Source organism: Canis lupus, chromosome 18, assembly GCF_048164855.1.
Source record: "Canis lupus baileyi chromosome 18, mCanLup2.hap1, whole genome shotgun sequence".
Classification (NCBI taxonomy): domain Eukaryota; kingdom Metazoa; phylum Chordata; class Mammalia; order Carnivora; family Canidae; genus Canis; species Canis lupus.
Genome location: NC_132855.1, coordinates 45,375,130 through 45,519,308, shown reverse-complemented (window position 1 = coordinate 45,519,308; position 144,179 = coordinate 45,375,130). Strand labels below are relative to the sequence as shown.

The window sequence follows — 144,179 nt, the reverse complement described above, 5'->3', positions numbered from 1 at the left end:
CTGTGTTGTTGCTTTCACCTTTGAAGTATCAGCCATCTCTTTGCCAGTTGTCTTCAGATGGGGTTATTCTTTGGTTGTGGTATTATTTGGGGGTTTTCTCTGCCTTTGTATGAATACACCTGTTTGACTTTTATTGTTTCTTCTGGAGAATTCTTAAGCTTCAGGAATTTTAAATTTTTAGGAAGAATTCTTAAACTTTTAGAACTTCTCTAGTTCTACAACTCACAACTATATAGAAGCCTCTATAAACCTGCCTTTTATTTACCAGAAGTGGCACTTTGGCCCAAACTTGTGGTTTCTCCCTTGCATACAGACCCTCGCCTGTTTTCTGAGCATATTCTCTGTCTACTGCAGCTTACTCTCGCCCATACACTCAGGAGCATATACAATTGGCTGCAGAGCTAAGGAGGTGTGGGTAGCACTCAGGGTGTTAAGAGGTGCCTGCAGATAGAGTATGGCTATCACCATATATGGTACTCCCAAAAGCTTAGGTGTGGCTTTCCTGTAAGATGTGTTCAGCGAGAACTGTCTTGTTCTTCTCACCTGCCTTTTTCTTGATCTTTTCCTCTAGTCAGTCCTGGAGATCCCAACTCAGTACTTTGGGTGGTATCAGAGAGAAATTGTTTGTTTTCTGTTTTTTGTTTTTTTCCAGCAGCATGCCCCATCACTGAGGTAGCCAGGCACTGGATCACTGTTCTCCTTTTTCTCTTGCTGCCACTTGATAGTTGAGCATTGTCCAGTATTGCCTTTATGGGTGGTCAGGGTGGGGATGAAGTTCTGTGTAGCACCTCTACTGCATCTAAACTTGTAATGTGTATGTAGGTGTGCACACACACACACCATAGAATATCCCTTTAGAAAGGCTGGACTTCTGAAATTTCTTTCTTGTCTGTGGTTATCTGCTCAGGTTAGCACTCTTGAGGGTGGGTTTTTTTTTTCCCAACAAAAGATTTTTGGAGCAAGTTTGCTGCTTTGCTGGTGCCACAGTTCATACTGAACTGTTACTGGATTTGCAGGTGAGCAGGCTGCCTCTCAAGTCCCTCAGCAAATGGTGCTAGATCCTACAACTCTCACAAAGGTACATTTGTTCATGAATAAACCTCCAATTATTTGTTGAAAATGAGGGATTAAAAGGCACTAAGTCTTAAACCACTTTCATGATGACATCATTCCTATAATTACCCACTTTACTATGTTTTATACTACACAACCTTTCTCCTATATTTCTCCTGCATTCTTTAGTTATACTCTTAATGTCTTACTAACAGAAACAAATATAATGTTTTTTGATAACTATTCTCCAACCTCACGTACATTACATCTTCCTGGATTTTATTGGCACAGATAGTCTTACTCTGTTTATATTTCCTAGACAAAGAATTCATTTAAAATCATTTTCTAGGGATCACTGGGTGGCGCAGCGGTTTGGCACCTGCCTTTGGCCCAGGGCGCGATCCTGGAGACCGGGGATTGAATCCCACGTTGGGCTCCCGGTGCATAGAGCCTGCTTCTCCCTCTGCCTATGTCTCTGCCTCTCTCTCTCTGTGTGTGTGACTATCATAAATAAATAAAAATTAAAAAAAATAAAATAAAATCATTTTCTACCTAATGATTTCTTATTTGATTTCAGCTACTTATTTAACAGTTATTAAGCCTTTCCTATATGCTGAGTATTATAATAGATCTTTCACTTTGGGTTTGTTTTAAAATTCCCACAGCAAAATATAGTATTATTTCCATTTTATAGATAAGGAAGCTGAGATTGAGGGGGCTGATGATGTATATAAGGGAACAAAGTTGTTTTGTTTTTTTTTTTCAATTTAATGCAAGTAGCAACTATTTTATTGTATTGACATATTTACAAAATATTACAAAGTGAAATACACTCTAAATCACCGTATTACACAATGGCTGCATACAGGCAAGACAAAGCATATGGAAGAAAACATTTACTTCTGTCTTTGGTATTAGAAATCTACACAAATCCGCATTTAAAATTTCCAATACAAAGTATTAAACATAGACAAAGATGTAATCGGTAAGGTCATGAAAAGGGGCTCTAATGTCCTCTGCTAGGGAATCCCCAGGTCCATGAAATGCAACAAGAAGACCAAACACCATTTGTAAGGGAGGGGCTCTATTGGCTAAAATAACAATAAAAGAAACAAGACAAGCTACAGTATTGTACACAGGAGTGTTCCGATTTGTGGGACGCGACTTTCTCCTAACGACCCTTGGCTGGCGGTAAGAGACACAACATTCCCGAGACACAGAACTGCAGATAAGACTTCATAGGAAAGAATCCACTCCAAGAGTACACCTCGAGGGTACAACTTCACTGTACAGAACATTTTATAAAATTCATTTTTGTGATCATATACACATATACAAAAACTTAATTGGTTTTAGCAAACAATAATTTTTCTAAAACACAATCACAGTTTACATAATTCTGAGGTAAAGGTCCTGAATCTATCTTTTGAGAAGTCCTAGCTCACGAGGGTCCCCGGAGAGGCAGGTGTCTACTGACCATCCAACTGTGGCCTGACAGTGGGTTGGGGAGAGGCAGGCACACCGCCTCACTTCAGAGATGAAAGTTGGTTTTTGAATTAGTATTCAAATATAGAACATAATCTGCCCTTTTCACCATTGTGATATTTCCTTTATGCTGGCTACCTTAGTACCTTTTCCCTGCCTGTGTAAAGAAGGAATGAAGAGAAAAGAAAGCAGCTACAAATTAATAAGACATGAAACATGTCAGAGAATAATAGATAAGCCCACCTCTGCAATAGAAACAGGAATGGAAGCTAATAAACATGTTTCCTCTGCTGTGTAGATACCTTCAAAAGGCAATATAATTATACACAAATTGAAACACTGGGTCACTGGTGTAAGAGGAATCAAGGGACTAATTATGTCAACTTGTAGATAGGAGAATGATGGCAAACAAAAAGCACAATATTCTGGAATAAGGCCAGAAGCACTTTCTACTGAGTGCAAGAATAACAGGACAGATAAAATTCATCTTCTGTTACCTGAATTACCCTTCTTTGCATTTTATATAAATTTTACACCAGCCTCTTCACTTCTAAATAAAGGAAAACAGGTAGACATTTTAGACATTTTATTGGGATTACATTAAAGTTATATGTCAATTTTTGTAGGACTGACATCTTTTTAGTATTGAGACTTTCAATCAATAAACATCATAAATCCCTATATAGGTTTCCCTTGCTATCTGAACGTAGTGCGTTCCTGTGAAATATTTCATAAACTGCAATGACATAAAGCATAGAAACAATTGTCTTGAATTTATATGGAAAAATCAAAATCATTCCCAAGCCCCAAAATAACCTATCTTAGGTTTTTCTGGTTCCTTAGGATACATCTCACTAACAGATGCACAAAATAAATTGAGATAAAACACACATGCTTACAGGCACAGGTCAAAGACATGGAGGCTTGATGCAGATGCTAAGTGTAGGTCTGAGGAAAATGCTTGGTGCTACTATTCTAGCTTTTTACCTTTTTGTTGTTGTTCTCAAAGTGAAAATATTCTTCAGATTTCTTTTGATTAGCAACAGTAGTAATTTAAGTCCTTTGTGAAAGCAAAATGTTGTAACACAAACTTTCAAAAACAGAGAATACCTATATGCAGGTCTTCTCTTGAAGTTACGACACTTTTTAAAATTATTGTATACAGTGGTTTGTATTATATTGGTGGTAATAGTATTATATTGGGTAGTTTTATAATGTTGCTGTTGAAAAATTCTTGATGTGGAGACATAGATGTTTGTTGAGTTTTATCTATTGTAAGATAATATTTTCCCTACTTGGTTGATAACTTTTTAAAATATCATTTCTGGGATGCCTGGGTGGCTCAGCGGTTGAGTGTCTGCCTATGGCTCAGGGCATGATCCCAGATCCCTGACTGAGTCCCACATCGGGCTCCCTGCATGAAGCCTGCTTCTCCCTCTGCCTATGTCTCTGCCTCTCTCTCTGTGTGCTTCTCACGAATAAATAAATAAAGTCTTTTTAAAATAAAATAAAATATCATTTCTGCTCTGTTGCTGAAATAGTAACATGGATTGTTTTCATATACTGATCTTCTATCAGTGACCTTGCTACATTCACTTAATTTTAATAATTTATCCTTTTGGATTTTCTCTATTCGGTCATATCATCTATTAATAATGATAGACCTTTATCTTTCTAATACAAATTTGTTTTTATATATTTTCCCTTTTTATGATTTACAGAACTGGTTAAGATGTTTAATACAATGTTTAATAGACATACCACAAGCTGACTCCCTCCTCGTATTCTTCATCTCAAATAGAAAGTCTTCAGTATTTTGCCATTAAGTATAATGTCTATCAAACATTCTTTTTAGAGATAAGGTATGCCAAATTAAGGAAATTACCTAAAATTCCTAGTTGATTTTTTCACTACTGAGTGTTAAAGCTTAACAAATACTATTTATATATCTAGCAGCAATGTGATCATATGTTTCTCCTTTAGTACATTAATTTGCTTGGTAAATGTGTACATATCCTTAAATTAGTAGGTTTTCCAGACAATCAGACATTACACACTTTTGAAATTAGATTTAAAACCCACTGAAACTCTCACATGGAAGATTTTAATCTGTGTTAGAAAAATCTGTGTCTAAATGTCTACACTTATAAATCCATAGAAGATTTTTTGATGATACATATCTGTATTAGCTTTAAAATCATGTAAGAGTGGAAACATTTTAAATGTCCATTTTACAAATGCTTTCTACAAAGAGTTTCTCTTACAAACACTTACCTTTGCTGACTTTCAAAATGTTTGATCATCCAAAATTTTGACAATACATTTTCTTGGCAAGTGATGAATAAATGAGCATCTCATAAACTCCCAGTAAATATATGAAAGTTAATAACACTGGTCTTGGAGGGAAGTTTATCCATATCTATAAAAATGACTGCATTTATATCTTTTGACTTAATCATTCCACTTTTGAGAATTTAAACACACATCCACTTACACATTTTCAAAATGATATGTGTATGCCATTATAGTTATATTTGTTATAGCAAAAGTTTAAATACAAGTCATATAATCAGAATGCACTAGGTTATGCTGAAGTAATAGGCAACACAAATTTTAATGGTTTAAAACAGTAAAGTGTGGGGGCACCTAGGTGGCTAAGTCAGTTGAGTCCCGTATCAGGCTCCCTGCTCAGTGGGAAGTCTGTTTCTCCCTCTCCTTCTCCCTGCAACTCAACTTGATGGTTCTCTCTCTCTCTCTCTCTCTCTCTCTCTCTTTCTCTCTGTCAAATAAATAAAATCTTCTTTAAAAAAATTAATAAAACTTTACTATTTTATTTATTACCCGTGGTATATACTTCAGAGAACGTTTTTGCATGGATACTGCTTGAAGAATTTATTCTCCCTTTCAAATCAAGTTTCTGGAAAAGGAATGATCTGGAACATGAGGGCTGCAATGAAAAAAGAAAAAGGCATGTCAAAGTGTGCCCTATATAATAAAGATTTTTATTACATAATTCTGTGTACATTTATTGGTAAAAACAAGGCATATGGCCAATTTTGGCCCTAATGAAAGAAGAAATCTGAACATAATCCTCTGATGAACTATAATAGGATTTACCACAGGCTTCCGTTCAAATCAGCAAATCTTGAGGTCCCTCCCTCTCTTGCTTATATATTCACCTTCTCCCAAGGAAAACTACACAAAACTCCCACCCGTTTCTTCTCTTTCTAGGAATTCACTACCTACAGACACCCTCTGCCACATCAATCAGATTCAGAGCAATCACACAAGGAAAGCATACCTGCTATGAACACTTCCATTCAGATGGAGAAACATGAACTCATTGCTCGTATTTAGCAATGCCAGTTCATATTAGCCATCTACAGAAATGGGCTTCTTTCCTAGTTGGGTGGAATAATCCTTGACAGGGATTATTTGTCCTACTAAAGGTAATCCCCCAACCATTGCTGCCTATGGTGCTTGAATGCATTCGCTTCAAGGTAATTTTTATCCATCATCTTCCTCAGTGCATTTTCTGCCCACAGAGAGTTGGAAGCACAATAGTCTAGTTTCATACAGCCTACTGTTCCTCTTGATAATAATTTATGGGCCTCTTATTTATTTTTTTAAAGATTTTTTTTATTTATTCGTGAGAGACACAGAGAGAGAGAGAGAGAGGTGGAGACACAGGCAGAGGGAGAAGCAGGCTCCATGCAGGGAGCCCGATGAGGGACTCAATCCCGGGTCTCCAGGATCGCGCCCTGGGCTGAAGGCAGGAGCCAAACCGCTGAGCCACCCAGGGATCCCCATGGGCCTCTTAGTTATTTTCAATCAATATTATGTGCAAACAACCACACTGACAATTTTTCTCAAGACATGTCTCTTTCTACATATAAATAATCGCATATACCTTGAACTACCAAGACTTTAAGAAAGTCATATTCTTAATCTTTTTTCATAAAAATCACCTTTCCAATGAAAATTTAGCAATTGTTTTATACAATCTTTTCTACAGGAGTTATTTCAAAGACTTTTGCTGTTAGAAATTAAAACAATCTTCCTTGCAAACCTCAAGTCCTAACTTTCAGGACTGTCTCTCACACTTTTCATTTCGCCTTTCAAACCCGGCAATTTCTGCTCTGGGCTTATCTTTTTGTGTAATTCCTTTTCAAGTATAGTCAACAGTAGTATTCTGTTTGCCAATGTTTTCATCAAATGATAAAAAACATTACTGACTTTGCAAGTTATTGAAGGTGACGGTTTTATCACTATTTCTCCAAAGCATAAATGTAGATCTCCATCCTTCCAGCTTTATTTTATTATTTTTTTTTTTGGAGACAAAATCCTACCTATAGATATATTTAATTTTTTATGCAGTTACCTCTCAACACTTCAAATAAGGATATTTACCACAACCACATAAATGTCAAGCTACCAATAAATAAAATACATCAATTTGCAAGATCTGGTAACATTGCTCCTCCAATTCTACTTGGTAAAATTGAATGGAGCTATGTACTTCCAGTTTTGCATGGACCCCACAGGCTATGTGCAATTGTGTTTGTAGGCAATTGTTTTATTTTTATTTTTTATTTTTTTCATTTTATTTCTTTTTTTTTAATTTATTTTTTATTGGTGCTCAATTTACTAACATACAGAATAACCCCCAGTGCCCGTCACCCATTCACTCCCACCCCCCACCCTCCTCCCCTTCTACCACCCCTAGTTCGTTTCCCAGAGTTAGCAGTCTTTATGTTCTGTCTCCCTTTCGGATATTTCCCACACATTTCTTCTCCCTTCCCCTATATTCCCTTTCACTATTATTTATATTCCCCAAATGAATGAGAACATATAATGTTTGTCCTTCTCCGACTGACTTACTTCACTCAGCATAATACCCTCCAGTTCCAACCACCTCGAAGCAAATGGTGGGTATTCATCATTTCTAATGGCTGAGTAATATTCCATTGTATACATAAACCACATCTTCTTTATCCATTCATCCTTCGTTGGACACCGAGGCTCCTTCCACAGTTTGGCTATCGTGGCCATTGCTGCTATAAACATCGGGGTGCAGGTGTCCCGGCGTTTCACTGCATCTGTATCTTTGGGGTAAATCCCCAACAGTGCAATTGCTGGGTCTTAGGGCAGGTCTATTTTTAACTCTCTGAGGAACCTCCACACAGTTTTCCAGAATGGCTGCACCAGTTCACATTCCCACCAACAGTATAAGAGGGTCCCCTTTTCTCCGCATCCTCTCCAACATTTGTGGTTTCGTGCCTTGTTAATTTTCCCCATTCTCACTGGTGTGAGGTGGTATCTCATTGTGGTTTTGATTTGTATTTCCCTGATGGCAAGTGATGCAGAGCATTTTCTCATGTGCATGTTGGCCATGTCTATGTCTTCGTCTGTGAGATTTCTGTTCATGTCTTTTGCCCATTTCATGATTGGATTGTTTGTTTCTTTGGTGTTGAGTTTAATAAGTTCTTTATAGATCTTGGAAACTAGCCCTTTATCTGGTATGTCATTTGCAAATATCTTCTCCCATTCTGTAGGTTGTCTTTGAGTTTTGTTGACTGTATCCTTTGCTGTGCAAAAGCTTCTTATCTTGATGAAGTCCCAATAGTTCATTTTTGCTTTTGTTTCTTTTGCCTTCGTGGATGTATCTTGCAAGAAGTTACTATGGCCGAGTTCAAAAAGGGTGTTGCCTGTGTTCTTCTCTAGGATTTTGATGGAATCTTGTCTCACATTTAGATCTTTCATCCATTTTGAGTTTATCTTTGTGTATGATGCAAGAGAGTGGTCTAGTTTCCTTCTTCTGCATGTGGATGTCCAATTTTCCCAGCACCATTTATTGAAGAGACTGTCTTTCTTCCAATGGATAGTCTTTCCTCCTTTATCGAATATTAGTTGACCATAAAGTTTAGGGTCCACTTCTGGGTTCTCTATTCTGTTCCACTGATCTATGTGTCTGTTTTTGTGCCAGTACCACACTGTCTTGATGACCACTGCTTTGTAGTACAACCTGAAATCTGGCATTGTGATGCCCCCAGATATGGTTTTCTTTTTTTTTTTTTAATTCCCCTGGCTATTCGGGGTCTTTTCTGATTCCACACAAATCTTAAAATAATTTGTTCTAACTCTCTGAAGAAAGTCCATGGTATTTTGATAGGGATTGCATTAAACGTGTATATTGCCCTGGGTAACATTGACATTTTCACAATATTAATTCTGCCAATCCATGAGCATGGAATATTTTTCCATCTCTTTGTGTCTTCCTTCCAGCTTTAACAACACTTTTCTTTCCACTCACTTTCTACCGAAGACAACATTGACCCATAGGTTCTATGTTTTGGTAGCACATAAATTCTGCTACCGTATCAATCATTGTCATCTAGAAAATGTTATGTTCACAAATGAAAATATTCTCTTTATTGATAAACGATTTCTTATTCACATCAGGTGTTTACCATGGGTCCTAATTATTGTATTCCTTCTAGACCCCAGGTTGAAACAGGAGAAAACACCTGCAATTGTTATGGTTTTGTCGTCTGGTTAAGGAAGAGAGGGGACAAGGAGAGAATATGGCAAAGTATTCATTCTCTCTAAAAGTGTCTCTGTGAGTGATATATCCCTGTCACTCATATTTCATTGGCCAAAATCAGACACAGGACAGGCCTTTCTTTACAAGGATAGAGAAATGTGATACCAGGTAATAGGAAATGGATATTGGTGAACAGTGACAATGCCTACCACAAATATTCTCCAATAGGGAATAGTAAATTAATTATGGTGAATCCATATAAAAGAATATCAAGCAGTTATTTTTTTAAAAGTCGTAGTATACATATTGATATGGAAAGAGCTCTGGAACTATTATACATTCTGTGTAAAAAGAAGGGGAGATAAAAATGCTTACTGCTTTTTAATATAAAAAGTGTCTGGAAGACTATGTACAACTCTCTAGTTTAAGTAGAAGAGAAAGTATTCACTCTATAATACCTTATATTTTTGCATTTTGAACCACAAAGTAAATGTCCTATCTACAAGTTCTATTAAAAAGACTAAGCTATAATTTGAAGAGATAAATGGTTCTAAATTTAAAGGGAAAATCTATTAGGTAGCACATTTCTGACAACTACAATGTCACAGAAAATGCCAGCTCATTTAGAATACCTGGCTTCATGAAGAGAAAGAGTTCAACTTTAGTTCTGCCAATTCTTTTTATGTTTTCACCATAATATTAAGGTAATCTTAAGATAAAGGTTTCTAAGCTATTCCCTATATCATTACATAGTATTTTTTTAAAAGATTTTATTTATTTATTCATGACAGACACAGAGAGACAGAGAGAGGCAGAGACACAGGCAGAGGGAGAAGCAGGCTCCATGCAGGGAGCCCGATGGGGGACTTGATCCCGGGACCCCAGGATCACATCCTGGGCCAAAGGCAGTGCTAAACTGCTGGGCCACCAGGGCTGCCCATTACATAGTATTTTAAAGATTTCACTTTTAAGGTCTTATTTGCATAAAACAAACCATACAGATAATATCCTGCAGTATTTTATTCACTTTGTGCTTCCATGTATTTGTTTCTGAAGTGTTTCTCTGAATGATGTAAGGAATGCATTTCAGGTATATAGTTATAGCTGGACATTAACACTAATTTTTTTTTAAATCCCAAGTAAAACAGCTCCAACATCGATGATGACACTAACAAATTTGTACCTAAAAATATAGTGTGAAATGAAACCATTATTATCAATATTTTCTCTGGTATTTTAGCATCCTATAGAAAAATAATGATTTATGAGGAAGATAAAGTATATCTGTATTAAAACATGCTACTCAGTTTGGGAGTTTTGCTATATGGTGGCTGAAAAATACATTGCCTTGGGACATTCATTAAATACATTTGTTTCTTTAAATTTCAGAAATATTTTGTTTTCTAACACTAGATGCTAACTAATATGTAACTAGTTGGGTACCCTAGTGTTTAATAAATATTTTAAGGAACTTTTACTCAATTAGAAAAATAAGTATTTCTCCAATGGTATCTGATATTTTACCTTTCCCTACGGTTTGCTAAACATTTATCATCAGGTTTATTGAAGATATCTTTAAATTACATTTCTTGTGCTGGTATAATTTCAGCTATCGCAACTGAAATAAATTATAAAATTCTGTCTTATATTACTGGTGCTTAGCTTTTTAAAATTTCACTAATTATGATGACTTCATACTGTCATGAGCTCAGCACTGTACACAAGTAAACAAGGTTAATCATTAATCATAGACTACTAAAAAATCTTTTTGGTAACTTTGAAATTTTACATAGACTTCTTGCTATTTTTTTTTTAATTTTTAAGTTACTTTAGGTCTCAACTAGAGACAAGAAGAGACTATTCTAGAGCTAAATGAGTCAGCATCTCTCTCAAGGTTTTATTATTCACTAGTGTCTACATTACATATTGCACAATATACATATGATACTAATGTGAAGGTAAATTTGGTTTTTAATATAATCCATCAACTAATGAAACTGGATGACAGAAACTATAATGAATGACAATGAAAATTTCCCTTCTGCATAATAATAAACCTACTTTTTCCTTAAAACAGCTCAGGAGCTATATTTGGCATAAGCTGTCTGATGTATGCATCAAGAGATGGCACCACTGTTAGTAAAATCTTTTATTTTGGGATATATGGGTTATTTAATTTTTTAATAAATATAAATAAAAATTGCCTCATTCTCCAATAACCTTTTTTATATCTAATGCCACCAGCCCATGAACCTAAGTCTATGAGTATGATTACTATTAGGGACTATATAATATTGGAAGGTCAGTTATAGCTTGTAAAAACTTAGTTTACTGCAGGTAAACTACTCCTCTGGCCAACACATTCAAACCAGAATAACTTACCAATTTATTAGCTATACAAATATTTATTGAATATATAAAATATAAAAGTCTACATTTAATTATCAACTAAGAGAAGAACAAAAGTAGCTCTCATCACTAAAAATGTTTGTGTGAAACATTTTCATATAAAAACAAAAAATACCCTGCAATCCACATTGGAGATAACATTTTGAGTGAACTTTCCATATAGTGAAATTAGGTCTCTTTTCAAAGAGTACATTTAAACTATATATTTTGCTACAAACTAACATTACTTAGTTATTTTTCTATAAGCTTAGTTTTTATTCAATGTTATTTATATTATATACATATTTTTACATATAGCTGTGGTATATTTTCCCTGCTTTAAAGTATATAATTGAGGGGATCCCTGGGTGGCTCAGCGGTTTAGCGCCTGCCTTCTGCCCAGGGTGTGATCTTGGGGTCCCAGGATCGAGTCCCACATCGGGCTCCCTGCATGGAGCCTCCCTCTCCCTCTGCCTGTGTCTCTGCCTCTCTCTCTCTCTTTCTGTATCTCTCATGAATAAATGAATAAAATCTTTAATATATATATATATATATAATTGAGTATATAGCCTATAATTTATTAACCAATATTTGTGATGGCCATTTGTTTTTCTCCAGGTTTTCTTTCAATTACAGCAATGCTGCTAGAAACTTTTTTCATAAATCCTAGTACATATTTTTCATAAATTCTAGTATATATGAGTAATTTTTCTCTATGAGAAGTTATTTTGCTACATAGACACACGTTCAAGTTTACTAGTTTATTCTTGTTTTCTGTACTACTGCTAGCAATTTATAAGTTTGCTTTACACTATATTGTCAAAACACTTGTAATTTTAGATGTTAATTTCTGCTAATCTGGAACATTTGAAAGATGATCTCAGAGGAATGATACATAGTAAATTGACAAGCTTTTCAAATGCTAAAAAAGGTGAGTGTTGTCCAAATAATGTATTTTTTAAATAGATTAACCTTTACAAAATTACTATTATGAAACAAAAATTTGCTCTTATGTATATTCCTCTTAGGCATCATTCAATGATGCTCTTGGGGTAACTGGGACTTAAGCTGTTTAAGGTAACCTGAGACCATGTAGCACAAAGACATACAATTTTTCCTTCTCTCTTAGTAGCATTTGCTCAGGTTGCTCTCTCCTTCTATCACTGTATGCGCCCCTGGTAGTGCCAATACTGTCTTAGTGGTGGCTTCCAATTGGCAGTGAGCTAGGAAATGAGATAGCCAATCTTGTTACTTTGAAATATAGATCGATGGACATAGATGTCTGGCTCTAAGTTATTAGGCCTCCTCTACCTAAAAACAACTTAGGCTTTTTGTTCATGGGTTGTGTCAGTTATTTTTTGCTGGGTTTATCAGACAAACTCTATGATGACTGTTATACTGAGAAAGATTTTTTTCCCCATCTTATTTCAGAGTTTTAGATATTTCCTAGAGATTTGATGTTGTTAGTGACTTAATTCTGGGTAAGTGCTTAAAAAAATTAATAAATGTTAAGAAATGTTTCCATGTTTGATAAAACAAAATTTTAATACTTGATTTTTAAAAAGTGTTTTCTTCAAAAAGCCAAAAATCATATTTTCACATTTTTGTTAAACTATAAATGATTTGCCTTTCAATATTTGTAATCTGCTTGTTTTAATTTTATTATTGAGAAAAATACTTACTTAATCAGAAAATAATTGTTTCATCTATCCTATACATAAGAAAAGGAATTACCTAAGAGTGAATCATTGAAGTCTTAGCACTAGAATAGCAGAAAAGTGGCTGGGGCTCTAAATACTGGCTTTCATTGTCATTCTCAAGAACCTTGCAACCCTATCAAAGTTCTACAGACTCTACTGACAAAAAGAAGTAGATATCTACTTAGTAATTGTTCTCATAGCCTCATCCATTAGTATCTAATTTTCCCCTTCCTGTATTTAGCATAATATAAGTGCAAATGTAAACATTTTTCACAATATACCAAGAACTCTTGGAATAGATGATGCATAAAATCAGTTAAGATAATTATCTACTATGTTTACTTTAATTTTCAGGCTTACCTCTCATTGTGAACATTAAAACATATAACTAAAAATAAGCTACACCTTGAAAAACAATATGTAGCATTATACCTTTATTTAGAGTATAATAATCCTCAGTCATGTCAATCAAAATAAAAATCCCTTGATTTACCTAAGAATATGAACAAAAACTTCATAGAGGATTATGAAACATGAAAATTAAATAGTTTATTAACTATGATGAATAAAAATAAGTAATATATAATGTTTGAAAATATTATTTTAAGTAGGATCAAACCTGATGCAGAGCTTGAAATCATAACCTTGAAATCAAGACCTGAGCCTAGATCAAGATTTAGATGCTTAATGGACTAAGCCACCCAGGAGCCTCCTGAAAATTAATTTAAATGCATATTAATACATTAAATTCTTTTTCCAATATATTTTAAAATGTTTTTTGGAAAATGAAAATTTTCATATTTACACAAGTGATAAATTAGGATTTTTTGATCTGTAAGATTCTAATATTTATAAAAAAGACTTGTTTCATAAAGGCATTTCTTTCTTTGCTCCCAAAAGAATGTAACATTTCCTAAAGTGTGCAATTCTAAATTGGAAAATAAATTCTTAAGAGTAAAGTGATTTATTTAAAAGGTAAAAAGCTCTGTTTTAGCTCAAAAATCTTCTCTCATATGCTTCTTCGGCATATTATTGTAATTTGAAGAGATTCTGAAAATAGAGGCAAAGACTGTTTCGGCTTGCATGCTGTGATATTCTCCCCACAAGATTTTCAAATGAACTTGCTCAACAGGCAGAGAGAACCTCCTTCTTTCTTCAAAGACAGAAGAGTACTTTGTTCAGCAAGAAGAAAAAGTCTAACAGCATTCTCTGAAAGGGACACGTTGAGTATACATGTTATTGCTGCCCTTATTAATTGTACTCCGCTCATCAGAAGATGCCAAGGAAGCACAACATGTGCCTGTCACAAATGAGAGTAAGGTTAAAGAATAAGCTAACCTAACTGCCTGGGAAAAAGATATACCATAAAAAAATGAGATCATTTGATTTGTACATTTTGTGGTCTGAAAGTCCAAAAGACCAGTGCATAGCATATCAGTATTTTCTTCAGTGTTCTGCAGGCAAACCTGGAAATGAATTACATTCTTCTTGAAACAAGGTTTTAGACTTGCTTAAATTTTGAGTCTAGGTTGGGGGTGAAAAGGGTTATAATAGTAGAAAATATTTCCCTACTCTTCTGTTATTCAAGTTTTCTATGATGCATTATTTTTAGCTCTTCAATAAAAGCAAAAGTTATTTTATAAGAAATATACATTTTCAATTTCAAATCAGAGTTTCAAATCATAAGCCTTTTATATATTTGGTAAGCACTCTGCTAAAGTACTATATCACTTTGTGGACTTTGCATGTGGGAGTAACTAAAGGAAAAGATCAATTAGATCCAACTGAGAATGTTTCCATGTATGTATTTGTTACAGACTGAATGTTCTCTAAAATTCATATGTTGAAATCTAATTCCCATGGTGATGCTATTTGCAGGTGATCTTAATAGAAAAGGTCAGAGAGCTAGCTCCATCTCTTTCTCCCATGTGTGAGAACACAAGGAGAACTTGGCAGTCTGCAAATATGAAGAGTATTCACACCATGCTGACAATCTGATCTCTGAGTTCCAGCCTCCAGAACTTGAGAAATAAGTTCCGTTTGTAAGACTTCTAGTCTATGAAGCAGCTAAAACTCATTCTTTACCCAGGCATTACTTGATTAGACTTTACAGTGTGAAGAGGTAATTGTGAATACATGAAGGGATATAGGTGCGTTGAAGAATTTGTTTTTTAAGAATTTAGAGAAATAAAATGGCAGGATGATCTAAATGTGAAATGCCTCTATAAAGGAGTGACAAATGGCATCATGATGGGCTGCCTTGAACTACTCCAGAATGTGAAATAAAGGTTTTGAATGAATGAAACTAGTATCAAAGGTAGTAGGTGATGGCAAACCTTACCCACTTCAGCAAAATAGATTCTGGAGAAGATTTGTTATATATATTGTTAAATTTATTCCATTTTCTGAGCTACTATTTTCTTTTTTATAAACATTGTATCTCTCATTCCTTTAATAATAGGTAGTCCATGAGATTATTTACATGAATGAAAAAAGTTAGGTTCACTCCACACTACATCTCCTGATGTGTGTGTTGTGCAGGATATCAATTTTGGTGGCAACATGATCAGGTCACATTTTGCAAGTAGACTACTGCATATGTTTGGTGCCCAAACACTGCCTACAACAGGGTAATAGTTTTAGGAAACTCAGTGATAACAACTTTCACAGTAATAAGGATCTCAGGGGGGATCCCTGGGTGGCTCAGCAGTTTAGCTCCTGCCTTCAGTCTAGGGTGTGATCCTAGAGACCCAAGATCAAGTCCCACATTGGGCTCCTACATGGAGCCTGCTTCTCCCTCTGCCTCTCTCTCTCTCTGTGTCTCTCATGAATAAATAAATAAAATCTTAAAAAAAAAAAAAGGATCTCAGAAGAAGAGATATAAAGGGGGCAGAAAATTTGAAGAAATACTAGCTGAAAACTTCCCAAATCTGGGGAAATAAACAGACATACAGATCCAAGAGGACCAGAGATTCTACAAAAATTTCAACTCAAGGAGGTCCACACCAAGACACAAAGTAATTAAAATAGCAAAAAATAGGGATGAAGAAAACAAAACCAGCAAAAGAAAAGCAGTTACATGCAAGGGAAATCCCATAAGGCTTTCAGCAAATTTTTCACAGAAACTTTATAAATCAGAAGGAAGTATCATGATATGTTTAAAGTACTCAAAGGGAAAAATCTATAGCCAAGAATACTTTATCCAATAAGGCTATCATTCAGAATAGAAAGAATTTTTCAGACAAAGAAAAATTTAAAGAGTTCATGACCACGAATTCAGCCTATGAGAAATAGGCTTTCATGGGGGACAAAACACCATAAGTGAGAGTATGAAAAGTAAAAAACACAAAGCATTAAAAATGAACATTTCAGTAAAAAACAGTCAAAGTATTCACAAAGTAAAAGGTATAGGGTATTATATTTTACATCCTAAATATGGGAGGAGAGGAGTGAAGAATGGGTTCAAATGTAGGCGACCATAAACTTAAGGCAGACTACATGCAGAAGATGATGTTATACACAAACTGAGTGGTAACCGCAAATCAAAAACTAGTATTAGATATGCAAAGGATAAAGAGAAAGGAACCTATATCACTAAAGAAAGTCAACAAGCCATGAAAGAGAACAAAAACCACAAAAAAGTAACAAAATAGGAAATGCTTATCAATAAATATTTGAATGCAAATGGCTTAAATGTTCCAATAAAAAGACATAGAGTGACAGAGTGGATAAAAAAACAAGACCCGGAACACCTGGGTGGCTCATCAGTTGAACGTCTGCCTTTGGCCCAGGCATGATCTTAGAGTCTTGGAATCGAGTCCCTCATTGGTTCCCTGCATGGAGCCTACTTCTCTCTCTGCCTGTGTCTCTGCCTCTCTCTCTCTCTGTGTTTCTCATGAATAAATAAATAAATAAAATCTTAAAAAAAAAAAAAACAAGACCCATCTATATATTGCCTACAAGAGACTCATTTCAGACTGAGACACCAGCAGATTGAAAGTAAAGTGATGGAGAAACATTTATCATGCAAATGTCAAAAGAAAGAGTAGCAAATGTCTGTCACAGAAGATAGACTTTAAAACAAAAGGGAACAATCCAATAAGATAAAACAATTGTAAATATTTATGCACCTGACATAGGAACACCCAGATAAATAAAAGAGTTAATAAAAAACATAAAGGAAATTATAGATACAATAATAATAGTGGACTTTAACACCCCACTTGCATGGATGGATCATCCAAACAGAAAGTTGACAAGGAATCGGTGGCTTTGAACAACACACTGGACAAGATGGATTTAACAGACAAATACACAACATTCCACCCTACAACAGCAGAATACACATATGTTTCAAATGTACATAGAACATATTCAAAAAAGCTGAAATCATACCATGCACCTTTTCTGGCCATAATGCTAGGAACTAGAAATCTACCAAAAGAAAAAATCTGTAAAAAGCAGAAAAATGTATGAAAAATACATGAAGTTAATTAAATAACATGCTACTAGGCAGAGCCAGGCACAGCACTATGAGGATCTTCTCCAGGGGAGGAGAATAGGTCCTTACCTGGCTGGGTCCTTTAAGATTTTGAGTTTGATCTCTGACATGTGACTGGGATTCAAAACAGAATTGTGGCACCAGATATGCAAATGGCCCAGACTCAGACAGGTTGAAGGCAGAGATCAGATAGAGGCTTGGACTATAGGAGAAGAGATTGTTGGCTTTTCTGTGAGGGCTTCCTGAGTAGTGGTGGCTGGGAGTTTCCCTCCCCAGGATGAGAGGGGGAATGTGAAGCCATCTTCCACCTCTCCCTCCCTTCACCTTGCCCACCAGCATGGTCAGACTTCAGAGAAAAACAGAGCACCTCCAGTGGTGGTTGTAGCTGCTTATACCAAACTCCATCCCTCTGTGCCCTGCAGGGGCATCTTTACCAAAGAATGTCTGATTGTGAGCCAGGGCAGCCAGCCTCTGCCTCAGAGGGCCAACACAGGTCCCCCACATGTACCAAGACCACTGATCATAGAGAGCTCCAAAGCATCAGCTTTAGTCCTGGTGGAAATAGGAACAGGCTTTCCCCTATTTTTTTTTCCCATTGGAATCAGGCTTATAGGTTTTTGCTGGTTTGTTCCCTTTTTCATTTTGTGGATCAGGCTTCTTTTTTTCTTTTTTTGGACCATGTTTTTGTTTGTTTTTTTCTTTTTCATTATTTTTTTTCTTTTATTGGGCTCATCTTAACAAACAAATTAAAGTACATCTAGTTAAAGTCCCAAACACTCCCCACTGCAAGCAAGGAGGGACTCTGCAGATGAATGACCTATGGAAAAGAGCAGTCAAAACACATCATGAAGTGTTTCTAATGTATGCTGTGTGCTCTGCTGAAGTGCCAGGTCCTGGAGAGTGTATAACCCCTTTTTAGTACAGCATTACTCTGAGTAGCAGGAAGCATAACAAAGCCTTCATAAAACAAAAGATAGAAACTTAGCCAAAATGACAAAATGGAGGAATTCTCCCCTAAGGAAAGATTAGGAAGAAGTCACAGAGAGACTTGCTCAAAACAGATATAAGAAATATATCTGAGCAAGAATTCAAAACAACAGTCACTCAAAAATACTAGGGCTTGAAAAAAGCATAGGAGATACCAGAGAAACCCTTACTGCAGCTATAAAAGACCTAAAAACTAGTAGGCAGAAAAAAAATAATGCTATAACTGAGATGCAAAACAACTGGATACAATCACAATGAGGATAGAAGAAGCAGAAGAACACGAGTACTTTAAAAAGATGAGAGAAAGGCAGAAGACTTAGTATCAGAGTGATACATATAAGAAAAGCTTGACCAGCCATTACTAGCTCTAAAAATGGAAGGAAAGTATAAGAAGCACAACTAGCTTTTAGAAGCTTGAAAAGACGAAGTTTCCACGAGAGCTTATAGAAAGGAATAAAAACCCAGAGGTACCTTAACTTTCAACCAGTGAAACCAATTTTAGATTTCTGACCATTAAAATTGTAAGATAATAAACTTGTTGTTAAAAGCCACTACATTTGTGGTAACTTTCTATGGCAACAATTGGAAAATAAAGATTTCAACACTAACAATTTTAACAACTTGTTAGAATTAGCTGACAAAAAGTTTAAAGCAGCTATTTAAAAATATGCTAGAAAAATAATTACATGCTTTAAAAAAATTAAAAGCCTCAGCAAGGAAATAGCAAGTTTCAAGAAAAAAAAATAGCAGAATCAAATGGAGATTTTAAAACTAAGTAATATATGGAATAAGAAGCTCAAGTACAGGGACACCTGGCTGGCTCAGTGGTTGAGTGTCTGCCTTCGGCTCAGGATAAGATCCCAGGGTCCTGGGATCAAGTGCCACATTGGGCTCCTTGCAAGGGGCTTGCTTCTCCCTCTGCCTGTGTCTATACCTGCCTCTGTCTCTAATGAATAAATAAATAAAATCTAAAAATGAAACAAAAAACAAAAAGAAGCTCAAGGACAGACTCATAAGCAGAGTGAAGGAGACAGAAGAGAAAATCCAAAAAATAAAAAAATTAAAAATCCCTCAATTTAAGTGCAGAGAGAATTACACTGGGGAAAAATCCAGTATCATGCAGAATTATTATAATAAAAGCTCTAATATCCATATCCTTGGAGTCCCTGAAGAAGACAAAGAAGGAAGGATTGAAGAAGTCCTTGACAAAACAACTAAAAACTTTGCAAATGTGACATGAAGAATAAACCTACAGATTAAAGGAGCTAACCAAACCCAAAATGAGATAAATCTATATAAATACACATTAAACTTCCGCAGACTAAAAATAAAGGTGCAATATTGAAAAAAGCCAGAGAGGAAAAAAAACCAAGAGGGGAAAACATTTTCAAGAACAGTGGATTTTTCATCAAAAACAAAACAAAAATGAGGGTCAAAAGGACATGGCACTATATTTTTCAATAATTGCAAGAAAAGATTTGTCTATCCAGAATCCCAAATCCAGTAAAACATCCTACAAATCAGGTAAAACATTCCTACAGGAATGAAAGGAAAATTGAGACAAGTGTGCATTTAAAGAATACTAAAAGATTTGTCACCAGCAGATCTACCATAAAGGAATACCTAAAGGATGTACTTTAAATTCAAAAAACAAAAGTATAAAAGAAGGAATTTTGGAATGTCGCCAAAAAAGGAAATAACGTGACACGTAAAAATATAGATAAATACAACAGATTCTCCTCCTCTTCATTTTCTAAGTAATATTTTACATGTGAGGCAAATTATAACACATTCAAATGTTTCTAAATGTATGCAGAAGAAAGATTTAGTACAATTTATTATAAATAAGGAGGATGAAGGAACTTAATGAGAACTGTTTCTATATTTCACTTGAACTGATAAAATGATAAAACAAACAACTGTTTATCCAGTCCAGTTCTAGAAAATCCCTGAACTCATCTCCTCTACAAACACCTATGTAGAGGGCAATTTCTCCTAAAGAACTGAGGTTGTCTGAATAGCTCCTACATAACCAAAGAGAACCCACATAGAAGAACAGCAAAAGAGAGCATGATTTTTTTTTAAAAAAGGCAACTTCTATCCATGATGCTGAGAATTGCAGTGGAAAGGGATAGTACTGGGGGATTATGAACAGATTCATCTGCCCTGAGTAAAGGAAAATAAACGTGACTTAAAGGCCTAAAATATAAAGGAAGCAAACCTAGAACTCTGCCAAACAGCAGAGGAGCTACTGGAACTCTTTAAATTGGAGGGGCTGAATAAACCCCACTACTTATATTCCCCTCTACCTTTATAACAAAGGCAGAGCAGAGTTCAGATGCCATAGCCAGCTGGCTGCTTCAGCAGGCCATGATCCCCTAGTCTACACCAGCCCTGGATGCCCTGGGGCCAAATAAAAACAAGTGCCACGTTTGTTTGTATTTTTAAGATTTTTTAAATTTTATTTTTGTTTTTATTTAAGATTTTTATTTATTTATTCATGAGAGACACAGAGAGAGAGAGGCAGAGACACAGGCAGAGGGAAAAGAAGGATCCCCATAGGGAGCCTGATGCGAGATTTGATCCCAGGATCCTGAGATCATGACCTGAGCCAAAGGCAGAGCCTCAACCACTGAGACACCCAGGTGTACCAAGTGCCATGGTTTAAAAGAGAAACTATAACATAAAGGATCTAACTCCAAACTCCAACAAACAGTGAGGGAAACATGGGAATGCTCTCTGAGTCAGAGGGGCTGGTGAGTGCCACAGTTTATATTTCCCTTTCACCTTGATAGCATGGATAGGAACAGGGTCCAGGAGCCTTAGCCAGCCTACTGCCAGAGTGAGCCCCAGGCCCCTATCCTATACCAGTATAATCCATTCCACTAAGGTATACACAAGGACACCCCTGGTCAGCACTCACTACAGTTCCAATCATCTGGTCAAAGTGAAAGAGGCACAAAGTTCCTCAGAACTCTCTAGGCCAATACCACTTTGGCCCCAGCTGCCCCACCAGGGTACTCACTGTGCTCACCACTATGGGATGCTGGCATCCTTTGTACAGAGAGGCCCAGGACTGCACTGGCCCATGCCTATCTCAAGTCCAGCCATCCCACCAAGTAAGCCCCAGTCCAGGTCAGCCATAGCACCAAGCAGGCAGGCACACAGAGTCTGTGCAGAAAACCAACATACATATCATTCCTTTAAGTTTTAGAGAAATAGCTATTCCACCTAATTCATAGAAACACAAGCAAAATGAGAAGACTAGAATTTGCTCCAGTGAAATACATGGCAAAACCTCAGAAAAAGAACTAAATTAAAGAGAAATAACCCATCTACTTGATAAATGGTCAAAGATAATGGTCATAAGAATGCTCACTAGACTGGAGAAAAGATGGGAGAAGTTAGTAAGAACTTCAACAAACACACAGAAAATAAAATAACAAATCAGACTTGAATACAACAACTGAAATAAAAAGTACACTAGAGAAAATCAACAGTATATTAGAGGATACAGAAAAATAGTTCAGCAATCTGGAGACAGGATAATGGAAAACACCCAAGCTGAACAGCAAAAAGAAAAAAAAAATACATTAAAATTAGGATAGGTAAAGGAATCTCTTTGACAACATCAAGTAAATAAACATTTGCATTACAGAGATCCCAGGAAGGAAAAGAGAGAGAGAAAGAGGCAGCTGAAAACTTCCCTAATCTGGGAAAGGAAATAGACATTCAGGTTTAGGATGCACAAAGAGTTCCAAACAGGATGAATCCAAGGAGATCCACATCACAACACATAATAAGGAAAATGCCAATTATTGAAGACAGATAATTTCAAAAGCAGCAAGAAAGAAGCATCTAATAACATGCAAGAGAATCTCTAAAGGTTATCAGCTGATTTTCGAGCAGAAACTTTGAGTATATCATGCCAGCCACTTCTGGCCTACAAAGTGCTAGAGGTAAAAACCCTAGAACAAAGAATATTCTACATTTCAAGGGCAAGGTTATCATTCAGAATTGAAAGGTGATAAAGACTTTCCCACAGAAGTGAAAGTTGAAGGAATTCATCACCACTAAACCAACATTAAAAGAATGTTGAAGGACTTCTCTCAGTGAAAAGAAAAGGGCTATAATTAATAAAGGAAATTATGAAAGGAAGAAACATCATGAGTAAAAGCAAACAACAGTAAAGGTAGTAGAGCAAACACTTATAAAGCTAATGTGAAAATTAAAAGTCAGAAGTAGTAAAATTCAATTTTATCTAATCTAATAAACTACATAAGGGGTCTCACAAAATGATAATGTAAAATGTCTTAACATATACATAAAACTTGGACATGGGGAGTAAAAATAAAATTCATTTAAATGTGTTCCAACTTAAGTGACCACCAACCAAATGTAGACTTCCCTACATTTAGGATGTTATATATGAACTTCATGGTAACTGCCCATAAACCTGTAATAGACACACAAAAAGACAAGCACAACAAATAAGGTCATCAACCATAAGGAAAGAGATCAAAGAGAAAAAACAAAAAAACAGGGATCCCTGGGTGGCGCAGCGGTTTGGCACCTGCCTTTGGCCCAGGGCGCGATCCTGGAGACCCGGGATCGAATCCCACGTTGGGCTCCCGGTGCATGGAGCCTGCTTCTCCCTCTGCCTGTGTCTCTGCGCCTCTCTCTCTCTCTCTGTGACTATCATAAATAAATAAAAATTCAAAAAAAAAAAAAAAAAGACCTGGTTCTTGCCCTCTAGAAGCTTTAAAAAAAAAAAAAAAAACCAAACAAAACAAAAAAACAAAGAGAAAAACTATAAAAATAGTGAAAAATCAACAAAGCTGTAATCATCAAAACAGTATGGTACTGGCCCCCAAATAGACACATAGATCAGTGGAACAAGATAAAAAACCTAGAAGTAAACCCACAACTAGATCATCAATTAATCATCAACAAAGGAGGCAAGAATATGTAATAAGAAAAAGAAATCCTCTTTAATAAAAAGTGTTAGGGAAACTGGACAGCTATATGCCAAAGAATGAAATTGACTTCATTATGTAGTACACGAAATAAATTCAAAGTGGATTAAAGACCTAAATGCCTTTAGGATATAAAGATCTTCAGGAGATCTAAAATAATAAAAGTCCTAGAAGGAAACATACTCAGTAATCTGATTTTAGCCTTAGCAACAGTTTTTTATATATATTGCCTAAGGCAAGGGAAACAAAAGCAAAAATAAACTACTGGGACTACATCAAAATGAAGAGCTTTTCATAGAAAGAGAAACCACTAACAACATGAAAAGGCAACCTATAAATGGCAGAAGAATATATCATATGCAAGTATTCATGCGGGGTTAATATCCAAGATATATAAAAATCTTGTATAACTCGACTCTTAAAAAAAAAAAAAAGGCTGATTCTAAAACAGCAGAGGACCTGAATAGGCATTTTTCCAAAGAAGACATACACATTGAATAGACACATGAAAAAGATGCTCTACATCACTAATCATCAAGGAAATGCCATCGAAAATGATGAGAGATGACCTTAAATCATTCAGAATGGCTAGTATCAAAAAGATGCAAAATAGGGGTAACTGGCTAACTCAGTAGAGCATGTGATTCTTGATCTTGGGGTCATGAGTTAGAGCTCCACATTGGATGCAGACATTACATAAATAAATAAAGACAAAGATTTGCAAGTGTTTGTGAAGATGTGGAGAAAAAGAGACACTTCTGTGTTGCTGGTATGAATTTAAGTTGGTTCAGCCACTATGAAAAACAGTATGGAGGTTCTTCAAAAAATTAAGAATAGAAATACCACATGATCTAGTAATTCCACTACTTGTTATTTATCCTAAGGAAATGAAAACACTAATTCAAACAGACATGCAGTCTGTGTTTATTGCAGCATTATTTGTAATAAACAAGATGTCGAAGCAACCTATGCACACACACACACACACACACACACACACACACACACACAGTGGATTAGTCAGCAATAAGAAAGAATGAGATCTTGCCATATTCAACAACATAAATAGATCTAGAGGACTAATGCTAACTGAAATAAATCAAATGGAAAAAGACAAATGCCATTTGATTTCACTTATATGTGGAATCTAAAAAAAAAAAGAAATAAAAAAGTAGAAACAGATCCCTAAGTACAAAGAACAAGTGAATATTTGACAGAGTAGAGTGGGGTGAAGAGATGAGAAAAATGGGTTAAGAGGCATGGGAGGTACAGGTTTCCAGTTATGGAATGAGTAAGTCATGGAGATAAAAATTACATCATAGAGAATATGGTCAGTGGTATTGTCATAGCATTGTATGGTGACAAATTGTATCTCTACTTGTGGTGAATATAGCATAAAGTATATAATTTTAAAATCTATTTGTACACCTGAAACTAATATTTTAGATCAATTATACTTCAATTAAAAAGTTGTTATGTTCTGTCTGTAAAATATTTTGAACTAAGTAAAATTAAAAACACTTTTTCAAAATGTGTAGGCTATACTAAAACAATGCTTAAAGGGTGTTAACAGCCTTAAATGCATACATTAAAAATAGATTTAAATTTAATAACACTAATCCATGCTTATTCCTGTGGCTTGCTGAGACAAAGGAGTTGATGATATACTTTCTTAGGAATATCAGGAAATAACCAATCCAGATATCCAGGCATTTCTTATCATTCAGTAACTTCCCATTATACTTCTCAGTATAGTGACTAGTATACAGGTACTGATGGAAATGCTTATTTGTTAGAAAATCTTCAGCTAAGATGAAATCAGCAAAGAGGTGAGTATTTCTGCATCAGATTATTCCAAAGACCACTGACTTTAGCATTTTAACATTTTTCAAAACAAATATAAAATTAAGCTCACCTATAAAAATCTTCAAAGTACCTATTTCCCATAGTCTGCTTCAGAACTGAAGAGTAGAGAGAACACTTTAAAACTCATCCAATAGAGGGGATCCCTGGGTGGCGCAGCGGTTTAGCGCCTGCCTTTGGCCCAGGGCGCCATCCTGGAGACCCGGGATCGAGTCCCACGTCAGGATCCCGGGGCATGGAGCCTGCTTCTCTCTCTGCCTGTGTCTCTGCCTCTCTCTCTGTGTGTGTGACTATCATAAATGAAAAAAAAAAAAAAAATTAAAAAAAAAAAAACTCATCCAGTAGAATCAGAGCGCGGCTGGGTGGCCAAGCAGCCAACCCCGGAGGAGCGCCGGCCGGCGTCCACTGCACCCAAGAGTTAGGGGTGTCCTACAACGCATCGCCCCCACCCTCAGCAGCACCCCCGGCTCCAGCACCGGCTCCAGCACCCCTGGCGGGTCCCCACAGCCAGAAGTGTCCCATCGCCGTCGGGCTCGGTGCCGGGAGCCGCTGCCCCTTTCAGGCCCGTTTAACGACTTTGGACCACCCTCCATGGCCATCTGCAGGCAATGAAGCCACCTGGCGCCCAGGGCTCCCAGAGCACCTACGCGGACCTGCTGTCGGTCATAGAGGAGATAGATGGGTAAAGAGATCCGGCCCACCTATGCTGGCAGCAAGAGCGCCATGGGGCGCCTGAAGAGAGGCATCATGCATGCCGGGCCCTAGTCCCAGAGTGCCTGCCAGAGACAGAGAAGAACGCCCGCACGTAACAGAACGCAATTCCACCGCCCAGTCTGGACCTTTCCTGGCCACTGCAGAGCACCTGCTTCTCCCTGGCCTTCACCCCGAGTTGCACTTCCCAACCTGGGCTTCCAGTCCTGTGTCCGTTGGTGGGTGCCCTCCAGGAACCAGGGAGTGGCTCTCACTCCAGCACACAGCACTTGATTGGGACTCTTTCAAGAGTTAGCAGCGAGGTCACTATGAGTCCCGCCCATGACCTGCCAACAGTGTTGATCCAACTGGAGCTTGCTCCTTTCTGTGGCCCCCACCACTCAGCACTTACCCAGGACTTGTCACCACCTTTCCCAGACTCTTCCCCTAGCAGGGCCTCCCTAGACCTGTCACCTCCCTGCCTTGTCTCCTGGGCCATAGCAACTCTTTTTTCAGTGTCTTTTGCTAAATATGCCCTTTTTGTATAAATAAAAGATAATTTAGAGTTGTTCTCTTATCTCTTAATAAATAAATAAATAAATAAATAAATAAATAAATAAATAAATAAATCTCATCCAATAACTCCAAATTTATTCTGATAGCAAACAAAATAAAGACAGTACAAGAAAGGAAAATTATAGACCAGCATCTTTGATGAGTATAGATATGAAAATTCTCAACAAAATATTAGCAGAGTAAATCCAACAATGTATAAAAAGAATTATACACATGACAAAATGGGATTTATTTCAGGTGTGTAAGAGTAGTCTAGCATTCAAAAAATAATCATTATAATCTACTACATCAACAGACTAAGGAAGAAAAATGACAATCATACCAATGGATCCAGAAAAAGCATCTGACAAAATTCAATATCCATAATAAAAAAATCTCTCACAAAATTAAGAATAGAGAAAAAATGCTTCAACTTGATAAAGAACATCACAGAATACCTATACCCCACATGGCACAATGATGAGAAACTGGATGTTTTCCCTCTAAGACTGGAAACAAGGCTAGAATATCTTTTCTCCCCAGTCTCATTGAACACTGTCTGGAAGTCTGAGCTAGTACATTATGGTAAGAAAAAGAAATAAAATTATACAAATTGAAAATGGAGAAATAAAATTATTTTCATTTGCAGATAAAATAGTGGTCTAGGTATAAAATGCCCTCAAATTGGCAAAATAATTAATGAAACTATAAGTGAGTATAGCATGGTCATAGGATAAAAGATTAATATGAAAAAATCAATTACTTTTTTATATATCAGCAAAAAAAAACAAACAACAGAATTTGACCTTTAAAAACCAGTAGTATAGTAACACTAATAAAATGAAATAGTATACAAAGTATGGACAATATCTGTGGAAAACTACAAAACACTGATCAAAGAGATTAGAGATCTTGGTAATTTGAGTTATCCCACATTTATGTAATAGAATACTCAATAATATTAAGATGTCAGTTTTATCTTAATTTCATCTACAGATTCTCCAATTCATATTCAGTCAAAATTCCAGGAAGCTATTTTATAGTTATCAACAAATTATCAAAGTTTTTATAGACAGGCAAAAGATTTGGAATAGAAAACACAATAGTCAAGATGTTGGAGGATTCACAGAATACAATTTTTAAATTCTCACTATGAAGCTATAATCAGCAGTCCAGCATGGTATTGGCTAAAGAAGAGATACATAGATTAATGGAATAGAAGAAATAATCAATAATAGACCATACAAATATAATCAACTATTTTGACAAATGAGCAAAAGCAATTAAATGAAGAAAGAATGGTCCTTCACGAAGTTGGTGACACCAAGATGGTCATGTGAATTATTCCCAATTTTGCTCCTCCTCACAAATTTAAGAACAAGATACCACTGGGAGAACCTTAGAACATAGGGATGAGGCTGAAGCACCCTGCTCTGCACCAAGCCAAGACCAACTGCATTAGAAGGGTAAAAGAAGAGGCTAGACATTGACCACATTGTCCCTCCCCCATTGTGCAGCACCACTGGGGCAGGAACCTGAGCCTCCAGTAGAAAAAAAGAATACAGGGAGGGCAACCACCCTGTATATTAGGAATCAATTCATGAGAGCACTTACTCTGATTTCACACTACAGGGTTTGCAAGGGAAACCCTTTCAGCTCAACCACTGGGAACTGGCAGAGAAGGGATGGGGGGTGTTGCAAAACTAGCACACAATCTTGGCAGACCAAATTCATTCTTGCAATACCCAAGTAGTAATTTCAACCAGTGGCTTTGCTAATATACAAAACCAAATAGAAGCATGCTCTGATCAGGGAATTCTGCAAGGTGCATCTGCTAGATTTGGATCCACAAAGTTCCTAGAATCCAGTTTGCCACACCCAATCAAATTGCTGAATCACAGCCCCACCTTCCTGTGGAGCATCTCCTACCAGAGGGCCTGGTGACAATTCCTGGAACCAATGTGACCCAGAGAAGCAAGCAAAATTGACTACCCCTAGAGTAAATCCAATGCTGGATGTGTAGTACTCCCCATCTTCTCCTAGACCAAGGGGATTAATTCACAGTCAAGGATAGGGTAGCTCCCAGCACCTCCCACCCAGAAAGCCTATGTGAGAGTGATATGGAGCAGCTACTTCCCCTACCCATACAGGCAGTAATTTGGATCACAGTCCTGTCCAACATGAGAGTGTTTTCTAGCCCTGTCCAATCACAAGAGCTACCAACAATTCCTCAAAGTTGTGCTGACCAGCAGCACTTACGCAGTGAGGTGGGGGGCCAAAAAGAAAGTTTGCAGAACAAAGCGTATTGCTCTGTTTGGTCAAAAAACTTGGGGTGCAGGTTGGCTGGAGTTAAGGCAATAAATAGAGAATTTTACCAGCTTTAGAGCTACTTCTCCTAACTATATCTGGGCAGGGGGAACCTAACCAACTGGGGAACCTAACCAGAGTACAAAGGTAGCCACACAACAGCCCTGTGTGCAGAAAGCACTTGAACAGCAGGGCCATGACTTACCTTTTCTATAAAGTAAAACCAATGGCCTTACCTGATCAGAGAATTCAGTGTATAGTCTGTCCAGATTTGAGTCCAGATGCTCTACCCAGGCAGGAAAGCTAATTCAAAGCCCCACAAACATATGCCAATTCCCACTATCTAGTAAAATTAACCAGAGAATCCAGGCAACCATGAATCCCACCCTACAGCTTCACTTGGACCAAGCCAGCACCTATGAAACTCTTCTCAACCAGGGGCATAACCCCCATTTCCATCCTCAAAGGTCAGTTTCCTTGGTCAAAAGTAGACCATAATAGCAGCCCCCACCTGCCCGATAACATTATCAGCAGACACACCCAGAAACTGAGATGACTGGTAAAGAACTCTTTCTTCCAAAGAAAAACTGTAAAGTCTGGGAGAGAGGTTCTATTATGCAAAAGCACAGATACCAATATAAGGAATAAAGAAAAAAGAAAAATGAGGTAAATATGACTCCACCAAAGGAAACTAATAAAGCACCAGTAATTGGCCCTAACTACTTCAGATATATAAAATGTTAGAAAAAAAATTCAGAAGAATCCACTTACAGATAAATAATGAACTACAGGAATATACAAATAGCAAAATTAGGAAAACAATGTACAAATGAAACAGGATGTTCAACAAGGAAATAACACAATAAAAAAATAAACAGAATCCTAGAGTTGAAAAATAATGGAAGAATTCAATAGAAAGTTTCAAAAGTAGACTCGACCATGCAGGGAAAAAAAAATCAGTGACTTGAGGGATAGGACATTGGAAATTGGAGGAACAACAAGAAAAAATAATGAAAAAGAGTGAAGAAAGCCTATGAGAATGACAAGACACAATGAAAGAAAATAATGTTCTATTATAGGAATTCTAGAAGGGAAAAGAGAGAGGATATTAAAACAAAAAACAAAACAAACAAACAAAAAAACAGCTGAAAATTTCCTGAGCCTGGGGAGAGAAAGGGATATCCAGATCCATGAGGCCCAAAGGACCACAAACAGGCTGAAATTGAATACGGCTACACTGACACATTAAATTAAATTTCCAAAAGTCAAAGAGTTTTAAGAGCAGCAGGAGAAAAGAAAGAAGTTAGATACAAAGGGAATTAAAATTATTGGTCAATTTCTCAACAGAAACTTTTTAGACCAGGAGAGAATGGGATAATGTATTCAAAATATTGAAAGAGGGATCCCTGGGTGGCGCAGTGGTTTAGCGCCTGCCTTTGGCCCAGGGCGCGATCCTGGAGATCCGGGATCGAATCCCACGTCAGGCTCCCGGTGCATGGAGCCTGCTTCTCCCTCTGCCTGTGTCTCTGCCTCTCTCTCTCTCACTGTGTGCCTATTAAAAAAAAAAAAAAAAAAATATTGAAAGAAACTAACTATAAACTAAAAACTGTATCTGGCATAATTGTCCTTCAAAAATAAAGGAGTGACAAAGACTCCCAAAAAGGAAAAGCTTCCTCCCTAAAGGAAGGAGTTTATTACCACCAGATCTGCTTTAAAAGAAATGTGAAGGGAGTACTTGGAGTGGAATTAAAAGAACCCTAATTAGCATCGTGAAAACATAAAATGTAGTATAAATCTCACTAGTAATAGTAAATATAAAGTCCTAGTTAGATTCTGCAATATGGTGCTAATGGTTCATAAATCACAACTCTAGTTTAATTTTTTTAAATGGAGTAAAAACAACTATAACTGTCTTAGTTACACAATATAAAAAACATGTAACAGCAATAACCTAAAATAAGAAGAGGAAAAGTAAAAGTGTCAAGTTTACAAACTTCAGTGGAGTTTGTAGTAGGGTATAAACGTTTAAGATATTTTACACAAACTTCAAAGTAATCACATGAGAAGATTTTGTAATCATTACACAAAAGAATACGATAAATAAGTTAAAGCATACTGTTACCAAAAGACAGTAGGATGAGAAACAACAAACAATAGATCTATAAAACAAGCAGAAAACAATTAGCAAAATGGCAGTACTAAGTCCTTATGTATCACTAATTCCTTTAGGTAAAAAGGAATTAAACTCTCCCTACTTCCCCCAAAAAGACATAGAATGGCTGAATGGATCAAAACAAACAAGATCTAATAATATGCTGCCTACAAGAGACTGACTTTAACCTTAAAGACACCCAATGTTAAGGGATAGAAAAATATTTTGAGCAAATGCTAACCCCAAAATGCAAGAGTAGCTATGCTTATATCAGACAAAATAAACTTCAAACTAAAAATAGTAAAAAGAGACAAGGTCATTATATAATAGAGGGGTCACACAACAAGAATATATAACAACTGTAAATATTTATGTGCCCTACACTGGAGCAGCTAAATATATAAAACAAAACTAATAGAGCTAAATAATAGTGGGGGACTTTAATATCCTACTCTACAATGGATAGATTATCCAAAGAATCAAGTAAGATACAATAGGTATGAATGACACTGTAAATAGACCTCACAAACATATACAGAACATTTTATCCAACACTGGCAACATTCTTCTCAATTGTACATTTTCTAGGATCAACTATATGCTAGGCCACAGACAAGTCTTAGCAAATTCAAGACTACAATCATACAGTTTCTTCTCTGACACACAGCATGAACCTAGAAATCAGAAGAAAAATCAATAATTCATGAACACGTGAAAATCAAACAACACTCTCTTGAACAACCAGTGAGTCAAGAAAGAAATTAAAGGGGAAATTGAAATTTTTCTTGAGGCAAATTTTTCATGTTCATTTACATATCAGAACTTGTGAGATGCAGCAAAAGTAGTTCTAAGAGGGGAATTCATAACAGTAAGCACCTACAACAAGAAAAAAGATATCAAATAACCTAACTCTATACTTTAAGCAACTAGAAAAAGAATAACTGAGCCCAAAGTCAGCAGAAGGAAGATTACAGAGAGCAGAAATTAATGAAATAGGAAACAGAAAAACAAAAAATTAACCAAGATAAGAGTTGCTTCTTTGAAAAGATAAACAGAATTGAAAAACTCTTAGCCAGACTAATCAAAAAGAAAAGCAAAACAGTCCAAATCAATGAAATTATAAATGAAAAAGGAGACATTACAACTGATGCCACAGAAATAAAAGAATCATAAGAGGCTACTATGAACAACTAACTATACCAATATTCTTAGAAACATACAACTCACCAATTTTATCAGGAAGAAACAGAATATTTGAATAGACAATTACTACTGAGAAGATTAAATCAATAATCAAAAACCTCCCAACGAAGAAAAATCCAGGGCCAGATGGCTTCGCTGTTGAATGTTATCAAAGAATTAACAATTCTCAAAACCTTTCAAACAAAAATCATTGAAGAGGTAACAACTCTCAAACTCATTTTACAGGGCCAGCATTATCCTGATACCAGAAAAGGACACTAAGAAAAGAAACTACAGGCCAATATTTCTGATTAATATAAATGCAAATGTTCTTAACAAAATACTAGCAAACTAAATTCAACATTAAAAAGATCATTCATCATGATCAATGGGATTTATCCCTGAGATGCAAGTTTTGATACACACAATATAATATGTCACATTAATAAAATAATCATATAAAGGTCTCAATCAATGCAGAAAAAAGCATTTGATAAAATTCAAGATAATAACAACAAATTAGACATTGAAGAAACATATCTCAACATGATGAAGGTCATGTATGACAAGCCCACTGTTAACACCATAGTCAAGGGTGAGAGATTGAAAGATTTTCCTATAAGATCTGGGACAAGTCAAAAGTGGCCATTATTGCTATTTCATTCAACTTAATATGAGAAACCTTGGCTAGAACAATTAGTCACAAAAAGGAAATAAACGTAGCATAATTGGAGAGGAAAAAGTAAAATTGTCTCTGTTTAGGATAACATAATTTTATATATAGAAAATCCTGAAGACAACAAAATACTTTTAGATCTAATCAATGAATTCAGTAAGGTTGCAGAACACAAAGTTAACATAAAATATTAATAGTGTTTCTGTACACTGACAGATCTGCTGAAAAAAAATAAATCAATCCCATTTATAATAGCATCACAAACAATAAAATCTTAGGAATAAATTTAACTCAGTAGGTAAAAGATTTCTATTCTGAAAACTATGAGATATTGATTAAATAAATTGAAAAAGACACAAATAATTGGAAAAGTGTTCATAAATTGGAAAAATCAATTTTGTTAAAATGTCAACACTATCAAAAGGAACATACAGATTAAATGCAATCCTTATCAAGATTCCAATCATTGGAATTGTAATCTTGGGCATTTTTTTTTTTTTTTTTTACAGAAGTTGAAAAAACTCCAAAAATTTTATAGGACCATAAAAGACCTTGAATAGAAGAAACAGCCTTGATAAATAAGAACAATGCAGAAAGCATCACACTTGATAATTTTAAAATCTGCTGTAAAGTTATAGTTATCAAAACAATACAGTACTAGCAGAAAAACCGATGGAACAGAATCAAAAGCCCAGAAATAAACCCAAGTGCATATGGTCAACTAATATTTGCAAAGGGAGCCAAGAATACTCAGTTGAGAAAAGATAGTTTCTCCCATCAATGATGCTGGGACAATTGGATGTTCACATGTGAAAAATGAAACTGATCTTGCATCTGACATCACACACAAACTTAATTCAAAATTGCTTAAAGACTTAAGTATAAGACCTGAAACTATGAAACTTCTCTAAGAAAACATGGAAATAAAACTCCTTGATATGGGTCTTGATAATGATTTTTTAAAAGATTTTATTTATTCATGAGAGACAAAGAGAGAGGCAGAGACATAGGCAGAGGGAGAAGCAGGCTCCTGGCAGGGAGCCCAATATGGGACTCGATACCGGGATCATGGGATCATGACGTGAGCTGAAGGCAGATGCTCAACCACTGAGCTAGCCAGGCGTCCTGCTTTTTTTTTTAATATGACATGTGAAGCATCCCAGAAGCAACAAACATACCTAGCACCCAGACCTTTGTTTTTAGTACCATTCTCTAATAAAACGAACTAAGTCTCCTTGGGAAAAATGGCTGATTTGGAAGTTGGGGCACGGAACTTATGAGTTTGTAGCATCTTATAATACTAGAAAGTAAAGAAGTACTCTAGTAAAAAGCCACAGTGATGAGGCTATGTCAAGGGACATAAGGGTCAGTTTAAAGAGCTCCCAATTGCCAAAGCTGGAATAATTTGAGAAACAGGAGAGAAAAGTGACATTAAATTATAACTGAAAGTATAAAATAATACTTACAAGTTCATACTGACACAAATACATGATTGAATAAATTGAGAATAGACAAATCTTCCTTACAAAAGAGTTCTACATAATTATGTAGATAATTTACTCTCAAGAAGGTGGAGCATAACTCTCTTGTACTTAAGTTTGTGCTGCATAATAGTGAATTTCTTCTGAAGAGCGAATTTCTTCCCAGAATTTCCCCAAAGGGGAAAAGAGAATAAGTTTACAGTGGAAAACCTGACAAACCCTACTTCAATCTTGGTGATAAAGGCAACACATCAATAGTTATTAATCATGTTTAGAGTGTATATCCTTGATGTGATGAGAATGGTACTTAATCTCTGTGGTTTTCCTCCCCAAAACCCATAACCCAAATCTAATCATGAGAAACACATCAGACGAATCCCAGCTGAGAGATATTCTATAAAATATCTAGCCAATACTCATCAAAACTGTCAAGGTCATCAAAAACAAGGAAAGTCTGAGAAACAGTCAAAACCAAGTGGAACTTTAGAAGGCATGACAACTAAATGTGATATCCTAGATGGATCATCTGGAAACATAGCTAGGTAAAAACTTTGAAAAGGTGAATAAAGTATGGACTTTGTGTATAATAACATGCAAATATCGTTTTACTTATTGGGATCAGTGTGTTATACTAATGCATGATGCTAACAGGCAAAACTGGGTATGGAATCAGAATTCTTATTATATCAGGATTCTTATTACCTTCACAACTTTTTTGTAAATAAGAAACTAGTCTTAAATAAAAGCTTCATTTAAAAAAATACATGGGTCTAACAAGCACATATTTCTCAAACTTTTGCAAAAGTTCCACATATAACTAAAAATGTATTCACTTACTTCCCAAATTCAGACAATACAATGTCACACCACAGTTGTATTTAAATTCAATCCCAAGATTTTGGAGTATTCTTCTTTGCATTGGCAAATTGTGTATGAATAAGAGCTTCCCAGTCCTAGTGATGCAATCTGCAAATTTTCTAAAAACCCAGTTTCTGGCATCACATAACCCATTGTGGATACCATATTTACCAATTACCAATTTTCTGACTTTGATATGGCTTAAGGATAGAGGACAGCTTTGCAAAATCACAGCTATTTTATATACAAATTTCTTGTCAATAGGATTCCTTACAAGGTTTATGAAAACTTAGAGCAATTTGTATTTGTTCCACCCCAGAGGCCTTCTTGAATCACAATTCCTATATCTACAGATTAGTGTGGAAATTGTTTTTGTTAGTAACAGGCTTTGGTGTTATTGCCACATCACCACCCTACTCCCCAACTCCCTAGTCAAGAACTCAGCTTAATGTCTTTGGTCTTGACCTCTCAGAAAGTGCAAAGCATGACAGCCTAGGATAGGTAGCTACATTCTCTCCTTTACTCTAAAGCTAGATCCCTTTAGATGACTCCTTCTGACCTCAGCAATTTTCAAGTTTGTTACAGCAGGGAATATCCCACAAAGAAAGACTAAGAGAGATACATGGAAGACAAAACAGTAAAGAGCTTACTTGTAAATTATGGAATCCATTATTGCATCTCATGGGAAGTAAAGCTCTAAAGGACTAGCCTGCTTTAAGGCACTGTCTCTGAAACCTGGGATACAGACAGTCATGTCTGAAATACACTATGTGAAAATTTAAAAAATGTGGACGTTCCTACCAGATGTCAGAATTAATATTAAGCAGAGCAAGCAGGAAATACCCACTACCATTCCCTTCCTTATGGTCTAAAGTTTTATTCAATACCTTATCATGAAATCCAAGCCTTGGCTTCTCCATGACCATTCTTTTGGGAAGTACAGAGTCTTCCTGCTTCTGTTTACCCTACTCAAATTTATACGATCGTCGTATAGCTAAATACAATCATTTGTTCATACTACTCCACTGACTCCCAGGAACAATATGAGAACTCATTAGGTTACAGCTGTGAATCACATGGCATATTTATGAGGATAGTGTCCATTTAAATATTTAGTCTTATTCTTATTGAATAATTTTTGCTATGATTTGTGTTCTGAACATTTCCACTTGTTTCTCTTTATAGTTAATGATAAAATATCATTCAAGCAACATTTGAAAAAGAATTTAAAGCAGATGTTAAACCAAATAAGCTTTAAGACTGATTTTCTAGGTGACTGATAGGAAAAAAGAACAATGAAAATAATTCTAGCATGGAGCAAAAAAGCGTTGATATAAATCTGTAAAAGAAATAATTTTCCAATAAAAATTGTAATGTAGAAATATGTGTATTTTCACACATAGCTCAGAGATCACATAAATGCCAAAAGAAGTGACAGTTGCTGAAATAAATGTGTTTTTTATGAAAAGCAAAGTAGTAAAACAAGCAAAATAGATGCATAAAATGGGTAAATTTTCAGTGTATTAGTTATTGCTGCCTCAGGGCAGCTGTAAATTACAAAGTTGTTTTTAACTTTTTTTGCAGGGGGTTATTCATGAATATATTCTAGATCTGTTCTTCCTTCTACAACCCTTGTGATTTGACCCTTTGCAGATTTATTATCTTCTTTAAAGTCTATAAATCAAAGGGTACCAGATATTTGGGTGGGTAGATTCATAAGAAAACTAAAAGATGATGGTGGATAAGATACTAACTTTTGAAAATATCATTTTTCAAAAATAAGTTGAAAAGTTCAAATTGAGTGTGAGATTTTATTTCCTCTTCCCCTATCTGAAAATGTGTTTAAAAAAAAAAACTTGTTATTTTGTCTTTTTCTTTCAAAAATGGACAGTGCTACTTACAATGACTATGAAAGGTTTAAATGATAAAGTCTTATTCATTTGGCCATACCTTCCTTCACAGGTCAAGGTGATTAACTCTGCAGTGAAACATTTGTGATGAAATACAGAGAACAACCATAAATTAAAATGCTTTTATAGCATAGCAGAGAATCCTTCAGACGGAAGAGTCATTTTACTGTCTTACATATATGCCTAAGTATTTTACCACAGACCCTAGAGCTACAGCAAACAAAGCAAAGCAAATGCACCCCCGAATGGCATTGCCCCCAGAGGACTACACACCTTAAAGTTCTTGCCTGGCAACCATGTATCAAGTTGCAATTAGAAATTGAAACAAAATGGCAAGAAGTATTAGCTATTAAAAATGTTTAATTCTCCATTTTTAAGCAGAAAATTAATACCTACAACTGAACTTTAAGTAACTGCCAAAGGTACAGATTGTAAGAGAGTAGTAAGTTATACAACAGCAACTCTACAGTTAACACACCATTTTCCCCCTCCCCTAATCCCTCCCCCAGGCTTATTGAGCTATGATTAACAAATGAAAATTATATATATTTGAGATATTTTGACAAATGTATACACTGTTGAATGATTACTATAATTAAGCTAATTAATATATTTATCACTTCACATACTTTTATGTGTATGTGGTGAAAACAATTGAGACCTACTAAGTAAATTTCAAGATAGAGTGGATTATTATTAACTGTAGTCACTTGCTATAACTTAGGTCTCCTAAAATTATTCATTCTATAACTGAACATTTGTACCCTTTGACAATATCTCCCTTTTCCCCTTACCTCCTGGCCTCTGGTAACTGCCATTCTCCTCTATGCCTTGAGTTTCTTAGATTTCCCATATAAGTCAGATTATACAGTATTTGTATTTCTATTTCTGGCTTATTACATTTAATACAATGCCCTCCAGGTTCAATCATATTATCACAAATGGCAGAATTTCATTCTTTTTTAAGGCTGAACAATATTCCATTTTGTGTTATATGTGTGAATAGATAGATAATTCCATTTTCTTTATCCATTCATCTGATGTTGATGAACATGTAGGTTGTTTCTACGTCTTGGCTACTGTGAAAAATGCTGTAGTAAACATGGAAGTGCAGATTCTTTTTGATATTATTAATTTCATTTCCTTCAGATATATAACCAAAAGTAGTCAGTAGTAGTAGTAGACCAGTTTGGTCATTCAATAGTTCTATTTTTAATTTTTTGAGGAGCTTCCATTTTGTTTTCCATAATGGCTGCACCAATTTGAATTCCAATCAACAGTGTACAAGCATTCCCTTTACCCCACATTATCACCAAGACTTGTTATCTTTTTATTTTTTGATCATAATCATCTTAACAAATGTGACATAATATCTTATGGTGGTGGTTCTGATTTGCATTTCCCTGGTGATTGGTGATGTTGAGCACCTTTTCACGTGCTTGTCGGTCAGTTGTATGTCTTCTTTGAAAAAAAAAAAATCTCTATTCAGGACATTTGCCCATTATTTAATTGGGTTGGTTTGTTGTTGATTTGGATGAGTTGCATATATATTTTAGATTTTAACCTGTTATCAGATAAATATTTTACATATATATTTCTCCTGTATAGGTTGCTTTTCCATTTTGTTGATTGTTTCCTTTGCTGTGCAGAAATTTTTTAGATTGCTGTAGCCCTACTTGTTTAATTTTGCTTTCCATACCTTTGCTTTTGGTGTCAGATAAAAAAAAAAAAAACAAAAAAAAAACAAAAAACAAAAAAAACACCTTGCCAAAGCCAATATCAAGGAGATTTTTCCCTATGTTCTCTTCTATGAGGTTAGGATTTCAGGTCTTATATTCAAGTCTTTTAGCTATTTTGAGTTGACTTTTGTTTATACTGTAAGATAAAGGTCAGATGTTATTCTTTATGTGGCTATCCAGTTTTCCCAACATCATTTATTAAGACTATTCTTTCCCCATTATGGTTCTTTTTTTGGAGACTTTGTTGAAAATTAAATGTATATGTGGAATTTTTTACTGGGTCTTTATTCTATTCTATTGGTTTGCAGGTCTATTTTTATGCCAATATCACTCTATTTAAGTTACTATATCTTTGTAATATAGTTTGAGATCAGAAGGTATGATGCCCCCAGTTTAATTTTTCTTGCTCAAGACGGCTCTATTCAGAGACTTTTGTGGTTCCATATGAATTTTAGGAATTTTTTATTTCTATGAAAAATGTTGTTATAATCTTGGTAGGGATTGTATTATATCTGTAGATGGTTTGGGATTGTATGGACATTTTGACATTGTTGATTTTTCCAATACACAAAGACAGGAATCTTTATGTTCATCTATATCTTCAATTTCTTTCACCACTGTTTCATAGTTCTCATGTGTAGAGTTCTATAGCATCCTTGGATAATTTTTTCCTAAGTATTTCATTCTTTCTGATGCTACTATAGTGGGATTGTTTTCTTTATTTCTTGTTTTGAATAATTCACTGTCAGTATGTAGAAATGCAATGCAATTTTATATGTTGATTTTGTATCTTGCAATTATACTGAATTTGTTGATTAGATCTAACAGTTTTTGGTAGATTCTTTAGGATTGTCTCTATCTATACAAATATATACAATCATGCCATCCATAAGAAGAGACAATTTTACTTCTTCCTCTCAAACTGTGATGCCTTTTCATTTCTTTTTCTTGCCTGACTGCTCTGGCTAGGACTTCCAGTACTATATTGAATAGAAGGAGTTAGTGTGGCCACTTTTATCTGTTCCTGATCTTAAAAGAAAAGCTTTCAACAATTCACTATCAGGTATGATGGTAGCTTTGGACTTGTCATTTATGAACTTTATTTATATTGAAGTGTATTCCTTCTATATTTAATTGTTGAGAGTTTTTCTCATTAATGAATGTTGAATTTTGAGAAATGCTTTTTCTGCATCTATTAAAATGATTATAAAAATCACTCAAAAATCATAAAAAAGTTCATATAATTTTTATCTTTCATTCTATTAATTGGATGTATAATATTTATTGGTTTGCCTATGTTAAACCATCCTTGCATTACAAGGATTACAAGGATGAATTCTTGATCATGGTATATGATCTTTAGCATGCTACTGAATTTAGTTTGCTAATATTTTGTTGAGGATTTTCATATCTATATTCATTAGGGAATTGCACTGTAGATTTATTTTCTTGTGTCCTTATCTGTGTTTGGTATGAAGGTATTGCTTGCCTGAAAAAATTAGTTTAGGAATATTCCCACCTCTTTGGTATTTTGGAAGAGTTTGAAAGAGAAGGGTGTTAATTCTTCTTTAAATATTTGGCAAAATTCACTAGGGAAGCCATCTGGTTTTAGGGTTCTCTCTGTTTGGGACTTTTTTTTTAATTCAATCTCCTTACTTATTAATGGTCTGATCAGATTTTCTGTTTCTTCCTGATTCATTCTTTGTAGGGTACAGGTTTCCAGGATATTATCCACTTCTAGATTATACTGTTCATTGACATATAATTGTTTATAATAGTCTCTTATGATGCTTTGTATTTCATGCTCTCAGTTTTAACATCTCCTCTTTGCCTTGTCCTAAATATAGAAAGCCTCATCAAGATTTTCTACAAACACATAGGCTCTCAAAGATATTTCATCCCTATTTTCTATGCTGGATGAACATTATAAGACTATACTTGATTTGATGATTCATCATCTTTCACAGAAATATTTCTAATCTCTGAGTACAGAGGTAAGCACTTTCCAAAGTTACAGAGTCATGATTAAAATCTTCATTTCTCCTTGACCACTACTTTTCAGACCTTATATCATAAGGTCACACACCTGTTATGTTTAAATGCTTCCAATACATTTTTTGTACAACATTTTTATTTTCTCAGCTATAAGATAATGCTGATCTAAGCCACCACACTTTGACCACTCTGAGTCACCAAATTCTCCTTATGTTGGTTTTCTCCTAACAGCTTCCTAATCAACCCTTAATCCTTTTGTTCCTATTTATTTATAGCAGCCAGAGTCATCTTTGTAAAATATTAACCAGATCATCCTGCCCATGCCTAATCCCTCCATTGGCTTTTGTCCTTACTGAGGCCTGTAGGATATTCAGTTTGGTCCTACTGTTTACCTCCCCAGTTCATTTCACTCCCAGCATTTTCCAGCTGCAACACAGGTCAGCATGTCAGAAATGTGGTGGGGAGGATATTACATAGAGTTCTGCTATTAGCAATTGTCCAAAAAAATGAGAGCTTTTGGTAACCTTACAGATTTAGCCTGGAGAGAAACTTTGTATGTCTCGCTTGACCCAGAAAACTATTGCTCTAAAGCCCTTGTGCCCTGATTCCCTCTGAAGTTCCCTGAGCAGCAGGCCTGTAACCTGGAGGGATCCCAAGGAATTGTTCTTCTCCCTGTGGTCCCTTATGCAGCCTGCCTACAGTCCACAAGATTCTCACTGAGCCTCTACTAGCATTGTACAGCTCTCTTGTAGCTAGCTCAAAGTGTTTCCACCCCTCTGTACACTTCTACTATTAGTTATTAAATGCCTACTCCATGCCTGTACTTCAGCAGCTTGCCTCCTGCTTGTCCAGTGACCACAGATCAGTTCCAGCCTGTCTCTTCTATCCAGTGAGTTGGACTATACCTTCTTCAATGAGGTCTAAATCAATCTCTTAATCTCCCTTTCATTGTGTCCCTCTCTCTGTGTCTCTTTGTGTATATGTGTGTGTGTGTATGTGTGTGTGTATGATTTAGTTATATAGTTGTTATATTTATATACTATACATAATATACATGTAAAATTTACTCTTTATCAGAGTTTGATTATTCTTTATATTTCTTTATATCAAACTACTCCTGTTCAATCTACTGTGTTTCTATCTCCTGATTAGATCTAGAAAAATACACATTTAACCAATTCATATGGTGAACATATATGTTGTTTCTAAGTTTCCACTATTTTAATGAGAACAACAAAGGATGTCTTTGATCCTAAATTTTTGCATGTGTCTGTGATTATTTTCTTAGAGGAAATTCCTAGAAGAGGAACTGCTACTTCAAAAATTATGTGCATTTTTAAGACTTTTGACATATTTTTCCAAAACACCCTCCAGAAGGACATAAAAAAATGTAATAAAATATACTTCTAGAGAAGTGTAGAATGCCTAAGTCCTACCACCCTATAATAAGCAGTTTATAAAGAAAAAAAAGAAAAAAATGCACTAAGATTGTTCAACAGTATCCCCTTAGTCTACAAAACATCTACCAAAGGTAAGCAAACCCATTTATCACAACTTACATTGGACTCTCAGAGGTTATTACCTGGAGAAATAAAAGTAGTTTTGAATGGAAAATTATTTCTAGGTCCCTGTTGACCTGTAAACCTTCTACACCCCAGTGCCTACTCCATTTTCACTTCCACCAGAAACTAGAACTTCTTCACACCTCATCTCTTCCTTATTAAAAGCCCCAAAGGGACTCAGAAAGCATACAAGCTAAGCCACAGTGTGAGTTCAAAAAGCTTATCAATCACCTTAATCATTACTTATGATTTTTCTGGGGAAAATAACAATTCTGATTTCTAAACATATTGCCATAATTTAAAAGTTTTTTTTTAAAGAAAACACTTTTACTAATAGAATATTATACTTCCTTTTTAACTTGAGGAAGAACGTGATTCAATTCTGAGAATGAGGGACATTTATTTGGTTTGCCACAGAAAACTAAAAATTTGAAATTCTTTACTATCTGGAAGTCATGGGTTATGATAAGGACCAGGTTTAAATCAATATACATTTCTTTTAAAGTAATAATAATAGTCCACAGAATTGTGGACAACAGATCAAACTTTTACAAACTGATAGTAAAATTTAAAATTTAACTAGGAAAAGCAATGAGTTGAGAGGACTCTACACTTTACTAACCTCCCAGTAAACTGTACTTAGAGCTTCTGGCTCTTTCTCAACCATTAAGTCCAGAATCACCTTTTTTTTTTTTTTTTTTTTTTTTTTCAGAATCACTTATCTTTAATAGGGAATTAGAAAGAGGTATGTTTATGCCTCAAAGTATAAAACACTTTACTGTTCCTAAATATTTGCTATTTACTCAAACACCTGGATTCTGGACCTTAACTCTTTCAATGCTCATCACGTCATTTATTCCAAATATAGTGACTGCTTTGCCAGGTACACAGGCTCCCACAATGACTTGATAAGTAGGCTTAAATCTGCTCAATAACTCCTTCTTTGTTTCACATGTTTTTCAGACTTGGTGCTAAATGATTACCCATTTAAGCTTACAAAAAAGAAGAAGATATAAATCTTCAGGCTAGTTGATTTGGTCACTTGTACAGATGTAACCCTTATTTTTTTGAAATAACAGTTTTCTCACATTCTGGCCAGTTTAAGTGTTAAGATTAAGGGTTTCATGCTTTTAAAAACTTTTTGGTGTCCTCAAAAATAAGATCTTACTAAAAAGCATGGACTCATTACACTTTCATTGTATTACTCATAATTGCACAAATGAGATGAGAAAGCTAGTAACCTAATTCCATTCTCATTAGTTTCAATGAATCTACTATCAACTCTTGGTTAGAGCCTGGCACTGTTCTATTAATAGACCTATTTAAAAAACAAGGAAAAAGATAGCATTCTTTTGAACTTGGACTCTTCTTGTTGATAGGAAATGAAAAGAGTAGGGGGCTTTTTTGTTTGGTTGGTTTGGTTTTTTTTTTTTTTTTTTTTTTAGAAGTCCCTGTACTCAGCAACCCCAAAGCTGTGGCTGTTTCAAAGAGGCTTCCAGCAGAGTGACGGACTCCCTTCTGAGGAATAAAGATGGGAATGAAAGCTCTTCTGGATCTCAGCATCACAGGCTCCTGTATATGGCAGTATTTCAAAGGCTCCCTTATTCCCTTCAATGGGACAATGTCACTTTAGTAAAATGCACACAGGTAGAAAAGTAAAGCAAAATCATGTAGCATTTGTCTCCTACTCAGCACCTCTGAAGCTCTGCCATCCTGCTCTCTGTGGAAAAGATAAAAATGTTCAATCAAGCATTGGGGGCCCAAGAGTTTAGAACTCACAATTTGACCGTGACATTTGCAGAACTGTGGAAAGCTGAATAATGTCCCCAAAGATGTCTACAGCCTAATTCCTGGACCCTGGGAATATGCTACTTTACAGGGTAAAAAGGACTTTGCAGATGTTATTAAGTCAACCACCTTGAGATGGTGTTATTCAGGGAGGCCAAAGTAATCAAAAATGGTTAAAGTCAGAAAAAGGAGATGTGACCATGGAACCAGAGACTAGAGTGATGAGCTCTGAAGATGGAAGAAGGAACCATAAGCAAATGCACGCAGGTGGCCCTAGAGGGGCCTAGAAATCTGGTAAACAAATTTTTTTTTCCCTGAAGCTTCCAGAAAGAATACAGCTCTGCCAACTTCTTAACTTCTGATCCTAGAACTACAAAAATATAACTTGTGTTTTACGCTGAGCTTATGGTAATTCGTTACAGCAGCCATAGGAAACTAACACAAAAAACAATTAGCATGTATCAAGTGTCTACAATGAATTTAGGTTTGTGACTGTTTAGGGATCTCATAAGGAAAGATATCCGTGATAAAGTATGAGTGCCGTAAAATCTCTATATGCACATGAAGGGAATGGCATATTGAGTCTAGGAGCTAAATGGTGGCCTGAGTTAGAGGCCAAAGCTGTCATCCTACAATCCATCCCATTATTAGGTCATGTTCCCACTTGAAAAATCTTTGGCCTAATAGGTTACTATTAAAAACACTGATATTGATATTAAAACAGGTTAATAATCTGTTTCCAATTTATTTCTAGAAACTCATCTCCCTCTCCTGCACAGTATAGCCAGATGCATTCCCTGAACAAACTCACCGGTGCTAGGCCCACTGACTAGAATGCCTAACATGGTAATATTATCTACTATGGACTTCAAGAGGTCCTTTTCTAAAAAGCTTTTGCTGACTCTACATTCCATCCCTCATGGTCTAAACACTTTGTTTAATGAAATATTATAGCACTTTCAATTTTATTATTAACACAATTTATATTATGAGGTAATTTGTATTTTTAAAAATCCTCTTATCCCTATTTGATTATGGTCTTATGGAAAGAGAAGGAGAGACGATTTCTTTGATTCTTGATACGTCAAGTTTGGCACTCAGAAAAATGAACAAAAGTTTCAAAAAATGAATTAATGAATGGGTGAATAAGCAAAAGAAGAATGCGAGTTTTTAAAGTACAAGTTTTTAAAGTACAATGCCCTATATTGTACTTAAAATGATTTAATGAGTTAATGAGATGATTTAATGAGTTCAATTTGTGTGCAGACATCTAGATTTCAATATGTTTTGTGGCAACAAAAATCCCAACTCCTGACCATGGTTAACAGTACTCTGTGTAACCTGGCTCCAGCCACTTCAGCCTTCCCTCTGCTACTTTTCTCTGCTTTCCAACATGCTAATTATCTTGCAATTACTCAAAGTCAATATTCTTTATTCTTGTCGTAGTAATTTTGCAAATGTCTCTGCCCATTTTACGACCTACATTGACTAACTCCATTTTAACCTTCTCTTCCACACTCTGTGAGCTCTTTTCTATTCAACAAATCTCACACTGAATACCAATTTTCATAAAAGCCTTCTGTGACCACCCCAGTTAAAGCAGATCCCTGTTATTTTCGCTCATATTGTTTTCCTTTATATCAAGACTTATATTCTTTTTTGTTAAATTTAGCTCTCCCCCAGGGAGTTAAGTTTTGTAAAGACAGAGGCCATGTCATTTTTCTTCCTCACTACTGTGTCCCTAACACCTTACAGAGACTGTTCACCAATTCAGTGTTCAAAATATTTGTTGAATGGCTGGCTAAGTGAAGAATAAATGCATGAATGAACACATATGTAACTTAATGATCAACGTTTCCTAACCAGAGACAGATACTTTGCCATACTTTCTTGTCACAATCAGTTAAGTGAACACAAACTGATGAATACAAATCTATTTTATAAGTATTCTAATCTGTCAATTTTAATTCCAGATTGAAATACAGACTAGATATGATGGTAAATAGGTGCTTTATGTTTGTGTTATTTGTCTCATATTAGACAACTTTATGGTATTGCATCACTATCGTAAAGATTCTAATTCCTGAAAGCCATGAATTCTCCATTCTAGAGTGATGGCTCTACTACTGCACTCTCCAGAGCATTTTATAAGGCACAATCATTTTAAGAGTATTTTTAAAAGGTGAGTGTGTTGATTGTGATGCCTACCGTAATCACCTCCTTGTTTTTAAAATAATCTCTTGTTTTCAAAGACAACTTGAATTTCTGCTATTTTGTGGGAGCTAAGAGATTAAGAAGTATATACAGGGTAATGATAATTATAATATTTACTTGTCTTTTTGTTCTTAAATGTTTTTCAAAGACAACTTGAATTTCTGCTATTTTGTGGGGGCTAAGAGATTAAGAAGTATATACAGGGTAATGATAATTATAATATTTACTTGTCTTTTTGTTCTTTAATATAAACATTTATTCTTACTTGAGGCTTAGAAGCATATAAATATTTGTTTTGTTTTTATTTCATGTTCCTTTATCATAATAAACATCTTTTTCACTTAAAACTTTATAAACACTGTTTATAGTTATCTATATTTATGTATTTATTTCCCACACCAATAAGAATTCTGGTTTACTCAGGTGGTATCACAACTCTCTATAATGCCTATCACACAAAAGACCCCCAATAATATTTACTGAATTGAACAGACTGGAATAGTGGTTATAGATATCAAATATCTTTTAGAAATTAGAATACTAGATTAAGTGTGTAATCTACTTACCAGTTAAAATTTGGGAGGTAGTAAAGTAAGAACTAGAAATTACTTATCTGATACCCTTAGTAAAGTTCTTTCCACTGAATAGCATTTTTAAATATCTTTTGATATAAAATAATATATTTACATATCCTTAAGAATTACAGGTCATTGGCAGAATAGAGAAAAGGACTTTAATTCAAAACAAAATAATGTATAAGTATATAAAATACTGTTTCTTTGAATAGGTTTTAAGCTAGTACAGTGGTTCAGTCATTGCCTATATATTTTTTTTATTAATGATAGAGGAGGGAAGTCTTGAGCATAAAAACAATGATTGGAGTAGGTAACAGCTGAAGTCCCTTTCAACAAGGAAATTCCATGGCTCTATTTATTCCAGATACTTGCACTTTAAATGAAAAAAAAGGAAAATAATGCTGCTGTATATTTTCTACCAATTATTTGTAATCACTAACAAAAAACAATTAGTCGGAAAAAAACAGTAGATTCTAATCCAGAAATAGGGTTCTAATTCTGATACTGTTGATCTGAGAAAAGTAGTGATAGCAGAGAGAAATGATTCAGAGTAGAAGATCTGGAATTATCCTTGCTGAACTTAAGTCTTGACTTCACTTCTGTGTCCTAAGCATGCAATTTAACCCCCTTAAGACTCCGTCGTCTCCTCTGTAAACTGAAGATGATGCCACTATAATGTTCCCATCAGGAGTGAATGAAGTAATAGCTGTAACACGTTTAGCAGATTGCCTGATCTGAAATCCAGTACTGTCTCAATAAATGCCATTCATCTTTCCCAACATGGTTCTTCAGAGGTAAAATAAAAAAATTGTATTAGATCAGAAATATCAAATACGATAGTAAGAGTAACACCACTCTTACACATCTATCATACATTTCTAAGCAATTACCACATGGATGCTGAGAAGCCAGCCTGGTTTTGAGAATCCTGCTCAACACAACCAATAGCCACTAGCAGCTGATCAATACTGACAGAGGAATCACAACCTACATGTAACTATTTAGAGGGGACGTCACTAAGACTACCTGTGATTCTTCTGAACAAAGTAGCAACTATACTAAGTGATACAGGGTCATGGCATTATAGATATGATGCTGTCATCTATCCTACGAAACTATTTGAATACCTAGTAAATCCTATACACTCACAGTCATGGTATATTCTAATGAATCCAATCCTTTCCATTGTCCATATTAAAAACAAAAAGAACCCCACTTCTCCCTCTTCACCATCATCATCTTCCCAAGGTCATGGTGAGGGAGTTTTGTGGAGAATGGGCTGATGTCTGATTGAGGAAGAAAATTCAAAACTTACAGCATTAATTATATCATTTATACCATACATGTACCCCACAATCATGCAGGATAAATATATTGGCTCACAATCAAAAGGAAGAATACATTTTATTTTCAGCAAGGTCTGACCTGTATTGTCATAGTCAATTTAGATTATGTTAAAAATCTTCACTTAATATACCATCTCAAAAAAAAATACCAATCTCACTTATTTTTATCACCTGTGTCTTTTTAGTTGTGGAGATATGTTGTGAAACAATGAGCACAAACTGAAAAAAAAGGATTGAATGCTATTATTTAAGGTACATTTGCTGGTAATTCATACACAGTTAACATTTCAAATGAAAGAGAAAATGGTGCTAGTAACTAAAATTAGTGGAAACTGACCAGAATAATCTGTTCCCTTTGTTCCTCTTACTGAAGCTCATTGGTACCTACTGTCTTCTTAATCATTGGCTATCAGTCATTTAAGTAGTATACCTCTTCCATACACATGGCTGTCAATCATATGGCAAACTGGGTGTGGGAAAATAGAAAACCTGAGATTTTAAATAGAGTGGCCAGGTAGATCATCAAAATCCGTTTTGTTTTCTGATTTTACATATGAAAACCACTACTATTTTGGGTAGAGAAAATTGTGAAAATTAAATTCTCCATCTTTTGACTCTGGCTTTTATAATGATACAAAAATGTTTTAGATATTGTGATGATTGTTGATGACTGTCTTTAGATGCAATCTGATAAGCATTTGATTCATCTATCCAAACTGTATAGCCAACACAGAAAGCAGCATTTTAACAGAGACATTTGAAGAAAAAGCTGAAGAAAAAGCTGTCTTGGTTTGGTTCAGTTTTAATCACATATTAGGAAATCTTAAGGTCTCTCAGGTATTGGCATAATTTACGCAGTCAGAGTTTTTTGTAAAATTGTAATTCATTTGGATTTATATTTTCTTAAAGCAATAAGACTGCCTGCCGACATAAACACTAATGGTGTAAATAAAGGAAGGTATCCAACATGGAGAAGCCTGAAAAGACTGTGCATTTCATGAGATTTAGTGGTTTGGAAATATTTTACTTGCTGAATACACCAAAGAGTATATCAAGAAAGAAAGAGCAGGAAAGGAAAAAAAAAAATCAAGAATCAAACACTTCTCAAATAGAAAATTTGCCTCTCTCCAAATTTTAAATGCAATCCTTAAATAATTTTCCAAAACCAATTAATTCACAACCATCTGGTAAGTTGTTCACAGGTAGTTGGATGCAGTATAAATAATATAAATATTATTCTACAAAAACATACTGTTATTTATTATAATTGTAATTTAGGAATAAATATTGTCTTCAAGAATGTCTGAATGTAACCCAAAATATAATTTTATAGGCAACTAAACCATACAATGCTACCATTTTTTAAAAAATTTTCTTAGTCAGAAATGACATTTTCAAATGGTTCAATCTAATTTTTTTTTTTTACCAAAAGAATTCTAAGTAGAAGCCTTAAAATTACATTATACTAAGTAGTGGCAGATTGGACTAAGATGTCTAAAGAAATCCTCTAGCTTTCATAAAGTTTATATCAAGTAAATGTTTAAAGAGAAAGAATATTCTTTAGGTTTTTATTTACTATTTGATTATTTAATTTAAATTCAATAAGCATATAATGTATTATACAACACCCAGTTTTCATTACATCATGTATCAGCCTTGATACCCATCACCCAGTTACCCCATCCTCCTACCTCTCACCCTTCCAGCAACCTTCAGTTTGTTTCCCATGATTAAGAGTCTCTTATGGTTTGTCTCCCTCCCTGATTTTGTCTCATTTTATTTTTCCCTCCCCTTCCTTTATGTTTTTAGAAAGTAATGGCGGAGGTGGAGTAAATTAGTGTGGAAGTTTGGCCTAGAATTGAGACTACAATATTATTGTGAAATCTATTTAATACAAGTAAGGCATTTTCTAAAAATGTAATTTTTAATGAAAAAATTAGACAATACATGTGTGAAGTATAAGCATTTCATACTCGTCCCCAAATGTCACAATCCTCTCATTACAGAGTCATTTTTAATTATACCTTAATATGTACTGTCTATATAAGGAATAATAGAAAGTGTTTTTGAAGTTTAACACATAATAAGACAATGTTACACCTGCTCCTTGGTAGGCACAGCTTTGGTTTTTTGGCTTAATGCTTTCCCCAGAAAATGGTTTTATAAAGATTCTTCCTCTACTCTCTCTCTCTCTCTCTCTCTCTGTCATGAATAAATAAATAAAATCTTTAAAAAAAAAACAAAAAACAGGAGGGGCATGAGTAGAATGTGCAACAGGAGAAAGAATCTCAACCAGACTCCATGCTGCTCATGCAGAGCCCAATGTGGAACTTCATCACATGACCCTGAGATCAGGACCTGAGGCTAAACTAAGAACCAGAGGCTTGCTTACCTGACTGCGCCACCCAGGCACTCCCAGAAAGTGATTTTAAATCAAAGGCAAAAGAAACAAAAGCAAAAATGAACTATTGGGACTTCATCAAGATAAGAAGCTTTTGTACAGCAAAGGATACAGTCAACAAAACTCAAAGACAACCTACAGAATGGGAGAAGATATTTGCAAATGACATATCAGATAAAGGGCTAGTTTCCAAGATCTATAAAGAACTTATTAAACTCAACACCAAAGAAACAAACAATCCAATCATGAAATGGGCAAAAGACATGAACAGAAATCTCACAGAGGAAGACATAGACATGGCCAACATGCATATGAGAAAATGCTCTGCATCACTTGCCATCAGGGAAATACAAATCAAAACTACAATGAGATACCACCTCACACCAGTGAGAATGGGGAAAATTAACAAGGCAGGAAACAACAAATGTTGGAGGGGATGGGGAGAAAAGGGAACCCTCTTACACTGTTGGTGGGAATGTGAACTGGTGCAGCCACTCTGGAAAACTGTGTGGAGGTTCCTCAAACAGTTAAAAATATACCTGCCCTACGACCCAGCAATTGCACTGTTGGGGATTTACCCCAAAGATACAAATGCAATGAAACGCCGGGACACCTGCACCCCGATGTTTCTAGCAGCAATGGCCACTATAGCCAAACTGTGGAAGGAGCCTCGGTGTCCAACGAAAGATGAATGGATAAAGAAGATGTGGTTTATGTATACAATGGAATATTACTCAGCTATTAGAAATGACAAATACCCACCATTTGCTTCAACGTGGATGGAACTGGAGGGTATTATGCTGAGTGAAGTAAGTCAGTCGGAGAAGGACAAACATTATATGTTCTCATTCATTTGGGGAATATAAATAATAGTGAAAGGGAAAATAAGGGAAGGGAGAAGAAATGTGTGGGAAATATCAGAAAGGGAGACAGAACGTAAAGACTGCTAACTCTGGGAAACGAACTAGGGGTGGTAGAAGGGGAGGAGGGCGGGGGGTGGGAGTGAATGGGTGACGGGCACTGGGTATTATTCTGTATGTTAGTAAATTGAACACCAATAAAAAAAAAAAAAAAAAAAAAAAAAAAAAAAAAAAAAAAAAAAAAATAAATCAAAGATACAGGGCAGCCTGGGTGGCTCAGCGGTTTAGCACTGCCTTTGGCTCAGGGCATGATCCTGGAGACCGGGGATCAAGTCTCATGTCAGGCTCCCTGCATGGATCCTGATTCTCCCTCTGCCTGTGTCTGCCTCTCTCTCTGTTTCTCATGAATAAATAAATAACCTTAAAAAAATAAAAATAAACCAAAGATATAATCAAATCTACGAGAGAAGAATAGTTGTTCATTGTGCTTCAACGATCCTGGGCAATAATAAATTAATCTTTTCCCTTTTACAATCCACAATGTCCCTTCTATGCATCACTCCTTTTATAATGCAAAATAGAAGAAGAGAAGAAGAAGAAGAAAGAAGAAGAAGAAGAAGAAGAAGAAGAAGAAGAAGAAGAAGGAGGAGGAGGAGGAGGAGGAGGAGGAGGAGGAGGAGGAGGAGGAGGAGGAGGAGGAGGAAGAGGAAAACCCTCAATTTCAGTAAGTGAAAGAGAAACATGCAAAATGAGAGCAGGTGCATGAGTTTCTAGTCTGGAGGTCTGACCAGGCATCATTATGCTGGAATTGATGTAGTCACACCCAGAGGTCATTAAAAAACATTTCACCAGGGGAACTTCTTGAGCTAAAGAGCAAATGAAATCTTAGCGTATTTAACAGGAATAACGATAAGAAGTAAGAATTAATGACACCCTGAAGTCAGAGCCTCAGGGAAACAGTTGACAAGAGTAATTTACCTAACATTTTGGAACCTCTGGAGTCTATCTAATAATTATCTCTCTGCCTTCCCTTCTCCTCATTTATCCACCCCCTCTCCATTCATACTCTTTAATTCTGGGAATGTGCTACCACAGTTTTGTTCCCTGACTTCTTAATTTGTCTTAGTCTGTCTCTACAATTTAAGTCCCTCTCTCACATTAATGCTAAATTTATATTTTCTTTCTTACTGTGTCCATAACCACCTTCTTAAGTAACTGTATTGTGAAACTCAATGAGAATATTAAATACTTATTTTACTATTTAGAATAACACATTAGTTTATTTTTATTATAAAATTAAGATAAATAAAATATCACCTCTGGTTTCTTTCTAGGAATTCTAACTAAATTAGCCTTTACCTTTCATTACACGAACAGGATATAGTGAGTGACCTACAATAGAAAAAGTTTCCCCTCTTTAATGTCCACTTAGCAAAATATACTTTTGGCATAATTAAATCTTAAGACAAGAATGAGGACTTGGACTTTTGTCAGTTTTAAATACTTTTCTGTATAATTAATGAAATTTTAATCTAATATTTGGAGTCAGACATAAATTAGGTGGAAAATAGCTCTAACTGTATAGTGTTAAATCTCTGCAATCTCTTTTTCTTTTTTCACTAATGAAACTTTCCCCTCCTTTGTTCGTAATACAGACACTTCAAACAGGATGCACTACGAAGTCAAGCATTTTGCACACTTATCCTCTCTAAGCAAATAATTTCGGAAAAACCAACACCTAAAATTAGGGTAATATTCTATACCTAGTCAGGATTTAATAGTACATTTCTTCTTTTGGCACAATTGGAAGTTCTTTTCAGAGGTAAATTACAATGTTTGGCTGTGCAACAGACATCATTTGATTGGACTATCACATTAGACTACAAAATAACCTTATTAATCGAAAGATATTGCAAGCAGCAACATGGATTTAACATGGTAAAGACTGGACTCTAAATGAACCAAAAGGCTCAAAAAATACAGGAAAAAAAATGCCGCCCAGGAATAGAATAATGGTGATGTGTGATGCCTAATGATACAGTATTTCTGTCTTGTTCTCATAGGCATACATATGTGAAGGATAAACTAGAATCAGTTACTGAATGTCAAAAATTAGTTAAGATTCCAAGTATAAATTCTTCTAGAACATTGGACTTTCCCTCAATCTCCAAACCCTCAGAAAAAGTCAACTTTGTTATTATGATCTGAGCAAAGAGTACCAACATAAAAGCAACATTTAGCTTTTCTATATGAACAAATTGCCCTCCAGCACATAGCTGAATGTGCATTTGTGCACCTATGTGGTTGTGTGTAGTCCAGCACCTTGTTTTTTTTTTTTTGTTTTTTTTTTTTTTTTTGTCTCTTAACCATTTATATCTGGATGTGGGAGCTCCTTCCAATTAGTTCATAAAGAATTGTTTCATTCTTTGTAATGTCCCTGTATTAGCCCAGGGCATGGATTTTACATTATTTAGTCCACTATATATTGTGGGCACTGTTATTTCGCTTATTATGAGATTAAAAACAACAACACCACAACAAATATTCCTGTATATAAATCAACTCAGACATAATGTGAGTTTATTAGTAACAATAGTCCTAGATGTACAATGTCTAACTCAAAGATAATGTTCTTTCGGTCCAATTTGTCAAAATGACATCCAATAAAAAAAAAATATACAAAAAGATAGTTCCCTAAATTTCACCAATAGTATAATCAAATGTTTTGATGTCCAATAAATATTTAAGTAAAAAGTTTTCCTCGTCATTTACATTTTCATTAAGTGTATTGAACATCTCTTTATATATTACCTTTCTTATGTCTATTTCTTGCTTATTTTTCTATGGATTATTAGAATTTAATTTTTTCTTATCGTCTTTATCCCATATACAATTCAGCATTTGGCCTGAGACACATAATACAAATTTTCAATAATGTGGTTTGCCTTTTGACTCTATGCTCATTTCAGCTGTACTGAAGTATTATTTACATAAAGTAAAATGTACCCATTTTAAGTGTAAAATTTAAGAGTTGCAGCATGTGATATAGAATGTTTGTCACCCAAATAGTGTTTTCATTTCCCTCTTAAATATTTTCTATCTATATTCTCAAAAACAGATCTGATTTTTTTGACTGTAGATTGGTTTTCTTGTTCTAAAACTCTATAAATGCAAAGATGTATTCTTTTTTTACCTTGTCTCTTTTTGCTTAGTATCATGTTGTAAAGTTTGTCTATACTTAATATATAGTGAATTCCTTTTTATTCTCAGTAGTTTTAAATTGTGTGAATATACAAAATGTGTCTATCAACTTACCAGTTGTTTACCATTTATTTTGGGTTGTTTCTACTTTGGAGCTGATATAAAATAAATCTATTTAGAAGTTTTTGTTACCCTGTTTTTATTTATTTTTATTTTTTCATATGACTACATTTAACTTTTAAAAAATGTATTTGTTTTTAACTGAAGTATAGTTGACATGCAATACTTTATTATTTTCGGGTCTTCAACACAATGATTTGACATTACACATTAAAAAATGCTCATATGATGAGGATAGTCATCACCAAAGTCATATAAAAAATATCAAACTAATTCCAAAAATGGTTGGAAAACTTTACTCTTCTGCCAGCAATATATGAGAGTTTCAGTTGCCTGACATTGTATCAATCTTTTACTTTAGCCATTCAAGTGGATTAGTGGTATCTTACTGTTTTATTTGAAATGCCTGATAATAATGTTGAATATCCTTTAACATGCATATTGGTCAGTAATATATTTAATGAGATTTTGCTCAAAAAATTTTTTTTAAGATTTTATTTATTTATCTATTCATGAGAGACAGAGAAAGAGAGAGAGAGGCAGAGACAGAGGCAGAGGGAGAAACAGGCTCCATGCAGGGAGCCCAATGTGGGACTCGATCCTGGGTGTCCAGAATCACTCCCTGGGCTGAAGGAGGCGTTAACCCGCTGAGCCACCTGGGCTGCCCCTTGCTCAAAATTTTCTATTGAGATGTCTTTACTTTATTGGTTGTCTTTATTTTAGTAAGAATTCTTCATATATTTAAAAAATTCTTAATATGTTATGAATGCAAGCTTTTTGTCAGCACAAACGTACACACACAATTTTCACTCAGTCTCATTTGTCCTTTTATTTCATTAACACTTTTTTAAAGGCCAAATGTTAAGTTCTCAAAATTGATGAAATTGGATTAATCAGCATTTTTCCTTATCTTTTTATCATCAGGGAAATGCAGATCAAACCCACAATGAGATAACTCCTTACATCTGTCAGAAAGAGTAGACTCAAAAAGAAATGACAAGTGTTGGCACAGCAAAGATATGTAGAAAAAAGAACCCTTCTGCCCTGGGAATGTAAATTGGTACAACCACTGTGGAAAACAACGCTGAAGTTCCTCAAAAAATTAAAAATAGAAATACCATACAACTCAGTAATTCCACTACTCACTATTAGCCAAAGAAAACAAAACCACTAATTAAAAAGCTATATGTACCCCTATTTTTATTGCAGCATTATTTATAATAGCCAACATATGGAAGCCACCTAAATGTCCATCAAAGATGGATGGATAAAGAACACATACACGTGGTGCCTGGGTGGCTCAGTTGGTTGGGCATCTGCCTTCGGTTCATGTCATGATCTTAGGGTCCTGAGATAGAGCCCTGCATCCTGCTTAGCGGGATGTCTGCTTCTCGCTGTGTCTCTCCCCCTGCTTATGCTCATTCTCTCTCTCTCTCTCTCTCTATCTCTCTCTCAAATAAATCAAATCTTAAAAAAAAAAAATAAAAAGAACACACACACACACATTATTACTCAGCCATGAAAAGGAATGAGATCTTGCCATTTGCAATAACATGGATAGAGCTAGAGGGTATTATGCCAAATGAAATAAATCAGACAGGAAAAGACAAATACCATATGATTTCACTTATATTTGGAATCTAATAAAACAAAACAAACCAGTAACAGACCCATAAATATGGAAAACTGATGGTTCACAGAGGGAAGGGAGTTGGGGAAGTGGGCAAAAGAGGTTAAGGAGAGTGGCAGATACAGGCTTCCAGTTATAGAATGAATAAGTCATGGGAATAAAAGGCACATGAGAGGGAATAGTTAATGATATGATAATAGGCTTGTATAGTACAGATGACAGTTACATTTGTGGTGAGCATAGCATAATGTATAGAGATGTTGAATTACTATTTTGGACACCTGAAACTAATGTAACATTGTGTGTCAACTAGAATTCAAATTTTTAAAAAATCAGGACAAGTTGTGAGTTACTTTAGTGATAACATTTTTTTGCTGATGGTCTGAAGCTCATTAGTTAAGAAAGAGAGAATGTTAGAAACTGAACAATTAAGCTATGACTACCTGGGTGATTGTAGGTAGCACTGGATAAATCAGAGTATCAGAGATTTAGAAGGGAAAAAAGCCTATTTAGATGTTTCTGAGGAGTGATAAATGGGAGTTTAAGACATTTAAAAACAGTAATTTTTATAAATACCATCACCTGTTAGTATTTCTGACCAACTAATGCTTTCAAATGCCTTGACTTTAAAGCATATGTATGCATAATTAATTTGAACTCATTCTTTCAGACCTTATTTGAAATACAAAATTTTCTTTCTCTTTCACTTTTTCTACACATTTCCCTATCTTCTCAATGATTTCCACCAAGCGTAGCAGCAATCTTTGTTGACACTTCCACATTTTAAAGCCACAAACATTAGATGTGAAGTAACAAATTTATAGCAATGGAAATCCTCAAAATTGGTTCAAATTTTCACTCCTTGGAATAAATCTGGAAAATAAGTATTTGGAGTAAATCACATGATTTTAAAGCCTCATATTAATATAGTCGAAGAATTTCTCAGGTGAATTGATGGGCGCACACACAGGTTTTGTAATCATAACTCTAGATACATAAGCATTTCACCTGGGAATTTCCTTAAATAAGAGAATAAGATTTTATTTATATTTGTACATCTACATCTAGTTAACATAAGACCTGGTGCATGGGAATAAAACTTTTGTGACTAAATTTTATAATAATCACAATAAATCAATTTAGTTATCTATAGTTAACTACTTTAAGTGGATTTCAAGATATGATCATCAAATGGTAGAGTTTTTTATTTCTTATCATTTGCAAATAAGAAACTATTTTTTAACTGGTCTAACATTATAAGAGGTTTTAGAGAAATATCACCTTCTCAACCTAGGTAGTCTGTCCATTTAAGACTCCTACATACCTTTTCTTTACTGACAAATTTTTCAGAGGTAGTTTATAGTGATTCCCTCTTCGTTTTCCTTCCATTTCTCGATTTATTACAGTTTGTATCAGCTTCCATTATCCAGAAACTGATCTTATTAATTAACTCAAAATTACTAAACAAAAGTCACTTTCAATCCTGATTTGAACTCTGCATAGGATGTGATAACGTTTACATCATCCTTCTCACTGAAGTTCCCCATCTTTGACTTCAGGGACTCCCTATGTTTCTCTTTTTTTTTTTTTTTTTTTGTATTATTTTTTATTGAAGTTTGATTTGCCAACATATAGCATAACACCCAGTGCTCATCCCATCAAGTGTCCCCCTCAGTGCCCGTCACCCAGTCATTTCATCCCCCCCGCCCACTCTCCTTCTACTACCTCTTGTTCATCTCCCAGAGTTAGGAGTCTCTCATGTTCTGTCTCCCGCTCTGATATTTCCCACTCATTTTCTCTCCTTTCTCCTTTATTCCCTTTCACTATTTTTTATATTCCCCAAATGAATGAGACCATATAATGTTTATCCTTCTCTGATTGATTTACTTCACTCAACATAATACCTTCCAGTTCCATCCATGTTGAAGCAAATGATGGGTATTTGTCATTTCTAATGGCTGAGTAATCATCCATTGTATATACAGACCACAGCTTCTTTATCCATTCATCTTTCTATGGACACCGAGGCTCCTTCCACAGTTTGGCTATTGTGGCCATTGCTGCTGTAAACATTGTGGTGCAGGTGTCTCAGCTTTTCACTACATCTGTATCTTTGGGGTAAATCCCCAACAGTGCAATTGCTGGGTTGTAGAGCAGGTCTATTTTTAACCCTTTGATGAACCTCCACACAGTTTTCCAGAGTGGCTGTACGTGTTCACATTCCCACCAAGAGCTCAAGAGGGTTTCCCTTTCTCCACGTCCTCTCCAAGATTCGTTGTTTCCTGTCTTGTTAATTTTCACCATTCTCACTGGTGTGAGATGGTAACTCATTGTGGTTTTAATGTATCTCATTTTATTCCATCCTTTATTTTCATTCTTGGGGTTACTTCTTAAACATAAGGTTTCTGAGTGTGCTATCATCACCTCCTCTAACTTTCCCCTCTCACTGAGTGAGTCATCCAACCCTGTTAATCCAAACAGTATATATGAGAGATTGTATTTTTGTTCAGAATGCTCCCTACCTTTTCTTTTTTTTATTTTTAAATATTTTATTTATTCATTCATGAGACATGCACACAAAGAGAGAGAGAGAGAGAGAGGGAAAAACACAGGAAGAGGGAGAAGCAGGCTCCATGCAAGGAGCCTGACATGAGACTCGATCCTGGGTCTCCAGGATCACACCCTGGGCTGAAGGCTGTGCTAAACTGCTAAGCTACTGGGGCTTCCCTCTCTACCTTTTCCATAGTATCCCCTGGACAAAGTATACTTCCTGCCCTTTTGATGACTGGGTGGGCCATGTGATTTGTTTTGCTTAATGGAGTATGAGCATAAGGTACTTTGCTAGGTGTTACAGTACACTGAGGCCTCAAGACACATCATGAGCTTCCATTAGCTCTTTCTGCATCTTTGCCATCATCATGAGAGGAACATCCCTTGGGAAATGTTTAACCCCAGAATAAGGAGACACATGAAGCAGTACTGAAATGTTACAGCCCAAAGACAGTGTTAGCCTACTCCAGAAGAGCCACATCTAATCCACAGGTACAGAAGCAAAAAATAAGTACTTGCTCCAGACCATAGAGCATTGGAATAGTTTTTATTTGGAAGTTTTGTGTTTTTTTGTTTTTGTTTTTGTTTGTTGTTTTTATTTGGAGGTTTTGAAGCAGATATTTGGTACTATATGATGTGTTTGTTAATGTCTCTCAAACCGGAATCCCTGGGTGGCGCAGTGGTTTAGCGCCTGCCTTTGGCCCAGGGCTCGATCCTGGAGACCTGGGATCGAATCTCACGTCGGGCTCCCGGTGCATGGAACCTGCTTCTCCCTCTGCCTATGTCTCTGCCTCTCTCTCTCTCTCTCTCTCTCTCTCTCTCTCTCTCTGTGTCACTACCATAAATAAAAAATTAAAAAAAAATGCCTATCAAACCATTCTCCTAGAATATCCAAAAATATCCAACTCATCTCATTTGGATGATGCATCAGTACCTCAAACTCAATACATACAAAAATGAACTTATATTTTCCCCAGGTAAGCTAATTTCCCCATGTTACTACTTATTTCAGTAAAAAAAAACTGGGTTTGTCTATTTTCCAAGCAAAAAACCAAGGCACTATCATCCTTTCTTCATCCCTCTTCCTCAGCCCAATTGAGAATTGAATCAATCACTGATCCCCTTTATAGCAATATAATCATATGAGCTAATGTTTTCCTATTGTGTTTTACATATCCCTATAAGCTACCTTAAATTTTTCATGAAACAAGGCAGAATAGAAACAACAAAAATATTGTTGCATTGTTGTTTTTTTTCTCTTCTGTAGCTCTAATACATGTAACCACATCTGCATCCCTACTGCTGCTAAATTGGTTTAGACACTCTGCTTTTCTTAAAATACCATGTATTCTAACTTCCTCCAAGTTACTTATTCTTTATGTATTCTGTACTCTTCTTTCAGTGTATCTTTTAACATGAACATTTGATCTACTTAAAATCCTCACTGGCTAGCTACTTTCAGAAAAAATACAGCCAAAGGACATAGAAATCCACCTTTCCATCCAAATATATTATTAACACACTGCAGCTGTAGGAACACTGAGATCTCTTACCCCTTTGTATGTTTCTCAAGCAGCCCCCTTCCCATGAAAACATCCCTTGCTTTCTTTCTATGGTCCATTTGGTTAGCTGACTCTTGTTTATCCTTTTAGTCCCATTTTAGCTGTTATCTCATCTGGTGATCCTTTTTAACCACTCTATACCACCCTCTCCACAACTAGGCTGAGTTAACTCTACATTGGGAACTGGTGCATAAACCTGTAATGTTTTGTAGCATTGACTTATGCCCCTGCCTCTGCTTTCAATATTTCATAGGAAACATGGATAGCATTTTTTTTAATATCTAGCTTCTAGGGGAGTAGTTTCATTTATCTATCTTAAGCACCTATACATAAATAGTAATATATATATATAATATATAATATATTTTATATATATATATATAATTTGGGGCACGAATGAATTGAAATAAGTTTGGGTAAATAGTTAAGGGGTAAGCATTGATTTAACTCCAATCTCTAATGAAATTTAAATCTACCAGAAACTCATCAAACTTATTTTCACTTAAGATACAGAATTCAAGAAAAGCCTCCAGGGGAGGTCTTCAACCTGTCAATGCAAGAGTTGCACATCCCAGACTGGCTGAGTACTTTGTATAAACTTTAATTATTGTTATAATTTGTTTCTAGGCCTGACTTTCTCAGTACACTGTGATATCCCTGAGGCCTGAATGACAATATTATTAAGCAGTCAAATCCTAAAACTGAGCAGTGAAATTCCAAAACTGAATGCCGTTACTTTATGTAAGACTGATCAATGTTTGTTAAACTAGATCATTCATTTCTTTAATAGTAATAGAGCTTCATCATGTGCCATATGCAAATCCCAAAACTAGGAATAGAGCAGAGGTGTAACAGTACAATTACCTACACATATTTACTATGAAATCTTAGAGTATGGAGCTCAAAAGCAGAAAAGACGGTTTGTTCTGTTCTTTCTACAGTTATAGGGTGTTTTAAAATTATCTATAGAATTGTGTTTTTAACAATGGCTTCAAGAAACTGAGAAGAGTTGTATTGTCCTCCAAATAAGCCAATAGCCCCTGCTATTCTATTACCATTGGGAGTAATGCATAATTACACTTGAGGTTTATACTGGTCTCATTTCAATATGGTCTATGACATTAAGAAACCAGCAACTCTCATCTTATAAGATCATTACGAATTCAACTGAGTTCTATTATCATATTTTATTAATTTAGCACATCTTTTCCTGAGCTTTACAGTGTTTTTGTTTTTAATATGCATCTATATTTTATATATCTGTGTTCAAATTCCTCTTATGAAAGCTATTACTCTTGGTAGATGGCCTGATTTTAAGAATTGTATTTTCCTTTTTCCCTACTGTATATCACCATCATATTAAGTCACTTTGATAACTGCTTAAAGTGTGTAAGTGCTGCTAGGTGACATCCTCATTACATGCTTTATTTCACAAATTTAAAGTATTATTACTTTTGAAGAGCTCTGAAAATCAGTAAACAAGTCATATAAGAATATTTTTAATTCTTTATGAATTTATCATCAAAATTGCATTTCATATACACAAATATTATTACAAATATTTAATAAGAAAACTGTTTTGAGGATATAGGGGTATACATTAATAATATTCTTCTACACCTTAATATCATAGACACTAGGATATCTAACACATATAATACCATACATTTTATTTTCTTCTACAAATAAAATGGCAAAACATTAATAAATACTACTCTGAGTGAGAATAGTGCCTTTGTTTCTATTTTTGAGAGATAAAAAATCCTTTGAGCTGAAGTACATGGCTATTGATACAATTAGACTATTCGCTATATATTCTTGCTTTGTACTTTGCAAATCCAAAATCATTTGTGGAAAATTAAAATTCTAGGCTTGTTTTTATATGACGTATTCTCACTTCTTATTTTTCTTTGGGCTAATAGTAAAAAGTACTTAATGTATTGGCCAAAGTAAATTCTGAAGTCATTTAAAGTCCTCAAAAATCACTGATTCTAAAACAAAGTCCTTTCCCTACACTGCCTCCTGTAGCATCAGAGTGAGACACACTATAATGATTGAATTGCCCTTTAATACCAATGTCTCCTAGTCCAAGTATCATATGGGTAATATACACTTCACAGGCTAAAATATTACACTCAACCATAGCTCTGCACTTATATATGGGGTGTATTTAACTTTAATGAACTTGAATCTGCCTGGTCCTGATGATCCCTCCAATTTATAAAGATAACTTTGCAATTAGGTCCTACTTCCCTGCCTACTCTGAAATAATCTATAAATTTAATGATCAAAGCCTTTATTCCAGCATTTAGTCACTAATGAAAGATTTCTATATGCCAAACTTGATTGCTGTATCCTTAATGTTGACACTGATCCACTGTTAAATATACTCATCTTGAAGGGAGTAACAAAGCTCTGTAAAAGCTAGGTTATGACTATATTAAAAGTCTATTATGCTTTCAAAAGAGATGAAAGTTAAGAAAGGAACTTTTTCTTTAGAATACACTGGTTGATATCAAATTCTTGATTTCACTGAGGAATACTGAATACTGTACTAAAACATTATGATTAAGCAGACTACATTTTCTTGTAATGTATAAAAATAACTCTGCTTAAAATATTTTTTATTTCTTTTAAATTACTCAACATTTTTCTGTTGACTTAGAATATTACTAATCAGAAAATCTCTCATTAATTGGCCTAGTAGTTATGGGTCTTAAAATTGTAGATGGTAATTGCTTTCAAGAAATTTCTATTCAAGTTAAAATTATGATAATAATGCCAAAACCCTGGGTAAGCACGATAAGTGCTTCCATATCTTATGGACAGCCTGGGATGTGTTATAAGGTTACTGGGATATACTTTTGAAGGAAACAACAATATCACTGAAAAAGAAAAAAAATGCATATGTGTCCATGGCACTCTGGTTCCTACTTCCAAATTACAAAGTTACTCCTCAAAATCTATAGTAATTGTAAAACATGTTTTGGACCACCTCACTATCAAAAAGAAAGAAAAAAGTTACAGCTCATACAGCTATTATGACAAAACACGCTAATTGAAAATGGGGACGTTTGGTTAAAGCAGAGCAAGAATCGGGATCCAAACCTTCTAATGCCCAGTCCTGTGTTCTTTCCAATCATTTGATGAGACATCACATGAGGGAAAGAGATGATACAGTTTAACGTAAGTGAAGGATAAAAGAGCCTACAGGAAGACTTTGACAAGATCCAATTATAGAGTTAGTGTGCTTTTTTATGGCTCCAGCACTGGGCAGTGGGAATGGGAGGGGATGAAATGTCTGATGAAAATCTGATTCTTGCTTTTGTTATGTGCATGGAATAGTATGTTTTGTTTTCTCTTTGTATACCTGCATGATTCTCTCTTCATCATGGAAATTGACAGAATTTACCAAAATACATCCAACTGTGAGTCTATTTTCTTTTATCTTTCTGAGCTTTCAGAGTCCTTTCAATATGAACACTCTTGACTTTTCCTAAGTGGGTTTTTCTTATCAGTTTTTATTGTTCCTCCTCCCCATGCCCCCATTTTGAAATTGCTTTTAAACACTTTGCAACTGCTATTCCCATTTTCAGCAAATCTATGATTCCATCCACAATAAGATTTAACTTAATTTCACGGATATTATAATGTAAAACAAATCAGGCAACAGAAATTATAATAAGACATAGACTATTAGACACATCCTATTTTCAGAGCACATATGACAAAAAATGCTTTTAGAAATCAATAAATAAGAAATATTCTAGTTTTTTTAGTTACTGTCATAGTTCTCCCTTATAATTTCAAACTCAATTATTCTAAATTTTATGAACCTCTCTCAAGCTCATCTTTTTTTTATTATTTTATTATTTTTTTGAGAGAGAGAAAGAGAGAGAGCATGAGCAGGGTGAAGAGAAGAAGAAGGGGAGGGGCAGAGGGAAGGGCAGAGAGAGAGGGAAAGAGAGTCTTAAACATGGAGCCATACACAGGGCTTGATCTCAAAACCCTGAGATCATGACCTGAGCTGAAATCAAGAGTTGGTTGCTTAACTGACTCAGCCACCCAGGCACCCCACTCAAGCTCAACTTCTAATCATCAAATTCACATATAGTTAATCTACTACAAATACATACTGGATTTTATATGGGATGAATCTTTTTAATTATCATTGTTTTTAATTCCAAGAACTTTAGTTTGCTTTCTATATGGAGCATTCAAGTACTGTATTATACTCTCTAATATCACTCTCAGGGCACCTGGGTGGCTCAATGGTTGAGCACCTCCCTTTGGCTCAGGTCATAATCCTGGGGTCCTGAGATCAAGTTCCAAATCCAGCTCCCCTCAGGGAGCCTGCTTCTCCCTTTGCCCATATCTTTGCCTCTCTCTGTGTGTCTCTCATGAATAGTCTTTAAAAATAATAAATAAATAAATAAATAAATAAATAAATAAATAAATAAATATCACTCTCACCATTTAATGAAATATTTAAATACTTAATGTAATATTTAATTTAAACTTTCTTATTCAAAGTTGAGTGCTCAGATGCCCATACTGTTGAACTCTAGTGTGGGCTATAACTCATTCTAAATTATTTAATACTGGTAATCATTAGCTCTGTCAACTTTGAATTAAAAGATGTTATTGGGGTACTGGAGAAGGTGAGACAGAGAAAATGAAGGCCTCTCTTTACCCACTCCACTGGGAGCCTTATTCCACCTCAACTGTAGCATTTACTAACAAGCTTGGAAATACCATGTGTATGAGTGGAACATCTATTTTCTAGCTATTAAAGAATGCCTTAACTCTTGGTATATTCATTGATACATTAGTAGGAAATAAAGAGAAATATGATACAAAATATCATGGCTTTCTTATACCATCTTGATCTGTGTATTCAAACTCCAGGCTATACTTTCTAAACTGGAAACATATTAATATTTCACCTAAACATATTCCATGCCTCTCATGGGAAAGGGCAAACTCATTAGAATTGCAATCTCCTTGAATGACAAGTCTTTTCAAAGTCATTTTCTAGAATACTGCAAATGCTCATGGAACTTTACTTTCAGCAGTTAGGCACAGTACCCTGAGCTTACTACGTTCTTTCATGCCCCTACATTTTGCCTACTAAGCCTAAAGCATGTTCTTCCCCTTTTGCCTCAGAAGTATATTCCTGCTCACCTTTCTAGACTCATTTCCAATATCATCTATTCTATGAAAACATCCTGGCCCCATCTACCATATTTGGATTACTGTAATGCTTTTTTATAGCACTTATTTGATAGTCCTCTAATGATTTATTTACATGTATTTGTTTCATGTGACTTTTTTCTACTGCATGTAGGATGTCACAGGCTCATGATACATGGGGTCAAAATCCTAATACTTTCTCCATCCTAATTCCTCAATGGCCTATTTTATAAACTGCATAGAACCCAAGTGGTATTCTATGACTTCTATTAAGGGACTTCTCTTTGTCACTATGCAATTAACTAACACAAATATTGAATGCTAAAAACAGAATGTGTTCATTTTAAGTAATAACACACAAAAAAAAGTTGTAAAGACAGGACTAACTCAAAACAGTACTTTCCACATTAGGGTTATATCAAAACATTTCTTTGGCAATCTCATCTCATGTCTTCTAGGGTCTCCTTCACATATCCACATACATCCTTTTTCCCAAATTCAAATCCTGAAGACAATCCTAGGATGTGGGTGCTATTATTATTCCCATTTAAAAGATAAGGAAACAGGGCAGCCCTGATGGTGCAGCGGTTTAGCGCCGCCTGCAGCCTGGGGTGTGATCCTGGAGACCCGGGATCAAGTCCCACATCGGGCTCCCTGCATGGAGCCTGCTTCTCCCTCTGCCTGTGTCTCTGCCTCTGCCTGCCTCTCTCTCTCTGCCTCTGAATAAAAAAATAAATAAATAAATAAATAAATAAATAAATAAATAAATAAATAAATAAATAAAATTTAAAAATTAAAAAGTAAGGAAACAGAGGATAAAGGAAGAGATTATCTTTGATCATATAAGTCTTCCCAGATCCCCTCAAATCCTATTATTATGTTATTATAGTTATCACATTATTAATCCAGCAAAATATTACTAATATTTTATCAGAATGTAACAGACTCTTTGATATTAAAATACTTACACTGCTTTATATTTGTATAGCACCTTATCACTTTGGTAACACTTTCACAAACATGATCTCATTCACTATTCACAATGATATTAATGCAAGTCACACCATATTCAAGTGAAGGATAAATAAAACCAAGGCCTAGAGAGGCTAAGAAAAAGCAAACTTACATTAAGGTCCTAATTTTATGCCCAGACAATCATCCTATGTTCAAATTCAGCATTATCATAAGCTAAATAATGGTTTCCATTTATACCAGGTCCTATTATTTTTGAACATGTGAAGGTTACATTATTTGGATAAAGGGACTTTGCAGATATGATTAAGTCAAGGATCTTGAGATGGGATTATCATGGACTACACAAGTGGGCCCTAAATGCTATCATATGTATGCTTTAGAGGCAGAGACAGAGAGAGATTTTATGCACACAAAGGAAAGATGATGTGAAGAAGGGGCAAACAAGGATTTGAAGGTGTTGGCTTGGAAATCTGAAGTTTTATTCTGCCACAAGCCAAGGAATGCTGGCAGCCACCGGAAGCTGGAAAAGGAAAGAAACAGATTTTCCCCTAGAGCCTTAGGACAGAATATGGCCAACCTTGATTTTGGCTCAGGAAAACTGGAGTTTTGGCCTCCAGAACTGTAAGAAAATAAATTTCTGCTATGTTAGCCATGACATTTATGGCAATTTCTAACTGCAGCTACAGTAACATAATATAAGCCTGAACTGAATGTCTATTACATCTGGACTCATTAATCTCACGATGATGATTAGATGAACTTGATGGTCCCCTAGTGTCTTGCTCAGGTCCAGAGTTAAAAGAAATCTAGTACATTAAAATTTCTATGAATTCCTTATAGAAGAGCGTCTTATTTTCCCCTTGATTTTACAAGAAAGAATATTAACAACAGGCAAAATTGCTATTGTTTCAATCCAATTTCCTGCTGCATCAATGTTCATATTATGGTATATGTCAGATGCATGTATGAATGCTACCTCTTTAGTGTCTTCTTGACTAATTTGTTTGCTTTTTCCTTACTCATATGATTTGTGTGTCAGTCCCATTCACCTCTTATCATGCTTTTATCCTCAAAGCTTTCTAGGACATTAGCCTCTTCTTCTCAACTCTCATTCTGTGTGATTCCCATCTTTTCTATGTTTTTACGTGATTTGGTACTTTAATCACTTTGTAACCCACTTCTTTCTAGTTTCCTTAAGTTTTTGTGGGAGCCTACATTTTTCACACACCTTGTTTGTTGATGAGTACTCATGGAGTTGCTTTTTGTTTTTAGCTATTGCTATGAACTCTTTCAAACAGCTTAGCATGACAAAGAATTCCTACATCCTATCTGCAACAGAGCTGTATTGCATAATTTTTCTAATACAGTTTACATTTCTGAAAATATGAAAGAGGTGTGAGCTTTTATTTGTAACAATCACCACTTTGCTGATGTACGACAGTCTGTGAGTCTGTGCCAGCATACTTTTATCTAAATTGAGCTGATGGAGCTTTTGAAGTAATTGTGGAAGGACTTTAATTTCTTACAATCACATTTTGCATCCTTTGAATCCAATTACTGTCTAAGTTAAAGGAAGGAGAGAGAGTGGAATCCTTATCAGTAGGCCCAAATTATAATCTTTATAAGACAATGTCTGGGCCTGCCATTGAGATCTATCGACAATAGCATAACAGCCCAGCTATTGACTTAGCATTCCAATGCACCCAGTTCACCTCAGTTTAGGAGGATTAATAGCTGAGCATCAGGAATTCTGCCTACCTGCAAATTTGTAAGTGGTGACTGTAAACCACTTACCTAAATTTTATTCATATACTTGTTTATTCATACCATGACTCATTTTGAGAATAATTTAAGGCAGCTTAAAGAGATGAAAGACATTAAAAGAGGGTAAAACCAAAAAGGAAAGCACATTGATCATAACATCATACGCATTAGGATGAGCCACAAATACTGCACCAAGATTTTTTTTTTGTATTTTTTATTGCAGTTCGATTTGCCAACCTATAGCATAACACCCAGTGCTCATCCTGTCAAGTATCCCGCTCAGCGCCTGTCACCCAGTCACCCCAATTCCCCGTCCACCTCCCCTTCCACTACCCCTTGTTCATTTCCCAGAGTTAGGAGTCTCTCATGTTCTGTCACCCTCTCTGATATTACCCACTCATTTTCTCTCCTTTCCCATATAATCCCTTTCAATATTTTTTATGTTCCCCATATGAGTGAAACCATATGATGATTGTCTTTCTCCAATTGACTTATTTTACTCAGCATAATACCCTTCAGTTCCATCCACTTTGAAGCAAATAGTGGGTCATTCATTGTTTCTCGTGGCTGAGTAATATTCCATTGTATATATAGACCACAGCTTCTTTATCCATTCATCTTTCTATGGACACCAAGGCTCCTTCCACAGTTTGGCTATTGTGGACATTGCTGCTGTAAACATTGGGGTGCAGTTGTCTCAGCTTTTCCTGCATCTGTATCTTTGGGGTAAATCCCCAGCAGTGCAATTGCTGGGTGGTAAGGTAGCTCTATTTTCAACTTCTTGAGGAACTTCCACACAGTTTTCCAGAGTGGCTGTACCAGCTCACATTCCTACCAACAGTGAGAAGGTTCCCCTTTCTCCACATCCTCTCCAAAATTTGTTGGTTCCTGTCTTGTTAATTTTCACCATTGTCACTGGTGTGAGGTGGTATCTCATTGTGGTTTTGATTTGTATTTCCCTAATGGCAAGTGATGCGGAGCATTTTCTCATGTGCTTGTTGGCCATGTCTATATCTTCCTCTGTGAAATTTCTGTTCATGTCTTTTGCCCATTTCATGATTGGATTGTTTGTTTCTTTGTTGTTGAGTTTAAGAAGTTCTTTATAGATCTTGGATACTAGCCCTTTATCTGGTATGTCATTTGCAAATATCTTCCCCCATTCTGTAGATTGTCTTTTAGTTTTGTTGACTGTTTCTTTTGCTGTGCAGAAGCTTTTTGTCTTAAGTCCTAATGGTTCATTTTTGCTTTTTTTTCCCTTGCCTTCATAGATGTATCTTGCAAGAAGTTGCTGTGGCCAAGTTCAAAAAGGGTGTTGCCTGTGTTCTCCTCTAGGACTTTGATGGATTCTTGTCTCACATTTGGATCTTTCATCCATTTTGAGTTGATCTTGGTGTATGGTTTAAGAGAACAGTCTAGTTTCATTCTTTTGCACGTGGCTGTCCAATTTTCCCAGCACTATTTATTGAAGAGACTGTTCTTTTTCGAGTGGATAGTTTTTCCTGCTTTGTCAAATATTAGTTGACCATAGAGTTAAGGGCCCATTTATGGGTTCTCTGTTCTGTTCCATTGATCTATGTGTTTTTGTGCCAGTACCACACTGTCTTGATGATCATAGCTTTGTAATACAACTTGAAATCTGGCATTGTGATGCCCCCGGCTCTGGTTTTCTTTTTCAATATTCCCCTGGCTATTCGGGGTCTTTTCTGATTCCACTCAAATTAAGATGATTTATTCCAACTCTCTGAAGAAAGTCCATGGTATTTTGATAGGGATTGCATGGAACATGTAAATTGCCCTGGGTAGCATAGACATTTTCACAATATTTATTCTTCCAATCCATGAGCATGGAATATTTTTCCATCTCTTTGTGTCTTCCTCAATTTCTTTCAGAAGTGTTTTGTAGTTTTTAGGGTATATATCCTTTACCTCTTTGGTTAGGTTTATTCCTAGCTACCTTATGGTTTTAGGGGCAATTGTAAATGGGATTGACTCCTTAATTTCTCTTTCCTCCATCTTGTCAGTGTATAGAAATGCCACTGATTTCTGTGCATTGATTTTGTATCCTGCCACATTGCTGAATTGCTGTATGAGTTCTAACAATCTTGGGGTGGAGTCTTTTGGGTTAACTATGTACAGTATGTGTCATCTGCAAAGAGGGAGAGTTTGAATTCTTCTTTGCCAATTATAATGCCTTTTATTTTTTTGTTGCCTGATTGCTGAAGCTAAGACTTCTAGTACTATGTTGAATAGCAGTGGTGAGAGTGGACATCCCTGTCGTGTTACTGATCTTAGGGGAAAGGCTCTGTGTTTCCCCATTAAGAATGATATTTGCTGTGGGCTTTTCAGAGATGGCTTTTAAGATGCTGAGGAATGTTCCCTCTATCCCTACACTCTGAAGAGTTTTGACCAGGAATTGATGCTGTATTTTGTCAAATGCTTTCTCTGCATCTATTGAGAGGATCATATGGTTCTTGTTTTTTCTCTTATTGATATGATCTATCATGTTGATTGTTTTATGAGTGTTGAACCAACCTTGCATCCCAAAGATAAATCCCACTTGGTCATGGTGAATAATCTTGATGTACTGTTGTATCCTATTGGCTAGTATCTTGTTGAGACTTTTTGCATCTGTGTTCATCAGGGATATTGGTCTGTAATTCTTCTTTTTGGTGGGGTCTTTGTCTGGTCTTGGAATTAAGGAGATGCTTGCCTCGTAAAATGACTTTGGAAGTATTCTGTCCCTTCTCTCCTTCGGAACAGCTTTAGTAGAATAGGTATTCTTTCTTCTTTAAAAGTTTGATAGAATTCCCCCTGGGAAGCCATCTGGCCCTGGACTTCTGTGTCTTGGGAGGTTTTTGATGACTGCTTCAATATCCCCCCTGGTTATTGGTCTATTCAGGTTTTCTGTTTCTTCCTGTTCCAGTTTTGGTAATTTGTGGTTTTCCAGAAATGCATCAATTTCTTCTAGGTTGCCTAATTTATGGGCATATAGCTGCTCATAATATGTTTTTAAAATCATTTGTATTTCCTTGGTATTGGTTACGATCTCTCTTTTTTCATTAATTTATTAATTCGAGTCTTTTCTCTTTTTAATAAGGCTGGCTAATGGTTTATCTTATTAATTCTTTCAAAGAACCAACTCCTGGTTTTGTTGATCTGTTCTACATTTCTCCTGGTATCTATTTCATTGAGTTCTACTTGAATCTTTATTAACTCTCTTCTTCTGCTTGGTTTTAGTTTTATTTGCTGTTCTTTCTCCAGTTCCTTTAGGTGTGAGGCTAGCTTGTGTATTTGAGTTTTATCCAATTTTTTCAGGGATGCTTGTATTGCGATATATTTCCCTCTTAGAACTGCTTTTGCTGTATCCCTAAAATTTCAAATGGTGATATATTCCTTTTCATTAGTTTCTATAAATCTTTTTAACTCTTCTCTAATTTCCTGGTAGACTCATTCATCTTTTAACAGGATGCTCTTTAACCTCCACGTGTTTGAGTTTCTTCCTAATTTCTTCTTGTGATTGAGTTCCAGTTTCAAAGCATTGTGGTCTGAAAATATGCAGGGGACAATCCCAATCTTTTGTGCACCAAGATTTCTTTTTTTTTTAACCAAGCAAAGAGGAAAACTGTATCTCAACTCAACAAGCTCAGCTCTTCTTCACCTGAGAACGAAAAAGAAATGTCTCCCAAAAGTCTTGAAGAAATAGATTCTGCATAGAAAATGAACACTTTCCTTACATGTGATACCACAAATTTGTATAGCGCCATTTACAGTATTTATGAATATAAGGCCTTGGTATCAAAATAAAGGATCAGCCAATCAAATGCTCTTGTAAGGGAAGGTGAAAATGTGGTTGGTACAATCCATGTAACCTCTTGGGAATAACACTGTCCAAACAATATGTATCTGACACTTTCCCAACTCTTTACCTTCGTTTTTTTACTATTGTTTCTGAATAACTGGTAATTTCTGATTATACCTTTATAATCAGAATTACTGGTAATTTCTGATTATAGCTTTGTGGCAAGCCTACATATCCTTCAAAGACTCGTAAAAATATAACTGTCAGGCATGTCAAATAGTCGATAAGAGCAAAGAGTATGGGATGAGGAAGAACTCGGTTAGAATTCTGCCTTCTTCGTGTACAAGCTGTGTGATCTTAAGCAAGATAGTTAAATTCTTCAAGCATCTGCTTCCGTATCTTTAAACTGAGACTACAATTTTATCTCATAAGATTGCCAATATCTTTAAATATGGCAATGGGACATAAGAATTCAATAAATGATAGATTCAGCTGGCCAGAAGAGCCTTGTTTTAACATCACTTCACTCTGAATTCACACAATAGTATGGTGTACAGATCCATAAGACATGTAACCAGGTTTAGTTTATTTCTTATTGCACATGTGCCACTACTGACATTGTGGTAGGCACACATCCCCAAAGATTCCTGCCCACTGGTGAACACTTGCTAGCCTGTCCCTGAGTTCCTAACCGTAGAAAGTGTGAGATAATAAATCGTGTCACTTTAAGCTGCTCAATTAGTGTGAGTTTGTTACACTGCAAGAAAAAACTAGTACAGGCATGTTAGTTAACCTTTATGACCTCAAGTTGTCTCATTTGTAAAACAGAGATAATGGCATTCATAGTACAGAAGTGTTGTGAGGGTCGATTATAAGGATAAATATTTTTATAAAAAGCAAATACTGTAAAATCTGAGATGGCCTGAGTACCGTTACAAATGTATGAGACTCAGGGATTATATTTGTACTCTAGTCATTTCTTCACAGCTCTTATCTTCCCCCAATTATACTGTGAGCCATAAACAGCCTCTATCTTATGTATCTGCATCTAAATACAAAATTATTGCAGAATTAGTCACAATGATAAAAATCACAACAGCTGTTACCTCAACAGGGGAGGAAAATAGGTCAGACGAGGAAGGGACACCAGAAACACAAAGTTTGAAAATATTCTCAATCTTGATCTGGGTATGATATAGAAATAGATATAGAAATAGAAGTAGATATAGTAATCATCAAGCTGTGCCTTTAAGGATTAGTGTGCTTCATGCACTTTTTTGTATTTTAACTATCCACTTTTTTAAAGATGTTATTGAATTAATCTCTGAAAAACATAGTTCTATTTTTTAGTGGACTATATTATTTTTATTACAGGTTTTACATAATCTATAATAACCTAACACAAATTGGACAGAAAAGGAAATGGACATACTAGGTTTTCTGGAGTGAAAGCAGCAGATGTACTGTTTCCAAAATGGCAAGAAGAAAACTTACAAATGACCAACAGATGGTCATGAAAAGATGAACATGAAAAGATGCTCAGCATCACCAACCATCAGGAAAATGCAAATCAAAACCACAATGAGATATCACCTCACACTGGTCAGATTGGCTAATATCAAAAAGACAAAAAGTAATAAATGTTGGCAAGAATGTGGAAAAAAAGTGAACCACTGTATACTGTGGGACTGTAAATTGGTGCAGCCACTATGGAAAGCAGTATGTGGACGCCTCAAAGAATTAAAAATAAATTTATCATATGATCCAGCAATTCCACTTTTGGGTATTTATCTGAAGAAAATGAAAACACCATTTTAAGAGATATATGCATCCCCATGTTCATTGCAGCATTATTTACAGTAGCCTAGATATGGAAGGAAGCCAGGTACCCATTGATAAATGAATGAATAAAGCAGATGTGATATAGATAAATGCAATGGAGTATTAGTCATAAAAAAGAATGAAATCCTTTTGTGACAACATGCATGGACTTAGACGGTAATATGTTAAGTGAAATAAGTTTGACAGATAAAAACAAATACCATATGATGTCACTTATATATGTAACCTAAATAATGAAACAAATGAACAAACAAAAATGAAACAGATCCAAGAAACAACCTGTTGGTTACCAGAGGGAGGAGGGGTTAGGAGACATATGAAATAGATGAAGAGGATTAAGAGGCACAAACTGCCAGTTATAAAATAAAGAAGTCATGGAAATGTCATGTATAGCATAGGCAATGTGGTCAATAATACTGGAATAACTTCATATAGTGACACATAGTAACTAGACACCATGGGGATCATTTTGTAATGTATACAAATATAAAACCATCATCATGTACACCTGAAATAGGCTATTTCATGTTGATTACAGGTCAATAAGAAACAAATGATGAAATGAACATTATAACATCTAGCCCCTAGGAGAGGGTCTCAGGGCAGGATTTTAAGACAACTTTTCAGGGAAGTGGCTTCAAAATAGACCTTTCTAAAATTAATCAATCAATCAATAATCAAAATCACAGAAATAGCCCATTGAGTCCTACATTGTGACCTACATATCCCTATATCTCAATAGATCTATAGTTCAGCAATCCAATGTTACAGAGTCATCAGCATTTAAAGAATTGAAATACCATGTATTGAAATGATCTTCATAAATTATTTAGCTTTCAGGAGAAAAATAAAAGACATGATATTCATGGACTGCCAGAGTAGATGGTAAAAATAGCAAAGGGCATATGCCCCTGGGACTCTTTCTTGAGACAACATTGAACTCTCATTGGCAGTGTCATCAGGTTAATGAAGAAATCTCTTAGGCATGGCACATGTTCAATCCGGATTGACATTGCTTGAGACGTGGTTTTAACAAATGCTTGTTCATCAATACTTACCCAAATGACTGACCTGAGTTAAAATTAGAAAAATGCCACTTGCTTCGAGGACTGAATGCCTGCAAAATCATTTTATGGGAGAGTGAGAGGCAACAATTTGATGAATATCAGAAGATAAATATCATTCTGTGTCCGACTATTGCAATGGTCTATTCACTTCAGTGAATCTAAGGAACATTTTAGAAAGCAGAGCAGTAGACACTTTTCATGACTTCAATCTTCAGAAACTAGGCAAAATCCTATTATCATCCTTAACTTTCAGACATAGTCTCAGAGCTTGAAGGGACTCAGAGATCACTAAATCCAAACTACTCTGTTTGCAGGAGGAAAAAAAATACAGCCTAGAGATTGAGCTTCTGAGAGAATTGAGGACTAGGATTTGTGTTATATTAAAGTGAGAATAATGATTATATTAAGGAAAATATATCAGCATAGTAATTAATTTTTAAGAATTATCAAGTAACTCCATTTTATGGAAAATTTTGTAAATGATTTTGAAAAACCACTTTCAGTTCTTTCTTGAAGTAATAACTCACAACTGCTGATCACTGAGAAATTTCTTATCAATGAAATACAGAGGGACAATACTAAATGCATCGTCACTGTAGCCAAAGGAATGAGAAAAGCAAAAACACAGGTGGAGTCTGACCAGGTTCAAGCAGATTTAACTGCTCCTGTCTCTCCCTCCGGTTCCCACATAACAGATGTCCCTCTTTGGGTCAACAAAAAAGGACTCTACATAAATGCAGTTAATGCTAATTAGGAGGCTTAGAAACCGCAATTAGCAAGCCCATATTGGAAAGGCCTGAAGAGAAATTTATTAAATGTTGGTGCTGCAGATGAAGGACTAGATTATGTGACCAAAAAAAAAAAAAAAAAAGCCAAGTGCTATATGAAAGGCAGTAAACTGATCCAAATAATCAATCACTCCTAATGCTCCACATAACTTGGTATTTCTTCTAATTTGGACACAATGTCAACATTTTGAATGCTCACAAATCCATGTGGCCTGCCTAGGGCTACTTGTTACCAAAAAGAGTTTTGATCTGGGGTGCTGCCAATTTCAAAGAACTGGTAAACTAGGTAGGATGGGCTAGAAATTAGAGCAACTGCTCTTCGATTGCCCTCCCTCCTGTTTGGATATGCCTACAAATGTCAACTTTATGGAGAGCGTACTTACATTGATCTAGGTGTCAACTTAAGCAACTTGTACACTATGCCATTAGTTAGAAGAGCTAGCACCCAATCAAGACCTTCTGATTCCCTACCCAGTGCTCTTTGTACCCTCTCAGATACTCACTCATGAATATATCTGCCAAGTTACTTCTACATCATACAGATTCAGAGATATATGCATTTAACAGTATAAAAAGAAGTTAGAGGTAGACCAAGTACAAGTCATATGAATAAAGTACAAGTCATCTTTACAATACTCTAATTCTACTTCCTGCTAACCATATCTAAGTAACATTCCCCCTTATTTTCCATCATATCACCCATTATCAATTAGAATCACATTTACATAAGAAAAGTAACTCCCCGATTTAAAACATTACCCCAAGTCTCAGAGTCCTCAAAGTTAAAATTCCAGTTGTTACTGTTCAATCTGACACAGTGAAATCCATCATCTGTCCCAAATTTTATTTTCCTTGACTTCTCAGAAGTTTGCCTGCCTTGTAACTCGTTCTCACCTATGAGCCATGCTCTTTGATAAATGACAGCTAATAAACAATTTGCAAACAATTATGTTTTCATGCTTTGCCCCATTTAAAGCCAGAAAAGGCAAGGCAATCTCATTCTAGCTCTTCATTTCATAAACGAGGAAATTGTAGCCCATGGAATTTTACTTTTTACTTACTCCTCAAAACAGTAGAAGTAGAAACACAGGATACTGGACACCTAACAGAAGGATTCTTTTCTACCTTACTAGGATGACTCCAATCATACCAATTAATTTTTCTCTGTAAAGATCTGGTCTAAAATGCACAAAGTGTTCTTACAGGATGGTAGCCAACATCCTTTCTTTTTTTTACATCTTCATAATGAAAATAAAATTAATCCTCAGGGATTTAAGTATGTGTAAAGGTGTATACTACTATGAAATTTGTAAAATAATAAAGAACTAGAACAGTGCTTGACACTCTAAGCACTTTGTTTATTTCTGAAAATGAATATCCTATTTAACACAAAATTGAAAATCATTTCTGCCACAAAATCCAACCATAATGATCAGGAACCTAGAATTTTCCTAGAACATATTATAATCTGTTTTTTTTTCTTTGCAACTCTTTCCCTCAGAAAAAGTATTTTCTAGCAAAAAAAAAAAAAGGAAATCATTTTCACATATTGTAGCAAATGCATCACTAGATTAAGTTTTTTCCACCTCCTTCATTTTTGAAAAACACTCAGAATAATCCATGGTGAAATGTTCATTTTTCTCACCAAAAGTGGTTATCCAAAAAAATCAGTAGATAACAAAGGAAAGTAAAGGATGAACCTGTGTTATAAGAGTAATGAAGGGTACCTGGGTGAGACAGATAGTTAAGCATAGGACTCTTGGTTTCAGCTCAGGTCTTGATCTCAAGGTCATGAGATGGAGTCCCATGTCCAGTTCCATGCTTGGTGGTAAGTCGGCTTAAGACTCTCCCTTCCTCTGCTCCTCCCCCTACAGCTCTCATGCTGGTGCTCTCCTCTCTCTCTCTCTCTCTCTCTCTCTCTTAAATAAACAAACCTTTAAAAAAAGAGTAATGAAGAAAATTTCTGGATGAATATAAAAACTACAGGATTAAAACAATTCCATGACAAATCCATGATCTTGTTTCACATAATCTGATAAACTACTAGTGTTCCTATTGCCTTGTCATTGTTAACAGCATCAATCTTGTCCCAATTATTCACTTAAAATCCATTCTTGGCCAAGTTTTCTACTTCTCTAACTCCTATTCAAAGATAATCAGTTCCTACTGGATCTGTCTTTTCAATGTTTTATCAACACATTTTCTCCTTTCCCTTTCCACTGTTACAGTCTCAGTACAAGTCTTCCTGGTATTTGCTTTCCTCTGTTTTCCCTCAGTAGGAAGCATCAGACACCTGACTTCAAGAGTGATGTTCCATAAACAAAGTCCAGGCTTCTTACATCCTCTTCATTTTATTTCTTTTCTTAAAGATTCTATTTATTTATTTGACAGAGAGAGAGAGTGAGGGAGGGAGCACAACCAAGAGGATCAGGAGAGGAAGAGGGAGAAGCAGGCTTCCCTACTGAGCAAGGAGCCTGACTCAGGACTTGATCCTAGGACCCCGAGATCATGACCTGAGCTAAAGGTAGCAACTTAACCGACTGAGCCATCCAGACACCCCTGGCTTCTTAAGTCCTTTTATAAATAAATAAATAAATAAATAAATAAATAAATAAATAAATAAATATGTGTGTGTGTGTGTATATATATATATTTATATATATCATTCTTTTCTGATAGCAGATATGACTCAAATTCCTTACTGGTACATTTAAATGTCTCTATAATGTGAGCTAAATCTACCTTCTTCCATTTCTCAATAATCTCCCATGAAGTCGCCATGTTCTAGAGCAATGCTGTTCAATAAAACTTTCCACAATGATGGAAATATTCTACATCTGTTCTGTCCAATAAGGCAGCTACTGGCCCCATATGCTTACCGAACACTTGAAATGAGGCTAATCCAACTGAGGAATTGAAATCCAGATTTTATTCAATTTAAATTTAAATTATGTAGCAACATGTGGCTAGTGACTACCTAATTGCATGACTTAACTCTTTAACTTTGGTTCTCAAATTTTATCATGCATCAGGGTCACCCAGAAGGCTTGTGAAAACAGTCAGTCAGACTCTATACCTGAATTTCTGAGTCTGTAATCTGAAACGAGTCCCAAGAATCTGCATTACTAAAAAGTTTTCAAATGATGCCAATGCTGTTGATTGGTCCAGGGTGCAAGTTTGAGTATTATTATCCTTGACATGCTTAAACCCTTTTGTCTCCTGAATGGACCTAGTACATATGTTTATATCTGCATAAGTTTCTGTTTGTAATTACATTCTACATTGCTTCATACTCACTTGCATGACTATTATCTCCTTCATATATCATCAATAACCTAAAAACAAAGACTATGTCTTGTTCATATTTGCAAGACCTAAAATATCTTGCTTAGTCATATAAACACAACAAACATACAGTAGAGGGTGTTGAATTGAATTAGAATCCAGCTATTTTTTTAATATTAAACATTTCAAACTGATTTTATTCATTCTAAATTTAAATTTTGGGTAGGTGGAAGAATTAGTTATAAAACTATATAGAACGCCTTAAACTTAATTTTAGAATTTGGATTACATAAATTTGAGATTCTCATGGTTCTCCATCAACAGAGTTATATAATAATACTCCAATGGCACTGGTAATTATATTTCTGAGATTAAAAAAGGAAAATATCACAGAGCTATTAGAGATAGTGGCTGTCACAAAGTATTATTAAGTGTTAAAAAATTAACAAGATAAATCTACCTCTCTAAGCAGAATTTTAGAACAAATGAGAAGCTCCTTTCAGCCGATTCAAACTTTTTATATACAACTTTTTTAAAAAATAAAAGTGAAAATAGCTTACATTTTCTGTTGAAATGAGGTTCAATACAAAAAGAGCAAGGCATCATTAAAATGAAGCTCAAGGTGATACAAACACCAGGAGAAGAAATGTTTCCAAGATCTTTTACAGCAGTAAGTCTAGTTAAGACCAGGCAATTAGTTCCTTACTGTGATCAGACACCTTTAAACCTGCAATTTGAAAGAAGCCACCTATAGAGAAATCACTTCCACTTCTTTTTAAATTATAGCAAGTCACCACCAAATTATTTTTCTTCAAATTATCAAAGAAGTTTACTCAGCACATTTTTTAAACAAACTCACTCTATATTATTAAAATTATATGTGGCTGTTCCATTAGCCAAATCATTCTTTTCCCATTTTTCCACTAATATGGGTCTTTATGTGAACATCAAAGAAATATGGTTAATGAATAAACATTCAAAATTATAGCACAGGGAAGAGCCTAGATGGCATCGGCTGGCCTTAGCACAACCTTATCTGTTGCTAGGCAACGATAGGTAATAAAAGGAGATCTGAAGCAAGCCAGCAAAAGAAAACCAGCCGCTGCCCATCTTTATTATCAGCTCTACTGCCACAATTAAATTAGTAGGAGGCCCCACATGAAAATGCAGCACCCAACTTGGGGGAGTTAAAGTTGTTTTTATCCTGTGATGTAAAGCCTACCTTTCTACACCAATAAAAGGCTTAACTGACAAGAATGCTAAGGAAAAAAATACATTGCATTTCATATATTCAATACCCCCTTTGAACTTGAGAGTCATTTCTAGTATTCTAAGACAGCCATTCAAATAGTCAGTAAATGTCTAAAAGCTTAAAATACATTCTGGATGTATCTTGTGGAGCAAGGTTATTTTGGTTGCTAGTATTTGGTTTTTGTTGTTGTTGTTGTCTTTTGTTAATGTAATTTATGGTCTAAGAATTTTAAATCGCTTCAGGAAAAGAATATCTACAGGAGAAAAATCAGCACACCATAGAGGGCCATGACTCCAATTAAGGACCAAAGAGTATTGATAAAATTGACATCCATGTTCAGAAATTTGTGTATTCTGCATTGTTGGGACAAAGTCTCATGGAACAGGTGGGGTTTGGGGTGGGTCTTCAGTCGGGGATTATAATATAAATAAAAAGCAGCAGTCATGCACAAGGAAATGGCGATCAAGAGAGACAAAGATACGTTCAGGACCAAGTGAGGAGATGCTTGCCTAGAAAGCAAAGTTCAGTGTTATTTTATTATGAACAGCTAGCATTCATTGAAACTCTATTCTTGCCAAGACAAAACAAAACAAATTAAAAAATATTTTTGTGCCTGATCTCATAAATCTTGATGGCAACCCTCCAAAGTAGGTGCTATTATATCAATTTTATAAATAAGGATAGATAGGTAAATGGATGGATAGATATATAAAAAGGCAAAAGAGAGAGATAGCAAGAAAAAAAGCAAACAAACGAAGCTTAAGGCATTATTTAAAATTTGCCTAAATTTACACAACCAAAACCCAGGTTGTCTCATTTCAAAGTTCAAGATCCTACTTACATTTTATATGACTTCCAGACAGGAGAGCAATATTGAGTAGGTGAAAATTAAGATAGATTACCAAAATTCAAATTTGATTTGTGAATTCTTCAACATAGATACTAAAACAATCATTGTTTTAAGTAGGAGAGTGAAAAGAATTAGTATTAAAACAATCAAGAAAATTTCTCAACCTAACCAGGTTTCCATTTTCAATGTTGCAACCCTTGGGGTCTCAGATATGACAGGTAAGCTCCATGAACCATTTAGGCCAGATATTCACTCCTTCTGTAAAATATACCTAAAGGTATTAAGAATGGATTGTTAAATGTAAGAATATATAACTATGGAATATTTGAATGACATAAGAATGATTTTATGATATTATGAATAAATATGTTTAATCGAAACTGGCTTTATTCCCCTATTGAGATTATCATTAAAAGGGTAGCTTTTAGAGAAGATTAAATTGATTACCCAAATAGCTCCTAAAATCATTTAATTAACAGGAACTTGGAAATCTGGGGTTTTGTTTGTTTGACAGCCAAAGGAGCAATTCAATACAAGTTGTTGGGCTTTTCTTATGGGCAGATAAAAGAATCCTGGTACAAACATTTTTCTGAAACATGCAGAACAGAGAATGCAGTTCCTATGTGTTTGTTTATTCTAATCAATGGATATTTCATTAGAGATATATTGGAATTCAATTGGTAGAAAATTTTAAGCACTTTAGTTTACTGTCTCAGAGCCATTTCCAGTCATCTATGGCTCCTCTGGGTAAAAAGTAGGAGTCTTGCTAACCTTAGTTTTACCCTTTTTCTATTTATACTCTACTGCCTCCAGTCTCCTCAGCATTCACCTCCTGCAGGATTGCTAATGAAAAGAATTGCACATTATTCCTATTTGCAGTTCAATCTGCTCAGCAGAGTTTTACCACTAAGAAATTTCAGGTTTTATACTAGAAAACTGACTCCTCATTGGTGGGAGGCCATTCAGCATTATTGGAAATGGGATGTGAACATTTTTCATGTTCATCAAAGGGATAATAGGTGAAAAACAATTGAGAAACACTTCTATCAATAATGAACATTTATCTGTCCGTCTTGGCTGATTTACTTCACTTGGAACTTCTTTCCCTATTTTCTTATGGTCAATGTCTAGACATTCTTTAAAATCAAGCTTAGGGGAATCTGGGTGGCTCGGTAGGTTAAGCATCTGCCTCTTGATTTTGGCTCAGGTCATGAACTCAGGGTCGTGGGATTGAGCCCCATGTCAGGCTCCGTGCTCAGCGGAGAGTCTGCTAGAGATTCTCTCTCTCCCTCTCCCTCTCCCTCTGCCCCTCCCCTGCTCATGAGTTCCCCCCACCCTCCTCGCTTCTCCCTCTCAAATAAATAAATTTAAAAAGATAAGTTTAGGGGTCGTCTTCTCTGAGAACTCTCCTATGAACATTACATTGGGTCTATGTGACTGTTTACCACTTAGATTGCTACATCTTTCAAAACAAAGATTGTTCATTGTTCCTCATTGGATCACAGTACATATGAGGCTTCTTGTCACAAAAGAGATGCTCAAATAATGTGAGATGAACTGAAATTAACTGGACTTTCAGTCTAAGTAAGTGATTCTACCTTTGATCTTACAAAGATGCATGAGCAAGAAAAATGTCTTTCCTTCCAATGTAACATGTCCCTTTTACATCACACTCAGCTCTCTTGCAAAGCTTTGTTCTTCAGTCTATACTTGTATTACCTTCTTTTTCTCCAATAGAGGAAGAAGCCTGTCCTATTTCCAAGAATAATTTCTATGCTCCCTGGAAACTTATCCCATAATTACACCCTTTTTTCTTGCAAAGCCTCACTCTTCTCCTGATTCATTTCTTTTGCCTACAGACACTCTCAGTTTACTTAACCTAAAAATCTTCTCAAGAGACCTTATTATCCCCTTGAATTACAATTCTTGTTATCTCTTCACTCACAGATTTTTCCCCCAATCTTCTGGTCAGTAAACAGTGAGCATTATTTGTAAATAAATGAAGATCAGAAAAAGAGGAACTATTGAGAAGCTGCTTTGCAAGTATGAGAGGAAGAATGTGCTGACAGAGGGTGGTAGAAGGTACTATTTATATAAAGACTAGCAAAGATACTTAATGAGCTCTACCTCACCAAACCCCAAACATTAATAAGGAGTTGTCACTCAACAGTCACCATATGAACATTTATCTACAATTTCCAAATTCTGGAATTTGTTTGGTATAGATCTTAATTTCACATTAGAAATCTTAATTTTGAGGAATCCCCATATCTGGTAGTGAATTGCTGGGTCATACTAGGTATTTATCTAAAGGATCCAATACAGTGATTCGAAGGGCCCATGACCCCCTCATGTATATAGCAGCAATGTCCACAATGGCCAAAATATGGAAAGAGCCTAGATATCCATGGACAGATGAATGGATGTGGATATGGATATTGTGGTATATGTATGCAATGGAATATTACTCAGCCATCCAAAAGAATGAAATCTTACAATTTGTGGTGATGTGGATGGAACTAGAGGGTATCATGCCAAGTGAAATAAGTCAGTCAGAGACAAACAAGTATCATATGATTTCACTCATACATGGAATTTAAGAAATAAAACAGATGAACATAGGGGAAGGGAAAGAAAAATAAGATGAAATCAAAGAAGGAGACAAACCCCAAGAGATTCTTAACTAAAGGAACCAAACTGAGGATTGCTGGAGGGGTGGGGGGTGGGGGGGTGTAGTAGCTGGGTGATGGGCATTAAGGAGCGCACATGATGTAATGAGCACCGGGTATTATATGCAACGGATGAATCACTAAACTCTACCTCTGAAACTAATTTTAAAAAACTTAATTTTGAAATGTGAGTATGCAAAATGTGTGTTATATGTAAACTTTCTCTGGAAATACCTAATTTTTGGTAAAGTTTTGAGAGTTTTAATTTTTTGTTTAGTTTGGTGGATTGTTGTGTCAAGTTCATTTTATGTCAGAAGAAGCACATTACACATGATTTAATTTTCTGAGAGGTCAGTGAAGAAGGACGGCAGGGAAGGAGGGAAGAAAAAAGATTCAAGTTTCCTTACAAACAATGTGGAGTTATATATGTCATTAGAAAATGCTTGTTGCTACAGGGTGAGGTTATCAAACAAACCACATATTTGTGGCATCAAGCAAATTCAAGCTGAAATGAGATTCAAGCTGAAAAAGTTATGTTTATATTTTGTGTTTTAACTATTTTATTGTGAAGAGATTATTTATAGTAAATGACCTCATTAAACCTCATTATAGTAAGTTATTATAGTTATACTCCCAAACTTATTCATGCCATCCTGTGTCTTCACTTTGGGTTGCTGCAGCCTTATCACACTAAGATCCTTGGTCATATGACTTGCTTTGGTCAATGGGATAGAATATGGCATAATGGAATGCAAGCGGAGATTTGAAAAATGCCGGTATTTTGTTGCTTGTATTCTTGCTGCTGTTCAAATATGTCTCCATGTAAACAAGTCTGGATTAGCCTAAAAGAGCCGGCCATTGAATCAAGGCTCTCTGAGATCAACATCTCCCAGATAGCTGTAGATGCATAAGGAAGCCTAGCTAATAGCACAATTGTTCAGCTAAGTCCAACTAAAATTACTAATAACTAATTTAGTCTGGTATTTTTATCTCCTGATAAATGTCATTTTTAATAATCACAGGTTTCTCTCAGAGACAGATTGTTCTAATGCACTTGTTGTAAATATAAAATTTAACAGTTAAATATGTGAGCTGCAAATACTTACACAGTGATGAAGGGCTACATTCATTTAGTAAAGTGTAAGTCCCAACATATTGATTTTATCCTGGAAGTTGAACTTAAGGTTGAACTTCTAAATAGAGTAAATTCTTAAAATATCCCTATTATGATGCTCTTTGATGAATCTTACTTAAGGATACATATACATATTTAATTTACTATGGTCTCATATTAGTTTAATGTATAGAAAGATACCACTGTTAATCTACTCACCATACTTTTTTATTCTCAGATTTTAAATGCATACTACATTTAGAGGCTTAATATTCTTGATATTTGAGGCTCTCCTTGTGGTAAGAATAAGCAAACTGGTAAGTAATAGAAATTGTAATTTCTCAATGCACATAATCTTTGGATATGCTTAAAATCTATGAAAACCTAGAATGATTTGTGGGCTTATCTTACCAGTTTTTATAGCACTTTGTAAATCTTCTCTTTCTTAAAGAACACCTATTTAATATTCAGGTTCCTTAATTTGGCATATTGCTAAATATGTTATACAGTTATTCATTTATGAAATACAATACCTACCTAAAGCAGCGGTCAAGTCCACAAAACCATAACTTCAGGTTACAGTGATTATATAACTACATAAACGAGGACATTTATTTATATTAAATCTAAGATTCACATGCTGGCAAATTTTACCTGGCTGAGTCATCATCACCCTTCTGCAACAGAAAAATATTGAGATAAAACAGCATAAATATAAAGATATTACAACATATTCAGTTTGTATCATTTTCTGATTAGTAAAACAGTCTTGTGAAAAAAGTACAGAAACTTTTATGAAGCTAGCTAAGGCTTGTTAAAGTATTCGTTATACATAGAGAAAGCGAATTTCGTCAGATATTCAAGTGAATAAAAGATAACTCTCTAAAGAAAAGTCAGATCTTTTTTGTTTTATTATGTTTGTGTTAGTGTGTATTTTTTCTCCATTCTCGAGAGGACTCTGTGAGATGAAATTGTAAGAAATGGATAGCTATGAAGCTGAGTGCCCAAAGCCAAACAACAACAACAAAGAGCGCTAAGACAAGAAGTGCAGATGAATTTTAGAAGTTAGGACATGGTTAAAAATAAAACATAAATGTTAGAATTAGTATTTATATAAGCAGGAATATCATAGGTGAACAATGAATCAGAGCCAAATAAAGATTCCAGAATCAGCTATGAAATTAAAAAAAAGAAGAATTATTTACTGATTGCCTACTAGGTGCTGGATACTACATTTCTGCTTGGCCCAGATTACCTCACTTAATCCTCACCACAACTCTGAAGTAGGTATTACTGCTTCCATTTTATCAATGAAGCAACTGAGAAACAGATCAATTACATGACTTGCTTATGGTTCCCTAAATTAAGCTGTGTAAATAGAACAGAAACCAGAGCATGTGAGAGTCTAAAGCCTTTGCTCTAAATTTGGCACTAGCAGCAAGACAAGAGAACACCGATTGCGGAGTCCAATTTCTACCTCAGCCTCAGGATTATTTTACAAGCATCCCCAGTCTTACAAACACTCTGTTTACTAAATGGTCCACTCTTAGAAATGGTCACTGCTGCTCCATATCCCTTGTTCCACTTTATGAATTACCCACAAAAGGGTGGTTTCTGCATCTAGTCTAATTCTTTAGTAGGCTTAGAGAATCTTATATCCCATCTGTGTATCAGGCTAGAGTTAGTAATTAATAAAATAAATGTTTATTGAGTCATCCTTATGTAAGAGATTTTTATTCTATTAAGAAAACATAACAATATGACACAATCACTGCCTTGTAGGATGTTAAAGGCATAAGATATGTAAGAATGGCTTAAATATAGATGGTTCCCGAAGGGCAAATCAAAATAATCCAAACTCCCTGTTTTGGCACACAAAAACCAAAAATAAATTTCATTTTAGTAACAGTAAGTCTAGTTAATCATCAGGTTTGCCCATGTTAGAGACAGAGCGAAGTCATGACTAAGGATAAATAGTGAGATACAATCAGTATGTTTAGCACAAAGCTTCAACATAGTGAGGGCTCAATGAACATTCACTACCTATTTAGGGTCACATTGAGTACCAAAACAGTAAAAATTGCAAGGGAAGAAGCATTTACCATTCGAGGGGAGCTTTCTACCTCTTATGTGAAAAATGAATTTTATACAGGCTTTGTGATTTCAGGAGAGTGCAAGAAGAGAAAAAATGAAGCTGTGTCATATATTTGTAGAAGAATGATGACTATAATGCAACGACAAAAATAAAGTACAAAGAAATTCCTATGGGAGTTTAGAAGAGAGGAGGGTATTTCAGGCTATAAAATAATATTCCATTTTATCCTAGTTATAGCTAGGGCTGTCAAATTCATGGTTAGTTCCTAAGTATATTCCAAGACTGTCTTGTTCTTTTGGAATACACATGTAAAAGTCAGAGATAGAACATTGAGAAAAATATCTGGATACTCAAGGCCAAAAGCATATTGTGAAACAAAAATCAAGATTTAAGAAGAAAATGTATGGAGATTACATAATATCACTTCAGGATAGGTGACTTTTTTAAAGGAAACAGCTAAAACTCTATACCTAAGAGAAGCAAAACATGTCACAAAAGTGAGATTGACCCAATGAATTAGTACAGTTGTGAAGTTACACGGACAGCAGAACAATTGGTTTCATACCTCAATAAGAGTTGTGGTCAGTGTTAAGCCAGTACAGTACTACTAAACCAAATTATTTATCCTATTTTGAGAGACACAGAATCTTGGAATTTGCCAAGAACTTTTAAGAATCAGTCTTATACAAAAAGTCTTTCAGGTTATCCCCTGAAATTATTTGAATGGCTCCAATGTTACAGAATATTTTTATCTTATAGCAGAATACATTTATTTTTCACTCCTCTGAGAATTAGGCTTCTTCCTGATTCTTGGACTAAAATCTTTTTCTAATAATTTCTACCTTTTGGTTCTAATTCTCTCTAAACATAATGAGCACTCACTCGTTTTCCTATTTGAATTCCAAAATAATCAAACCACCTATTGCTATATTTCCATCTCACTACTTACCAAGCCATGTCATTTCCAGGTTCCCCATTATCCTAATTTCTCCTCTCTGAAAGCACTAGTTATGAGTTAGTACCAATGACACGTATAACCAGTACCACAGAGTACCTCTCAGGTCAGTAATTCTCATACTATCTCTAATGAAATACCACTAGACTTTTATCCCTCTCTGTCCTGAAGACAAAAGTTTAGTTTAAAACTTTTACTAAAGGACTGAAAAAAGATACAGAATATAAGCTCTATATTATTACATTTATCTCACATAAAATTACTCAAATTGCTTTCCTCTCAATTTCTTTCCTTATCTCATCATAAACTAGTAACGAACTATTGTGAACTGAAAACACTATTCCAAATAACAGATGTTACATTTAGGTTGACATAGCCCATGCTTGTATGACTGTTGAAAATAAATGCTTTTATTGAGCTCTGTCAACCAAATTCACATGAATATTTATTAAGCTAAATTACTCCATCCAGATCTGTATTATTGAATTTCTTTTGATAACATAAATTCAGTAATCTTAATACATTAATGATTGTCAAAAGTCAATTTGCTATTATCAACAATTCCTATCTTTATTTTCTAATGTATTTTTGTTATTAAAATAATACACTCTCAAAAAAAATACACTCTCAAGGTAGATAAAAGATGTAAAAATATATAGTACACAGGGAATAAAAGTAAAGTCTGCCATAATTCTGGTTTTTAAGCCTAGCGAATTAGACCATTGCCCTTATAGCCAGAACAGAAACTAAATTTAAATACAGATCCATAAATTACTATATATGGACTTTGAGCAAGTAATTTATTTGCCTAAGCTTTCTCATTTTGAGAAAAGAAGATAAAAGCCTCTGTGTAAGCTAGTTGTGAGCATTAAATAAGTTTATAAATTGCTTAAGAAAGGGCAGGCAAATAGTAAATTCTCAAAAAAGTTAAATGTTATTACCAGATATAATATTATACTGTTCATAATTTGGTGTTTTCCTCCTGTACATTTGGTACACAAAATTGAGATTTTACTGTATTTTTTATCCTATTGTTTTCACCTAATATTATATTATGCAAATATCCCATCACATTAAATTGTTTTTAAGGAATCATTCTAATGGCTTTGTTGTTGTGAATTATTGTTCTCCTCTCCAGAATATAGGATATCTTTACTGTTTTTGTGCTTTCTGCCATTTTGAAAGATGGTTTTTGTAACTTCATCCAAATTATTTAGCCAAATTGCTGGGGAGAAAAAGTTCAATTTATAGTTCACCAGCAGAGATCTTCCTTTAAGTCAGTGTTTCTCAAATTTGATCATTTTTTTTTTCTTTTAAAGGGTAAAGTATGCTTTTCCTAATAATATGAAAACATAACATAAGGATTTTCAAAATTATGTGGATTGCAATCTTTTTTTCTGATAAGGGCATGTCATTTCAGGACTAAAATTTTTGACTTTCTTCCCACCCAAGGAGCACATCCTTTATTATACCAGGCAGGGTACAGCCAACTACAGCCTGCCTCCATGCCAAATCTAGCCCGCTTTCTATTTTTTTAAATGTTATATCTGAATAAGGCATGCTCATTAGGTTACATATTGTCTGGTGGTTTTTACATGAAAGTGATAGAGCAGTTACAACACAGACTGTACCACCTACAAAGTTGAAAATATTTACTCTCTGGCACTTTACAGAACAAGTTTGCCAGTTCCTGTTATAGATAAAGAAGAAGAAAAGAAATGGAAAAAAAAAAAAGAAAAGAAAAGAAATTGAATTAATGGGTAGGTTCTATTGTTTTCTTGCATTTTCACCTTTTTTAGTGAATTATAGTTGACACACAATGTTACATTAATTTCAGGTGTACAACATAGTGATTCAACACTCTATACCTTATGCTGTGCTTTACCATAGGTATCACCATCATCTAATACCATGAGACCATTAGAGTGTTATTGACCAAATTCCATATATTGTACCTTTTATCGTTGTGACTTACTCATTCCATAACTAAAAGCCTGAACCTCCTACTCCCCTTCATTCATTTGGGCTAGTAATAATTTTATTGCAAGTGAAAACCAAAACTACCATCATGGCCTGAGGTTAAAATAAAATAATTTTTTAAATTGTGTTTGGGGTGGGATGGCACACACAAGTCAGAATGTCTTGTTTCGTAGCACCTACAAAGTATGTATGGAGTAAGGAATCAGTTAATATACAAAAGACATTTCGATGTTAAATTAGCATTTATTCTACCTGGGGATAACTTAACATATTTATAATTTAAGGATTTTCATTTAATGTGGGACCATTGAGGCCATTTTTTTTGTAATAATAAATTTATTTTTTATTGGTGTTTAAGTTGCCAACATACAGAATAACACCCAGTGCTCATCCCGTCAAGTGCCCCCCTCAGTGCCCGCCACCCAGTCACCCCCACCCCCCGCCCTCCTCCCCTTCCACCACCCCTAGTTCGTTTCCCAGAGTTAGGAGTCTTCCATGTTCTGTGCCTTTCACCTTCTCCTCTTCTTCACGAACTCTCATTCACATTAAGATGAAGACCAGGTATTTAGCTACATGTCATCTGAATATCTAAAGTTCTGTTCATTTTTCCTTTGTCTTTTTCTCTCTGCTCTTCAGTTTAGATCATTTCTATTGGTCTATCTTCAAGGTTATGGATTCCTTCTTCTGCCAACTCATACTTGCTATTGATTTCATCTAGTGAAATTTTCAGTTCTATTACTATGCTTTTCATGTCTAGATTTTCCATTTGGAAATTGAGTAAAGGATAGATTCCCTTCTAGGGTCTTCTGAGAGACCACCACTCTACACAAACCCTGATTTTAGACCTCTGGCCTTCAGAACTGCAAGGGAATAACTCTCAGCTGTTTTAAGTGAGCACATTTGTGATAACTGGTTACAGCAGCCTTAGGAAACAAATACAGACCCTATCTAAATTGTTGACACAGACTCCATGAACATAATAAAATGACTGTTGTTTTATGCCATTGGATTTGAGGTGATTTGTCACACAGAAGATTACTAGATCAATTCACATGTAGATATTTGGAAATTCTGAAATGCTCAAAATAACCACTGTTGACTATGCATTACTCTTGTCCCAAGTTATCACATGAATTTTCATTTGCTATCATTCTTCCTTTCTCATTTCACAACAGTTTAAATTTTGCATCATCATTATTAGATTATCATATGGGATTATTTGCTACCTCTACAATATGTAGTATAAAATTTTGTGTATTTTAGTCCATGATTTTCCAGTTAGGTAAGACTTGTATGCATCATGGCTTATTTGTGAATCATATATTTTCTTATTGCTAAAGCTGGTGTGTTTTTATGTGTTTGTGTATGTATACACACACATATACAGATTTCTATCAGATTAACTTCCAGAATGGCACTTGGTTTCTGGTGTGCTGCTTATGAATTTTGGCATTTAAATAAATTGCAATATACTATTAAAACAAATTACTGAGTAATCACTAATTTTACAAAACATTATTTGTATATATAGTCATGTTCTCATACAAACAAAATAAAGATTTTTTCCACTGAATGTGGAATTTTTTCCTAAGTAAGCTTAAGTGAAACACACACACACACACACACACACACACACCAACTTTAGTTAGCTGTGCAGTAGTTGCTCCCACATCCACTTATAAATTGACAGAATTCCACTTAAGGGTGATATTACACAGCATATGATTCTTTCCTGTGTATAAGCAATCTTTGTTAGATACCTGGATTACATTAAGATGTATAAAGGCTCCGTCAATTTCCTCAACTGTCAGCCTAATTACCCTTTAAAAAAGAATAGCAGGTTAATTTGGCAAGACTTGAACTTACTAAAGATGTTAGCTAATGGTTAGTATTTTCTTTTCTAAGAGCACACAAGCCATTTGCTTAATAATTCATTTTCAAGTGTTAACATAAATCAACCCCAAACTCTCTAGTTCTCAGCCTCTGAAATCTAATTTACTCCCATCCGGAAAATCTTTGTTCTTGTCCACCTTTACCTTTATGGTGCATTTTTCAGACATTTCCAGTAACAGATACAATGTCCAAGAATCAAAACAATAATAAAGAATGTCCTAAATATTTTTTGCAGGATGCCTAGGTGGCTCAGTGGTTGAATGTCTGCCTTTGGCTCAGGGCATGATCCTGGATCCCTGATTGAGTCCCACATGGGCTCTCTGTGGGGACCCTGCTTCTCCCTGTGCCTGTGTCTCTGCCTGTCTCTGTGTGTCTCTCGTGAATAAGTAAATCTAAAAAAATATGTTTTGCTCTTTATAAATCCACTGTTACTTGTTTTTATCAATTACTACTTTATAAAATCCAAAACTCCAAAATTAAATTTTCAGGGCTTTTCTCCCTCAACATGACCTAGTTTTGAAAATATTACTCATTAATTTTGCCACTTAATTCTGAAACTTCTATTGACTCACACCATCTTTGACATTAATTTTTTTTAATTTAAAAAACCCTAATCATTCCATTGATTCTTTTTATTAATATGTTAAAACTTGCTTGTATCTTCTTGCCGTGGATTCAAATCATAGTCTAATTCTTGCTTACACTAATTACAAGTATTGCATTTCGCCCCATTTTTCCATTGAGAATTCTGTATTTTTTTCATACTGATTTGTAGGAATCCTTTGTACCTGCTAGATACAAATCTTCTTTCAGATAGATGTCTTGCAAGTATCTTCTCCCTTTCTGAGTTACTTTTCTCTATGTTAATGATGTCTTTGGATGAACAAAAGTTGTAAATTGTAATATATTCTAATTTATCATTTTCCCCTTTAGATTGGTGTTTTTTTTTTTGGGGGGGGGGGGCTCTGTTGAAGAAATATCCCCTCTCAAAAAAAAAAAAAAAGAAAGAAAGAAAGAAAAAGAAGAAGAAAAAAAAGAAATCTCCCCTCTCCAAGATCTTTCACTTTTATGTCTACAATCGATCTCAAACTGGTTTTTGTGAACGGTGTGATAAGAGTCAAGATTTGTTTTTTCCATATGAATACTGAGTTGACCAGACACTGCTTATTGAAAAGACCATCATTCCCCATGAATTAAATGTTTCTATCAAAAAAAAATTTTTTTGACTGAGTTTTACACAATTATAGAGAATATAATAGAAAATTTACTTATGTCATTATCTGCTTATTGTGTCCTCATTCTTTTCCTTTAGATGAAGTGCAGATAAATTTTTAAAGAACTGAAAAAAAAGTAAATATATATTTAAAAAAGAGAAGAGATTTTTAGAGAAACCAACCCTATTTTAATATTCAATTCCAAACTATGAAATAACTCTTTTTTTCCCAAAGCATTGACACTTCTGCTTTTCTTCACTATTATGGAGGGAAGTTTAATAGTAAAGGTAACTCTAGCTGCTGTAATGTTCAAAATGTCCTAAATCAAAGCTTAACATGGGTATTCCTATTACACAGGTGACTCTCCTCCAAGTGGAAAATCAGCCCTCATGCTCCTTCCAGATTTTGATTTCACCATATTCAACATGGCTTGCAGGGTTACTGGGCCCATTTACATCAAGCCATCATGATGGGAGACAACAAGGAAGACCTCTCATTGAAGACTTACATGTGCCATGGCTTGAATTGGTGCACACACATTTGCCAACATTCTACTTGCTTACTTACTCACTCACATGGCCAAACCTAACTACAAGGGAGGCAGAGAAACGCAGTCCAGGAATATTGAAAGAGTGAAACTGACTTGAGGAACAGACAGCCATTCTTTGAAATAAGAGAAAGGCTAAAGGTTTTGAGAAATAATCATATGTTATCCTATGAGTCATATGATAACAATTGTCCTTTACATGAATGATTCAAATTTGCTACTCATAGCTCAAATGAAGCAAAGTGTTGAATGATTCTTAGGTTATACATTTGTAATTGTGTCAATTTTTTGCATTAGTCAAGGGAATTGTTTTCTAAGAAAATTCCAACTCCATGTCCTTAGCATATATCATTATTCATATTTATATTTATACAAAGAATGGAAAATGTAAACATGTTAGAGAGTCTCTGAGGAAGACCATGTTTGACTCTTGATCACTGATGAACCTCAATTTCCTAGAAATGTATGTGGCACGGAGTGGACAATAAATAATGCTTCTATGGTTTAAACAAATAAGAATTTTGTAGGTACTTTCTCACACACAAATGTATATAAGGCTGTCATTATTTGAGTTGATTTATAATGCTGCTTAAATACACAAGCTGTGAAGACATACTTTTTTCCCAATTGACTTTTTATCTGTCTGACAAATGTATTTTTTAAAAGATTTTTTAAATTTATTTATTTATTCATGAGAGACACAGAAAGGCAGAGACACAAGGCACAGGGAGAAGCAGGCTCCATGCAGGGAGCCCGACGTGGGACTTGATCCCCGGTCTCCAGGATCACACCCTGGGCTGAAGGCAGTGCTAAACCACTGAGCCACCCAGCTGCCCCAAATGTATTTTTTTAATTTAATTTCAATTAGCCAACATATAGTACATCATTAGTTTCAGATGTGGAGTTCAGTAATTCATCAGTTGCATACAACACCAAGAGCTCATCACATCACGTGCCCTCCTTAATGCCCATCACCCAGTTACTCTATCCTCCCAACCTCCTCCCCTTCAGTAACAATTTGTTTCCTAAGTTAAGAGTCTCTCATGGTTTGTCTCTCTCTTTGATTTCTTCCCATTCAGTTTTCCCTCCTTTCCCCTATGATCCTCTGCAGTTTCTTATATTCCACATATTAGTGCAACCTTATGATAATTGTCTTTTCCTGATTGACTCATTTCATTCACCATTATACCCTCCAGTTCCATCCATGTCTATGTAATTGGTAAGACTTTTATACAATGTTATAACCTTAGACCCATTTTTTGAAGAATAAAAAGGTTTAACTATCAAAAAAATTGATATTAATTCTTTCAATTCAGTACATGAAAATTAAAAGATTCATGAAATGGAATTCAATGACTCTTTTATTTAAACAAATAAGTAACAGTTGTATTTCTTTGAATGCTTATTCTAAAGATTTTTTTCTACAACATATTTCAATTGAGCTCCATATGATATACACTGAAACACAGACTTGTGAAAAGAACAAAATTTTCCCTTACTATAATCATGATAAAAACTATATAGCACTTGTAGCCAAAATTGAGGAACTTTTTTTTAAGTAAGCACAGAATGTTATCAAAAGACATTTAGCATTTATCAAGTTGATAAAGCATATTGTACAACCATGTGTGTGAAATAAGCCACTCTTATTTATCAGAAGTTAGAGAAGTACCATATGATCCAGCAATTCTACTTCTAGTTATATGGCCCAAAAGAATTGAAAGCAACTGCTAGAAAAAAACATGTATGTATACACACTCATAAAAGCACTATTCACAATAGTCAAAAAAGGAGCACCAGACAAAATGTCCATCAGTCAATTAATGGATGAACAAACATGGTATATACATGAAATGGATTATTATTCAGCCTTGAAAAGGAGAATGAAATACTGATACATGCTATATAGTGGAGGAATTTTGAATACATTATGCTAAATGAAAGAAGCCAGACACACAAGTTAGGTATTATAGGAATATTTTTATACGAAATGTCTAAAATAAACTCATACAGAAAGAATTCATATTACTGATACCTGGGAGTTGGGAGGAGAGAGGAGATTGGGGAAAATGTGCTTTACACATATAAGGTTTTCTTTTGGACTGATAGAAATGCCAGAGTTTTGGAACTAGATATAAGTGGATTGTGTACAACACTGTGAATGTACTAAATGCCATTGACATTGTTCACCTTCAAAGTTTAATTTCATACATGAATTTCACCTCAATAAATAAAAAATGTCACTCTTGTTTAAAAATATGTATCTGTATTTATATGTAAATCTATATGTAAATGGTGCATAGTAAAAAGCCAGGAAAATTTATGAACAATTTTAATAATGGTTATCACTGGATTTGGAATTTGAGTTTTTTTCTCCTTCTAAATTATTATTTCTGTAATTTTATAAGGAGGTTATATTACTTTTGCCATCCTCCCAAAAATTCATATATAATGATGATACACATATACCATAGATAAGTTGTTACCATTTCTTAAATATGCATATTATTCTATGTGAGGTGGTTGATAATAATATACTTGGTCTTAGACTGAGTTTATAACAACAGTAAACTAGGAAGGGGAACTCTAAATGAGTACAGAAGTTATGACTCCATCTAGAACACTTCCATATCAAATAGAGTTAGTATGCAATTTCTTTTCAATTATACACTAAAATTATATATAGTAAATTTTATAGTAAAATTTATATATAGCAAATCATGTGTATCCTTGAAAAGTAATAGTATAACCTTAACATTCTTGAAGTTTATAGCCAAAGACCCAGATGTACAAACACAACTATATCAACTGTTTCCTTTGGGAAGCATGTTTTTCATAATGATATAAAAATTTTATAAATTCAATAAAGTAACCACATACTTAATTCAGGGGCAGTATTTTAGATGCAGATGAAGGCTGTGAACTAGGATCACTGTGGTAGACAAATGGTCTTCCAAAGATGTCTGGTCCATATCTATGAAATTTGGTAAACATGAAGGAGTACCTATACATTGGATCTCTATCCTCTGTGACATTAGCAAGATATGACCAAATGTCTTGGTAACTACCTTAGGATGATATGAGGAATAGCAATTAATGAATGAAATCTATGGGAAAAACCCATGCATATGGACACATGGCTAGAGGGCTACCCGACCCATAGTCAGTGAGGAAATTCTGCCTAAAACAATCACTTAAGTAGCTTTATCATTGACTATAATCTACAGGGCCTGAAAGCATGGAATAGAAAAATAGAATTTGACAATGCCTGTATGTCAAGCACAGACCATGTAATCTGGAGAAATAATACTGGCCTCTGATACATGGAGAGTTGTCCTTTATTGAAGATCAAAGAGAGCTCACCAGGCCTCACCATGGCATCAATAACATATCCTTCAAAATGGTATACCTATTTTTCCTCTAGTTCCTTGCACATCTATAACCTTCTATGCTGATATGTTCAGGGGGCATATATAATAAAATGCCCATGAATTTTGATCAGTAGAAAAAGAGTATCTTCAATTTTAAATTAATGTTCTGAATTTGATTAATATGGATCAGTAACATAGGTTCAAGTCATTCTGGATGCCTTAGAAAATTGAATTTCTTAACCTATGGGCCATACCCTGGACTGAGTTGATCATCTTTGATTATTATCACACTACAAGATGCTCCTGGGCAGCTAGCTAGTCTCATACAATTTCTTTATCATATCACCTATTTTATAAATGTAACAGCTCTTTTAGACATTCTAGTTTCATTAGTCAAGTTTCCAGTATGCACTTCTAAAAGATAAGGACATTTTGAAAGCATAACTGTGATATCACCAATCAAACCTAAAATTATGACCAAATTCCTTAAAATGATCAAATATGCATTAGGTGCTTGTATTTCCCTATCAGATTTTATTTTAAGTTCATGTGTTTGAATCAGAATCCAGTAAGATATATACACTGCACATAGAACTTCTAAGCATCTCAGCTAAGAACACTGTATGGCCTTCGTTATCTCCTAAAGGAGGGCAAGTGCACACGATGACATGTCCCCAACAATATATTTATCATGCTTTGAAACTGATACATATAGGAAATCTGCATTGCAAAAGAAAAAAATCATGAGTGGAAAATACAGCTTCTTGTTTTCAGTGCTTTCATGAAGAAATTAATTTTCATACTCAAAATGGATATAGTAGCATCATCCTTTGACATGTTAACACAAAGTATGACAGCTCTCCTTCTGTTAGGGATGCAGTTTCAGTGAAATGCAGAATACCATTTTTAAACTATGCTTTCTGTAAGAGTATAAGGAATTATGGTTACCAAACTGCTTATTTCTGAAGCAAATGGCTTATGAAGATTTCCTAGAATTTGACCACTGTTTTCCATCTCCAGGACCAACATCTTGGTACAATCTACCATCATTTGTTTCCATGACTTACTGCATTTTCCTCCTGATCTGTTTCCCTAAATCTGATGTTGCTCCTTGGCAATTTTGCTTCAATACAGACTAATTCTATTAAAATATTATGAGACCATACCTATTTTCTGTATGAAAACTTTCCATGGCTTCCCATCTTAATCCTACTGAAATTTTAAGTCTTTATTGTGACTTAAAAAGTCTGACACAATGTTGCTCCCTGTTATCTCTCTGACCTCATCCTCTGCTACTCACCTATATTTCCTCCAGCCATAATAGCCTTAGGGCTTTGGGGAAAATGTAAGAATTTTCCTTCCTTTCCATACTGCAGAGCTGCCTCCTCAAGTCACCACCCGCCACCTGCCATCTGCCATTTGATTGGTATGGAGAAGAACATGATTCATTGTTCTGTGGCTCTGCCTGTCATTAAGAATAGACAGCTACATCAAAGGAGCCACTCTGAGCAATTTATCCATATCCCCTACAACTCATTTATCACCAATATTCTTACACATCAAGATATACCTAAAAGCTTTCTAATTCTCTCTACCTCCTCTAACCAACTAGGATTATCTCACAACTGAATTGTTGAATTGGTGCCTTACTGACCTCCATGGAATCCTTCTGACCTTCCTCACACTCTACTCTACCCAAACAATTTTTAAAGACTAAGTCAAATCATGTCACCTCTCAGATGATAGCTGCTCATGTGGTAAGCAAAGCATAACAGAGTTTTCCAAACACTAGGTTGTATACCTGAAACTTATGTAACATTACATCTCTTTGCTTCAAGAGAACTTAATAGTTCAATAAAAATATTTTTTAAATTATGTCACCTCTCCCTTCACATCAGTTCATAATTTTACTTTATGCTGAGAATAGAATTCATACTATTCAACTGACCTGCAGGACAAGACCATCACCCACCTCACTAAGTTTTGCATTGTTTTCATCTTTACTCACTACAGTAGTCAAACTTCCCTGCCTTCCATTCTTCAACTAGAAATTTCCTTTTTAGATGCTGTCTCCGGTTTCAAATGTTTTACTTCTACTCTTTACCAGCTCAGTTCCTTATGCTTCACACACCATTCTCATCACTTATCTTTCACTGCACTTATCACAATATGCTATTGTACATATACTGTGATATGCATTTTTAATAAGTCTTCTTATTCTGCCCTAAAATCTATTAAGCTTTGTGAGAGTGGGGATCATACCTTTATTCATAATGTACTTGACTTAGCAAAAAACTACTCAATAAACATTTGTTAAAGGAATAAATGTATGTCTCTGTGCATTCATGCAAGAATGAAAAACTGAGTGGATTACTTACTTAATCAACTAAATCAGGTACTTTGCATAATCCTAGCCATCAGCTTTCAGGTAGAAAGAGGAGATGATAAGCATATGTCTCAGGGCATATTTACTTTTATAATTGGAAAAAAGGAACTGAACATTGAGAAGAGATCTGGCTCGAAGTCAAAACAAGGAGGTGAATCAGAAACACTATGGCCCAGCTGAAAAGTTTTTTTTTTTTTTTTTTTTTTTGAGGTCTGAGCAACTAAGACTGAAGGAATTCACATCCTGTTAGTGGTTTACTAAGTAGAATTAAAGCCATGTATCTCTCTGTGTTGGGAAAGTGGTTTGTAGAAATCCTCTGATCCAAATGGAGTTTCATTTCCACAGTTCAACCACACAATATATACACCTAAAATTTTTTCCCCACAGAAATACTACTGTAGAAACTCTTGCGTGGCCCAGATGGTACAAAAATATCTTCTATCCCATTTGTTCTTCTGTAATGTGACCTTACCATTCTCCCATTCAGAGAGGAAGTCTAATTTCCTTGAATCTCAGTTGGCTCTACCAACTCACTTGCAACCAATAAAATGGAATTGAAGCAACTTCAGTGACTTCTAACATTATGTCCAAAGGAGACTGTTCCCTCCAAAGCTCTCCATGATTGAGTCCTCCATGCACCATTTTGGTTTGCTTGCACATTTGGAACACTGTGCCACTTGTTCCCTAAGAGGATGGTCTCCTTCAGAACCCAGATAACATACTGTAAAAAGTCCAAGTCACATGGAAAGCCTGTGTGTATACCAGTTGTAGTTGAGCCCAGGCTTTGAGACAGCCTAGGCCAGCAGACAGATATGGGAGTAAAGAAACATCCAGATGATTCTGGTCTTTAGTCATTCAAGTTACCCCCAGCCATTTCAGTCTTCCCAGCAGAGGCCCTATGCATCATTCTATCTCCAGAGTGTCCTGTCCAAATTTCTGACTACCAATTCTAATAAAACTGCTGTGGCCTTATGTCACTAAGTGGAGAGTGGTTTATAACACAGGAATAGATAGCCAGAACACCAGAGACGCCCCACCAACATGCAGAGTAACAGGATGTGATCCTGTTACTATTTAAAAACTAATATACTGAAAGTATCCTATATGCAGGTATATATCTTTATTGTGGCATAACCTATAATAGGAAGCTAGATTCAGTCTTAAGGTTGTATCAGTCAGAAATGATTTACGTACTTATGAATATAGTGGTCAATTATGCTGCCATAAAAATAGTATGAAATGCAGATACCAATCAAGAAAATGTGTATAACATTAGGTGAAGCTGAAAATAAAAAGCAAAACATCAAATTGTGTAAAAATAAATATGTGTTCCTTAAAAATTATGTATGTGGGCAGCCCGGGTGGCTCAGCAGTTTAGCCTCGCCTTCAGCCCAGGGCCTGATCCTGGAGACCTAGAATCGAGTCCCAGGTCAGGTTCCCTGCATGGAGCCTGCTTCTCCCTCTGCCTGTGTCTCTGCCTCTCTCTCTCTCTCTCTCCCTCTCTGTGTCTCTCATGAATAAATAAATAAAATCTTTTTTAAAAAAATTACGTATGCTTGTAGACAGTCCTGAAAAGTGGCATGCAAAAGTGAAAGCTTCTGCTAGCATTAGGCATCCGGAATGTAAACCATGCACTAGATTTTCTTGACTATTTTGTACAGTTATTTTTCTTACAAAAATATATATAATGCATAGGTACTCCCATATAACCTGAGCAGTTAGTAATTCACTCTTTCAAATCAGGTGGGAGCAGGAGAATGAATGAAGATAGTTTCTTCCTTGTACTTGGAAGGACATTAACTGCTTCTGCTGTCCTGGCTATGAAAGAGTGATTTCTGCTTAGTTCTGTAGTATACATATGTAGATTCATTCAATGGTTGGATTTGGGTCATAAACACAGACTCTCTTTTGACCTAAGGTCAGAAACTGACTTTTAGATCAGCCTTAGGTTATGTTTTCTTATGATTTACTTGAGTGGTTAGGAAGGCGAAAGCAGTTTTTGGTTTTGTAGGTGGTGGTTTTTTCCTGTCCCCAAAAATGAAGGCCAAAAATTAAAAAGAAATTTTTAAAAAATTTAAATTAAAGATGCTACCTAAGAAACTAGCAACATGTAATTCTAAGGAAAGATCTCCTGAGTGCCACCAAAGATGATTCAGAAACAGAAAATCTGAAGTTTAATTTGATAGCTCTATGGACTCTGATATTCCTCTGATTTGGAGCTAGGTAGAAATGTTGCTATCTCACCAATGCTTATGAATCTGATTGTGCTCTCATGGTCAGAATGGAAAACAGTAAATGGAAAGCATAAACTAACATAGGCCATAGATGTGCATGAGAAACCAGGCTAGGATTGCAACATGATCACTGGCAAATGAGAAATAACAAAAGCTCATTTCCATAGATAAATTCCATGCACAAAAACATAGTCAAAGTATTGAGTTTAAGAATAGGTCATTTAGAACTCACTTTAAGATTATATCTGTACTTACCTGCACTTAACATGGAAGTAGGAAAAATGGACTTTTGGAGAGCAAGGAGACTCCGAGTCTAACAAATTTACACGCGAGTCTGCATTATTCTATTTACTTCCTTTACCAGATGGTCATATCACACAAACATAAAAGCATTCACGGAATCTTCCATTTTAAACTCTTCCTGTGTCTCAATGCATTTTCTATAATAGTCAGTACATCCTCTATTGAAGGAAGTCTATACTCCACAAAAAAATCTGTGAATTCTGTGATGTAATGGGCTTGTCTTTTCCAGTAGTGTTTACAAAGCCAAAGTTGCTGCCTTGTTATCCTGTGCTGGAGGAAACTGCTTTTTATTTCTCAGCACTGTCTACAAGTCCTGCTTTGTGTCTGTCAGTTGAGACATGTCTAATAATCGCTTGCAGGGTTTATACTGAACTAAATTTAAATATTAGAGTGTATGAGATTGAGTTTGTCACAGTCCCTTCTTATAGATTAGAAGCTGCTGGCATCAAGAGGGGTTTCCAAGTAAATACCATCAGTTTGATTCAACTTCACATTTGCCAAGAGAACATTTCTGATAGAAAATCCTCTGCTAGTACTTTGAATACCATCATATGGCAAGAATTAAAAGTGAATTCTTAAGGCAAAAGAAGTAGAATAAGCTACTCTCTGTAAAGACAGGGCCAGAAAGGCCCAGAAAGGTCTGGGCCCTTTCTTATCCTGAACTGTGCTTTTCTGGTCTCACCTCAAGATGTCAGAGAGATGCCAGTCTTAAGAGAGGGGAGCAGATTCAAACATGATCATCATACAGTGTGTAACAGAGCAGCCACAAGAAATTGTACATGACTTATGGCTCCTGCCACAGCCCCTTCCCATAGTGCCCTAAAAGAGGTGATGAGCTAAAGGCAGCACTTAGAACTGAATTATTAGTTAATAAATTCTATTTAAGGTTCTGTAGTATAATATGCCATATTCAACCTTTAATTAGTCTATTTTCATGGCCATCTTCACTCTTAACATTCAAAAGTTAATCCTTTCATTTAATGATGGTTGGTCCCAAAGCTTGAAGGTCATCCCAAAGCAACTGAGTTCAAAGGAGAAAAACAAGCAATATAATTTAGAAATCTAGAAGGAAATTACCAGTATAAGCAACAACAACAACAAAAAAAAAAAAACTGTTATTTTATGTCAATAATTTGGCTAATCAAATAATGTGTCTCTAGGATAATATCAAGTTTTCTCTTTTTCTTTCACATTTCACATATACAGTCCATAGGATCAGCAGTGTCTCATCAAAATACTTAATGCATAAATATGAATAATGAAATTCCACATATGAATGGGCAGTGTAAGTGGCTGTGATTAAATTTGACAATTTTACTTGCATATATTTAAGTGCTGTGGTATCCACATGTTTGTTTCAATCCCAGAATTTCTTGTGAAATTCAGAGGCCTGAATGTTAAAAAGGGAAAGTACATGACTTTTTCTTATCTCCCCTTTTCCACAAGAAATGCTGTTTTCTTATATTTTATCTTTAATCAAAAAATTAAATTGTCTCTACATAACTCCAGTAACTCCAAATTCATTAGTTATAAGAACAAAAGTAATGTAAAGGATTTGTTATATCTAAGGCTCACTCTTCTACACTCTTTTTTTTTTTCCTTAGGTACCCAAAGACACTCAGTAAACCATGTTACTACTTCTAGTTTTCCAAAAATCTGAGACCAAGTTTCTCAAATGGAGCTTGAGAACATCCTGGGATGAGCTGGGCTCTGCTCTACCTATGTATGCCAAAGAAATGAAAACATTTAGCAGATTTACAGGAAAGTTGACAGCCTCTGACTTTTGCTTAGTTTTAAACAGTTTATAAATCTCCTTTGTATAAATTATTCTATTTTCCCTTTACATTCTTTGAATGATAGTTTTCCTGGATATTTATTTTCTAGATAGATAAACAGAAACTCAGGAGACTCACTCTCTCATGGTTCCTGGGTGTCAGAGCTGGTGAAACAGATCTGATATGCAACTGCCCACTGCATCTGATACGGCACAGTTACAGTGTTGACCTCTCTCTCCTACACTAAACAGGGATCCTGAAAGATATTTTCTATACTGCCATGGTACTAGCCCTAACAACTGGCACTTAAGTCAAAAACAGTAACAAAAGGGGCACCCTGGGTGGTTCAGTCAGTAAGCATCTGCCTTCAGCTCAAGTCATGATCTCAGGGTCCTGGGACTGAACCCTGCTTTGTGCTCCCTGCTCAGTGGGGAGCCTGCTTCTCCCTCCCCCTCTGCCTCTCCCCCTGCTTCTGCTCTTTTTCATTCTCTATAAAATGAATAAATAAAATCTTTTTTAAAAGAAGAGTAACAAAGTACTTAAAAGAGCTACAATTAGTGCCTGGAAAGAAACCTAATGTTATAATACAGATTTCAGCAAAGTAAAATAAATAAATAAATAAATAAATAAATAAATAAATAAATAAATAAATCTTAGACTTGGAGTTAATGGATTTCCACAGATAGAAAAAAATCTATAAGAAATTATGATAAAATGCTGACTTTGGCATAGATTTGCAGAAATCAATAAAAACATTTAATTTTACAGAGTTGGGGGATATTTTGATGATATCAACTTCATTACTTCCACAGATTTAAATGTGCAAGACTTTTAGGAAGAAATGACATTTCATTATGACAAAGTTTCCCTATGCTCCAACAATCTGAATGCCATGGTATATAAGCACTGAGTGAATATGGAGAAGAGAAGGGAGAGGAAGGAAAATCTCATTCCAAGAAAAAAGGATATTTCTTAAATATAGACTTTCCACATGAGGCTTGTTAGTCCTGTTTTAATCTACCCTATTCTGTTTAATATATCCAATTTGTTCTTTTTTTTGTATGATTATCATCATTTCTATGGTGTCATTAGCCATGGTAATAGCAGTTAGGGACAACACTTGAAAACTCATAGCAATTCCAGTTTTAACCATGTAGGTTTCATGCTTAGTAACTCTAAACATAACAAGGAAGGCATATAACATAAAATATGAAAATGAATAGAAACAGTAAAATAATAGTACAAAGACATTTGACTGTTCACACATATGCACATACAAACAAATACATGAAATATCAGGAATTGTTGGAAAAGGTTAATTTGGAATTTTCTAGTAACTTATTTCAAATGCTCTGATGTAGATTATTATGGCATGCTCCCTATATAAATATTAATTAGTTAGCAATTAATTTACCAATGTGCTTATAAGTCTAAGTATTTTCCTAATTTCCGTTTCATTTCCTTCTTTTATTTTATTGAGGTCATAGCAGCAAGAACATGTAAAAAGAATAAAAGAAGGCATTGCTTATATTGTCAAACAATTCAAATTAAAAGTAATGGATCAGTCTTGGGAAGCTCAAATTTGTTCTGGATCAGTAGAAATGTGCAAGTTGCATTGAAAATATCTGTTCATTTGGCACCCCTCCCTCAATATTTTTGGTAGTCGGAGAAGAAAATCAGTTACCATCTTGTTGGTCTGGCTGACTTACCCGAGCAGCTACTACCTTCCAAGGCCCTAAGCTTTCTGTTTGTCTCTCACTCTGATACTACCTCGAGCTGGCCATTAAAGAAAGTTATTCCTTAGTTTCATACACTATGATTTAACACATTTTCCTGTCTTTGACTCAGTCAGATTCAGCATGTTTCAGGTATGTGGTATGAAAAACAATCTGTGGACTTACTGGATCAGAGAATCAATTATAGAGCTAGGCTCGAACATTCTATCCGTGGCTTTGGGTTGAGAAAATATCCACAGGGTGTTTCTGTGATAACAGCGAGAGCAAAAGAGCTCCTTGAAGATGCATATAGTCAGGTTTATCTCCTGCCCCAGATGGTTTCTATGCCAGAGGCAGAGATAATGTTTTGATATTTAGACCAAGTGTTTTCTTCATACTCCCATCCCTTAGTGGTGCCATGATAGGCCAGGAGGAAGTTAAACAGCAGCATTAATTATTTAAAGATGGGCCACAGACGGTCTAGGTTTTATTAATGCCACTGCATCATATGAGCTCTGTAGCTGTTACTGAGGATGTTCACTGAACTCTATTTAAGAAGGATGACGCATCTGGAAGATGCTGAAGCCACGGTTAAATGGCTTAGATGAATCTCAAGTCCACTTCCAGTACTAATTGTCAAGTGAACAACAAATTCTGCATAGTTAGGCATGCCCAATTTAACATAATCAAGTGCTGTATGGAGAATGAAACTTTTCTTGTAACAGCCACTGCTTACTTCCTCAACTGAAAGCTATATGAATTTATAAGTCTTACATGTTGTGTCATGTGCTCATTCAGTAGCTAAATAATACGTATTTTTTTATTAAGTTCCAGCAGAAAACACAAAAATTTCTTTAAAAAAAAAAAAGAACACAAAAATTTCTTATAGAAACCAAATAAGATGTAGATTTAGTGTAGAGTCAGGAATAAACTCTAGCCAGAGCCACAAATGCCAACACAAAAGTCCTCATTTCCCATCTCCCCCAGACTGCATCATTATTCTAGCCCGTAGAATGCCACTTTTCCTTATTACAAGTCCACATGGTAGGACATGGCTGACAGGATCTCTAGGATTTATAGAGCCTCTGTTGAAAAAAGCAGCTATTCTTAATCCCGATTTTACATACCTGCATGGAAATTCTGATTGGGTCAACTTGGTTTAGTTGTCCAACCCTAAGCACAGAGTGGTCAAGTTATACAACTATTCGGAGGGAGAGTTATCTAGTATGATAGAAGAGCAGTTGTGCACACAAAATAAAACAACAACAACAACACCAAAAGTTACATGACATTGTTCTGGCTGGGCTCTTACAAGAAAAGCTAGGGACCATGATTCCTACTCCAGCAACAAACTCATCAGTTAAGTCATATAGCACAGAGCATCAGACATTAAAGAAAAGGGAGAAGTTCTGTGTTATGTGACTCTTTAAACCTTAAGAAAAGATTCTGACTTTACCTTATTCTTCAAAATCATACAGTTAAAAAAATATGCAAGTCATAAGGAGACGGTTTTGCTGTCTATTCAAGCATCAATACTTCAGAAAAACTAATTATTATCACAGAGAAGAAAAGGAGAAACAGATTGTAACTGGTGTTGGGGTGTGGCGTGGTCAGAAAAGGCTCTTTGAGGAAATGACATTCAAACTAAGATCTCACAATAAGGAAGAATTAACTGGATGACAGGTGGAGGAAGGAGAGGCAAGCAGAGGGCATATTAAAAGTAAAATTCAACAAACTAGAACAAACAATAGTAAAAGCTATTAACACCAAGTCCAAGTTAAAACAATCAACCACAGAGCATATTGAATCACACAACTGATGTAGGAAATATGATATATTACTCTGTACCAAATGGTTGTTTAATTTTTAATTACACTAAATTACCACAAATATTTAATTAGACACAGGTGGTAATGTAGCATCCTTTTTTGGTTCCCAGTTCCAAAATATTATGTGTGCATTTTTTTGGTCTGCAGTCTATATGTATATATACATATTCATAGAATGCTAGTGAGTATAGATTTAACAGCCTGAGAGAAAGCTTTCCAAGAATAAAAACATTTTGATATTGATGAACAACTGCCTAATTCACAGTTTCTAGTCCTGTGTGCAGACCAGCTGTGCTGTTATAACTCCTGGCATGTGTGTAAATCTTAGCTTTATTCTATCCCCAGAGATTCTCTACTTGTCCAGACAAGTTCAAAAATGCATGTTTTGAATCCTGGGAAGATGGCAATGGTGGCAGAGTTTTTGAATCTCCCTATTCCCCCCATAAATAAGAGAAAGAACAACTAGAAGAGAAAACCCAAACCCACAGGTAACATCAAATGAGAAGATGTGAAAATGTGTCTGTAATCCCCTAACCCCAAATATGAGCAGGAATGGACAAACCGAGACACCTAAAAGACCCATGTAGTGTCAGCAGCTATGCAGGAGGAAGCAAAGGGAAGTGAGGTGGGAGCAAGAGGACGGCCAACAGCCAGTAATACCCCAAGGAAAGGACAAGTTGGTGTGAGGACCAAACTCCTGTTAAGGAGTAATTGCCTGGGGTCCAGTGAAATGTCTAAAGGGGTTGGAGCCATCAGGATGCTGCGAGCTTTCGAAGCTGACAGCCCGAAAATCCCCTTTAGACTAAATCCCCACATTAAAGAGAGTGAGCTGAAATAGAATTCAAACAGAGCATGAAGTACGTGTGAAGAAAGAAGAGGATCCAAAGGAAGTAGTGGAGGCAAATAGAGTCTGCAGATGTTAGAAACTAAGAGGTCATATATGTGAACATTATACAAAATAAACATATCAAGGACCATATCTTTCCTGCTCATCCTCGTGTCTGTAATACCTAGCATAATTCCTAACAGAGAGGGAAATTGGAAAAAAAAAACTAAAATGGTTTATAAGAATGACAATTATGATTATGATACCCATTTATAATCATCAATGTACGTTGGCTCCCTTAACTCCTGCCCTTAAAGGAAATGATCTAACTCAGGATCTGAGTAACATTTTTAAACCCATAAAATATCTTTTTCATAAAATAGAAAGTATAATGCTGGATTTAAGACTGTAGCACAGAAAAAACAGCTTTATTATTTCCTCTGTGTTCAGAACTAAACCGGTTTGTGGTAAGTTTTAACTTAATAATTCAATTGAACATAAGGGAAATTTCACTCTAGAACTGACACAAGGACACAGTCGATAGAAAGGAAGCAGCAAATTTCCAACACCTTTGCTATAGACTAAAGAATATTCCAAACCATATAGCCCAAAAAATATTTCATGCCAACATTCTTCCTGGAAAGCACTCATTTAATTCATTCAAAAAGTAGCCTGATATGAGGAGGCTCTGTATCTTCCAGATCCAATGACAGTTTTCAGCAATCCCTTGTACATGGGTTGAATCTAACAATCCTAAAATTTCAGACACCTTTTCTGATATACAATTATTTTATCCTGCAGTTATTACTTAAAGAAGTAGTGGCTGAATTGAGAGCAAAGAATTTAATTTCTCGAGTTTTTTCTTGAGCTGTGTTTTTTATTGGATGAAAAGGCAGCTGTGATTGTACTAAATAGGTTTTTTAAAAAGCTCTTTTCTGAGTACCCTTCTCATAGTAGCCATGCTATTACTTTCATACAATTTTAGTGCAATGCTTAGATTGTAATAGCTTTTGGACATCTGTGCATTGTAAAGTGCAGCACATTATTAACTGTGACACCCCTCAAATGCCAATTTACTAGACTGCAGATTGTTCCCTGGGCTCAATAAATCTTTACAAGTCCATCTCAAGTGGCTGGGCTATCCTCCTGTCCCCTTCTCCATTCATTTGTGCAGTAGAGTCTATGAAATGGTTATTATATTATGGTTTTCTATTAATCTGAAATTATTAATATTTTATGACAATCAAAATACTGTACACTGTACACTGGTATTCCCAGTTGTTACAATAATTATACTACCTTTTTTATTTTATCATGTTTTTTTGGGCAGCACTTTATAAATTTCACAGATGTGTTTTTATATTTGTTTAATCCCCTCAAAATCTCATGGGGTACAGAGAGCAAATGACATATGTATTTCATAAAAGAAAGAGCAATGACTTAAAATGTCCATGATGTACCCACAGTCATATTGTAAATAGTGGAATGTGAATCTGAACCGACATCTGTTACTTCCTCAAGAAAAAGGGCTTAAGCTGTACTGATTATAAGATGACCCCTTTAGTGTGGATATTTTAATTTAGTTGGGGTATAGTTTGTCTGTGTGGAAAGCTTCAGAAAAAATACAAGAGGTTATTGCAATCATCCAGAAGAGAAATAATGATGATTTGAATGAGGGTGATCATGATGGAGGAACTTTTATAAGCATTTGCAAACTTGACTTAACTGCATTTGTAGCTATCAGAGATAAAGGCAATGGAAGATATCACCATAATGTTGGGTCTATGCAATTAAAAGAATGCAATTGCCCTTTGTTCAGATGGAGAGGGCTATGAGAGGAGTAGGTTTTGGGGGTCAAGGTTCAAGAGTTTAGGTTTGAGCTGTTAAGTCTAGATGTCTATCAGACATCCAAAGGAGCATATCAAACGGATGGATGAGTGAGTTTCAAGTTTGAATGAGGTATCTAGGTGGGAAAAATATGCTCTGAAATTCACAAATACATAGATATTATTTAAAGCTATGAGATTGGCAGGATGCAGGTTATAAAGATAACATGGTTTCCTAAAATCCAGATGAAGTGTTTCAACAAGGTAAGGATATCATCTGTGTTAAAGATTGCTGATACATTGAGTAAATTGAAGCCCTAGAATGAACATCATCTTTCCCAACAGAGAAGCCCTTCATGTGTTTGACAAGAGCTATTTTTATAAAGTGATACATACCAAAGACTGCAATGATTCTGGAGAGAAAGAGAAGAAACATGATATGAGTGATTACAGACATTTAAGAGGTGTTTTTGCTGAAAGAAAAATAGAGTAGAAACTAGAGGAGAATAAGGTGTCAAGGGAAACATACCCCCCCCCCCTTTTTAAACTAAGAAAAATAACAGCACTACTATATACTGGTAGCTAATCCAGTGGAGCAAGAAAAAATGATGCTGCAAGAGAAAAGATCATTGTTAAAGCAAAATATAACAGGCAAAAGGGGGTTGGATGCACTAGAAAAGAAAAAGATGGGTTTTTGGATACAAACATGAACTGTTCATCCATGGTGACAGGAGAAAAGACAAAGAATCTAGATCCAGATGTAAATAGGTTGACAAATGGAGTAGAAAGAACATATGGAAATTCTTTTCTACTTGCTTCTATTTCTCCTCAATGAGATAGAAAACAACAATGTGATCTAAAAGTGAGGATACTATTTATATCTAAAAGTGACCATACTATTTCAATTACAATAGCTTCACAGTTTATTTTTTCAATGTTTTTATCTTTTTCACAAATTTCTTGTTCTAATTTCTAACCACAGTTCTTGGCCATTTTCATTCATTTTTTTTCTTTCAGTTGAGCTGCAGGATCAACTCTTCAGGTTTTAGCAACAACAACAAAAATGTAGAGTGTTGGTTGAAATTCAATGTATGAGTTTGGACATAATTGGCATCTGAACAATAACATGTCTTGCCAGAAAACTGACAGGCCTGTCTACTTTTTCCAGTCTTCTTTTACATTCTCCAATAAATCCTATTATTAGTGTTGTTCCTTTGTTGTCAGGCTTAACCCTGGGTATTTTGGTTTTGCTTTTTTTAATGCAAATTATCCTCCTCTTATCCCATATCATTTAAGGTTAAAGTATTTATCACTTGTATAAAAGAAAGCTAATTCAATTTCTGCCTTCTAATAATTTCTGTGACTTTGAGCAAGTCATTTAACCCCAAAAATACCTGTCTCTGTGGCTGGAAAAGGAACAAACTAAATAACCTCTATAATTAAAAGATTATATATATATATATATATATATATATATATATATATATATAGAAAGATACTAACATGATTTCTATTTTTTTATTATCCAATAGATTCTCAGAGAATGTAATTTACCTAACATCATTCTGTGGATAACAACAGGAAGTTACCCAGTTTGGGGTAAATCACAAGTGTACTTGCAAGCAGACACTGACTGGTCATCTAGAGCTGAAAAACAAATCACTCCATAGCTTACTGGATTTCAAGCAAGAATCATTTATCTGTTTGCAGTTGTTTGGACTGGCAATTTGGCAAAATCCAACTGGAGGAGATTGTCTTTGCTTCATGCTGTTTACTTGACTCATTTGTGCAGATGCAATAGGTTGGCAAGTCAGCTGGAGGCTGGTTGACCCCATTTGGTCACATGCTGGCGGTTAGCTAGTGCTGTTGATCAGAGTGCCTTGGTTTTCCTCTACCTGGCTTATAAAGTGAGTTATCATGGGTATTTTTGGCTTCAAAAGAGAAATCACAATGTGTAAGCACAATTTCCTACCTGTGTTTATATCTACTGATGACCCATTGACCCAGTCATGTCCTATGTCTGAACCCAGAGTGATTGAGAAAAGGACTATATAGGGACAGAGCTAATAGGAGGCATGATTCAGTTGGAATTATTAATATAATAATCTGTCAGACTCCTGAACATGATTCAGCACAGATCACTTTCTAGAACCAGTACACAATTTCAGTTGGTCACAGTCTAGGAAGCATGCATAATAAATCCAATGAGGTTATTTATTTGAGTTGAAATACCAAAAAGCTCTCATATCCCTAAGGTTTTCCCCATCAAACTGCTACAGATGTCTGACATTTCAGCATTACATAGTGAATCATTTGTGTTAACAATCTGTTCCTTATAAAATAGCATAGATCTCTATGAAATAGGCTCCACATAAATTATCAGAAAATTTCCAATGGGACCAGTAGCCCTTAACAGCTACATCTAAAATAAATAAGGATTTTTGCGCTTAAAAAAGGGAAAGTGTCATTCTCTGGATGAGTTTGCTGCTCTAAGAAGGTAGACATGGGCTTAATACCACTTTAGAAATCCCTGGGAGCCAACAGGATACAAGGAAGGGAGCAAACTTTGAAGAAAAGTTCCACTGGATTCCAGAGCTGAAGTGTAAATGTAGAAAATCCTTCAGCATCCTTACCTTTAATTTACTCAGTTCCTATAAACTTGTCTCCTATGCACTTGCCATCATATATACCTTAATAAATTTCCTCTGACCAAAAATACTATTTTTACCCCATTTGAGCTTTCAAATTATGGCAATTCTTAATAATGAGAATTACATTTTAAAGAAGATTTCAGGACACTTGGGTGACTCAGTAGTTGAGCATCTGCCTTTGGCTCAGGTCATGATCCCTGGGACCTGGGATGGAGCCCTGCATTGGGCTCCCCGCAGGGAGCCTGCTTCTCTTCTCTGTCTCTCTCTCAAATGAATTTTATTCTCAAATGAATAAATAAATAAATAAAATCTTTTTAAAAAATTAAAATAAGAGAAATTTCTAATAGTGGTATTCAGACTTTGAGAACCCACATAGTATTCCCATTTTAATTTACTCATTTCTAGAAAAAGAAAAGTCATTCTATTCATTGTCATCCTACCTACTCAAAGTATGAAGATGATGTTTTTATTATCCTAAAATTGCATTTAGCTTTTGAAGAAGAAGGTGATACTATACAACCATATTCCTCTACCTTTATTTCTGCATTTTATATAAAATCATGACCTAACAAAAGGAACCAAATAGCAACTTCGTAAATTAAGATCAGGTAAGCTTTTAACATTGAGGCTTGCCGTTTATTCTAACTAAGATGCTACCACTAATCTGAGCTCCTATTGTCTCCATGCAAATATTTCAGTCTCTATATTTTATCTCTTAATAGTGTTGATGCAGATATGGTCAATACTTCTTCAGCTAATATATACTTGTAATCAACATATTAGGTCTTACAAGTATCCATCAATAAAAATCAATTAGGAAACTAAACAAGGTATTATTCATTTAATCATTTCTATTCTTCTTGGTAGGTAATAGTAAATGACTTTACACTATATTATGTAGAGAAGAGATAGAAACATTTGGAACGCTTCACAGATTTGTATGTCATCTTTGTGCAGGGGACATGTTAATCTCTGTATCATTCCAATTTTAGCATATGTGCTGCTTAAGTGAGTACAAGATAGAAATAGTTGGAAAGCAGCTGAATTTCTGATATCGATTGATTTCCTCTTCCCTCCCTTCCTTTCATCTTCATTCCTTTACCCCCCTTTTTAGAATTAAAAAGATTAATTTATTATTTTATTTTTCTACCCTTCCTTCTTTAAAAAAAAAAATCCCAGTGAGTTAACTGTGTTGGGCACAGGAAGCCAGTGGGAAATTAATTCTTTAATAATACAACAGACGGAAAAGCAGTCACTTTGGTGCCCAAAAGCAATTAGCAGAGATAGAAATAGGAAAGCAGCTTGCTTGGTCTGACTGAGAAGGCAGTATAAGGCAGGCACAGGTCAATTATTAGTGTAGTCAGAAAAGAAATGATTAAAAATATGTAGAAGAGAAAGTATCAAGGAAAGCTTGTTGGACTGAGCTATATGTTCAATGTGAGAATTTTCTAGGTAATGGGAAATAGGAAGCAATTAGAGGACTAGATGGAAGTGAGGTTTCAATCCTGATTATTTAAAGATTATTTATTTATTTATTTATTTATTTATTTATTTATTTATGAGAGACACAGAGAGACAGAGAGGCAGAGACATAGGCAAAAAGAGAAGCTGGGTCCATGCAGAGCGATCAATATGGGATTCGATCCCCAGACTCCAGGATTACATCCTGGGCAGGTGCTCAACCACTGAGTCACCCAGGCATCCTAATCCTGATTATTTAGATTTTATTGTTTTAACTGATGTACTTATGGATCACTCCAGACCTCCAGAAGGTCATCCCAGCCAGAAGGAAGCTGAGGAGCCACAAAAAAGAACAAAAACAAAAACAAGAAATCCCACTGCCATAGCCCATGGTGCCAGGATCACCTGAGACAGGTTTTTGGAGAAAGAAGAGAATAAAAAGAAAATACACTACTTTTAAAACTACCATAACAACAACTTGAAAGCTATTTTTGTAAATGCCAAGAAGAAAATAGTTTAACAGATGTTCTTGCCTGTAAGAATTGACACAAGCCAACTCTCAGGAGTTATTTCCCAGAAAGAAGAACTGGCCCAACACAACTGGGAGTTTACCAAATAATCAACTTCACTTTTAAAAATATGTTTTGGAGCTACAAGTGGACAAAATAAAATAAAAACCTTACAATTGTTCTTTACAACATTACTCCACATAAAGAACTGGATCTATTTACGAGATAACCTTAATTTCTCAGAGACAGTAAATAAGATTGAGGCAGAAGTCAGAATGAATGAGGAGACATGAGTTTACATAAAAGATAACTGTAATGACATCTGATAATCCTAAATTATCTGCTACAGAAACCCCATTTATTTTTTTACTTTATTTTTTATTTGAGTATATTGACACACATATTACATTAGTGTCAGATGTACAACATAGTAATTCAACTCCTCTATACCTTATGCTGTGCTCACCCCAACTCTAACTGCCCTACGTCCCATTACATCACTAGTACAATATCTTTGACCCTATTCCATAAGCTGTACTTTCCCATTCCTATGACCTAATTCATTCTATAATTCCATTTCCACTCTCCTTTGTCAATTTTGTCTATCCTCCAACTCCACCCATGTTTTATTTTTTTTTAATTTTTGATCATTTTAGCTTTATTTTGGAAGAAATAAAGAATGTCTTTAATATTTTAACACATTCTGGTTCTTGCTGAGATAGGGAATTCTGAAATTTAGAGTAAAACAGTGCTACAGCACTATAGTGTCTATTTGGAAACAGAAGAAATTCCACTAATTTCATGTAAGCTACAGCACAGTTTTATACAACTAAAAGCTTTAAATAAATAGCCACTGTTAATGTATCACAGGACACGGGCTAGACTTTTAAAACTTACACAAACTTTTCCATTTTACCACATCTTTTGTCACAGGCACTATCTAGAAGGTGAGACTACTTTCAGCACTGACAATCAATAATCAATGTATCAACAGTTCTTACTGGGCATTCTCTCTGTAAGGTACTAGGATAGGCATTTTGAGAAATAAAAAAATAGACACACGTCAGAAACCCCATTTATAGGACATATTTGCATCAGCATTTCTAATGAAGCTCCCTAGAGCAGAGGCTGGATTGTTGATGAAATTATCCTAGTGGTGATTTTATTCAGGAGGGGCTCGTAATGGTAATACCCTTGTAGTCCCTATAGTTCAGTTCAGTTCAGTCAACCCCCACGTTTTCAGGTCCAAAAACCAGAAGTCCTTAGTAAACTAAAGAGTGCAGTCTCTCCGTGATGAAGTCCTGCTAACTGACTACGCAAGACTGATCAGTACAACACCTCAATGACGATTCATTAATTTAAACCTTTAGTCACACTATACAAGTGATTAAGTAACTACATTCCTTTCCAAATTATCCATTGTTCCAGATTCAACCAGAGTTTAAGCTGTGACTGCCCCTATATAAATCCCAGCTTTGCCACTTACTGACAGTTTGGCATTGAGCACGTTTCTCAGTCTTAGTGGAATCACGTTCTTTCATTTTTACAAAGGGACTGACAAGAGCTTCAACTCTAGAGTGCTTATTTAAAATTTAAATGAACTAATACATGTAAAGCACCCAGAACGGTGTCTGACACGCAGTAATGATCAACCACTTTGAGCTGTTTTGGAGAGATTTCTAAGAACCCATACTTTTTCAGCAGAAAGTTGCTTGGTAAGTATGAAATGGGAGATCCAAGGCAGCAGGATGGTGGTAGTGGTAGTATTTCATACATTTAGTTTCTAACAAAGCTAAATTAACAAGTGTGTTTTTATCTCCAAAATCCAAGTCTTCCTTAATGGAGCAGTACTCACTGAAAAATCAGGCAGACCTCTTTCTGAATCTCAATTTTCTAGGCTTTCCACTTTTCTCCATCACAACCATTCCTTTCTTAGATGAGTTAATATCACTGATTAAATTTCATTCAAGTGTGATCCCCTTGAGGCTTAGAGACATTATATATTGATTGAATCAATCAAACTGCCAGAGTTTTAGAAGCACTGTTAGAGCCTATATCCTATCCTGTTAGATGTCAGGTTTAGAGGCTGTTGCAAACCCTATCCATATCCTGCTCTGCATCACCTCAGCCCACCTACTTGATCTCAGATAGGCAAAATCTCAACATGCTTGCATTGTTTTCTCCCTGAGGGTTTAAAATAATTACATTTTAAAGTCATTGCTGGAACTATGGCATTAAATAGGAGAAAGTATTTGATTACTTAGGTATGTCCTGTATCTAGTCATAGTAGTCAAACACCAAAAACATTTTTATCTCCTGAACTTTCCAAATCTTCCTTTTGACCACTCTTCTGAGTACCTCTCCTAAAGCACCAACCCATTTTTATAGGGCTCAATCCCCAGGTAAGAAAGGGTCTTAAATATTAGTTGTTTAAAATCTGTGTCTAAACATGATGTATCCAGTCAGTAAAACAAACAAAAACCTGAGCATATATCCTTAGAATATGTGTTTTTATATATTAATGATAGGCATGTACTATTTTAAATAATGTTATTTAAATATAAACAGATATTTAAAAGGATGGGATAACCAAATATTATCAAAAGTTCTAACATTTTAATTTGACATCCCAAAAAATCATTTTGTACATATCCCAGGATAACCATCCTCTGATTTAGAGAGCATTGCTTAAACTATATGGTACATAACATACTGCATTCCTAAATTTAAAAGCCAAAAAAAAAATGCTTAAGATGAAACTTTGAAGAAATCATGGTAGGATACATCAGGTACCACTTCATTACTAACCAGTGGAGTAGAAGTCCAGATTTCCCATTTGGTTTCTATTGACACTCAGAGGGAGGATTCCTCATTACTACTGGGTGGGCAGGAGAATTCCAGCTCCCCACAAGGCATCCACTGAACCTCCCTGGTTGGAACAGGTAGAAATGCCTCATCACTGCTCCCCATGTGGCCTTCACTGATGCCACAGGGGCCACTTAATGGCCTTGTTATTGCAGTGTGGTCGTAAATCCTGACTTTCCACTGGGCCTTCTCTTACACCATCCCTTTTGTAAAAGAGAAGGCGATCTCATTCTTACCACCATATGGGGATGAAAGTATTTCACCACTCAGCATTCTCTGACACTACTTTGGTGGGGTAGTAGAAAGACCCTGTTACAGTGGGGCAAGGGTTAAAGTCTAGGCTTTAGACTTTGGTCTAAGGCTTTTGGACTTGGCCTTTGCTAATATGGGTGGAGAAGGGGCCCTGTTTTCTGTTTGTTTCATTTTGTTTTCCCTGTGGTGTTAGAATGTAATAGAGTAGCTATTACCTAAAATGTTTCTGATTTGCAGGCTGCCCCTTTCTTGGTCCTCTGACTTGAAAGCATGGGTTTTCATTTGGGCCATTTTTGTCTGTACTTGTTGGCATTTACCAGTTACCTATATCTTCACTCCTATCTGAGATGTAGCAGCCAACAAAAACTTGGGACACTTCCCACCATGGCGTACCTTGAATTTCAAAGTTGAGTGTTTTGTTTTCTTTTCTACTTTACATTACAGTCTTTTTACATTGTTTTATATATAATATCCAGAGTTTTTAGTTATTTTTAGTAGGAGAGGGAAAAAGTACATATTTCTAGGAGTAGAAGTGGGATTTGTTTTATGTGAGATATTTAACCTCCTTGTGTCTCAATTTGTTCATCAATATAATGATGATAATTATAGCAACCTTGCAGAGTTGTTGAACTAATTAAGATAATATTTTTTTTTAAGTTAGCCCAGCCTGTTACACTAAGGACAACTATGTAAAAGAGGCTTCTATGAGTTCTGGTTTTATGAACAAATCAGTATGGTGTTATTTCTGTGGCACACTGTGTTCACCACTTTGAGCTGCATGTTATATACCCTCTAAAACAGACCCCTGTAGACAATGTTTCTAAGAGAGCCAGTTACACAAATGAATTAATGTTGAAAAAAGAAGCTATCCTGCAGTATGGCACGTTATAGTTACAAAAACACTTAAAAAAAGAAAAAGACAGTTATACCAGGAATGACATCAGTGCTTTTGATTCAGTAATTATTGATGCAAGTGACTAAAACAGTTAATGGATATACCACAGTCTGACTAAGGGCACTGGTGAAATGGAGTCATACTAACTATAGGACTTTCTATGAAGACAAAAGGCATGCTAACTTTGAGCCAAATTTTAGATAAAAAGAAAGTTGCTGTGATTATTAATAGCAGTCATAATAATATTACAAAAGATTTGTAAACACGTTAGACCTTGTTTCTATAACTTTAGGGCCAATTATATCCCAAGAAACCTCAGTCTCTTTCCTAAAAATAATTAAAAGTCAGTTAAATTAGTTGAATCTTTTCTTGAAATTGTACTCAAGAAAATGGTAAAAATAAGATCCCATTAATAAAATGTTTAAAAAGTGGAAAACTTTAAAACCTCCTCTTCCTCTCCCATACTTCAGCTGCATCTAGAGTTTTCTGTTCTCTCCTCACCCTTGTTAGGAATTCATCATTTTTTTTCCCACAAAGAAACCACTGGCTTAATTGCTTTCTTTTCCAATTCTCTTTAAAAGGGACTCTATAAAATAAAGGGGAGGCAGTAAATTCTCTTCTTTTAATACTACCCTTTGCATCATTCACCTCATGCAAATCCCATAATTTTCAATGCTGCAGTTATAAGATACATATGTAAATTTCTTCCCATAATGAGGGAAAAATGATGCTAGATCACTAAGTTTCACAGTTATTTAGACATTGCTCAGCTGAAAGCACTTGAACAGTATTCCAGGAGCAAGAAAATGGCAGGGCATCAGGCTGTCTGTTTATGAACAATCAGACTGATCTGATCACCTTTATTAATTAAAAAAATAGATTTGACTTATTTAGGATAAGTGGATTAAGTCAATCTATGGCCGTGATACCATATAGTTAGTGCTTTAAAAGCAGTAAAATACTATCATCAGTGATAATGATGAGGATTATAATACTAATTATCATGATGATGACAATAGCAATTGGAGAGATGTCATTAGTAGATTTCGGGTGTGACTGCTTAGAAAATCAAATGAACTGTACAACTTGGCAGGGGTTTTCTCCCTATGAACTTACCACACATATTATATTTACTATATTACTTTATGCAGAAAAAACACTGACAAAGAAATTTAAAATGAGGTCACCACAGGATAGCCAGCTGAGGAGAAGGTGGGCTGAGTATGGAGAGATGAGTGCCTGGCCTGATGACTCCTCTGCTCCATCACATTGGAAAAGAATAAACATCATTATCACACACAGTCCTGGGGATCAAGGTTGGTAGATACAATTTAAAGCCATCTCTGTACAGCAAAAAATAAAACTGTATTTTCTTATCAGTGTGATTGTGGGAGATAATGATAATTTAATTTCAGTCTATTTATTTATTAATTGTCTACACACTCAGAAAGAACCTCTGTCACAAAAAGCCATTCTCAACTAAGTAGGCAGGCAGAGAGATTTCTCCCAGCTGCTCTCAGCGGTGCTCAGATCGTTCAAGTGAATTACTGGAAACAATGGATACTGAGAATAAAAGAAAAATGATTGGAGAGAATAGAAGTTGATAGCATTGAAATAAAAACCTTCCAGTGGGGCAGACCTGTATGGAACTGCATGTCTTTGCATATTTCCCCAAGGAGAAAAGTAAAGAATGGTTTTGGCTGTGAGATGCATTTTAAAACTGTAAAATAAAAGGATCATGTATCAAACCGAAATGTGTTGGCTTAGAGACATATTACATCTTTGCACGATTCTGCATTCCCTACAATATTTTTCGTATTTATTCATTTACTTTATTTCTCCCCTGGCATTTCTCTTCCTAATATGGATGGATGGATGGATGGATGGATGGATGGACAGTTTATTGGTACTGACTCAGTGCCACATAAATCTAAACTCCTGATCACTTAAAATCCTTAATGAATCCTGAAAATAGCTGTAAAATATTTTCCCTCATCATCATTTCTAAAATGCTTTGTGATTTAGAGTGTGCTGCATTATTCTTGGACCATTCATTCAGTGTGCCCACAGCTCGACTACCCAGCATTTCCATAAATTCATTTGTTATTGTGAAGGCACAAATAAAAGTCTTATATTGGCCTAAGTACAAGAAATCTATACCAAGAGAAAGCTGGTGCCTCTATTCCCAGCACCTGGTCACTAGATAACACTATTTAAGATCAAAATAGAGATAGCATGGTACAGACAACATTGTACAATGAGCTCTATTTATAGGAATAACATATCATTAGAAAGATGAATGCATGCAGGGCAAGGGGTGGGGTGGTGGTGCCTTGTTGGCTCAGTGATTGAGCATCTGCCTTTGGCTCAGGTCGTGATCCTGGGATTCTGGGATCGAGTCCTGTATCAGGCTCCCCGCACAGAGCTTGCTTCTCCCTCTGCCTATGTCTCTTTCTTTCTCTCTGTGTCTCACATGAATATATATATATATATATATAAAAAAAAAGATAAATGGAGGTTAAAGGTAGAGAACTAAAAAATAAGGAAACTAGTAATTTTTGATAATGATTTTGAATGCAATCCTTGGCTTCCAAGGGACTGTAGAAAGAGTCCCAGAAAAAAAAAAAAAAAAAAAAAAAAAAAAAAAAAAAAAAGCTGTACTTAGAAATACCTTTTCTTTTCCTTTTTTTTTTTTTTTTTTAAGATCTTATTTATTTATTCATAAGACACAGACAAAGAGGCATAGACATAGGCTGAGAGAGAAGCAGGGTCCCTGCAGGGAGCCCGATGTGGAACTGGATCCCAGATCCCGGGATCATGTCCTGAGCTGAAGGCAGCGTTGAGTGTTGAGACGCTCAACCACTGAGCCACCGAGGTGTCCCCAAAACACCTTTTCATTTAGACCTTTAGTGCATCCTGACAGGGCAAGCCCAAAGTTTTAAAACATGCTTTTGTCTATCACAACTATAACCAATATAAAAATCTCCTCATGTTTCAAAATGAATTTCACTCTTTGGGGCAGATGTACCTTTAACCTTTAGTTTCCATGTTGCTGTCACTTTCTGAGTTATCACATCATGCCCTAGATTTAAAGGCATTATGACGAATCAGTGGTAAGTATAAGATAGAAGCAAATTTTTGCAATTATAAGAACTCACTAGCTGATACAATTTGACTCAGGAATATAACCATGAGTCTTTTTGCCTTTCTAGAACACAACCTTTTTCAAGGAATTTAAGAAATAGTTTCTTCTGGTAAATAGTTGGGATCATTCCAATATGAGAAAATCATGCTGCCTAACGTGTTTTTTGTTTTGTTTTGTTTTTTTGTTTTTGACTAATAAAAAGTGTTCTACCCAGTTTCTTGTTAGACAACAACTATATGACTTCTGCTTCATGATTTGAAGTGATAATGTCGATCAGGGATCCCAGGACACTTTAGAAATAGGGGACCCTGCATCTCAATCAGCTGCATGGTTTTTAGAAGTGCACCCTTCAGGGACACACTGTCCACTCCAATTTCTTCTCCACAGGCGCCACGAAATCTATCACTTTCTGCTTTCATACCTGTCTCTCTGAGCATCACCTCTGTTTCTGCATTTCTTCACAGCATTTGTATCCAGGGAGATTCAAAGTTCTCTCATTCTGATTTATTTTGCTGCATGATTGATATGCGTCAACACATACAGATGACCCATGTTGTGATGAGTATTATTCTAAATGCTTGGAATATGTGAGCTCACTTAATCCTTGGAGATAGAAACTATTATTACTTTCTCATTACAGAGGAAGAAACTGAGGCAAAAAGGGCTAACTGTGCTATCAAGAGTCACTCAGACAGGGAGAAATGTAGCCAGTATTTCAACTTAGGCTGTGTTCGGAATCCACTCAGAAGCACTACTCTTTCACCTTGAGACCTAGGCTGCAGTGGCCAAAAGAATATACAGGACGCCCAGTTAACACTTAGTATCAGATAAACAACCAGGCTTTGTTAGTACAAATATGTCCTATCTATTGCCTGAGACATTCTTATACTTAAAAATCATTTTTTAATCTAATATTCAACTGTAACAGGGTGCCCTGTATTTTTATGTGGTGAATCTAGCAACCTAGCTGGAGACTGTCACTGAGACTGACTTTTCTGAATAATGCCCCTTCCCCTATGTAGTCCTCATGACCTTCAGCAGTGGCTTGGCAATTGCCAAGGCTTTTTCCTAATCCATCAGCCTGAGCTGTATTAGCTGCCTGCCTAATGACAAAGCTTTGGAAAATTTTCTCAATATTATAGATCAGGGCTTGGAAAACTTTTTTGAAAAGGGCCAGATAATAAATATTTCAGGTACTGCGACTCATACAATCTCTGTTTCAACGAGTCTACTCTTCCAATACAGAAGAAAAGCCACAGACAAGACATAAACCAACAAATGCAGCTATGTTCCAATAAAACTTTATCGACAGTAACAGGTAACAGGTCTTGTTTGGCTCATGAACATGAATTTCCTGATCCCTGCCATAGGTTTTCCTAGTAGGTTTGGAGAGGTGAGTTCCCATGAGAAAGCAAGTAGCTCAACCAAAAGATACCACTAGAACAGATGCTCTCTCTGCAAATTATCTGCTATTTAGTGAAAGAAATCATCAGTGAAGAAATTTCTCCTCAATATTTCTAAAACAGGGCCAGCCTGTATCTCATAGGATAGTCACACCATCATAGGAAAGAGATGTAAGCAGATATAACCTGAATAAAAAGCAAGTCCTGGGTCTTCCAGTAGGTTTTGTATGTGCCCCTGAGGTGGAGCTGTCTCTAATTACCCACTCTTCTGTTTTCATTTCCACACTACCTCAAGAACCTTGTCTCCTTTTGTCTTCTATTTCCTCTCTTTTTCCCTTCAATTTACTTAATGGTGTGCAGTTATAGCTCTTTGCCTATTGTTTTTCTCCTTCTGTTTCTACTGCATTTAAATCCTGAAATGCAAATTCTTAACCTTCCATGTCCTAAAAATCTCAAATCCTTCCTGACTACTAAATCCAGAGGTTGCCTGTGTTCCATACCCTGTTCCATCATTTTACTGTATTTTCAACTTTGAATTGTTTGCTTCTCAGACCACTGTCCTTCCTTGGAAACTGAGATTGAGTTCTCTCATTGTTCTCATCTTCCCTCTGTGACCACATTTTGGGTCTCTATACTAGACTGTCTACAAGCATGGCCAGAGAATTCTCTCTGTTCTAGGTGGAATCTCTTTCCTTTGTGCTAGACTTTGTGTTGGCCCAGTTATTTACACTGACCGATGGAATGAAGCAGAAGTAGAACTGTGTCAGCTCCAGATCTAAGTCTTCAGAAATGTGGAAGCTTCTGGTTCCACTCCCTGAGAGAATATAGCTACCATGACTGTTGCCCAAGAAGTAATTACATGAATAAAGCAAACTCAGTGTAACTTGTCAAGGACAGAAATGTGCCTCCCTCCCTCATAGGTTTCTATGTTGAAGTCCATCCTCCAGTACCTCAGAATGTTATTGTATTTGGGGATAGGGCCCTCAAAGAGCTGATTAAGCTAAAATGAGGCTGTTAGGGTGGGGCCTAATCCAATTTGACTGGTATTCTTAGAAGAAGAACTATAGAAGCACAAAGAGACACTAAATGTGTGCACACAGAGGTGGAACCATGTGAGGACACAGCAAGAATGCAGCCATCTGCAACCCAAGAGAGGCCTCAGAAGAATCCAAACCTGCTGACACCTGGATCTTGGACTTCTAGCCTGCAGAACTATGGGAAAATAACTTGTGCTGGTTAAGCCACCCAGTCTGCTGTATTTTGTTATGGTATACATAGCAAACTAAGACATATTCCACACCTTGCTAAGTAATCCCATACAGCACAATTTTGCAATCTGCTTTTCCTCCAATAGTCCGTACATCACTAGTACATTGGATGCCAGCCTACCTTGCTACTGTCTGTTCCCCATGTAAACTCTAGCCACCATAATGTTCTTATAACCTACACCAGTATAAATTCATGTGGATTAACAATCCAAATGCAAAAAGCTAAAATTTTAAGCTATTAGAAGAAATATAAGAGAATATATTTTATCATCTCAGTATAGAGAAGAATTTCTAAATAAGTCCCAAATAACACAAGCCATAAAGAAAATCATAAATAAAATTACATAAATGAAATATTTTAGTAAAAGAAAAATTTAGTATAAAAACATTTACCATAAACAAAGTGAAAAAAGTCACATACTTGAGGACAATATGTAATATGTAATATGTAATATGTGTAATTGATAAAATTACACATTTTTACACATGTAAAATTACACATGTTTTTATCAATTACACAGTAATATGTGTAATTGATAAAAACAATATTTGGAAGATATTAAAAACTCATACAAATAAGTAATTAGATTAAAACTCCAACTGAAAAATGAGCAAAACAAATAAATGGAAAGTTTGCAGTAGTGGAAACTTAACTGTATAATAAAATAAAACTCCTCTCAGTAATAATTTAGAAAACACAAAATTAAAAACCATGTGGTATACCATTTTAATGAATTAGACTCACACCTAAGCAAAAATAGAGACAAATACAAGTATTGGTGAGGATGTAGCTCAACTAGAACACACTAATACATTGTTAAAGGGAGAACAAATTGTCAAATACAACAAATTTGAAAAGATGCAAATTCTATGACCAAGCAACCACACTCTTGGCTTACAAATAGATTTTCAATTATTACTCTACATGGTAATTGCCTCAGGAGCTTTATGTTTGTTTTATCTTTAGTACTAGTATCTAATCCCTGCCCCAGAGCAAATTAGTAAGAATCTCTAAGGGTGAGATTCAGACAAGGATGAGAGGGATTGCAATCTCCAGCCATTGCTAACACTACTATCTCCGAAAACATTTCATATAGGTACACAGGGAGGTGTACATAAGAATATTCACTGCAATATGATCTGTCATAGCTAACAACTGGAAAAAAAAACAATGTCCTTCCTCAGGAAAAATGGATTAATAATTTGTGGCATAGTCATACACTGCATTGTTCTAGAGCAGTTAACAAGCTAGACTTGCATAATTAAATATGAATAACACTAAAATACAATTTTAACCAAAAATATATTCAGTATTATATATGTATAATACTAGAAATTTAAAAATATGCAGTGAGTACTCTTTTTTTTATAGCTATTTAACAAATAGAAACCTTCAGAAAATGAAAAACATCAAAATTGTACAACACAATCTAATCTCTGGTTAATCTTTGGAAATTAGGCCAAAGATAAAGGGTGCTTATACCATAAAAGTGCACTGAAAGTCAGTTTAACTTTAAAAAATTCACATTGGAATACCTGAATGGCTCAGTGGTTAAGTGTCTACCTTTGGCTCAGGGTGTGATCCCAAGGTCCTGGGACTGAGTCCTACATCAGATTCCCCACAGGGAGCCTGCTTCTCCCCCTGCCTGTGTCTCAGCCTCTCTCTCTGTGTCTCTCATGAATAAATAAATAAAATCTTTTAAGAATAAAAAATAAATTAAAAAATAAAATATTCACATTTGATTTTGAACTCATCATCAGTGGAGAACCACAGCAAAATTTTGAACAATATGCCCTGAGAGTGTACTTTTTACAGCTCTTTCCACCCTATACTACCAAATTCTCTAAAACCAGTGACTTTGGTTAAGTATGAGCTACCTAAGCTTGCTGACCTCAGAGGAACAGAGTTTGGAATGATACCTTATAATTAAATATATATTAAAATGAAAATTATTTCTTCATAGGTACTTTGGTCTAAGCCTCCTGCTTTTAGACCACATTTTGGTTAAAAAGTTCTATTGTTCTTTGATGTCATCATGAACCTCTTCATTCATGTTTCTCAGTTATTCTTTTTATTTTGCCCCTCACAGTCTTTATGTTCCAATTGCCTTTCCACCAGAAATTGTGACTCCTCATCGAAACGGACAATTTTATCTTAGGTAGAGCTGGTTGGTACCTCTTCCTTAGTGATTAGCAGAGTTGATCGTATTTTTTGCTACTGAACTTTCAATAGTGTAGTGTAACTACTGCTAGAGTCACTGCTTCTCTACTGGAACTGTTAACCCCGGAGGAGCAGGTGCCAGAGCTCCTTCTCTGTGCTTCTCTGTGTCTCCTTTTGACCCACACCTAGACAGCCTGAATTTTTAGAAATGGCTTGTGAATGCCTCCTCCTCAACTTAAGTTACCACACTGATTTATTCGTTCTTTTAGGGCAGCTTATAATTTTAATCAGTTATCTCTGCTCTTTTTTTATGTCTTTTGTGGACTTTCTGAATTCTTTTTTCTTGATTTTAACTGATTCCTACAATCACAGCTTTCCCCCCTCTGAGTATTTATGGAACTTGTTCATAATGGTTTTGTCCATATGTCTTCAAGTCAGGTCTTTATAAAGGACAGAATCTTCTCTCCTTTCTCTCTTCACATCCTCAAGGACTCAGGATTTCTAAAATTGCCACCTTGACCACATGCATTGAAATAACCTGGGAGTACTTGTCATCAAGTTCATTTTTAGCCTCCCTTCCAGAATCTTGGGGTCAAAGGTAGGAAGAATTGAGGTTCATACTAATGTATTGGGAATTTTTATGGCAAGGGCTTTATATATTTTGACAAACTCAATCCTAATAACAACTCTATTTTTAAAAAAGGTATTGCTACCCTTATTTTATAGATGTGAAATTGAGAATTACAAAGTATACAGCAAAGATTTTTGAACCTAGGGTTCAAATCTCAACTTGATTGCTTAATAGCCATGCGATTTAGAGGCAAGCTTTTTAATATTTCTGTGTGTAAGTTTCTTCTTAAAGTATGCATTAAAAAATGACAGCAGCTCATGGAAGTATTGTGAGGGCTAAATGAGAATAGAAAAGTCCTGTGAAAAATGCTCCAACACAAAATAGTCCTCAATAAATCTTGGCCTGGGAGATCATTGAATCCCACATGAAGCAATAGAGGAACTGGGATTTATCTGAGACCTGAGATTTATCTCTGAGGGCTCAGAGATTTTTCTATCAGGGGCCAGAGAGTAAATATGTTAGGCTGTGCAGATCACACAGCCTGTTTCAACTACGCAACTCCACCCTGGTAGCAGAAAAGAAGTCAGTAAAAAGGCTCCTGGGTAGGTCAATGGGTTGAGGATTCAAATCTTGGTTTTGGCTCAGGTCATGATCTCCAGGCAGGAAGATGAATGCCTTGGGCTTTGGGGCTCCATGGTCAGTGGGGAGTCTGCTTCTCCCCTCCTTCAGCCCCTACACGCAACCCCACCCCGGTACTCTCTCTCTCTCTCAAAAACAAACAAATCTTAAAAAAAGAAAAGAAAAGAAAAGAAAAAAAAAGAAAAGAAAAGAAAAGTAGCCATTACCAAAATGTTTTTTAAAAATGGCTGTGGATGTATTCAGATAAAACTTCATTTATGGACACCAAAAAGTGTCAGGTTTTGCCAGGAGACTATAGTTTGCAGACCCCCACCTTTATCTATCAGGTTCAAAGCTTCTGGTACAACACAGCAGCCTAAGTGAACTTTGAACACAAAAGCTACTTAGAGAGTATTTAATCAGTTAATATGACATAATTTTCGAGGTTTCTGCTTCAGTAGCTTAATTCTTGTGTAAGAAGAAATTAAGTAAAATGGAACCCCTTATCATTCTTTGATTTTGTATCCTTTAAAGCTACCTACACTCTAGTTGAACCTTTAATTTGTTAACCACCTCTTCTCAAATTCATCCTCTTCTCTTCCAACCTCCATCAGCCTCTTTCCCTGGGATACTCAAATGGAGATCCAAAGGCAAGATTATCATGTATCATGATGATGTGTGTCAACTTGTCACTTACTTGCTTTTCCCTTTAATTAATCCAGAACGTTCTTATAAAAAACTGCTCTTAGAGACTAAGTCTGCCTAGCCCGCTCAGACTCAAGATACACCTGCCTTCAGCATGCTGATTGCATGACTTGCCCACTGCCTTTCGGAGATCCTTCCTTTAAATTGCAGGCAAGGCAATACAAGCAGAATCTGCTGGCCACCGTGACTAGTGAAACCGTCATAATGAATGAAAAATCCATGACTAATGTGATCCCACTATGTAACCCACACTGGGAACTGGACAGAAAGGGTAACAGAACTTTGATATGACGGATGATGGCTAGAGAAGCATTTGGCTATCACTGATCCATTTACATAAATATTTAGATAATACTAATATCTAAGTAACTAAGTTAATATTGAATGCAGGTGAGACTGAGAGTCTTAAATGTAAGAGTGTATCAAAGATTCTAATCAAATTTATAGCAAAAGAAAATAATGCAGTGAAATCTCAGCAAATCAGATATGGCATGCATTTTAACAGAAACTTTGGACCTAGATAGAATTTTCAAATTGATCCTCAGAATTTCTTCTTGCTTTAGAGGTAAGACAAAACTCTCCCATGAATAATCTGAATAAATCCCTCACCTTCCTGGAGCACTCTGCTGCTTATTTCACCAGTGCCATTACAATCCAGTAGTTGTTTTTGTTTTTTTGTTTGGTTTTTGGTTCTTTTTTGTTTTGTTTTTTTGTTTGTTTGTTTGTTTGTTTATTTTTTAAAGTACTGACTCTGCAAATCCCTAGTGCCACCATCCAAAGACCCAAAGCCAGGAAGATTTTATAATTCTGAAACAGTTGGATTTTCTTAGCACAGATTATTTCAACACAGTCTCTGCTCTCTCATTAGACATAGACATTTAAGGTGAATGGTTTTTAAATGATACCCACAGTGAATACCAATGCCTCAGTGCAGAATTATCATAAATATACAAATGTCTTCTTCTTCACATTTTTATCCAGTATGACCTGGGGCCTACCCTTCAAACACCAAAAATAAAAAATAAAATAAAAGTAAAGGCACTTGAAAATCTCCTTTCTGCAGCTTTTCATGCTATGGCTTAAAGATCAGAGGGCTAAATCCAAGTACTAAATTCAATCACTGTTCTATCTCCTGTTGGGGCCTCATTTACTTATCTTTGATTATAATTAGCAGTGATCAGATTTAGTGTTTCTATTGACATTCTAACACATTGTGTAACATCTTCATTAAGCACCTAGTGTCAACATATGAAGTGATGGCTTATTCCCTTTCCCTGGCCATATTACTTATTTATAAACACTTCTATGTAGTCATCTGACTTTCTGCCCTAGTCCAATCAAAGAGAAAGGAAAGGAAGAGTCTCTGGATGATAATAGGCAGAAAGGAAGCCAGTTAATTTGGGCTAGTAAATGTAAAAAGATTAGCAACAAAGTTTATTCTCAGTCCTGACAGTGTCATCTTTTTAAAAACTGAAGGAAGGCAATGATACATCAGCAAAAAAAAAAAAAAAAAAAAAAAAAAAAAAAAAAAAAAAATTCTCTAAATCTCAAAGCCTTCTCCAAAGCTTTTTCCTGAATTATTTTTGTTTTGACCCAGTGTCTCATCTTGTAGACACATTCTCACTGCTCACTGTTCCTTATCTCACCCTGCAGAATTAACCAAACATCTGTCTACATCAGGTTCAATTTAGATGGCATTTAACTCAATACCTTGGAGTATAGTTGAATCAACTATAATCTCTAAAATCCTTAAAGGCTAAGTTTGTCTGTTACATCTTTGTGTTCATAGCTCATTGCTTGACATATAATTGATGCTCAAAAAATATTTGCTGGCTGATTGAATAAACATATCAGCTAATCCATTCAGTCCAGTAAAAACTATTTGACTAATTCATGACTTGATAGAACTGCCTAGCTGACCTGATTGATCTCCCTAATCAAGGCAGACAGAATATTTGGATCTGCTGTGCATACTTAGATAAAGGTTCAGGATGTCCCAGTTAGGCTCCTACTCATCCTGATCCTGCCCCACATTTGTGTGTTTCCCTTAAATTCATATTTCTAACCATTATTACAAAGTTAATAAAAGGAATATAAAAAAATTCGATCATTAAATTTCTTACAGGCATAATAAAGGTGCTTATTTTCATGCCTGTGAAAGGGTATCTAATTTCTATTTCGTTTTTCTTCTGAGTTCTTCAAATATACCATAGGCTCTACTTTATTGGTTTTTGGTTTCCTCATTACAGACAAAGTGATTCGATAGCATAGGGTGGAATGAAATTTGCCCAAGGACAAACAGACAGCATTAGAACTCAGGTACCCTGCTTTGGCTTTCAGTTCAATGTTTCTTACCACTTAAAAATAATAATAATAGAAAACTTTTTCTGATTTTTCTAGAAGCAGCTGGATAAAAAGAGTTGATTTGTAAAATTTTATTTGTATACACTGAGAAACTATTACACATGGAGGTTTTCAACTCCTTCAATTTCAAAATTATTTGGGATATCTCAGTATTTTTATGATTGAGATTATCCACTTCTTGTCTTGATATGTAAAAATCATAACCCAAAACATCCAGTTTATACCAAGTATTCATCTACTATAAGATTACCACTTTTAATCAAGAGATTATATGATCCTCACTAGGAAAGAGAAATTCATATCATCAATTAATACTAATATTTTAATTCTGCAGAGAACTCTACAAGCCAAACAAAAATATTAAGTAAAAGGATAAAAGGATATAGTCACCATGGAAAAGAGAATCATACACATAAACTTCTGTCAGCAGGACATACACAGCATAGCAGATAAACCAAACCACTATTTTAAGCCATGTCTTTTCCTTTACAGACTTTTTTTATTTATTTATTTGACACAGGCACACACAGAGAACACAAGCATGGGGAGCGGCAGACAGAGTGGGAGGGAGAAGCAGTCCCCCTGCAGAGCAGAGAGCCCGATGTGAGGCTCAATCCCAGAACCCTGAGATCATGACCTGAGCTGAAGACAGATGCTTAACGGACTGAGCCACCCAGATGCCCCAAGCCATGCCTTTTTCTGACATAATCCAGATCTGACAAATACCTCAGTTTATTTTTAGAATTTAGTTTTGCTTCAGGAAAGCAAAATAACATTTTCAAGATAGTGTATCAGCATGCTTTCAAAAACTATAGACTAAAGCTGAAATTTATATTAGTTACTCATTGTCTTATAAATGTTGTATTCACCAAAAGATGGTTTACAAGCATTTTGGGCATCTTTGGCCCCTCCATGAGAGCTTGTTCACTGCCATAGCCCTACCTCTAGAATATATCCTATGTCAGCTGGACAGACTTGAAGACTACCTCTCAGTATTCTTCCTTATTCTACCTTATTTTAATTTTCTTTTCAGCAAAATATTCCTCAGAAACGCTAGCCACAAATACGCACTTCAAACTCCTTAGTATTAAGGAACATCATACCTTAACAGAGAAGAAAAGTAGGGGGCTGGCGATGAGCTGCTGAGGACTTCTCACAGAGCTCTGTGCCTGGGAACCAACCATGAACCAATCACTGACTCTAGGCAAATCCAGTTTACAAAGACACTGCTCGGTTCTTACTGCCTTTTCAGCACTGACCAACTGTGATTTCCGCTCTGGGGACTTAGCAATTACGAGTTGGTGAGTTCTGGATGCAAACCGCACTAAGGAGAACTTTATATTTTTTAATGTTTTATTTGTCTCAAGCATAAGTATATTCAGTGAGAAGCCAGGAGGCATTCTGATACACCAAGATATTATAACTAATCGAACCCTTATTGGAGTACCCCAGACATCTAGCTCTGGTTCAAATTCATTGTGTGGCCTTGGGTTGGTCACATAATAGATCTAATTCTCAGTTTCTGCACTTTTTTGTGGACAATACCACCTCCCACTTTACTTACAGCATCTACCTTGAGTAGGTAAAACTGCTGTGAAAGGTCAAAGGTGTTATGCAAACAGGAGATGGACCCCAGGGAGTACACAGTCTAGTTTCTACATACACCCCTCAAAAGGAAGTGATATCGTCACAGAAATTGAGGATTCAGTGAGAACTTTGAGTACACCTAGATTAACATACTTCCTTCATACTTAAAGGAACAGAGATCCAGAGAGACTAAATTCCTTATCTAAGATATAATGGTCTAACTAAGATATAATAGGTCTAACCTATTATGTGAGGCCCAGATCAATGCTTGCTTAAGAAAGCTCATCCTAGCATCACATCCCAGAACACTTTATTTCCAGAATACTGACACGTATGTATAAAAAATAATCTACTATTCCTATATCAATTCACACATTTCACAGGAATAAAATCAACTACATATATAAATTAAAAGAAAGTATAGAGTTTAGGCACCGAAGAAAAAGACAGATATTAAAGGGTACTTTAAAAGTTTATCGAAATACAAGTAGCACTGCATCATATCTCAGAAACACAGCAAAAAAATCCACTCCAAAAAGGCTTCTTTGTAAGATTAGCCAACAGATGCCTTGCAGATTTTCTTTCCTATACTGTTTTGGATCATGATAAAAAAATATTAATTTGGATTATAAAAAGAGAGATACCTATGGGATATGAGAAAGTTATTCATTATCTTCTAAATTCTGGAAGTCTCTGCCCAGATACCCACCACCTGTTCACACATACACAGGAGTACAGGGAGGGACACAGGACACAGGGAAAGATTTTCAATTCAGCTATTTTGAGAATCTCCCCTCTGCTTCTCCCACAGTCAATAAAACATAAAATACTATTGTGTCTATCAACACAAAGATATCAGAGCAACTCACATAGCATTTGTCATACTGGAAACATTGTTTCTTTGATGGCATCAGATCAATCTTTTTTTTTTTAGATCAATCATTTTTAAAGAAGCTTTTCTCACTTTGTTCCTTACATCATCCCTTTTGTCCAAGTGCATGATGCTAGCTCTTAAATAGTAGAGATTATACTATGTGAGTCTTTGATTATTATTTGTCACAATAATGTTAATACTACCCAGGCCAGAGGTGTCAGAGATGTTCTAACAACCCCATGCTGACAATATAAGCATTATATAATAATAAGCCATATTCTATAAACTGATTTACTCAAGAACAGAATGTGAGAAATTAAGTAAATCTCACTGGGAGTTTTGAAGTGGAGATCTTGATTGCCAATATGTCCTAGAAACAACAGTTTTCACATCATCTAATAAAACATCATGCAAACTTCAGTGGAAATGAATAGCACACAGTCTGGATTTGTCCAAACAATGGAAACAGAGAGTATTTTTGTAGATCTTAAAACCATTTTTTAATATTTTATATAACAAGCAAAATGAAGCTATTTTAGTTAGCAATTTAAACCACATTATGACAAATTCAGCACTCACATATTTAACAAAGCAAAAGGTTCATGTACTTGTTGATGTGTATGAAAAATGGGACAATTCAAGTACATTGAAAAATATACATTTTAATATCAGATGTCCATGTTTCCATATTGTTCCATTTCTTGTATCTTTCTCAGTGACATTTGTGTCACTCTACCCTGCTAGCCATCTACATGTTCATCTTAAAGGTGATACCCTATCATAGTAGCCAGACTACAGGAGAAAACAGATTTCAGTTTAAATCATGGCCCAATACCTATGAGCACTAACTATTATCTTGAGCAATTACTTGATTTCACTGAGCCTTAGTCTCATATCTTTAAATAGGAATAAACTACTAACTCTGTAGACTTTTAAGAATTAAGTGATATAAAATACTGACCACAATGTTGGATGTAAGTCGGTGCTCAGTAGTGGGGGGTGGGGGGTGGTCAGAATTGTAATCTCCCTCCCTACATCATTTCTGAGGTATTAAATGGTGATATCTCATTCCTGATGTTCCTATTAAGCTCAAGCATGTTCCCTTTCTAAATGATGGTTTACTTGAATACAACTAAGCCTGTTAGTTCAAAGGGTTAAAATACACAAGAGCTCTTACTGATTATGAAATGTTAAAATGTGATGGAAGAATGAACACAAACTTACAAAAGAAAAAAATTACTACTTACCAATAATGTTAAAAAATAAAATCAAAGTACAAACTTGTTAAAAACCAAAATAAAACAAACAAGCTTAGATACATCATTTTTGCCCAGTTGTTTCATCAGAACTTGTCTTTTTTTTAAAAGTTTTCATTTATTTATTCACTCATGAGGGACACAGAAAGAGGCAGAGACATAGGCAGAGGGAGAAGCAGGCTCCCTGTGGGAGCCTGATGAGGGACTCAATCCCAGGACCCCAGGATCATGACCTGAGCCAAACCACTCCCGATCTCAACCACTGAGCCATACACACATCCCTCATCAGAACTTTTCTAAAATTATCACACACATGGGGTGCTCAGTTAAGTGTCTGACTCTTGGTTTCAGCTCAGGTCATGATCTCAAGGTTGTGGGACTGAGCTCCTGTCAGGATCTGTGCTCAGGGTGGGGTCTGCTTGAGATTCTCTCTCTCTCTCTCTCTCTCCCTCTCTCTCTCTCTCTCTGCCCCTCCTGCTCATCTAAAATAAATAAATCTTAAAAAAAATAACACATGGTGTAAGTGAAACTATGAGAAAAAGTGTACAGAAACACAAGGCTGTTGGTGTTTGGTCAAGACTTCTAAAATGAAAGTTGAATTTATAAAACATGAATACCTTCAGACTCTGACCTATTACCTAACATTTGAGATTATTTCCTTAGCTTTTCTAATGTTTTATTTCTAAAACTTGAGAACTGTTATATTCACAGAAAACACTATTCGATATATAAATTATAATAACACCAAAGTAGACATGAAATATATCCAACAAAGGAAGATTGGTACAGTAAGTGTTTCATTATTCCTTCAATAGGTAGTATTGAGCAAGACAGACAAGTCTCTGTTGTCATGGAACTTGTATTTTAATAGAAGACAGAAAATAAATGAGCAACTGAATGAGCAAAATTAGTCACTATAGCACTACTTGCTATGAATATAATAATTCTGTGAAGGATAGTATGGTAGAAAGTAAACTAATACAGATGAAATCATCTGGGAGGTGATTTGGAAGAATTAAATACCAAGAGTGAACTAGACAGTTATGAGCAAATCTATAGAACACTATGGAATCATAGAAAATCATAGAAAAGATACACAGAACACAAAACACAGAACTTAAAGTTACTTAAGCACTTATTACAACTATAACTGTTCAATCGCATGTAAAAGATAAACATTGACTTAGCAATAGTAGTGGAGCTAATAAAGGGGTATGGGTGTTTTTCCCTTTACTTCTTCTTCTTTTTTTTTTTTTTTTTTTAGTTTAAAACTGTATCATAGTCATGCTAAAAATGCAGAAATGTAAATGGAATGCAACACACCAAAGAGAAGATCATGTCTCTCATCAGTGCTTTTCATATCAGAGTACCTATCATAGTATTGAGGCAAACATATGTTTATGTTGTTTTACTTATAGTGATCATAAATGCACAAAAAACTGAACTAATAATAAATGGAATCCTCAAACATCCTATTAGACATTATTAATCTTTTTAACATATTGCTAGCTGGCAATCCTTCTCTTGCTACACCACTCACATTTCCTTCCCACAATCATCTAAGACACTAACAACAAATCCATCATAATTTTTACCCTGAGCTCTCTCTCTCTCTCTCTTTTTTAAAGATTTTGTTATTCATTCATGAGAGACACACACACACACACAGGCAGAGACACAGGCAGAGGGAGAAGCAGACCCCATGCAGGGAACCTGATGTGGGACTCGATCCTGGGACTCCAGGATCATGTCCTGGGTTGAAGGCTGGCACTAAACCACTGAGCCACCCAGGGATCCCCTCTCTCTCTCTCTCTTTTTATCAACATCACCTTCTGTAAAGTAGGCATCTTGCAAGAAAGAAGTAAGTATGTTTTCAAAATGATCTCTCCCACTCATGTGTCACTTCACATCTCTTCCTCATCCCTCTCATGCCCCTACAACTATAAGTATTGGAAATAAAAATGTAAGATTCTTACGAACATTCATAAGTGTACATGATACGTTTGTCAGAATATCTTCACTTATAGGTTGCAGCCTGTCTAACGTCTGTTCAAAAAATGCAATTAGTTTCTGGAGGTCCAAAGTCAAATACATTGTCTTAGAAAGTAGTTTCAGAGCAAGCCACAAAGCTTTCCACTTGGTAATTTAAATGACTGACCGCTCAATTTATGAGCATTCCCAGCAATAAAATTCAGCCTGAACTTAATAATAGCACATTTTATGTGACAACGATGACAATTACAATCTATAGTTACTGCAGTCGCCCTTTGGTCTGGGGAAAAATGACAGTATTAATTATACACACTTGCCATTTATCAGACTTAACTTGGCAGGCGATGGAGCTCAGGACCATCTCCAACTTGACTTCTACATTTACCACTTTCTAATCCACTGAAACGAAGATAATTAGAATAGAGAAAAATGAGTGGCTCCTTCTTCCACTGGCTTTATCTCTGATTTCATGTACAGTATAGTTCTCGCATCAGAGTAAATTTATACCCACTTGGTTTAGAAGCTTGCGATTGTTTACTTTCTAAACTCCATAGAGAAAGGAACAATATTTCCTAGGTGTGGTATAGCAAGGGATTTGGGCCGCATGCAACTTTCACACTTTTCTTTTATATTTTGTTTTTACACTTCGATTATTAGGGTATCTTGGGTCCTTGCTATTTTCCCTGCTAGATCAGTCAGATTACTGATGTACTGAGAACTGAAATTATTTTAAAACATGGGAAACCACCTAAACAGCTTCAGGTCCATGAAAGGACATAAAAATGGGTCCTAAAGAGCCTTATTTTTTTTTATCATCCTCATTCTATCATGTATCAGTTTTATCCAATTTTTGTTTTCTTTTGTGTTTTACCCTCTGTGGGCTTCACAGATTCACGATATACTATTTAAGATTGAGGACAATTATAAAATAATGCTTTCCTGCTTCTGGGTTCAAGTCTTTATCACCTCTTCTTAGAAGGCTTCAAGAATTCCAATTTATTAAACCCCTATTCTGGTTTCAAATGCAGTCCCTTATGAATTCTTACCAAACCTTGAGAAATATCATCCTTTTAAAATAGAGATCTTTTGAGTCTCACAAAGCTTAAGTAATGTTGACATCTGAAATTAGAAATTCTAGAAGAAGGTGTGGTTAGAGAAGATCTTAAAAGTATAAATATAAGCAGGGAGCCTCAACTACTCCTACTTCCTGCTGTTTTTTTTTTTCACTGTTAGACCAAAGCACCTGTTAGAAAGATGCTTCATTTACCAGCCCCAACCTAGAAAAAAAAAAATCAAATAAGCAGAAATACTTTTGAATATATAGAATTCACAAGAAAGTTTCCAGCTATTCAGGCCGTATCTTGGAAACTAGATTATAAGGAAAGTCAGAGCATGAGCACTGACTCTCTAGTTACTACTCAGGATCTTTGGAAAGTTATTTCATCTTCTTATGTCTCAATTTCTTCTTTTATAAAATTATGAAATTAAATTGTATATTTTATAAAGTCCCCTTATTTCTATAATTGTTTATGTGATCATGAAAGTCCTGGAGTGACTGACAACAGATAAAGGGGATGTATCCTAAAAGAATAATCATATTTGTAATAAAGCCTAACTGTTGTGTGAGAGCAGCCAGCAGCAGAGTTCTCCTGTACAAAAGGTAGAGACTTGCTCTTCAATTTTTAATAGCAGAAAACTGCCATGGGATATAAGAGAATGACCCTAAACCATCCTCAAACTCTGGAGGTAGAATTGAATCTCTTTTTAGAACTGGCCCTGCCCTTTTTCTGGGAAGGATCAATCATTTGAGCATTTTGGGATATGCATGGGTAAGAAAGTCCTCATCTAATTTTTTTTGGAGAAATTTAGGCCAGTCCAGTGGTCAACTATGGATGCTTCAGGCTGAGATTTCAGGTATGTTCTGTCTAGTAATGTAAAGTGTATAATACAGATATGCTGCTTTTTATGAGTATGAATTTAGATAGACTTATCTATGAAAATATTGTTTGTTCCTGGGAACAGAACATGCCTTTTGTGACTACATCAGCTCTGAAGCATTTGTGAGACAAGTAGAGCCAGGGGGAACTTCAAGGCTTCTTTTTCTCTTTACATCAAAGCAGAGGCAAAAGGCCAAGTTGATGTAGATTTTAAGTCAATAGCAAGACCTTTGCAAAAGTCCTACTGATTTTGCCTAGAACTTGGAGAACAGTTCTATCCCTAATCCCTATATCCCTAATATCCCTAATATCTCTATGATAGGCAGAATAATGCCCCTTCTCACCCCAAAGGTATCTACATCCTAATCTCTGAAGCCTGCAAATGTGTTACCTGGCAAAAAGGAATGTGCAAATATGATTAAATTAAGAATCTTCAGTAGAGAAGATTATCCCAGTTCCAAGGCCTGAAGTGAGAGACACCAGAATTAAGGGCTTGAAATCCTGGGGAAAACAGGGCTGGCATTAGGCCAGAGTCATTTCTTTTTCCACACCCCCAAGATTGCAATAAAGTTTTATAAACAAACTCCATGAATACATTGTGGCAAAAGGGTATGATATTTCTGAACAATTCTGAAAGCAACCAGAAGATAATACATAAGATGCTTAAGCTTATTCAAGAAACATGATGAATCTACTATATGGTGAGAAACATCACTGAGTATAGTCAGAAGACAGGGAAGCCAAAGGAACCCCATAAAAGAAAAAGTTATGTTTTGGGGTTTTTTTTCCCCCTTTGCTTCTTTTCCTCCTTCTATTCTTTCTAAGACCTGCACCGCCACCTTACACATGCCTTAATATATGATCTCCTTGCAAAGAGACAATATTTTTGGATTGTTTCAGCTCAATAGATGATATCTAAAGAAAGACCAGAAAGAACCATCAGTTACCTATTCCAGATCACTGGTGCTAGATATTTCAGTGCCGAGACCCCTGGCTTCAGGGAATGACATATGAAGGAAACTTGGATCATGCTCTTGTTCTGACTAGTTCCTGGATGCCTGAGAGGACATGTGCCCCAGACCACAATCACCAATACAAACCCTAGGCCCCAAACAAAGACAAGAGCCATGCTCCTTTTCTTTCTGAGACTCCCAGACACTGTCTATATCTGCTCTCTCTCTACCTTTCATAAACTCTGCTTTCACCTCCTGCTGGCTGGGTCCTGGGATCTGGCCTGCCCACATCAGTCAGAAACATCACTAGGTATTTTAGGAGATGCATTTTTTAGAAATTTTTATTTTTGGCCTCATTTGTGAATTTTAGGTATCTTTGTTTATAAGTTGCATGTCAGGTTATTTTTTCTAGAAGGTCCAAGATTTGTTCTAGAACCAGCAACTGGTATTTATTGATATTTCAAAACATAGTGAAATTTATTTAGAAATAATAGAGGAAGACAATTTTAAGTCATAAAATAGGGCCTCTAAGAAAAGAAATCTGGAAAAACTCTTAAGTATATCATGCATTATTGCTGCATTTCTAACATTTATCTTTATTCATTTTATCATAAATGCTCACAAAGTATTCTGGATAACAGATCGATTTCTCACTAAATTTCTCACAGTGAATACTAAGTGTGCCTTTTCTACTTCCCCTTAGCCCTATTCCTAGAGCAGCATTTGATGAGAGCCAGGTCATTTTTCCTACATGAGTAGCAACATACTCCATCAATGAGAGATGAGAGGAAAAACACAAAACAAATCACCTTTTTCTCTGCATATAAAGGGGAAAGAGGCAGACTGGATCTCCTTGAAAACAAAATGAGCCTGAGTAACTTACTTACTCTAGCCCTTTGGTATATAAACAAAATATCTCTGGGAGCCAGATACTCCCAAGGGTCTTAGCTTTTGGGACCTAAAGAGTCTCCAAAGCCAGGGCTTCATTACTTTTGAAATGTAAACACACAGGGAACTAGCTCTTCAGTCTTCCCAGAACCCTAGAGCTTACTTTAGGGACCTGGTTTAGGCTGTCACCATTCAGCCTTTAGGGAGATAAGAGATCTTTTGTGATCAGAGCAATTTAACTTAAAAAAAAAAAAAAATGGCTTTATGTCTAAATCTCATGGAATGTGAAGAGTGAAATATTTCTGCAGGCAGTAGAAACAAACACTCCCTATCTTCACATTACATCAATTTCCATGTCCAGGAAGGCCAGGGTGTTTTGCAGGAACACTAAGAAATCCAGGCAAGTTTCATTTCCTCGCTGTTTTCTAGCACTATAATGTACCAGAATCCACTGGAGTGTTATTAAAACTCAAATTGCCACTCCCCCCACCCTCCACCCCTTAGACTTTCTGAATTCATCATTCAGAAGTAAAGCCTGAGAACATGCATTTCTAACAAGTTCTTAGCTCATACTAGCTCATAAGCCATTTCCAGTTTTGCGGAGCCTGAAACTTAAAAACAAAACAAAACAAACAAACACTTAAGGGCCCTTGTTTTTAGAAATTCAAGACCAGTTATAAATACTGGAAGGGTCTTCATGACTGTATATAAATCTGACAGCGCTCAAATATAATAGAGTTAAGTTTTCTATTTCAACTGTATGCCTGAGATTCAGTTTGACATCATAAATATGAAATAACTAAAATAACCACCGATTTAATTGGAGAATTTTCTAAAAAGGTTAACAAAACATTATCTTGCTCTTCAGTGAACTATTGACAGACAATAGAATTTACCTGACTTTGCAGTGTCTAAAAATATTTCTACACGATTGGCTGGATAACTGTTACATTTGTATAGAAGAAATAGCAGCAGCCATTGGCTCGCTTGAGGGCACTTAAACCTTCTTCATAGCATCACCTTGCCCAGTATATTGACTCTGTATGAAGCTCTATTTCTTTTCACTGTAACCAGTTTCAAATCCTATTTTAGAATAAGAGCATTAATCAAACAGTTCTTGAGCTTGCAATTTACCAGTGTCAGCCTCTAATATATTGCCATTTTCTGAAATTGAAAGATTAAGAAAAGTTGTAGAGCACCATTTTGGCCCCTAAAATAATCTCCCTCTTACAAGAAAAGGGGGGAAAAAGGAAATTGTGTCTGAAATTATTTATGTTTGAATTCTAGAGGTCAATTAAAACTGAAATAAAAAAAAAACAGGTAAATCCGTTTCCTCATTGTTTTCACAAGCGTACTTAACAAGTCTTATCTTCTAATAAATCCCCCAACCATTCCACAAAGGCCCTCAAAATGTGTCTTTATATCTGTAAAATAACTCCTGAGGGAGCTGCTTTCCTCTTGCCCGGGCGTCAGAAAAATGTCTTGGAAAAAACAAACTAAGCTCACTTCTTCAGTTATATCCTGCCAACCCCATTGATTTCACCGAGGGCACCTGGGTTTGGAGAATAAAAAGCAATCCAGATGGTTTTGAAAAGTAGAACTAGGATCTGACTTTTAAGTGTCTGAATTAGATGAGCCAGACACATCCTACCCTCTACAATGAACAAAGAGGAAATGAACACAACCGCTTCGTGAAACTTCAAAAGCCTGCCACTGTTACTCAAGGCATTGGTTTTGCCACTACAGAATGGAAGCCGCATGTATCCGGTTATGGCAGAGTTCTAGAACAAGAAATAGAAGGGACAGAAAAATCAATTTATTGAACACTCTGACCCAACTTTGAAGTGCAATGCCGCACGAGCACCTTAGCACAAACCTGCAACAAAGGTCTCTGATCAGCCTACAAACTGTCTTTGGCTAGAATACTGAGCAAAATAGGCCTTAGTGATTATCGGCTTGGTCCACACAGATGTCCCAGATTTTAATCCAAATCAGAGATAAATTGTTTGTGTTATTTATTTATTTTTTTAAATCTGAAAAATCCCTCTAATGGAAACTAAGCGCGTACAACCTGGCGATCATTTTCCACACTACCGGCTATACTCCTTTCCAACCAGCCACTGAACTGGCTATTCCTATAAACAGACTGTGAGCTTCCCCAGCAGACTCTCATATCCTCGGAGTTTGGGATTGTGTTTTATGTGTAGCTAATGGGCAAGAACGACGTAGCACAGAGGCAGTGATCCTTATTTAAAGCAGGAGAGAGTCGATACATAAAATGTTGAATAAATTAGAATGAGAAAAGTAACCTATGCCTATAAAATTGAAGAATTCCAGGAATAGAATTTTCCAGTATGGTTTAAAACTGAAGTTGCAGAACACTGGAAGGTAGTCTGGGTAAGTTTTCTAGTCCCTGATACTTAGTAGTCTAATAAATAATCTAAGGTTCCTTTAATTGTATTCAGAGTTCAGGGAGGAAAAAAAAGGGAAGAATTTACATGCAATTAGAATGTTAACAAGCAAGGTGGGTTTGTTTGTTTGTTTTTTTTCTTCTTTCCATTCTTTGGAAGCATTCCTCCATCCCAGACATCTCTGTGGAATCACCTTAAAGTTAAGTTTGCTATACACTGTTTATACCCTAGTATCTTGAACCCAAAAATATCTTCCAAGTGCTCCTGTTGGAATATAGAAACTAGGAGATCAACTTGAAAAACAAGGACACTTTCAAAGATTATCAGAAGGAAAGTTGCCATTATAATATATTTTAGGATAATGATAATAATGATAATAATTGGTCAGCCTGGGTGGCTCAGCAGTTTAGTGCTTGCCTTTGGCCCATGGCATGATCCTGGAGTCCTGGGATTAAGACCCACGTCGGGCTTCCTGCATGAAGCCTGCTTCTCCCTCTGCCTGTGTCTCTGCCTCTCTCTCTCTCTGTGTCTCTCATGAATAAATAAATGCAATCTTTAAAAAAATAATGATAATAATTAAAAGATACTTTAGTTTCAGGGTTTGGAATACAATGGGTTTTTAAAAAGTAAACATATAGCTATATAATTGGATACTTGCAATAAAAAGCAGGTTTTCACTGGGGTAGTGTTATTAAAAACAATTCTAGACTTGTGTTTCTATGATCATTGTGAAGAAGTGGTCACAAATCAATATTACAAAGTATTCTGTTGGTCTGACCTCAACTAATTTTCTTAATTGGTACATCTGAGAACTATTTATTTATTTTGCTGCTTATTGCTGTGTATAGTTAAATGAAATATCTTCAAATATTTAGGGAGAGAAATAATCTGGAGTTGTTTTGTATTGTATTCTTTAGTAAATATAGTAAAATATTAATGAAATATTAGAATATCCGTTGGCATGAAGAAATGCAATTCGCATTAACTAAGGACTTGAAATTCTGATTGCTACCTG

At 35.5% G+C, this 144,179-nt stretch overlaps 1 long non-coding RNA gene, 1 other non-coding gene and 1 pseudogene across 3 annotated transcripts; 2 read left to right on the top strand and 1 right to left on the bottom strand.

Moving 5' to 3' along the window:
- The first annotated feature begins 21,384 nt into the window (after window positions 1-21,384).
- On the top strand, window positions 21,385-26,695 carry LOC140609371 (cyclin-dependent kinase 2-associated protein 2 pseudogene; annotated as a pseudogene).
- Window positions 26,696-46,361: 19,666 nt separating this feature from the next.
- Window positions 46,362-96,390, top strand: LOC140609122 (uncharacterized). Of its 2 annotated transcripts, XR_012011077.1 has the most exons (5): window positions 46,362-46,574; window positions 83,614-83,748; window positions 85,688-85,766; window positions 90,173-90,259; window positions 93,944-96,390. It is a non-coding gene; the product is annotated as an uncharacterized lncRNA (long non-coding RNA). The 2 variants fall into 2 exon arrangements; XR_012011078.1 differs by lacking the exon at window positions 83,614-83,748 and having other exon boundaries at window positions 46,371-46,574.
- Window positions 96,391-113,961: 17,571 nt separating this feature from the next.
- Window positions 113,962-114,065, bottom strand: LOC140609645 (U6 spliceosomal RNA). Its single transcript, XR_012011398.1, has one exon. It is a non-coding gene; the product is annotated as a U6 spliceosomal RNA (small nuclear RNA).
- Between the last annotated feature and the right edge of the window lie 30,114 nt (window positions 114,066-144,179).